Source organism: Podarcis liolepis, assembly GCF_965112155.1.
Source record: "Podarcis liolepis genome assembly, chromosome: 2".
Classification (NCBI taxonomy): domain Eukaryota; kingdom Metazoa; phylum Chordata; class Lepidosauria; order Squamata; family Lacertidae; genus Podarcis; species Podarcis liolepis.
In genome coordinates, this window is record NC_139555.1 from 35,782,634 (window position 1) to 35,901,205 (window position 118,572).

The 118,572-nt window shown below is 44.2% G+C and overlaps 2 protein-coding genes and 3 long non-coding RNA genes across 11 annotated transcripts; 3 read left to right on the forward strand and 2 right to left on the reverse strand.

Annotated features, from left to right (window-relative positions):
- The first annotated feature begins 1,337 nt into the window (after nucleotides 1-1,337).
- Nucleotides 1,338-16,643, forward strand: LOC310699616. 2 transcript variants are annotated; one of them, XR_014522158.1, is made up of 3 exons: nucleotides 1,338-1,550; nucleotides 15,418-15,598; nucleotides 16,443-16,643. It is a non-coding gene; the product is annotated as an uncharacterized lncRNA (long non-coding RNA). The 2 variants fall into 2 exon arrangements; XR_014522159.1 differs by lacking the exon at nucleotides 1,338-1,550 and having other exon boundaries at nucleotides 13,926-15,598.
- FOXJ1 (forkhead box J1) lies at nucleotides 6,462-21,335 on the reverse strand. 2 transcript variants are annotated; one of them, XM_083487611.1, is made up of 4 exons: nucleotides 21,306-21,335; nucleotides 20,254-20,431; nucleotides 18,265-18,846; nucleotides 6,462-11,025 (listed from the first exon to the last, which is right to left on the reverse strand). In XM_083487611.1, the coding sequence occupies exons 3-4, from the start codon at nucleotides 18,784-18,786 to the stop codon at nucleotides 10,207-10,209; spliced, it is 1,341 nt and encodes a 446-aa protein (XP_083343737.1). In that variant the 5' UTR covers nucleotides 18,787-18,846; nucleotides 20,254-20,431; nucleotides 21,306-21,335; the 3' UTR covers nucleotides 6,462-10,206. The 2 variants fall into 2 exon arrangements, with proteins under 2 accessions (XP_083343737.1, XP_083343738.1); XM_083487612.1 differs by lacking the exon at nucleotides 21,306-21,335 and having other exon boundaries at nucleotides 20,254-20,603.
- Nucleotides 21,336-24,430: 3,095 nt separating this feature from the next.
- On the reverse strand, nucleotides 24,431-98,296 carry RNF157 (ring finger protein 157). 5 transcript variants are annotated; one of them, XM_083487554.1, is made up of 20 exons: nucleotides 98,113-98,296; nucleotides 96,555-97,916; nucleotides 70,868-70,986; nucleotides 56,085-56,173; nucleotides 52,595-52,741; nucleotides 50,754-50,871; nucleotides 50,349-50,415; nucleotides 49,558-49,601; nucleotides 48,545-48,592; nucleotides 47,630-47,701; nucleotides 47,151-47,310; nucleotides 46,538-46,650; nucleotides 44,996-45,234; nucleotides 44,664-44,772; nucleotides 43,944-44,055; nucleotides 42,838-43,022; nucleotides 41,745-41,810; nucleotides 40,112-40,160; nucleotides 36,574-36,684; nucleotides 24,431-27,496 (listed from the first exon to the last, which is right to left on the reverse strand). In XM_083487554.1, the coding sequence occupies exons 2-20, from the start codon at nucleotides 96,640-96,642 to the stop codon at nucleotides 27,366-27,368; spliced, it is 2,067 nt and encodes a 688-aa protein (XP_083343680.1). In that variant the 5' UTR covers nucleotides 96,643-97,916; nucleotides 98,113-98,296; the 3' UTR covers nucleotides 24,431-27,365. The 5 variants fall into 5 exon arrangements, with proteins under 5 accessions (XP_083343680.1, XP_083343682.1, XP_083343683.1 ...); XM_083487556.1 differs by lacking the exons at nucleotides 96,555-97,916; nucleotides 98,113-98,296 and adding exons at nucleotides 29,898-29,938; nucleotides 96,147-96,486; XM_083487557.1 differs by lacking the exons at nucleotides 96,555-97,916; nucleotides 98,113-98,296 and adding exons at nucleotides 29,898-29,938; nucleotides 71,948-73,437 and having other exon boundaries at nucleotides 70,868-71,192.
- LOC310699636 lies at nucleotides 65,277-69,933 on the forward strand. Its single transcript, XR_014522179.1, has 2 exons — nucleotides 65,277-65,699; nucleotides 69,011-69,933. It is a non-coding gene; the product is annotated as an uncharacterized lncRNA (long non-coding RNA).
- Nucleotides 88,967-95,137, forward strand: LOC310699627. Its single transcript, XR_014522170.1, has 3 exons — nucleotides 88,967-89,249; nucleotides 89,618-94,282; nucleotides 94,511-95,137. It is a non-coding gene; the product is annotated as an uncharacterized lncRNA (long non-coding RNA).
- Nucleotides 98,297-118,572: the final 20,276 nt, after the last annotated feature.

The window sequence follows — 118,572 nt, forward strand, 5'->3', positions numbered from 1 at the left end:
GGCCCGTGGGAAAGATGCTCAGGCCCTCTACCAACAAGAGGCCTGCCTAATCCGAAGAAGCCTGCAACTAACCCATTGTCTAGAAGGGTTGAGTTCGCCTCAACTGGGGGCTGGGGAGCAAATTGCTCTAACCCGAATCAGCTGCATGACTGTGGGAGAAAAAGAAGCAGCAAGCAGGGTCGATGGCCATTGCACAGTTTGCGTTGCACAATTCTTGTTTGATCTGCCAAACTGCAATGCATTTGCTGTGCTCGCACACAGAAGAGAAAAAAACCCTTCCTTTCTTCCCCGCTTTGGAGAATAGCCCTCAACGCTTTTTGTGAAACTGACTGGCTTAAACAAACAAATAAGATTCCACCACGTTCCCCCCTCCACACACAAAAACCCCTGGCAAGCTCCGCTCGCTCCTCCCCACCCTGGCCTCGCTTGTGGTTTTGCAGTTAGGGAGGGAAGCGCGCCACTTCCCCCGGGAATGGAGCGAGGCCTTGAGGTGCCTGGGTGGGGAAGAGTCCTGCCCACAAGCTTTGGTGTTGGAAAACTCCTGCATTTACCAGGCAAGCCCGGGCAGGCCGAGCAGCGAAAGGGCCGTGACCTGCCTTTCTCGGTGTTTCTCCCCCCCCCTTCTTTTTTCTCTCCCTGAGTACACATAGTGCTTTGTAAGAGGCGCTGTAGTCTCCCCCCAAGCTCACGTTGGAGGGCAAAGTTGACAACCCAGGGGGAGAAAGTTTTATTGTCTCGCATTCTTTGCGCTCAATCTCCTCCTTGTTGGCTGCTGGAAAGCGTCAAGCTCTGAGGGAATCGAAGTTTAAAAATAAGAAGGAAAAGAAGAAGGAAAAGGGGAAAAAAAACAAGACCCCCGGCTTCTGTACCCCCCCTCTCGCCCTGGTTACGCCACCGTTGTTCCCATCTACTCTCCCCGCTACCCCCGTTACAAACGCATCTTGTGGGCTGCTGTTGCACACAAACGTTTGAAAGGGTGGACCCGACCCAACCCCTCACTGGTGGGGTGGAAAACCACTCAGAAATTTGTTTCGTTTTTAAAACTGGACAAAAGGTGGTGGTTTCTCTCTCTCCACCTCCCACCCCTTTCCTCCTCCAAAGCCTCGTATGACGATGCGGCTTTTATTTTGCTCTCCCTCCTGGGGCCTGGCTGACACTTTGCTGCTGCAAGAATCGTAGGGGGGTGGGTTTTTTTTCCATCCGCTTCCACGTTTCGCTTTTATATTTTAAAGGGTTTCCATTTTGCAGGGGTGGGGGAGAAGCCGAAGAGAGTGGGCTGGAGGCGGGGGGGGGGTCTCTTGCTTTTTTTAAAAAAGGCGCTGCTTGGCACAGCTGTTTTTGACAACTGCCCGGGCTAAACAACACGTAACTTGGGAGGCCTGCAGTCCCCCTGACAGACGGATTTGTACTTACTTAAAAGCCGTGGGGGTTGAGCTGGAGCAGCATTGCTGGTGTGGGGAGGTGGTTGACCCGCCGTCAGCCCCACTTTCCCCTCCCCATTTAAACCTTCCGAAGCTCCTGGTGGCCCCATGGGAGCCAAAATCATACAGGTACCTGGATTTTCCCAACCCCAGCAACTTCAAGGTGATGGAGGGGGTTTTAAATAGTGAAAACAGAAGGGGGGGGGGGAGAAGGATGACCACACACACACACAAGGCAATCACAGGTTTCTCTCTTGTAACTGGGTAGTTTGGGCTGCGTACAACAAGGAGAGTTGAAATGTCCTATTGTCGGGGAATTGATGTCCTTTCTACCTCAGTTGATGCCTTTTCTGCATCAGTAGATTTGCTATGGAGCCCCCTGCACAATGTCACACGTGGCCTCTTGGATGCTGGCAAGTGAGATACCCCAGCTGTGGTACATAATAGGAAATAAAACGAAAGGGATCTGAGCATCTTAGAATTCACTCAACGGTAGTGTGGTCCACCATTATTATTATTATTTTAATGATAGTTTGGAAGACTTTTGTTGCAATGCCTCATGGATACCAGTCTCATCTGGTGGGAGTGGGAATATTAAGAGTTGGAAGGGAGAGAAGTTGGGGGTACAGGCAGGTGGCAGGTAAATGGGTGAGGAGGGAGGAGATGCAGGGCCCTTTGCTCATGTACAACAGGAGTGGGGAACCCATTGGACTCCAGCTCCCATCATTCATAGACAACATGGCTAATAGGATGGTGCAGAGATGATGGGAACTGTAGTCCAGCAACATCTGGAGGGCCACAAAAAGTTCGGCTAGATAGAGAGGTCAGATTGTTAGGAGTTGAGGCAGGCTGAATCCCTGTGCCCCCTTTTTAATTCTTGGATTATCTGAGCTAGCTTCCTGGTGAGGTGTTGGGACATTAAGCGGAACGAAGGAAGGGGCTCTGTGCGAGATGCCACACCTCCATGTAATAATGATTTTAAAGGTTTTGTGCTTCTCCCTTCCCTAGCTGCCAGTTTCCACTTTCCCCATGGCTGTACCAAAGGTGAAGGTTTCCTGAATCAATGCAACTTCTCTAACATACTCCCTAGCATATGAGACTGCTGAAACTTCCTTTTCAAAAAATACATAGATGCCTCCTATTTTGAAGCTGCCATACCCCAATGAAGCATGGCTCATAATTTTGACCTGGTATCACCCTAAAACAACCCATTCACCGCATGGCTTGACCAGTGCGTGGCTGGCATTCTTTCCTGTACTGTTCCTCAAGTGCCTTTGTGCCACTCAAAGGTCATTAGTTCACCCTCCCTAACCTTTCATGTTTCCTTCCCCTCTCCTCCTTGCCTCCAACATCTTCACAGAAGCAATTGCTTCTGATCATAATTAGCCTCAAGTGGATTCATCTATTACTGTCTCCTTTGTGTGTGCTTCACTCCCGTGCTTTTCTCAGGGTACCTGGGCCATCTCTTCTCCACACCAGAGCTTTCTAGCTTGGAGTGAGCACAAGATAGTTTCCACTACAGAAATGGACTGAATTTTCTTCATTTCATCAAGTCCCACCCCCACGAGAAGGGGGGGGAGGGAAATCTTTTTCCAAATTAAAGGCCACATTTCCTTCTGTGCAGCCTTCCAGGAGCCACAGGCCAATGAGGTACCTGGCCAGAGGTAAAAGTGAGCAAAGGAACTAAATCTCGCCTCTGTACCATAAACTGCTTTCTACACACACACACACACACACACACACACACACACACACACCTCTCTATCCTCATCCAGAGGGCATTAGCAGAGCTCAAGGACACATTCCAAAGCAGGGCAGTTGAGGGGGGTGGCTGAGAAGGGGGGTGCAGCTTGGGGAGAGGGGTGTGGAAGGCCACAGTCAGTCCCCAGGCCTGAGGTTCTCTACCCCTGCTCTAGAGTGTGAAGTGCTACCTCAGTCCCTTCTTTGTTCTGTCTGAAAAGGAAAGGATACTAATACACGAGACTAATGTACCCTTTTCAGCTATGCTAAATGTCTATATCTTGAACCAGTCCCATTTTGCAGGTAAACCTTTATTTGGAACCCCACGGTGCAAAAAGAAGGGGGGATGACTAAGAGCAGGAGCAAAGCACCTCTCTCTCTCTCTCTCTCTCTCTCTCTCTCTCTCTCTCTCTAACACACACACACACACATAAACACACACCCATGCTGCTCCTCTCCTCCTGAGTGTCTTTTCCTTGTCTTCACCCTGAGAGATAGCTCACTTGGTAGAGCATGAGACTGTTGGTCTCAGGGTTGTGAGTTCGAGCCCCACGTTGGGTAAAAGATTCTTGCATTGCAGGGAGTTGGACTAGATGGCCCTTGTGGTCCCTTCCAACTCTACACTTCTATGATTCCCAAAGCTGCTTTTTGTCCTGGGCTTGTTAAAGGGTCTGTCAGAGTAATGTAACATGCTTCTGCCCGTGATATCTAATGTGATGCTAAAATATAGGGAGCAGCTCATCCTTACCAAAGCAGAGTTTCCAGGCAGCTGGTGGTGCCTGCAAATCCCACTTATAGTAGGGTCCTCTTGAGTTCAAGCTGGGCTGCCAAGGGAAAAAGAATCATTGGCTTTCCTGCTGTCAAAGTGACACCAGGTGATCAACAGGTGGTGGCTCCATCCGCCTGTTGAAGTGAACTTCAGGGGATGGGAAAATTCACCCTTGCCCTGAATCATTGAGGTCCAAAATGCTGCTCACTCCCTGTTTTTGGTCTTGCCTTCAGGTTGCCTAGTACGCCTGGGTTGCTCCTCTGCACTACTGTAGTTCTCTGTCCTTTTGCTGTCAACTGCTTGTGGAATTACAGCTAAGGCTCCACAAAGGAAGTAGACATTGCAGAGGAGGTTGCCTTGCTGGGAGGATGTGCAGGGAAAGATAAGAAATGAAGTGCTGAGCATCATGTCTCCCTAGTAGAATTCTCACTGGTTATATAACATAGTTCAGGAAAGCCCTTTCCATAATCCCAGGTCTGGTTACATTATGCATCATTGGTGCATCAAAATGTGAGTGGGAACTGCCCAAAGCCATTTCAGTCCCCAAAGTAGGCCTAAATTAGCTTGAAATGAATCCAGATGATCTGGGGAAGTGTCTGTAGCAAGCTCTGGCCATGTTTTATTGGATGAATTTCAGTTGTTGCAGTCTGGAGATGCGAATAATTGTGCTACAATTGTGCTAACTACGATCAAGTTGGCTTGACCTTTGTCTTTCATGGTTAATACAGTGGTACCTCAGGTTACAGACGCTTCAACTTACAGACACTTCAGCTTACAGACTCCACTAACCCAGAAATAGTACCTCGGGTTAAGAACTTTGCTTCAGGGTGAGACCAGAAATCGTGCTACAGCAGCGCGGCGGCAGCGGGAGGCCCCGTTAGCTAAAGTGGTACCTCAGGTTAAGAACAGTTTCAGGTTAAGAACGGACCTCCAGAACGAATTAAGTTCTTAACCTGAGGTACCACTGTACTATATTAAGCTGAATAGGATCTGGAGCCATGGGGTGGGCAATGCCACTTTACAAGAGAGGGAAGTCTTGAAAGAGCCAGCTTTAAGGATTCATCCGGAAACTTCTTAGCACTATGTTGAATTATACCCAGTCCATCAGTAGTGCTAGAAAGCCCCAGTGTGGAAGCAGCCCATTTTCTCTGTTGCGGTTTCCATTAAAGCACTCGTGGAGTTAACGTTTTGCATTGCTGCAGAGAATTTATTTTTCAGAGCTTCTTGGTTGGAAGTTTAGCAAGTTTGACCATAACAGAGGCTTGGAAATAGTTTGTAGTGTGTGCATTTTGATAGCTCCCACCTTGTTTGTATAGCACAGCCTTTGCCAACCTTGTGGCTTCCAGATGTTTTTGGGCTACAACGCACATCAGCCATAGCCAGGAGCTGCTCAGAGCAGTGGTCTAAAACATCTGGAGGGCAGAAGCCAGATGCAGCAAATGAGTTTTGTGAGTACAGTAACTTTGTGTCATGTTCCTCCACCTAGATCCTGCAAGCAACAGGCGGGCCCGATGCTCCCAGTTTGACATAAGGGGGGGGAGCATAATTTGATTTTTATCTCTGGTAGGTTCACCAGGAGGCAAATTGGATTCCATTCTCTCACAACTTGCCCTTTTGTGCGCAGATGAGTAGTTGGTTCCGCCAGACACATTTGCCTTTCTTGTTAGAACTTCCATCTGCTGATTCTCCTCTAGACTTTGCTATGTTTTCTGAAGCCATTGATCTCTAGAATTACACTGTGCTCCTGAAGCTTCCTGTATAGAGACTGGGACCAGGCTTTCAGCAGTAGGCAGTCCAGAAATTCAAGCCAACTTCCATAGACCTAAACTGATCTGTACCTCTTGAGAAAAGCTTGAACAAATTTACTATTCTAAACGTGCAAGACGAACATGAATTTAAATACCTCCTGATACTGGTCATCCTGATACTGGTCATTGACTGCAATAAAGCGACTTTACTCATTAGGAGAACACTGAAATTAGATTTGAAGCAGTATTAGGTTTTTTAAAAAATAAGTTGAAGTAAAGTCACTGACTGCAACCAGAACCCATTGAAATCAAGGACAAAAATCTCATTGATTTGAATGCTGAATATTACATTTAGGTTGTGAATCTGAGAGTACATATTTACATATTTAGGTTTTTTCAAATATATATCTGTGCTTCAAATGCCAAATCCCAAAATACAAAGAGACATAACAAAAATCCATTGGATTTCTATTTAGTCCTATTGATTTTGATGGAAGAGAGTTAAAGCGCAAACTTAATTCTTTCACTGAACAATAGGACTTTAAAATGCTGAACTCTGTATGCCTTGTGTCCATTGAAACGTGAATTCCAAATCTGAGTGCACTGAATTAAAGTTCCAAATTATAAATTCAGCAAATCATTCCGTTTTGCCTCAATTACCGGTATTTGTTTCAAAACTGATGCTGAGCACCTGGTCCATTTTGCATGTAAGTCCCCATTCCTTTTAGTTCTGAAATATATGCTCTTCCATAATTTAAAATAAGGGCTTTTCTTTTCCAGTAGTTACCCAAACTAATTTTTATTTTTCAATAAACAAGCAATAAGGAGAGAGAGAGAGAGAGAGACATGTACACATATCTACGGACATGATTAAGGTTTCTAATATTGTTTCCAACAGCAACAGTTCCTAGCTTGCTATTTTTCATTAATCTAAACACACTCCAAAGAAAATCTAGTATTTTAACTCACTGTAAATTAATAACATTTCCAACAGCAAAGGAGTGGATTAGAATCTGAATTGCTCATATTTCAGTTCCATGTCAGTGGTTCCCCTCTTCCCCCATTATATTTAGGTGATCCATATGGTTCCCAGATACAGTACTCTTCTACACTCCCACTACAAATCAAATAGAGGGCTGAATCCTGCTCAGCTCCAGGAAGCTCTGTTGATTTTTATTAGCAATATTAATACCAGCTGGTCCCAGAATATGAACATACTTTGCCTTCCATTACTTTGCTTTTTCAGGTACTCATATGCCTGTGACTTTTCCAGGTGTGTGTGTGTGTGTGTGTGTGTGTGTGTGTGTGTGTACCTCCAGAGTAGTCTTCTTACATTGACCTTTGGAGGCAATATATTTTAGACTAGAGATGGCCAGTTTGGGGGGCCATGTGCTTTATCACCCAAGTAATGAAGACTAGGCAGGTGGTGGCAGTTCATCTGTGAATGTCACAAGGCAGAACATTTTTACTACCCAGGAGGCGTGGCTCTGTTACCCTTTAGGAGTCTAGTACTTGGCAGGGTGTAAGCTGTCCATGCTTGGGGGCAGTTTATTTTATCTGGGAATTTATGTCCTACATTCCTGCAGACGCTTCAAGGAATAAATGGTGTCTATCCCCATCCCAAATATGGGACTACTTTGGTGCTGCCCAGAACTCACAAACTCTTGATTACACACAAAAATTGTATCGGAGGTTGGATGTGTAGTCCACAGGTTGCCCTTTCTAGACTGTGTGCACTCTGCATATCCCAAGATAAAAAAATAAATTTGGGTCAAGTGCTTGGAAAATATAATGTGCAGCCGATGTGTATAGAAAGTGTGCAGCAACTCAGAACCAAATGCACATTTACTGCACATAAAAACACCCCAGGCCATTTGGAATGGCCTTCAGTCTTCTGCCTAAAGAGAGATTCAATGGCCTACCTTTGAGGGATGGTGTGAGGATGATTGCAAAGCACACTGAATACTAAAAATGCTAGGAAATAACAATGCTTCATTGCCACATCTCTCCTTGCACACTAATGTGAGCACAGGACTAATATTTGGGGGCAGAAAGCAAAGAGCTGTGCTTGGATTCTCTGCGGATTCATCCGTGTCCATGATGTGGGTTATGTTTTTTTTTAACTGTGAACAAAGAGAACGTAGCATGGGAAGCAGCCATCTCTAGGTGTCAAATTATTGTCCCTGGAAGTCTAGCTCTTTTGTTAAAATAAACTGGTGGGCGGGCAGAATACTCTGATGTGAACAGATGCGGTTCTAAAGAGGCATTTATCGCAGTTCATCATATTTGTCACACAGAAACAGAAAGCCTGCACTTTTCTCCCCAGGTTGTAGCCTTTCCCCACTTAAAAATCATTGGGGCAGACTGATTAAGGGGATGGAAACATTAACATTTCAAAACATAATGCACGTGGGTGTACATTATTCAGGAAGGTGCAGAGAAGTAAAGAAAAAAAGGATTGACGTTTGCTCGATGAACGTTCTGTTTGTTTCTGCGTCTGCTAAATGCAGACAGTAGAGCTTTACCATTCCAGAAAGGTAAATACCTATAAAATATCATCATGTTCCAGACAAGACTGCCAGGTTCCCAGGGGGAATCTCCATAACTATTGGGAATATGCAGAGTTTACTTGAATGCACATAAAGCTTAAGATGACTATTGGCTTAACATTAGCTATGGGCTAAACACCTAGCTGGGTGGCAACTTCAGTTCTAGGATGGAAGCTAAATAAGAAGGCAGGGGGAAGCTTTCATTTGCAGTTTCTACTGCATATACAGCCTTTGGCCTGTAACCATCCACTTAAGGCTATGGGCACACGTACAGTTTGAAATACACAGGGCTTGTTATTCCACAGAGTGCTTTTGTACATAGCACTTTGCCATTGTACATAGCTTTGCACAGCAACGTTGCCTAAAGCGGGAGTTAGTCTCTGTGCTATCTGTACATACAGGTAGGAGGTTTAAGAAGCAGTGAACAGCGATGTTCTCTACTCCCCTCCATTCATGTAGTCTAGTCACACCCCCTAAGCGCTGGAATAAATGGTGCAACACCTCACCGCACCTGCACATGTGTAGTTCCTTCCTCACCTTGAAAAAAATGTGCATTTTTAAAATATGCAGCGTGATGTTGTCGGTATGTACGGCACCTCAAAAGTGCACTTTCATCCAGCACTGAATACAAATTATCACACAGTGTGTACCTACCATGAGTCTAGAGCCACTGATTAACATGCCCATTCGGAGTTTTGTTTTAAACTCTCTCTGGCTAGAGACTCAAATATACGGAGACATTAACTAAAGCAGAGGAATATTTTAGAAGTACCCACCCGGGATCGCTTGGCCAAAAGGAGAGGAAAATAATAGCCCTTCATTACTGATCAGTTGTGTTGGCAACTGATTTGTCAGAGTCTGTCTTTTAATCACACAGATTCCTTCATAGCTTCTGACTAGGAAAGGGTACGGCACTTTGTTAGTTGTTCAAGACTTTAGAGGGCTTGCCTGCCATGACTTCAAATGTCTAGGCTTTACAGTATACACAGTCAAGATTGCAAAAATGTAAAGAATTTAAGATACAAAAATAAGTAAAAAGGACCGTCTAGAGAATGCCAGGTCCCCATTTGTGGATTTTTAAAAATCCTCTACTGGCAGGAATTCCCACTTGCATATTTTATTACATTTCCCCTCTGTATAACAAATGCTTGATACACTTCAATCTTAATTAACATTATTACAAACAATCCTCATTCCCCACCCCCACTGTAAATACTCTACTGATTGTGCCCTGTAGCTAAAAATATAGGTTTTGTAATAGATATATAGATATATAGTAGGCTCTCTATTTTATAAGCCTGAAAGATCTTGCCTTGTTGATTCATTTCTGAAAATACAGATGTCGACATCTAAACTAGTCCTAGATAGACTGGTGGCTGAAATTCCTAGAATACAGATGGGAATTGTATTTGCCTGCTACTTAATTGTCCCATGTTTTACCTATAAGAAATTTTCCCTGGTAGAAACAATGCAAACACACTCACATGAAAGAGAGGGATGGAGGGAGAAGCAAATGGACAAAAGAAGGAAGAGGAAATTACAGAAATCACAGATCTAACATGTTCTTAGTAACCAGAAAAGGCCAGCTCTTCCATCCTATTCCATTATATTCAAATGTCATGCCCTCCCCTGCAAGGAAGATATGCCCTTTTCAATTCCCTCCACCCCCAAAGTAGAAAAATTCCATATTTCTTTAAAAGAACACAAAAATAAGTACTGTATTATTATTATTTTGTTGTCTTTTGGGGTACAGAGTTCCCCGTGTGTTGCTTTCAGATACATCCTGCCAAATTCTCCAGATCTTTCCCTCCCCACCCCCGACACCTCTGTGATCCACGTGGTCCCAAGAATGAAGATGTCTTGTTTGCTAGAGGATTCTACTGTTAGTGTAAAGTCCTGCAGCACTGGGCCAATCTTGTTCATACAGCAGGTCAACCTGGGATGATCTTGAGCCTTCCAGCCAGGGCTCTTGTCACTCATTAAAGACACCCAGCATTGCTCCAGTCATTCATTTCCGTCTGCAATGAAGGATCGTTGAGTTCAAAGAGCGGGTCTATGTTGACAGAACTCGAGAGGTAATCGTTTCTCCCTTCATCCCAGGGATGCTGGAGGAAAGAAGTGGCAATGAAGGTCTCGTCAAAGTCCAAGCTGTTCTGGTTGGATTCGGTTAGGATGTAATCCTGCCCGGCAGGGCACCACTCCTGTGGGCAGTCAATATGTCTTCCATGCACAGTCAAGTCTACATCCCTGGTTATTGGGCTGATAGGAGGAGTGATCTCCAGATCCTCGAAGGTGGAGAAGTCACCATTTAAGGTGGTGTCGAAGATAGCTTCCCAGTCAAAGTCACCTTTCAGAGACCCAAGCTCTGTCTGCTCTTCCTGAGTAAGCAGGGGGGAGCTGGAGAGACGAGCTGTCTTGCACATTCGCTTGGGGAGTGGCTGCTTGCGTTTATGGCTCATTTTCCCATCTGCCGGGTTCCAGTTCTGGTCGCCGGTGGCTTCTTCAAACTCTTTGAGCAGCTGCTGAGACTCCATGTTGATTTTCAGGATGCTGTTGTTTTTCCAAGATGCCACCGCCTGATGAGCCAATGAACTGGAGCCAGCATCCTGCTGGAGTCTTCCGGTGAAAGCTGGGTGGATTTGCACGGGGGGCATCCTGCGCTTCTTGAACGCTCCGTTCATCAGCCTGTCTGCATATTGGGGGTCGATCTTCCAGAATCCACCTTTCCCTGGTTCGTCCTTCTCTCGTGGCACCTTGATGAAGCACTTGTTCAAGGACAGGTTGTGCCTAATGGAGTTCTGAAACCAGAATTAAACAAAATGGAGTTTTAATATAAGTAACTGCAAACATAAACCCACACTGAAGTGAATACAATGAAGGCGGCTGAATCAGCTGTAAGTGTGAAGGTCTTTTCAGCAAGGAAGAAGGCTGAAGTGGCTTGCCACAGTGAAACTGAATCTGGAATAGAATGATGCTTAAATGCGCCACATGGCCAGGCATATTTCTGCCGATAAATGACCATCCTCGTTCCTATACAACTTTGAAATATATGGATTCATGCCTCAACTCCCATCACGATATTTTAACCATCATGATCAACCAAGAACGTCAGATCATGTCACATTAAATTCATACAAGAGCGACATGAACCAGAATATTTACTGGAAGTATTTTGTACGAACCTTCATTTGAGATGGCCTATGGATGCCAATGGCAAGTGTGGGGAGATGAGGGGTGTTAGTACCCTGTCTGCTTTTTCTAGTGCATGCATTGCATAGTGTTAGGGCACATTCAACACACATAACTTCCCAGAAAGAATCCTGGGAACTGCAGTTAAGGGTGCTGGGAATTGTAGCTCTGTAAGGGGGAAACTACAGTTCCTGGGACTCTTTTGGGGAAGCCGTGTGTTGGGTGTACTTTAAATGTAGGGTATGGATCTGCCCTTAGTTTCAAGGTTTGATTCTGTTAAAATGTTCTAAGTTGCCCTGAGCTTTCAGGAAAAGATCTTATGCCATGTGTGTCTATATTACAAGTTTAAACGACTTTCAAAGTACACCCTGACTTTCAAATTGCTGTTCTGTGCAGAAGTCTCTAAGAAATAATTCTCAGCACTCTTGCAAAGCTACCATTTCCAAGGTGTTGTCAAGGAAGTCAAGAAGAGAGCTAAATGAGATTAAATCTGTTTAAATCTGTACTTAAAACTTTTCATAAATAATAATACTTAAAACGTGAAAAGGGTCTTTCATCTCCCTCATAGTACACAGACACTTGTTCTCTTATTGACACACCTTTTCTAGTCTGCTGCCCTCCTTCCGTTAAATAACAAACATGCCAGCAGAAGTGGAGCCAAGACTGAGCCATCGAGAAACTAGAGTAATTAGGGGGAATCCCAAAATTTACAGAAGTACAAAACATCCTTAAAAACAACTGATGTGGTTAAAAAAGAGAGATGATACTCAGTAACCACAAAAAAAAAAAATAGTTTCAGCTGGAAAAGAAAACCAGAAAACCATGGTGGAGTAGCCTGAAGACAGATATGGATGGATATACAAGATCCAGTCCCGTGCTGGCACGAGAAAAAAATATGGATGGTGGAAGAGAAAGTGCAAAGAGAGTTTTGATGGAGGCATATGTGGAAGATTAAGAGGAAAATTGACCTCTGGAAATAAGGCACCTCAACAATCTCTGCAGGTGGAGGGCAAAGAAAGAGAAGTAATTTTTAAGCAACCACATGCCCAGCCTTGCTGTCCTTTAGTGATGCTTCAGGAAAGACATTTATATTCCCCCAAGCTCCAGCTCATTCAGAATTACTGGAGGGGGAGAACACCTTAATATAAGAAAAAGCTAATGCAGATGCCCTCCATTTATCCTGAGTGTCAGTCATCATAAGATCAAGTGTCTCCTTTAATATGCCAACAACAACAACAACACCCTGCCCTTCTGGCTGGGTTTCCCCAGCCCCAGTTACAATGAATAGTTTCTTTCAATCTAAAAGACTGCATATTAGGTCTGAACCAGAACAGACTGTAATGCAGTGAAATCATGTAGTAGAAATAGCGCCTTTCCCGCTTCCATGGTGCTAGAAGAGACAGTTTCTGTTTCACTGGTTTTGGTCAGAAGTGTTCACAGCAACTTTCTGAACAGTGAGATGAAGATCACCATCTCACACCCTCAAAATCAGAAGAGAACAGACCTCCTCCCTCAATGTTCAGGAGGCCAGAAAGGTAAGCCAGACATTTTATGACCCTCATAGTTGGGTTGTTTTTTAAAACCCATGCTAGCCAGAAAACTGATTTTGGCCTGGCTGATGTGTCACTTTAAAAACCTAGAGTTTAAAAATGAACATGCAAGGTACTTGAGGCACTGTTAACATCTCAGCTGCTTTGCTCTTCCTCTGTTCATGCCAGGCTGCTAGGATTATGTCTAAACCTGGGCTCATTTTTTTCTCTCCCTCCAAACTGTAAATTACCCAAGTTTGTTCTTGGCTTCTGGCTTGCTTGCACAAAACAAGCAGTGAGCTCAGGTTCTTAAGTGTCACTAATCCAAACCATGGTTTCATTCCTGGCAGGAGTAGGGGAGGAATGAAGCAGTGGCGGTTTTTGCTCTGTGCACCAGCACACTGCAGGTTCACCTTTTAAAGCACAGCTAAGCTTCAAATGATGTGTGAACCAACATGTATCATGCTCAAGGATTATCCCATAAACCACAGCTACCATGGTACACTATGGTGCTAAATATGACGACACTGTGAAAGAACCACTTCATTTGACAGAAATGGAGAAGGGGACACAACATAACTCCCCCCCCCCTTGCTCTGCACACTCACTGGCCTCCTTGGTATGGATTGCTTATATTTATACACACCCATGTGAGAAACACATTTGCGCACCCATGGAACATCCTTTGGTTGGAATGGACTTCATATGAAATCACCCTCTGAATCATCATAAAAAGGAAAAGAAAAATCAGAAAAGCTCTAGAAAAAAATAGCAACAAAGAGATAAATAAAAAGAAGGGGCATTTACTGTTCCCATAGAGCTACTCCTCAGAAGAATGAATGTGCGTGTCTGGAGTGATGTGCACAATCAGAAAGGAAACTCTGTTATTGGGTAAATAACACCCTCTTATGGAGCACAAAGCCAGGAGGGTGTTAAGAGATTGGATATGGTAAAGGATTGTGTGCAAGAGTTTTTCATTCTTTTTTTTTCTTTTTAAAAAAATGTTGCCTGGATATCTTTATGCTTATTCATCCATAATCCGTATTGCCAAAGAGCAAAAGCAAGGCTTGAATGCCTGGAGGGCTAAATAATAATAAGAAGCTATTCCTCTAGGCTGAAACTCCCTGGGCATCTTGGCTCCTTTCCAAAGCACACAGCTCCCACAGGAATCTCTCCCCATCCCCCCACCCCCCTGCTTATGGGTGGCATGACATTTTGACTTTGTGTCTGCACTTACAGGAACTGGGGTTGACGAGGCGGGTGAGAACATGGGCACGATGGGAGAAAGGGGAAAGAAAGAAAGAAAGAAAGAAAGAAAGAAAGAAAGAAAGAAAGAAAGAAATTCCTGTGAACGCGCTGGTCTCCGATGAGTCAGAATTTACTGTTTAATGAAATTTTACAAGGGTCAGAGAATAACCCTCTCCCCTGCTAGAGTCAGTTTAAATCTGCTGGGCTTGCCTACAAGCTGATTATTACCCAGCTAGTTAGCATATTTATCATTCTTCCCTGCAAGGATCCATCAAACCACCTGCATCACGACAAAGAGGGAGTGAATACTGGGGTTTTGTTTTTTTTAAAGGGGGAAAGAAAGAACAGGAAAGTTTGCATCAACCACATCAATATCCAAGGGTTTTTCTTTCTTTCTGTTTGTACTTATTAATGCCCATGTTGTTGTTAATTCTGTAAAACATAAAATGTCCCAATCTCATAGGAAACCTAATGGATTAAGTTTTGGTCAATACCTTTATTAGGATTTAGGACCACTAGAATGTCAGAAAATAGTGAGCAAGCTTTTGAGTTCTCCAGAAGTCTTCATCAGGCTAGATGTTACTACTTGTTTTATGTATTGTGACCATGGTAGGAATCAGAAACATCCACTACACTGAGCAGCGTTATTGTGGTGACTGCAAGCAATAGTGTTTTGGCACATCAAGAGACCTGGTTGTGATACAGTCTACTAGGAGGATTGGAAACAAGCTTAGCAGTGTGTAGTGGCAGCCTTTTGACAGGTGATGGAATGACAATAACACTGTATGTCATCACCACCATATCCAAACACCTAGAATCTAACTCATTCACTAATCACTTAGGATGGAAAGGAAACTCTTTGTTTCACCTTAAGCAGGGGTGCCAACTTCAATAAAATACTGGAGGGCCCAGATAAGCCCCACCCCTCGTAATTGATCACATGACACGGTGCACGCACACCATTTGAATGGCAATGCCCATCAACTTAGTGGGGGGATGGTCCCCTCAATTTTGGGTGTGTGTGAATTCCCTTCAGCCCCTAGGAGTTAGCTCTTATGATCTTAAGAACGATGTGGCAAGGAACATCTCAAGAGGGTTTCCCTCAAGGATTCAACACTAAAACTACCCATGAATATCAAACTGTCACATCAATTGTCAGAAATGAATGACATGTACTCATCATTTTCCTTTGACTGAGATGATGATGCTTGTTATTATTTTTAGAAAACAGTGCTTCGAGAGCAGAAGGGAAAGTCCAAGGTATAGAATTAAGAGTGGATGCTTGAAATATGCTGACTTTTGAGTCTCCGTCTATTGGTGTGGGGCTAGATTCACTGCTTACCAGGACTATTTGAAGGACATAAAAAAATTACATGCCATATAGATGCAACAGTAATAGAGTCCAGTAAGTATCTTATAAAGACCTGGTGAACAAATTTTATTTGGATTTTCTGAAAGGCAAAACTTTCCCTCTTTTTTCCTACCCAAACTTTTACTTGTCCAGCCTAATATTTTTAAACCTCAAAGAGCCAAAGACACAAATGAGTCTACCATGTATCACAGACATTGGGAATTGAAGGAGGTGGTGCTCAAGGACAGACATTCTTCCTTACACTGTGGTGCTTGCTAGGGGAGGGAGAGAGCCTCAACATGCAATATTTCAATATTGTTGTTAACATGGTAACAAAAGTGAATTTATTCTCATTACAGGCCACAGCCTTCATTGCAGGCTGATGTCTTATGTCCAAGGCTGTTCAGCTGGTGGTCATGAGACTTTGGCTCTTCATATGCTGTTATTGGATTTCAACTCTCATTACCCTCAGCCAGCACGGCCACTGATCAAGGATGATGAGAATTGTAGTCTAGCAACATCTTGCAGGTTACTTACACCTCTCCAAGAGGTTAGTGAAAAGTTATAATATTTCTGTCTTTGACCATTTGAGGCACTGTATACTTCTGATCCAATATCCCAGCCATTCTACACTTAGATGCACCTCTTTCCTAATAACCTCTCTCAAATCTTTATTTTGCCTTCTTTCAAATGCTTCTCCACAGTCAATATTGGAAAGCATCAGGTCACGTGGAAAAGACACATCAATTTCTTTGGTTTCCTCCTCAATGGATCAAAGGGTGGGATTGGGGGGAAAGAAATTTATACCCCTGACTCAAATCAAATATCAAATCAAATATCTTTAATACGGTCAGTGACCAGGAAGATACCCCTGACTTTTTCTCCTCTTTCTCCCTAGAAGTGTGTGAAGCAGTTGCTTGTTTTAAATGCTCTCCAGGCATGACACAAATCGGCCAAGTATCTCCTACTTGTGTGACCAACTAAATTTTGGATACGAGAAGTTAAGCTTCCAGATATTGAATATGGAATATAGTTCCATATTCAAAGAGCTGGTTTCGCAAGCCCTCCTAACAAGATTGTTCCCACTGAAATCTGGGGGGGGGGGGGGACGACAGACATTTCAGGGTGGAGCATTAAGATTTACCCCAAAGTGCAAGGCTTCTTCTTGGGTATATTCAAAATAAAATTTATTTTAAAAAAAACCAGGTATCCTGAGAGCATTTGTTGTGGCTATTTTTTCTACCTCGCTGTAACCAGAAATATAAGCACTTGTGGGGAATAATCACATGTTATCTGCAATGAAGGATGGAGTGGGGTTGACTGCCCCCTCCCCTCTCTAAATGGTTCCCCTGCCTCCCAGTTGTGCATTTAATTGACTCCAAATGCCCATTTATGACTGATTGGATTAGCAGCATTAAGCATCCAATGAAAGATTGGAGGAGAATCACCTCTAGGCAACGCAACCCGCCTCTTGGCTCCTACTTTTGCCATCTTTATTTTTCTTTCGCCCTCCACCTGTTTCCTTCTCTCTTCCCCTTCACTGCCCCTCTGTTGTTTTTCTGTACTTTCTATGGCACTTCCTTTTACGCTTGTTGGAGCCTCAAAAAAAAAAAAAAAAAAAAGGACATTCTCTCAATCATCCACAGTATTTGTTAGATAATTGCTACCTTCAAAAGGAGAAAATGCCTGTTTACATTGCTCTGCTTTCTCATTTACCACAACCTCTGTGTGCTACTAAGTGCTTATTCCAGGCAAAACACCTTGATAGGAAAGATACCAAGCAACAGTAATTGCACTCTAGGGAGAAGGAAGCACAGAAAGGAGCCGCAGCATGAATACTACAAACACTTGGTCACTTTCTATTGTCATAGGAGGTTGACAGGAGATCTGTTCCTCATCTTGTGGCAAGAGGGTCTTACAGCCACCTGACCACAGACATAGCTGGTTCTCCTGTAAGGTGGCACAGCTGACAGTGATGGAACCTTACATTATGTATGTATGATGAAAGATGATCCAGGAAAAAGGGTGCTAGTGTCTAAATTTGCACACCCACCATACATTTAAAGCACATAACCACCACCACCCCTTATAATCTTGGGAACTGCAGTTTGTTATAGCTGCTGGGGATTGCAGTTCTGTTGGGGTAAGCTACAGTTCCCAGGATTTATTTGGGGTGTAAATGCTTTGAATGTGCTCAAAAGGTATGGTGTGGGTCCAGCCCCGGGTTGCAAACCTGACTCTACTTAGCTGGGAGTAAGTCCCATCAAGTAAGTCCCTGGTGTGCTCTGGTCCAGGGGGTCACGAAGAGTCGGACATGACTAAATGACTAAACAACAACAAGTCCCATCAAATTCTATATGAACATGATTAGGACTGTGTTGTGTGTTAAGAATGTAGGAAGCTGTTTGCTGCTCTAAGCATGGCCATTTTTAAGGATTCTGGTCAAGTAGTTTAGATTTCCTTCATCAGCATATTAGGTGTACACAACACTTGCCTCACATGGAAATCATGAGAATTTAAATAGTGGTGAAACAGTTTCACTGTCACATAATGCAAGTCATAGAAGCATCAAGGCTGATTTGGGAGGATGGCTGGTCATGAACTGCAGTGGATAGCCAACAGAAAACATGGAGACAGTAGCAAGTGCGCTATAACCTCACCCACATGACTGGGTAGCCAAAATGCAGAGAGGTATGGGCTGTCCCATCCTAGGCACCTACCTGCCATGTGGGGTCTGCATGGCGGAAATAGCAGAAATTATCTGTAATCCATTTATAGATGTCTGAGAGGGTGATTTTGGTTTTCTTGCTTGCTTCCATCGCCATGCAGATGAGCGTGGCATAGGAGTAAGGAGGCTTTACATGGGGATTAGTCTTGTAATCTATGTCTTCCAATGGCTGGCCTTGCAGGTGTGCAGTCCTGGATGTGGAAGAGGAGATTGGCTTGCCAGGGGTATGGGGCATCCCCATGCAAGCCGGGTCACCAGCTAGAGGGGAACATGGTGCAGCAGAGCCAGGGATCTTGTGATAGCCGTGAGGATCTGTGCTGCAAGGGGAAGAGCTTGCCTTGCCCATGTTGGCGTTGATGATGGAGAATTCTTGAAGCCACTGTAGGCTGGTCAAGCTGTCGTCCAGGTTGCTTGAATCCGCCATGCTGCTTTCCTGGCCTTTCTCTTCTTCAGACTGCACGTTCAGCCAGCTGTCAGTCATGTCAGGGGAAGCCAAAACAGGCAAGTCCAACATTCAGGAATTGTGGGAGAGCAGGAAGGGGGAAGAAGGGGGAAGGGCAGGGGGGTGACAATCCTGCAACAATAACACGAAGAAGTTCAAAGCCCCTAACAAATAGGCGGCTCACAAACAAACACTTGAGCAGGTTGTTTTCTAGCCAGACACTCTAAAAGCACTGGAGCCAAATATACCCTTGAGGTAATCCCAGAGAATTGAGCCATCCCTGGGTGTAGGATCCCCTTCTCAAACCAGCCTACTTAACTAGCCTGCTTTATGCAGACCACAGCCTAAGATGGGTGGAATTCACCCAAATGCCCCTTTTTTTCTTTGGTGGCAAGATTTTTCGCAAAACTGCCAAGAATCTAAGTAGCATTTGTTCCTATTGAAACACTTAAAACCCAGCTAGAAACAAGCAACTGAAATGAACATGATAGTATCTCCTTCTAGGTAAATAACAATTTCTTCAGCTTCATAAATGCTTCAGCTTACAAACCTGACAGTCCCTAACCCTTTTACAGATTCCATCTTAGTGATTTGAAGTAGCCTCTGTTTTAAATCTGTCATTGATTCCTCACTCAATGCACAACACCATCAGTTTTTGTTTTTATTTTCTTCAACATTAGAGGTATGAATACTGCCATAAAAATGGTTAAGATGGTGGGAGTTTCATGCCATTCCATAATGCCTAGAATTTCCAAGGCTATCTTGGGGATAAAAGTGATTCAATTTTTTTTAAAGGAAAATTTACTTCCAGCAACACAATCCATAAGTTGAAGCACTATCATTAAGGCAAGTGGCACCCCAGTGCCAAACACATTATGTGATGTATATCCCATTGATTTCAATGGAACCTACCTTCAGGTAATGGGCTTAGGGTTGCAAATTGCTCCCATTGATTCGGCAGGGAGCTAAATCGGTTTAACCTGACTTCTTCGGCTCAGCTGGTTCATAGAGCAGAGGGTAAAATCACACCTAGGCTGCTCCAGGCTGTAATCCTGTACCCAGAGAGCAAGCCCCATTTACCTCAATGGGGCTTAATGCCCAGTATATTATGCATAGGACTGGGCTGCTTTGAAATCCTATGAATCTTGTATGCCACATATGTAAGCATAACAAGAGGGCGTTTAGGTTGGAGAAACAGAAGAAGAGTGGCTGAGTACCTGTATTTAAGCTTTACTCCCCCTGAACTAGTACATGAAGATTCATGCCAACCATCTTCACATGAAAAACACAGAATTCAACCAAGCCCCCAAAAGGCTCTTACCATGGATTATTTCTTCCCCTTTTAAATGAAAGTGTTGTTACATTTGCGTTGATGGATTCATGAGAGGGTCCCTCTGCATTCACGTCTGGCCAGAATCATAAAATAAAAAAAATTGTGTGCTGGGGGGCTTCCAGCCTCCCCAGGATAACGTGGCGGAGAAATAAAGCTGGCCTGCCCTCCCCGCCTTGTTAAGAAACAAATAATTCCGTTTATCTTACCTGTTCCTACGAAGGAATCCCACTACCGCCAAGTGTTTACTACTAAGCGCCGAATATTCAGTGGGGTGAAGTGTGTGGCGGTGGGGGCCGGGTAGGGAAATAGGGTAGATTTCTACTGCTCTCCCGTTGGATGAATTATTACGCCCCTCGCTGCCAGAGCCCTTTTATTCCGGAGCCGCTGTGATTTGTAAGCAACAGAATGACTGTCAATAAGTAGCTGCTCCGAAAGGCTTCTCTGGATGCTATGGAGACGCTCCGCCCCTATAAACAGCTTCTGCCCCTCTCATTGGTCCTCGGATCTCCATGGAGAGCGCAATCACTTGACAGGGTTTCTCTCTCTGCGGTTCTGCTACTTTGCACAAACTTTGTTTTGCCCCCCATCCATCTCTCTCCCCTCCACATCGCGCCCCCCCTCCCACCTGCTTCATTTGCCACCAGTTAATTTTTAGTCACGGATCCTGGCTGCCGTGGTGGGGAAAGAGAAGCTTATGAAACCTTTAAAATGCTTTTAAATATCTGACGAAGCGCGATCGCAGGCATTTATTTTTTTTTAAATAAAAAATAAACGACCCGGCGAGGGGGGTGGGGGGTTTCTTTTCAAAAGCGCGTGCTTGTGTGTGCGCGCGCCCCCCGTCGGCTGCTTTGCTTGTAAGGGTGGCTCGGTTGGTATGTGGCCACTGCGCACACAGAGGGGTGGGGGGGTGGGCGCTTGGGAATTATTTGCTGTGAGTTTCATTAAGACAAATTAAAGTCCACTTGAAACAGCTCCCAGATGCCCATTATTCTTCGGGATACTAAAGGAAAGCTGGAGGTGTAGGGAGAGAGAGAGAGAGAGATCCCCTCTGCCAAGAACAAACAACCCAGCAACCAGAAAGATTCCAGGCCTTGGAAAGAAAGGGAACGATTTCAACCGCCTGCTCCTTCCTTTCACTGGGGCAATTTCCCCCCTCATCTCTTTAGCTTGGCGTTGCTTTTGTCCACTCTGATCAGCAGGGCAGGGCAGTTGCTGACTCTCCCCCCCCCCTTCAACCCCCCAATCGACCAGGCATTACTTCTGCTTTGAAGTTATATTTGAGAGAAAACGATGAAGAGTCATTGCTTGCAGTTGGAGGGGTGCGGAGGAGGAGAGGGCATTCATGTGCAAAGGTCTTGGCTCTCCTTGAACCTTGGCCATGGCTGAATTAATAGTTAGCCTTTCATGATGCTAAGAAATTCCGGGGGCCAAATTGACCCCACGTGCAGTTTGGGCCCAGAGAAGGCAGCCGGCACGGCTTTTCCCCTCTGCTTACCTGCTTCAGTTCTGAGAAGTTTACCTTCTCCCCTTGACCTTTGTGTAACCCAAAGTAATTAGATGAAAGGGGATAGGGGGGAAAATATTGTGTGTGTAGGAGAACTGCAGACCCTGCATCAAAAAGGTTGCTGGATGTGCCCCCCTCTTTAATTAAGAGGCTACAGTCGCAGCCCTATATAATAGGATGCCCCCTCCCTTCTTTCAGAAAAAAGGGATGGTTGAAATGGATATTAGGTATTTATTACATGTTCATGCTGTTCTTCCTCCAAAGAGTCCATGTCTCTTTATTCTTACAAGCCTGTGAGGTAGGCAAGGCTGAGAAGTACTAATGAGCTCAAGGCTTTATGGCTGAAGTGCCATTTTACCATTCTGCCTACAATTCTCTCTCTCTCTCTCTCTCTCTCTCTCTCTCTCTCTCACACACACACACACACACACATTGAAATCAAGTACATTTCCCACATGGAAATCTGTCTTAGAAATGGAAGGTGAGCCTACCTCGTCCAGGTCAGCTGATGCTCTGAGGTGTGTTTTATTCTGGAGAGCTTCAGCAGAGTTTTGCTGGGCAGAGTTGAACTGTGGTGACATCAACACACCTGGCTAGTAGTGTCCAAATATTTCTGTTAATCAGTCACTTCCCCTACAGTCTTTGAAAAATTAAAACAGGCTGCAGTAAGGTATGGGCAGGCAGGGGAGAAATGGACAGAAACCCTCCCCACGTCAAAAGGACAGCAGAGATGTGGAACAGTTCTCAAAACCTTGTTTTGATTTTGCTCACAGCCCACCAAGACAAATGAGTCTTCTACCATGGCTGCTTTCAACTGAACCAGAGTGGTGGACTGGCTAGTCTCAGACTACGACTGGGTAGATCTTGGATTGGGCAGTCAGTATCCGTTAGCCTAAACTACCTCACAGGGTTGTCATGTGGATTAAATGAAGCCGTGTGCTTGTGTGGAAATCAAGTACACTGCCTTGGGCTCCTGGGAGGAAAATCAGGATACAAATGTTATGAGACCAGTATCACTCCTACACACATAAAGCCAATCTCTTGCCCTTAAAGATCTTTTCTCTCTCTCTCTCTCATATTGTTTATCTGACATTTACATTCCATTGCCCTCACAAAAGCATCAGACAATGCCCCGCTAAGACAGTTTACCCACTTTGGAAGCAGGCCCAGCGCCAACGGCAGAGGTTGCAACATACCAGTTGCTCACTCACAAAGAGCGGCGCACATCTTGAGTTAAAGGGTGCTCTCTGCCGTTTACACTTCTGCTCTGCCAATCTCAGAATGGAAATTATATTGGCACAGTTCCTCCTCTAATGATTTTAAAGCACATTGTCTCCAGTGCACCACCCATTACGGACTGTCTCCAATCCCTGAGTTATCAACCGCCCTGTTAAATGTTCAGGCAGTTAGCGTTACCGCTGTGAAACCGAAACACACACACATTAGCCCCCCCCCCCACTCTTCCTGGCAACTAGTTAATAGGGCACAGTTCTATTTGCTGGCAAAGTTAGAAGTGCATGGTGAGCATTAATTTTCGGTAGCAAATAAAAAGCTGGTATATGGGAGAATGTGGAAGGGTGAAGGACAGTTGCAATCTGAAAGGACAAACTTAGTTCTAATTCACAGTGAAGTTAATTTAACAATCTGTAAGAATAAATAATTGTTGCATCCATGTAGCTTGTTTTTGTAGAACAAAAACTGTCCTGTTTCATCATGACTATGCTTGTTTATAAAGGCAAGGGGTACAGAAGATGCTAGAAGTTGTCTTCCTTGAGCCCTTGAACCACTATTCAGGGGTTAGGGTCCGGCAGGTGTGACTCATGAGGTAAAAAAAACCAGCAACCCCAAACCTTCCTTTTCCTGTGCTATATCGGGGGATTATAGGAGGGAGGAAAGTAACAGGGGCACCTTTTTTTCTTTCTTGCCCTCCAGAACCTCTCTGTCCCCCAGTCTGTATAGTAACACAATGATTAGTGTCCTGCCTAAACTTGAGCCCTAGAATCCACCATCCCAATATTTTGCCAGCAGTGAGATACTATACATTTTGGAAACATTAAAAGCGTTTGCTATTTTTTAAGGAAAAGTTTTGATAAAGAAATAGGGGAGATGTTCATCACCCTACAAAAGAGCTACCCCAACAGTCACAGTTCTTGCAGGGACAGGTGGCGCTCCAATTCTACAACTGAAACCCGTATTTAACTCACAAAATCCAACTTGCAAAATCACAAGGCTGAAATTCAACATTCTGCAATATTTGGATGTGTAGTAACGGACGTTCTGGTAGTACAATTCAAATTTGGGTGGTAGAGATGTTCTGCTAGTCAGACCTTGTTTGTGACCAGACTATAATTTAGTACTTGGCAGATCTCTCCCACCCATTTCTTCTCAAAAAGCTTCTCATTCATGTAATTTCTACCTCTTGTGTAATTGCAAATCCCTTTCTCTGGGGCAATAAGAGAGTGTTTGGCTCTTGCATGCCATCTTCTGATTTCAAAGACTCACTACACCTCCCATATAACTCACTGTGGCCCTAGGCTGTTGTTTTAAGTGACGCAAATAATCGTTCCAGCTTCCATAGATCTGTTACTCAGTTCCAGGCACATCAATAAAAAGATGAATCCTGACATTTTGAAAATGGCTTTTGTGTTGCTGAGATGTAGCTGTCATAAGAGGAAGCAGATAGGACAATATGTCCTAAGGAATGTTAGAACACCCCCCCTCCTCAAAATTCATTTTTAAACAAATGAGCCTCTTTACATTGACAGGCAAGCAGCAGCCTGCCCCTATGACTTAAACCGCTGCCCATAATAGCGTGGTGGTAACACATCTTTTACCTCAGACAATGACACACACAAACAATTCCAGGCAACAGCTGTCCATCCCTTGTAAACAGCTTTATTCACTCTTTTAAAGAGTCATGCAGTCATAAATACATATTGCATTGCTGCCACTGAGGTGCACACAAGCGTGTCTAGAAGGTTCCATAGTCCCATGTTGTGGCATGTGCACCCATTAAGAACAGTCTGACTGTACTCTTGCATGGGGCACAACTTGCTTCCCTGCTGCACGTGCCTGCTTCACAGTAACAAATTCAGATGGACACCATCTTGCACCTGCAATTTCTGTTGCCTCTGACTTCCCCCCACCCCTGTAAAGGGGGGAACGAACAAAAAGAAAATACATTTCTCCTCAGTAACCCCACCCCACCCCACCTTCCATCCACGTTGCCACTATTACAATTTTCTGAGAAATCTCTGGAACATAAACAAGAGTTTGCTTCAGAGGGGTATGTGAGGGAACTGAGGAAAAACACACAACCATGCTGTCTATGCCAGTCCTATTTTTCTTGTTATTGCTTTTCCCAGTCTTCAGGTCTTGCTTCATACAGCGTTTTGAATGCTGAGGTAAATCTTGAGAAAATGCACTTTATCCTACAACAGGCTTACTGGTGGAGCAGTGGGAGGAGAGCTTGATTAATTTAACTAAAGCAAGCATTTCTGGTGTTCACCAGCCCCACTATCCCTTGTGAAGACTCCCAAGACCACACAACCATTTCCCCAAGACTCCCATACTGAAAGCTCCTCCATGTGGGTAATTAGCAGGTTAAAGGCTGTATCCAAGGTCTCCGGTTGTAGAGTTTTGTCATGACCACCAGTCAATTACAGGAAAGGCCAGAGCCACGTGACAGGCATTTCACAGTGGAAGGTGTGTATATTTACCCCTTTGTCTCTTGTAAACAGATTATACAGAAAAACCTGACTGACCAGCTGGGGTAGGGTGGACAAAATAACTATGTGCACACTTGGGACGCAATACCTCTTTGTTGTTTCTAAAGACACAACTGATGTTCTCCAGAAAAACTGAAAAGTGTCCAGCATTCTTCTTAATCCTCTCATTCCCCTCCTTCAAGGAGAAACAAAAAGTAGACAGGGAAATGGAATATTGAAGGGTGTGTTGCTGGTGAAGACAATGCAACACAAATGTTTTCTTGCTTGACCATACACAGGAAGATGCAACAGAAAGGCCTGAGACAAAGTCTTTGTCTTTGATGATGGGGGCCGGTTAACACAAAGCTAAAGATGTAACCTGCTCTCCTCCTTCTGGAGGATCAAAGGAGTCTGCCCAGAAAGACTTGTGAAGCCATCTTTGTGCTACACCATTAATTTTGTTCTACAGTAGGAAAGTGCTAAAGGAATGAGAGTGGTAGGAGGCGAGAGTAGTCAAGCCCAGCTCAAAAAACCCACCACCAATCTAACCTTACCTGACCAAGAGAAGGCTTTACTCATTCCCACTCCATCCCCCACAGTTGCAATTGCTCAAATGCCACTTCATGTTCACTCCTTTTTTTTTTTTTTGCCAGTGTGTACTAGAAATCACACCCTCAATTCAAGCACAGCAAAACTTCCAATGGTTTTAGTGCAAATATTCTCAACAGCAGGTTCTAAAACGACTGTGTTGGTGATTCACCAGACTGCTGGCAACTAGCCTCTGCACAGTAGGGGGAGGCTTGACAATGCAGCACAAGGAAGGATGAGAATTTTGACTCAACAGGTGGGTCCCAACCAAAGACCAAATTTGACTGCTGGGATGGACAGCTTGTTAAAATGACTGGGGAACTGTTGGCTTCAGCAGGACTTGTGTACACTCATCACCAAGGAAACCAAGACCATTAACAGTGAACAAATGCATAGCTAATGATGCCTTTAAAAGGCCTTTATCACATAGGGGGAAGACTGCACTTTTAAGTAATGCCATGCATGAAGTTTAAGGGACAGTCTGCCTTAATAATATCACTTTACAAGTGCACTTACTAACGCTCCTCTAACTCGGTGCAAGTTAATCTTTTCCCAACCACAAGTCCACATGCCTAACTTCACCTGTTCTGTCACCTCTCATGGGGTCCAAAATTAGCAGAAAACAGCCACTAGGGCAGTGTTGTATTTTCACATAATGAATCTCTTTTGTCATTTTCTCTTGACTGGCTGTCTGCTTACCATTTCTCTCCCCCATTCTAAGATACAGCTGCTAGATGTTCCATATTTTAAAGGGGGGGAAACCCTTTGTACTAGATCTTGCCACTTCTATGCAGCACAGAATTCAGCCCAGATCTTGAAGAATAATGGATACTACATATCCCCCATATTGATTGCTTAGTTGTGACCTGGAATCATTATCTGGGCAGCTCAAAAGTCTTCAGGGTGAGTGTAGAATGGGTGAAGGAACTATAAACTCATTTCTTCTGCTATCAGGTCTGCTGCATGTATTAGGTGGCATCGAATACATGTCTTCCACACTGCGTGGATGTGATAGGGAGCTGTGCCAATGCATTAGTTTGCAAGTATGAATTTGTCCTCTGTGTACATTACATTTTTACAGGTACACATTCTACATGCACCTGTCAAGAATTATAAATAGGTGAAGCAGCATTAATTCCTTGATTTTTTTTAAAAAAAGGGAAACGGGTGTTATGGCAATTACCAAACAATTATTCGGTTACACCATAAAGACAAAGATCAGCAGAGAATAGGGAATGGTGAGTTGACAAGATGATAACAGGAGACAAAGCATCAAAGTTTATGGAGGCAACCATCATCTGAACCCAACTGAAGCCATTCAGCCAGTCCTACTGTGTGTTCGTTTTAACACAGAATGATTACAAGGGCAATGTGGATTCTTGGCTACCATGTGTGGTGTTTAAAACAATGTCACATCATCTGCAGGGTTTGACAGGGGTAATGCCCACAGCTTTGCTGCTTTAAGTGTTTTAGGGAAACATGTTCAGTGCTGTGATTTTCCTCTCCACACAATGCAACATCATCGAGGGCACAGAAGTCCCAGCATGCATTGCAAATCTTCATCGTACTCCAGGTTGATGCTGCTGGCAGAAAAGTGGCGCCTCAGGGTCTGGCTGTGATTCAGAAGATTGTCAGCTGATGCCTGGATACCTATGAGAAGAAAAGTAATGGATAATACTATTGGCGAGAGCTTAGCGGGATAATAGGAAGCAGAATACCAGCGCCAAAGAATGGAAAAACAAGAGGTTTGTGCTTTAAAATTTAGGCAAGTAATAGATGTAGTGGTCTACAGACTCTGGCAAGAGTACTGAAAGACTGGTTCTTAATAACGGTCAATAACTAGGGGTGGCAGTTTTTACAGAACTCATTTTAGGTCCTCATCGAGCCCTGGGTTCATTCTGTAACACTGACATTTGTTACAAGGTATATCTGAATTTTGGTAAAACTAATTTTTATTTTATTTTTAAAAAAACATTTACCTTTTCCTACCTGCACTTAAAATATATTAATGGAGGTTTGTCATAATTTCTTCTACCACTTTAACCATCCATTTAAAGAAAAGGAAAATTATCATGCTCTTAGGTCCTCCAGGTGATCATGAAAAATTGGACAAGCCAGCCAACATAACTAGCTGTTTATAGTATCTTCACTGCAGGTTTGACAGGTTACCCATACAAGTGTGAATATGGAAGCTGCTGCTGTGGTTTCAAACAAAATGAAAGTTTCTCCAAGTACACAAAGCATGCCTACAAATGTCTTCCATATAAGCACAGGCAGATGGTGTCTGGAAGTATCTTAGGTCCCTTCCTAAACTTAGCAGCCTCACACTGTGAGAAGATCTTCAAATGGTTGCTGGATTTAGTAAAAGGAATTGCCCGTGAGGCTCTTCATTCTAAGAACATTCTGATACCTTCCATTCCGTAAGAACAGCCCTATTGGCCCAGGCCTGTGTTCTGTGATCACAGATGGACAGACTTAGGAAGGTGATAACATAACAGGACCATTTTAACAGAGTGCTGTACATCATTCCCTATAACTCTAACTTATCTTAGTTTAGCTATAGCCCAAGTATGAAAATAGCCGCCCTGGGCACAGCGCAGCTATTTATATTCTCATCTTTGATGCAGTGAATAAAAAGTAGACATTTTAATTATTTGGCATCTATGGAGCCTACAGCCAAGAAATGCCATAAGTTATAAGCTGGGATTTTCATTTACTACAGGAAGCAACTAAGTACATCTTTCATGTGCTTTAATTTGACCCCAAGGCATTATATTTGTACTAAACAAAAAAAAGAAAGAAAACCACTTGCCAGCCTACAGCATAGTTATATGCTAAATGAGGCAATTAACTCCTGCAAAACAGCTCTAAATCTCATACACTTTGCAGGGATTTCATTAGGAAATCATTGCTGCGCAGAGAGAAAGTGCAACTATTACATAGAAACCAAATATCCAGCAACGGTTATCTCCCTCCCTCCTGGACTTAATCTTTGAAGTATGAGAACTCCCCCTTCATTCGGGAATGGGGCCTTGCTGAAATGTAAAGTTAATTGTGATGTGATAGCACAAGGAATGAAAGTTCATTGTTCACAAGCAACCTTTTGAATAGTCAAATTTAGTCAATTCAGCAGCGTTAGTCTTTTTGCACTCTTGCGAAGGAAACATTTTATGGGCATTTGCTAATCAAAGTGGTTGAGCGCCCAAGACAAAAACAGTGAATATATTTCTGTAGTCAGACAGATTAATAGATAGATATAACAGAGAGGGAATCTGGTTGATATTGTGCACTTGGACTTTCAAGCAGCTTTAGACAAGCTACCTCACCAAAAGCTCCTGAGTAAGCTTAGCTGTCATGGAATCAGAGAGGTCCTGTTGTGGATCAAGAAACAGGAAGTAGAGAGCAGGGATGGAGGGATGTAGAAGGTGGAATCCCCCAAGGATTGGTACTGGAACCTGTATTTTTAGCAGCCTATCCTATGGCAAAAGAGAGTCAAGAGTTGTGGTGGGTAATAATTGCCCCAGTACATGTGAACTAAAATCCATCCCACTACACCCTTTGTAACATTTGTGGACTTAGTCCCTGAACATGAAATAGCCTGGGTAACCAGTACATGGCTAGAAACAGAAAAATGCACCCGGGCACAGTTCTATTGGTCATGAATAGATGCACATGGTTTGCCTTACAGTGTAATCTTGTGCATGTCTGCTCAAAAGTCAGTTTCACGTGGTTCAATGGCAATTACTTCTAGGTAAGCATGTGTAAGATTGCAGCCTCAGATTCTGTAGCTTGGCTTTTAAAAGCCATTTAAACCAATGAGTTAAGAAAGCCCATTCTGCACTTGTGTTTTGGTTCAAGAAGTGATTAAGTATCACTTGCCCCTGCCAATATTTCATGCGCAAGAGGCAATCCTTCCTTTTTTCAAAAAAAGTGTGTAGGGGGTGGGGACTGTTTGATCAAACAAAGCCTTAGAGAGAAAGATTATACTGCAAAATGAAATCTAGGTTTATTCAGACGAAGTGAGCAGCAGAGGACTTCGCAAATCTCATACCTATTCCTCAATGCTTATGGGGCAGGATTCCGGAACTGCAGCTGTTTAGTAGGAAAGACCAGAAGCAAATGGTGAACAAGAGAAAGGACAGACAACACAAATGCAAATGCATGCAACGGAGAGAGAGAGAAAGAGAAAGAGAGAGAGCACAAAAAAGGGACAAAACAAAAACTATCTTCTACGTTGTAATCCCTAATGCCAGTCTAGGAGATTTCACATAGAAGCCTGTGTGCTAAAAACTCTTAGGAATTGTGTTCCAAGTCAGTGGCAATTTCTAAGCAAGTCTTGGTTACTGTGAGTAGCCTATCACAAAGGGATGGAACCCAACCCAAGGTGTCTACAAGAAGCATGGGACAGAGCATAGGTTTAATCCAAAGGCTGTTTTATTCCACAGAAACATTTCTAAAGCAGATGGGATGGGAAGCAGGGACCCTTGATTAATGGGTGTTCAAGAGAGGGCTGGACGCTCTAGAACGGTGCTGCAGCAAGCTAATCCTTGCAGCCCAACTCAATTTGAGCTCTACCCCTGTAAAACAGCTCACATCCATCATAGATATTGTTGGTCCAGACCACAGTTTGGTGGCAAGCTAGGCCATTAAACCTGTAAAGCATGCTATGAGGAGAGCCAACAATTCCACAGAGATTCCCTGCCTCTTGCATGGCCAATGATGTCACAATATAACATTGTTATACATTCTATAGCACAGAATTGGCAGCAGATTGCGGGGGGGGGGGGGCACAATCCATCAGACATAGCCCCCAAAGGCAGACATGGGACATAGCATTTTGAATGGGCCAAGCTAACTTTTCTCTGGGCTAAATGTTAGGTGGTAAGGTTGATGCATGGAAGACCTACTCTTAGCTTTCCATGAGACCCCAGCATTATTCATTTAGTAGTAAAATCTATGCCCTATGTTCAAAAGGGATTCCCAAAGCAGCTTACATTAATGTTGGGAAAACAAATTGCAAGACCAAAGTGTTGCCATCCAAGATTTAAGGTCGCTACACTTTGACTTTTGCACGGAACCTAAAAAGAAGCAAGAAGTGTAAGCTATCCTGTGCCCCACATTCTTGGACCTTCATGTTTAAACATAGGGCAGTTTCAATTAGCATTATGTATTAACACAGAAAGAAGCAACAGCTAAGGTCTGTCTGGTCATAACTGGAAAGCACAGTTGTGTAGTGTAGCCTCTAGAATACACCAGATGTGCATATACCCTGTTAACAATGGCTCAGGGGTATCCATGTTAAGAGCTCAATAAACAATTCCCCCTGAGTATTCTGCTTGTAGCTGGGAGACTATCTCAGCAGAGCAAAATGCGTAGCTGGAGACACACAACAAACTATAAACATTTACCTATTACTGGGTGCCAAAGGAACACTATTTGGCCCTGTGATAGCTGCAGCACAATCCCTTGAGATGGGCCAACATGATCATTGCCAGCTAGCCATGCTCATCAAGCTGTTTGAGTGAATTACCACTTGCCCAGTTGCCAATTTACTTAAAGGCCCTGTTTGTACATACATACATACATACATACATACATACATACATACATACATTTATTTATTTATTTGCTAACTACTTGGGAAACACAAAACAGAGATTTTTGAATAACAAATAATACATGCATGGACTGGTTTGCTGCCTTCCACCTCCCATATACACATGATATTTAGAAGGGAAACATACAACAGTATTTGACACCATTTCTGTATTTTGCTCTCTGGCATGTACACCTGAAAGAAGTGGTCTTTATTCTCTTCTGCATCTCTTATGTTGTTTTTATCAACATCTGAGAATTATTTAGTCCCACAACTGGGCCACTACATCTGGCTATTAACCACATCAGTAGGCATTCCCTTTTGCGTTTGTCCCTGCCTTCTAATTTGTTGGTTCTATCATGCCAATTAAGTGCTGACAGAGGATGTGCACAGATAGCTGTGTGTCCACTTCGTTATATATGTATTCCCCGCCCAAGAAGTGTGCAAAAGTACTTAAACAATAGCAAATTTGCTTGTGCAGTTTTTTGGTTTGTGCAAATCTTGAGTGATCTAAAGAATACATATATACATAGATGGCTAAGTTCCTGACACACCGTTATTGGCATGCTAGAAAAGAAATGAAGACAAATGTAAATTCTCAAGCACACACTTTTCAAATTGTTGCCCAATAAATCTGGTGTAGGTTTTGTGCAAATCTGAAAAAATTAACAAAAATATCTCCAGAAATGGTTACAAGCAAGGCCAGAAGAGAAATGAAAGCACTAAGGAAGTAGTGTACATAGGAAGGAGAGTAGCAGAAAGTGACAACACAGAAACAAATTGTCCATGACCCCAAATTGAGTGGCTTGGAACCCGATTTCCCCCAACTTACTGGATTTATCCCCATATCGAATAAGCCAAAATTTATAAGGGAAAAGCATCAAGACTGGTGTTGTGTGAGGGCAATGTCATGTGCACTATATGCAAATCAATTGGGAACACAAACAGCTACAAACCCACATTAAAACCCAGTGCGGACAAGCCCTAAGCCAACTATCGCAGATTCAAAATTAATACTTTGCTTCTACATCTCCCGTACTTACCTTTGTACCTATTCACTCTTTAAAAAGGGGGAGAGAACCCAGAGACTAAAAATCCTTAAAACAAAGAGACTGAGCTGGGGCGGGATTGCCCTCCTCAGATAAACTGAAGTGGAGTACCTAGAAGTGCTTTTTTGTTTTGTTTTTAGGAGTTCAAACTTTGGGGTGAAGGAAATGGAGTGTGAGGGAAACAAGAGGACAACTTCAGAAATGCACCCCTGCCATTACATCAGCCAGGCACAGCATTACTCCAGCCATATACCAAAAAGCTCAAGGGCACAGCATCTGCGAATAGGCAACTCAAGAAGTCTCATTCCCCATTCTGCTTTACATATATAGCTTGTGCACCATGGAAGCAGATACATGCTGCTTCCTGACTGGCTGTAAAGCAAAGCATGGGTTTGTACAATAACACACTGCAGCTAGGGGGGAAAGAGGACTTGGCTTCGTCTATTGCATAGAGTGAAGGGCAGGGGATCTGCAAAAGATTCCTGCAAGCAGCAAAGGGTATGCAAGCCAGAGGAGGCGATGACACCTCTGGTGACTGTATAGCAATTTATTCCACAGGTCTCCTGATGCCCAGCTTCCACTCCTACAGTTCAAGAAGCACTGCAGGCAATGCTAGGGAATACTTCCTATGTCTATGCAGATAACAGCTGGGATGTGATAAAGATGTGATCTTTCATCTAAAGCAATTCTTAAATTTAGCCAAGGTTCTGGGTTTGGAAGCTTTTCTACAACCAAGTATGCTAGGGAGTAAGTTCCACTACAACACATTTAGAGAAATATCTCATAATGCTCTCCCACTGCTGCAGTTATGTGATGAAATAAGAGACAGGAAGAATAAGAGACACTGCTACATTAAGTTGGTCGGTAGCTAACTCATTAACTACTGCCATAGTAAAAAGGTAAAAGGTAAAGGTACCCCTGCCCATCAGGGCCAGTCGTGACCGACTCTAGGGTTGCGCGCTCATCTTGCTCAAGAGGCCGGCGCTGTCCGAAGACACTTCCGGGTCACGTGGCCAGCATGACTAAGCTGCATCTGGCGAGCCAGCACCAGCGCCGCACACAGAAACGCCGTTTACCTTCCTGCTAGAAAGCGGTCCCTATTTATCTACTTGCACTTAGGGGTGCTTTCGAACTGCTAGGTAGGCAGGAGCTGGGACCAAACGACGGGAGCTCACCCCGCCGTGGGGATTCGAACTGCCGACCTTTCGATCGGCAGGTCCTAGGCTCTGTGGTTTAACCCACAGCGCCACCCGTGTCCCCTAACTGCCATAATATAGGCCTTTAAATATGAGAAAGTTTTGCTTTCCTAAAAGTAAAACAAACAAAAAAACCTGACATCAAATGTTATGGAGATTTATCTGCAATGATGGACTTTTTGGGGGGCGGGAAGAGGGAGGATTTGCTAAAAGTAATATTTTGCATGATAGTTCACATGCTGTCATTAATGCACACTGTTGTTCACTTTAAAAGCACAGAGATGCATTACAAAGCCTTTTTTTTTACCAATTTGCACCATATTGCACAGTATATTAAGCTACTGTTTTTTTCTTTCCTTAATTCAAAAACTCATTGACAAGCCTGCTATTTCACAGGGTCTAGGCAGCTTTAAATAGCTCAGCTGTGAAATATGTTGTGCAACATGTCATTTCTCCTCCCCACTTCTTGTTCTTCTGATAGAACTGCAACCACTGTTCTGATACCTGATGCTATATTTGGAACACTTATCCACTACACCAGGTATGCAGTTTTCAAGAAATTCAAGGACATTAATTATATCCATACTGGTGACTTTATTGAATAAGATGGGTTGCATGTGTCAGCCTCTGTTCTCTGGTTCCTCACTGCCCAATAGCCATTTTAAGACCCCTGAAAAAAAATGTTCCAGTGATTTATTTTACTGCCCTCTAATAGCTTGCTTGACTGAAGCAGGATTTCCCAGTTTAAAAGATCACAATTTGAAGGGTTATGGATATGCACCAAATTGTACTTAGCAAGGCATTTGGTTAAGATTTTGCTCGGGTCTGGGCTTATACACAGAGCCATGATTGCTTGAAGGTACCAACACTGCAAGGACATAATATGGTGCAATATTTTAACCTCGGAACTATAAATGACCTTGCATGTGGCTGTGTTCAAACAATTCCTGCCCCAGAAGAAAGATGGCATTTGCCACTATTGTTAGAGGGTCTCTTATCTGCGGGCACATATGCTTTTTGCAGAGCAAAGCTTGGATTAACTGCAGAATTTCCCAAGTGAAATAAATTACACAGAGGGACAGCACAACAGAGGAAGAGAGCTAGCTTGCTAGCAGCTATGTGAGAAAGCTCTCCCTCTCCGAAGCAGTGAATTAGACCAACCAAGAAAGATTCTTTCAGGTATCTCAAGTTTACAGCCTTGAAAGCTTTAGCGAAAGGCAAAATAAGCAAGAGATGGGTTGCTATGGTGTTACAAATGACAACAAATTTACTGACATGGGAGGACGAGTCTGATGCACCTGCATTTTAAAGATTTGGGGCATAAGCCAGAAGAGGTTAGGAACACTTAAATCCTATTAAAATAAACAGAAATTAAAACACACACTAGGTAAGTGTTCCAAGTCCATCCAGGGCACAGGTGCACAAGACCCTTATATTTCAATGAACCGGCACAGAATTGTGCCCATGGTTTCCAATCATTGGAAATAAAAACCAACAAATCTTTAATTTTCATTAATCCTGGACCAGGCAAGGCCAATTTGCTCAACTATAATGCATGATTCTATCCCCCCCCCATTCAGTTTTGTCCAGCCCCCTAAAGGTCAGTCAGTAAAATTTACAGCCATTTCAGCAACCCGGAGAAATGGGAAGGGTGGAAGCATGGGCTAAGAAAAGAAAAACAAGAAATTTGCTGGCGTAGAGTGAACATGAACTTTCACACTGATGAAACCCAGTGGGGCAAAAAGATCAATGAAACAGCAAAGAGACACACAAGGCATACCCGGGGTAAGTAACAAAAAGTAAGGTGGGGAATGTGATACCAGGGCTAAGCCAAGGAATTATTAAACATGTCTCTAACATGCTTTTTCGTTATGTTACTAACTAGGCTAGCTATGTGTAAAGAAAATAATTAAATCTGAAGGACTTTTACATATTGGTTAGAAATAGAATGAGATTGGGGGCGATGGCTGGATCTTATTTTAGTGCAGGAAGAAGTCCCCCAAGAGAGCATCTTTTCCATGGAGTCACTAAATTAGATATCATGGAACAAGTGTGGTTCCTTCTGTACCCAACAGATCTAACCAATGCTTTGACTTCTATAAGCCTATGTAGGAGCTGACAATTTATCCTGCCACTATTAATCTTGTCAAGAAGAACTCTGCACGCTGAGTCTTGGGCTCAACTTTAAAACCTAACCCTATTTCTTATGCCAGGTGTATGTGAACATATCTAAACTGTACACCTAAAATGGCTTTCACTGCCATGGCTGAAGGATCTTGGGCACTGGTCCTCAACAGGTGGATGAGGACACCCAGGTGGGTTACAACCCAACCAAAAGTGGGCTGCACCAGCAGTGCTGACATTTCCTTTCCCCCCTTGGCTTCAAAAAGTTTTAAAGATGAGGAAAAAATGTGGAGGCGGAGAGAGTAGGACACAGAAGGAGAAAGAAGGGGATGGAAATATTCAGTAAGAAATAAGAGTGGGCACCACGCTACACATGAAATTAAATGTGGCTCCCGTGTCTTATGGGCTAGGAACTCCGACAAAGATGTTTCCATACCCTCAGGGAGTTTTGGTTCCCAGGGGTCAGTGGAGAAAGCCATATTAAAAACTTGCCTTAAGTTAGGAAACCTAAAAAAGATCTCTATATTGTGGTGCAATGCAGGGCTGGTCAGGGGAGGTAAGTGGGCATGGTTTAAAATATCTGGAAGATGCCATAGCTGAGCACCTTTATTTTTGCCTGTTTCAACGTGAAGTATAGCTATATGTACATGCAAGTGTTACGTTCTGGCTGCTGGTGACAGGGTGGGGTGGGGGGTATGTAAGAGGCTCCCCTCCCACCTCCACACACCCACAAAAGTTCATGTTCAGCAGACTGCCACTCACCAGGTAAGCAGGCCTCAGAGCACAGCTTATTGTCCAGTGCTTTCACGCTTGCGTTGCCAATGTCATTGTTATTGTCACACTCCATACCTAGGTATGCGCCTGTCCTTTGGCCTGTAAGGGAGTTAATGTAGTTAGAGAGGGGATGGGGCTGCGCTTTGACATACGTATTCTTTCTCCTTAAAATATCGGAACGCACAAACAGTTCGTATCAGGAGTTGGGGAAGAAAACCTCAACGGCAGCCCATGGGGGCATAGAGAGTGAACAATAAGGCATTCGACTGGGTTGCATCTGCATTAAGCCATCTTGGCAGGTTTCCTCAACCACTTCCATTTCTATCCTGGTTTCCAAGGAAAAAAAATATTGCCAGTGAAAAAGGGTACAGGCACAGGAGGATATTTAACCTTTTCTGCAAAGGCAATACATAAACAGGCACAGAAAGGAAGATCACCAGCTCATGCTTTTGCAGGTCTCTGGCTGGTGTCTGAAGCCTTGTGGAGGAAGCTATATGAATGCTTCAAAAACCAAAACGTTCCCCCAACTTGTTACCTCTCCAATAAACGCAACACAACAGGAACCTCAGTTGGTTGCAAAAATTAAGCACTATTAATTTTGTATCGCAAATAAGCACCATTGGACATATCCTTCTCTTCGGGTAGCTCTGGGAATGGTAGTTCTTTGTGACAGGGGTGGGGAAATTGATGGCCTCCCGATGTTCCTGGACTCGCATCTCTCATAGTCCCAGACCACTGGCCATGCTGGCTGGGGCTGATGGGAGTTGGAGTTCAACAATGTCACCTGGAGCTCAATGACTTCCCGTTTCCTGTTCTGTTGAGTGAGTGCTAGGGATTTCTAACAGAATTCCTAGCCCCTTCACAAGAACGACAGTTCCCAGGATTCCTTGAATGATGCCTTGCACTGGTATAAAACAGATACAGAAAGGTCTGTAGCACAGATTTGTTTGCTTTGACACAGCTTAATGTTGGAAAGCAAAAACTGTGATTGCCTTAGGCTACCTTTTTCAGGTTTCTCAAGTAATATTCTAAGAGGTGCTCACACATATCATAATTACTGCGGTGAGTTTTCATTTTTAACAGTTGAATGAGAAGGCTAAACTGAGTCAAATGTCTGTTTAAATGGGGACATCTTCTTTTACCTGAAGCTCTCAGGACATTGAGTGATGCATTACTTCTGAAAATGCCCCAACCTAACCAACAATGACATCTGTTTTAACAATATCTGGCTATACCCCTCTCTCTACCCTACAAAAGCCCTTAGGCTTATTCATTATTTTTCCTTGCAATATTCCAGATTAAATTTAGACTGTGTGGGTACTATTTCGTTTTTTGTTTTGTTTTTAAAAGAGACAGAAATATCTATGTGGTAAAGGAAGAAATTTACAGAACTTCCATATATTAATTCCGGAAAAGTTAATAGAAATTTTGCCATTTGGTTTTTTCAAAAAGCGAAAGACCTTGCAAGAGGAAACCTTTTCAATTGTTTTCTGGACAAGTGGTTTTGGGGGCTGGAGCAGAAGACTATGTTTAAAAAAATCTTTCTGTGACAACTCTCTGAAGCCCTGAAAGAAAAGTATTCCACACAATAATGTGGGTTGTTCTTTACTTAATCAACCACACAGACTATCCATCCTACTCTGGACTCCCTGCTGGTTGGACGCGCAAGTGTGCAAAAACTCGCAAGTCCTAAGAACACCAGAAGAGCATTCCTGGACGTCTAAATAAGAGTGCTATTTAGAAGGCCTTCTGCTATTTCAGGCTTCAAAATAAAGTAAGTCTTTATGGTGACAGAATCCCTCAAAGCCGCTTTGGTTGACATGCTAAGAAGCAAAACTGATGCACAGCCAAGTACTCCAGCATGGCTGGTTTATGGAGTGGGCTGCTGGGCATGTGTTGAAGTATTGTGCTGCACGACTGCTGTACAAGGCAAGCATGCAACCCCACTGGAATCCCAGAAGCGCAGCTGGCACTAAAGCAGAAGCCCCAGCCATTGGAGGGGGAAAAGGGAATGGCACCTGCTGACCCACGGAAAAGCCACCAGGTTTTGGTGAACACTGCCATTATACTGCTATTTAAGAATGGGATCTCTGCCTCGTTGGTGCTTACTGAGGGTGTGAGAAGTGTCACGCATGGAAGAGAAAAAGATCACACGATCTGTCACCCTCCCCATCACCCAGAACCAGTGGCATGCCACAGAGTTTAACAGAGTTACAATTTGCTCCAGTTATGGGTAAACGTGGCCCAGCTCCTGCTGCAGCTTTTAAGTTAACCCTCAAATGTTAGCAAAAACACAGCAGCATGAAACATTCTGCAAGCATACCAGGAGGCAGAAACCTGAGGCTAATTGGCATGTTCCATTGAAATTGCATGTTCACTATGCATATGCCTTGTGGATGTCAACTTCCAGAATCATAACACGCATGTGGGTTTAAGTTTTGCTTTAACCTTCCAATTATTAAGCATGCGGTTGCGGCATTTTCGAGCTCGTCTCCTTGCTGCTGACCATGAGCACCTGAAACTTGCCTTTTAAAAATGAGATGCTCAGAGTTCACAAGGAAAGTCCACGAGTCAACTAAAAGCTATTTTACTTGGGGGGGGGGTTGTGTATGGAAACACTTAAGAATGTTCATTATGAAGTTTTACAAAGCGGGTTGATTTTTAATCAGCCAAACACACCAAATAAGGAGAGGAAGCCCATTTTACCTGGCTTCTCTTCCCATCACAGTGAGAGCTTGTCTCTGCATCTTCCAAAAGTACCAAAGAGGTGTGTCATCATCTGGGGTTATGGGAGTGTCACAGATCCCTTACTTTTGGGGGAGCAGTTTTCCATCAGGGTCCCTATGTCAGCGGCCCATGACCTAGCTTCCAAAACGTGATGATTTGTATTGACCTATGCTTTGCTGCTGCAAAGTTCTGGTGTCTATAGCCCTCTAAGTAGCTAAAGACTGAACCTAGTAGGTCATTATCTGCAACAGTGAAGATTTCCCCCCTCAGTTTTGCAATTTTGCACCAGAACATCCACTGCTATGGGCATTGCCAAAGATGCTCCAGCTATCTGAAGATTGCTCTCGGCTTCATCCTTCCCTCCCCGCTCCATTTTCCAGAGAAATGTTTGGAATTGCTATTGCTTTATTAAGGGACGCTGGCATTTTGAAATTGAAGACTTTTCATTTATGTCTCTACCTTGCAACATTTTTGTAATTTCACTTGTAAGCGACATTACTGAAACTTCTGAAAGCTGTTTTACACTACTTTGCAAAAACTAGACCTCAGAAACACATAAACCCACAATATACAGGGAAAGCCATCAAGTAGCTTTATATTACAACTCCCCCCCAACACCTCCAAACTCTTTAGACCATCCATCTGCTACTACAAGATAAACAAGGCTGAGCTTGTCCAGAAGTCCCACCCCCGCTCAGCCTTGCTTTTCCTTATCCACCACTGTGAACACTGCCAGCTGGATGTGATGGAACATAGCCAAAAAATATGGGGAAAGGAGTAATGGTCTGTTCTCTGTTACCATCTTCTTGTGTGGGGGAGCCAGCCTCTTCCTCCATGACGTCATTCCCCTGCCGCAAAAGATGACAAGGTGCAAATGTTAAAAGTGAAGGACTTGCAATACACAGAGGATGACACAAAAGCTCAGTTATCAGAGCTTGGTTCCCTCCTTAAAAGGGTGTCAAGAGAAGCATTCTCCTATATATTTTCTCCACAGAGGAAACCTGAAATTGGCTTGATCAAATGAACTCAGTCAGAGGCTCCTTGTGAAACCTAGTGCAGTGGTGCTTTGACCGATTGGAAAGCCATGGATATGAAGTTTAGTGTGCTTGTTCCTAGAACTGGAGTCCCAGTCATATGGGCGCACTAGGTTTCACAGGGAGCCTCTGGCTGAGCAGCTGCTTTGGCTGGGCAGCAGGGAATAGCAACCTAGAGAATATGTTTAGCTAACAGCAATCTATGAAGACTCAGATTAGCCAGAAGAACCGGGCACCAATCCAGAGTATTTCCTCCCCCTCTATTTTTTATAACTTTTTTTTTATTGTGACGTAGTAGTAATAAATAATTAAGAATTAAAATGTGCACCCCACGCCCAAGACCATTCCATTGTAACTATCCAACCTCCAAAAATTTCAACACCTCTTGTGATGGTTTGACCCCTTTCCATTTAAACACTACAAATTCTACAAATACCTTCCATATCTCCTCAAAATTATTTCTCCTGCACATTCCCCGTCTTACCTTAATAGCACATGTTAGTAAAGGGACCCCTGACCATTAGGTCCAGTCGTGACCGACTCTGGGGTTGCGGCGCTCATCTCGCTTTGTTGGCCGAGGGAGCCAGCGTACAGCTTCCGGGTCATGTGGCCAGCATGACTAAGCCACTTCTGGCGAACCAGAGCAGCACACGGAAATGCCATTTACCTTCCCACCGGAGTGGTACCTATTTATCTACTTGAACTTTGACGTGCTTTCGAACTGCTAGGTTGACAGGAGCTGGGACCGAGCAACGGGAGCTCACCCCATCGCGGGGATTCGAACCGCGACCTTCTGAGTCCTAGGCTCTGTGGTTTAACCCACAGTGCCACCATAATAGCACATGTTAATTTATCATTAATAGCTACATCCCACACCTCTTTATACCATTCCTCCATTTTATAGTCACCTTGCCCCTACCACTTCCTAGCTATAATAACTTGTTCAGCTGTCAATAAATTTGTGAGCAAGTCCTTCATATCCTGTGAAACTTCCACCCCACTGTAAATTGATAATAATGCTACCTCTGGACTTTCAGTCAGCTTTAACCCAGTGATTTCTGTTATCTCCTTAAACACCCTTTGCCAAAAACACTGTATGTCACTTTGTGCTGAGCTACAAACTTCATCACTGAGCAGCTCTCAGCTTCCCCTTTATCAACTACACAATTTACATTTTCCATCTACACAACTACACAATTTACAGCATTTTCCACCTAGAGTATTTCACTTTACTCATTGGCTCCCACCTGCCTTTCTATCCCTAATTGATGCCTAGGCTTTCAGGTTGCCAAAGCAAAACGTTTTCACAAGAAAGCTTCAGCCACTGGCTTTTACATCCAATCATCCCTCCCCTTCAACCCCCCTGTGTTAAATAGGCTTTCAGATGTGGAACTTTACCTCTGCGTCTCGTTCCTCTGCTGACATACTGACAAAATTTTCATCTGGAGATTCAACGGGGGTTGACTAAGGGAAGAGAAAGGGAAAAGGGCAGGACTTGGACTTACTGGTGCATTTCCTGTAGAGGCAGGTTACAATCACTGGCAAATTGCATCAGTGGTATCAACCCCAACACATGTTCTGAATTTTTAAAAGTCTCGCTGGCTTCCCACCTCTTCTCAAATGAGTTTTTGCAACAAGGTACACCTGGCCAGTGCTTTTTTTTCTTAAAAAATGTTTAGGGGTACTCTCATTTTGACTCAAGAAAACCACCATTTTATAGTACAAACTGGGAAAAATAAATACAGTAAATGGACAAAAGTAGGAAGATTCACAAAATGTTTAGGGGTCTGCATCCCCCCAGGAAAAAAGCACTGCACCTGGCCACCATATTGGTCCATTTCTGCCACACCCAGGCAATGGCTGCTTAGCCACAACCTACAATGCTGTGTGTGTCTGCTGCCATCTTGGATGTTAAGTGTGCCATATAATCACTGGGTTCCACCCAATAGCTGAAACGGCTTGAATAACTTTTTTTAAAAAACTAGGTGGTATTCAGCTAAGTTTTACCCAGAGTAGAACTTTTATTTTATTCTGTGAACTGCTCTGAAACCCCCTGGGTATAGGGCAGTATATAAAAAGAAGAAAAAGAAGAAGAAAAAGAAGATGAAATAATTAATAAACATGACTCAACCATGTCCATTAATTTCAATGGATCTACTCTGATTAAAACAGTTGAATATCTCTCTCGGTTTGAGAATTTTAAAAGGTCTTGCATTATATGAAGTGCTTTGCCTGCCCCAATGGTGAACACATCCCTTAGAGTAGGGATGGGGAACATGTAACTCTCCAGTTATTGTTGGAACACGACCCCCATCATCTCTGGCTACTTTCCCTCCTGGCTGGGAGTGATGAGCGTTGAAGTTCCACCATATCCGGAAGGCCACAGGTTTCCCACCCTTGCCTTAATAAGGGTGGCTGTCATCACAGAAATGAACTAGCCCTCATCGCAGTTTCTGCTGCTTGGTCATCTGAATCGGCTTGCCATACTTACATCTCCTTCTGAAGGTACCCCACTGGCAACAGCAGGCGATGGGATCATGTCCCCCTCTTCCTCAGTGCCAGGAGCTACGTAGGAGCCTGACATGGAAGACATGGTGTCAGTGCTGATCTCAGAGTGTTGGCTTTGAGAGGAAGCCATGGACATGACCGACTGGGCCAGGCTGCTGCTAACAGGATCTAAGGAAAGAGAGGAGGGCGCAGGCAAGACATTGCCAGGGAGGCTGGTTATAAAGGGACACACAATAAACTAGCTGAGATACAAGTTTAGCAAAAAAAATTAAAAAACAAGCTTTTTAAGAGCTTCCAAGATCCAACCAGAGCCTCAGTCCTGTGCAAGGAAAAGGTCCACTCTGCTGTGCTCTTAACTCAGTCGGTACATCACGTTTTCCTTACTGCATCGGCTCCTGATCACGTGTCTTTCATGAGCTGTCTCTTCTAGCTCAAATCCTACGATAATGATTAATATACACACAATAATTACCAAAATGATTATACATTCTTTATCAATCTTCTGAGAAAAATGCAGAACCTTATGCAAAGCCACAGAGACTTGTGAACTACCCAACCTAAGATGAACTTATAATGTCTGATTTCTGTTATAATGTCTCTGTGGCTTTGCATAAGGTTCTGTATTTTTCTCAGAAGATTGATAAAGAATGTATAATCATTTTGGTAATTACTGTGTGTATATTAGTTGCCAACGTGTTGCATGAGTCCTATTACTTCTATCAACAGAACAGGTTGCATTTTTCTAGCAAATCCTACGATAAAGCTACTCAATGATCTGCCTGCTTTCCAACTGTATAGCAGCAGCATGGGTTAATCAACCCATTAGTTAATCAACACGATATCCATAAAAGCAAGGAGGCCAAAAGGTGGAACATCTGCAAAACCTTTTTTTATATTTTAAAGCCAAGACTGTGCATCTTATGGTCTATCCCTGTGCACTGGTGTTCAGCCTATGTCCTCTGCCAAGGCGTACAAAAAGGTGGTATAGGGGAAGAAGTGTGAGATTGAGGAAAACCACTAATATGCTTGCTGAGGGGTCTTTTGAAGATGTGCCCCCAGAATCAAAGCAAGTCAGCTTTCCTTCTATACCTTCTGGAGAAGAGATGGTAGAAGAGAGAGGTGTCCCTGTACATGAAGACTGGTCTATTGCTCCTGAGGAGGATAAGGTAAGGTTTTCACTTTCTGGCGTCACACCACATTCCTGAAAAAAATGCATCAGATGTTAAGAGGGAAACATAATTTCCAGTGATGGAACTACTGCCATAAATTGTGTGCTTAGCCTTGCCATTACAGATAGGCAAACTCCCCCAAACCTGCTTCAGATTAATGGACATAAGAGTTGAGGTCTTCTGAAAACAAATGAGAAAGCTCTCAGATCATTTTACCAAGGCAATCAAAGTTCCAAAAAAATTAGCCCCTTAAAACAGGAAGTGATCTAGTTCCTTGGCAGTGCTCCAACAATCTCTGGTCAAGAAAGGCTTTCCTCAATCTCTCCTGGCCTGGCAAAGCATTTAGCAACAAGGGAAGCCAATGATTCTTCCCTGGCTTTGGATTTCAATCTGAGCCAGAGATGAATTCCTGAGTTAGCAAAGCTCACTTCCTCTTTGAGGTGGGCTTTTCCAAGCCTCTGAAATTCTTTCCTAACCAGGTTCAGGAGAGCTCTGCCAGCATGCTTCCTTAGCATGAGCAACAAAGACATCGGGTTTAACTCCTGGGATCTCTTGCAGGAAAACTCTTTAACCCTCCTGTTCCCAGGAAGCAGAGGTGTTTTTTTAATATAAACCCAAGACCTTTCAAACAAACAATCACCTCTTCATGAGGACGAGGAGACTTCCTCCTGGAAATCCTGATTTCAGATTCACTGCCGGTCTTCTCATCCTCTTCTTCATGTAGTACTGAGGAATTCTGGGATATTGACCTGGTGGAAAACAAACCACTTCTTTCTACTAGAAACCAAAGGGAAGGGGGAGCTCTAAAGAGCTACAAGCTGACAACAGAAGACACATCCACAAGCAGCTAGATACACCTGGAAGGCAGCAGCTACATCAAGAGACAGTGGACAGGTGCCAGCGATTGTAGCTTAGCCATGGCAGTTTGGGGAACAGCCACTGCAGTGCAGGAGACAACAGCAAGCTACTTACTTGGACAGGCTCTTCTTCAGCTTGAGTCCTTGGCTGCCGCAATCCGACAAGCGGTCAAGGGGAGACAGGGTCCGGACGGGAGGCAGGTGGCCATCACTGCCATATGAGGGCAGCATGCCTGACACGTGGCTGTCCCCAAGTACGTGGAGCGGAAGAGCTGCTGGGGATGGAGTGAGAGGCCCATTAAGGGCTTCCAGAAGAGAGACCACCTCATAGCCCGGAGGGATGTTCTCTGAAGACTAGAGGAACGGGGGAGATGGGTGTGAGAAGAACACTCTCCCTCTGTATCAAACATAGCTTTTTACAAGAGAGCTCAGCACAGAGGAGTAAGATCCACCCCCTCCAAAGGAATCCGACTCATACGTAAAAGGAGCAAGAGAGAGAGACAGACAGGCTGAGATCACCGATGGGAGACTTGCTTATTTCACATAAAGTTGCTGATATTTTCATGCTTTATTCTGGACCAGATCGCTTGGATTTCTTAGCCTGAAATCTTTTAGCTGGAAGAAGTTGTGACTGTGTGACTGTAAAATGGGAAGAGGAACACCCTTGGGTGCTGGAGCCGTGCAGGGCACAGAAGCCAGAGAGAGAGAGTGAGGAAAGGAGGGGGGAACTAACACACAGGAATCATCCAACACACAACCTCCTACTATTCTAACAAACTTCCATAGTCAAGAGGATATGGTGCACACTTTTCTGTTCTAAGCTTGACATTTCAAGCCTAGTTCCCTGACGTTGCAGATGTGGTGGTAAATTAGTTCTGGGCTCAGATCTCTTCAGACTGCCCACCGTGTGGAAAAAGTCACGTTGTTAAAATTATTTATCCATTGGGTGGTGGTGGAAGTCCACATGCACTCAAAACTAAAGTATTGAGGGGAGAAGACTAGAATTTTGCTCTTCTCCCCAGTATCTAGTTTTCTAAATGCAAAGCTGTTTAAAAAAGAAACCAGCGAAAAAGGAGGAGAAATTGATATTATTACCTTCCACTTGCAGTCTGAAGAACTATTGTCTAGAAACCTTAAATCTACTCTGCATGTGGACCTAGAATGAATCCCAGCTCTCCCCTAGATAGATACCAGATCTGCACTAAATTCTGGACATGCAGACTGGCAGGAGGTGAACAACTCACTCTATGTGGGTGCTGCTGGGGCTGAGTAAATTGCTGTAAGGCACAGGGCCTCATTTGCCAAGTAAGCTTCCATATCCCTAGCTCCTCTGTCTTCAACCCATGGCTTCTGTCTCAATGCTGATTCGCTTGATTTTGCATGGAATTTCCTGCCACGCTACCTGAATCATTGTGAGGAAGGCTAGTTGCCCATGTCATCAGCGGCACCTTTTCTTTGGACCCCGAAAGCCACTGGCTGTACAGCAGTCCCGCAACAGGCTCTGTGCATACGTTACTATAGGGAAGGTTTTTAAAGACGCCTTCTCTGTGCCCGACTCCTCTTCAGCAAACTACCGTATCTCACAGCCCGCAAGACCTGCTCAGCAAAGACAGCAGGGCAGTGTCAACACTGGGACCACCAGCACACCTATACTAACCGAGTGCTCCTCTGAGTCAGATGTCTGGGAGGCGATGATAGGGTTGAAGTTGGTTGGGGAAAGGGGTCCCAGCTTTTTTCTCATGGCTCGGATCTGTAGCAAAGCCCGGAATGCTGCAGGGCAAGAGATGAAGGGTAGGAGGAATAAAAACAGCTTCCAACAACAAATATTAAGGATGCTCACTGTCAGACAGGAACTCCTCATGCACACAATTTTGTGTGGCTTCCACAAAACACCAAAACGCAATCCCATAAATTTAATCCAGATTTACCCTTACTGGGTGAAATCTGATTTGGAAACCCCTGTTGTCAGCAGCCCATACGAGATGTTTGAATGACTCTTTGCAATAATAAGCCCCTGCTTGGAAGCTCCCTCAGGAGACAGGTGCAATATAACAACATACGCTATAATTTGCACATGGTGACAAAAAAATAAAAATAATTAAAAACACGATACTGCATGCAAAATCAGACAGGATTTTTGTCAACAATGAAAACTGAATGTTAACTTTCCAAAGTCAGAGGATCAAATAGGATAAGCCACTGATTTTTCCAGGATATGGCTACCTCTAATTTGGACGAACATCAAGGTGTAAAGAAGCTCGCGGACTTACGCAGCCTGCAGATGGGGCAGTTGTTGGCTTGGTAACGCAAGGTGTCGGCGCAGGTATTGCAGAGGCAAAGGTGGCGGCAAGGTAAGATCAAGGTGTCCCGGACGTCAGAGAGGCAGACCACACATTCTGCACTATTGTCGCTCACCTCATCTTCTGCCACCTGGAAAGGAAAGGAAAGCAAAATACAAAACAGGTAGGTGAAATATGACGTTCAAATATTTCCTTAATGAGTTTGAATAAATGGGAATGCTGTTTTGATGTGTTTACACAGATGTATTAGAGGTGGGGGAGAAGAGAACTGTAAAAATTGAGCAGTAACTAAATGTTAAGAGGTCCTCCCCTTTTAAATTTTAAAATTTCTGCCACAGCAGCTTTCCAAGGCGAATTCTCTTGTACTAAAACAAATCCTTCTTGAGTCTGTTTCATGTGTATTTTTACATCATGTGAACTTGCCCTGCATCCTCTGCTTCAGTACTCACCTTGGAGTCCTGTGTATTATATTTGTTTTCTATCCCATAGATCTCTTGAAGGAGGTAGCTCACTCCGTCCACCTACATGGGCAGGGAGAGAGAATCAACACATAAGTAATTGGAGGTAAGTAGAGTAAAAAAAAAAAGGGCTCCTTCGGGAGGAGGGGGAGGACTACAGACAGCTTCTGCGAGAAACAAGAATTTCTCTAATCCAAAGATACCAGTCTGCTTCGGTCCACCTAAACACACATACACTAGCCCATATTGTGGGGAAGTAAACTCCATGCTTCTCTGCAATACTTAAATGCTATGGGTGACTATGGCATGTTGAATTTTTCAACTTTCAAATTCCCAAAAGGAGGGGTGCTAAAAAGTTGTAACATGACTTGGGAAATCAAAAGATATTTTGGTTAAATTCATATAATTTAGTTTTGTTTGGTAAGTAAAATATGTATAAAATATATATATATATTCTTCATCAGACGTAGGCTTCCAAACACGTATTTTTATGACCCCCCATGGAAGAAACTTGCAAAAATTAAGTTTCATCCCTAAAATGACATCAAACTGTTCTTTAATTTTCCCTAATCCATGGCTTCCTAATGCCTTTTATCTAAATGCTCTCAGCAATAGGCATGGATGGTTGAGACTAGACTGGGATGGAGATCCCATACAAATCTGACCCCAACTCATATGCCCCCCCCCCCCAAATTGGGCAATATCCAACTTAGAGGTAGCCCACTGAAATGGGTGGACTTAAAATGGATCTAATATGAGTATGACTAATGTTGGCTATCACCCAAATATACTTGTGTCTCGGGGTCTTCAGTGATTCTAGGCAGCTTTCCCAGAAAAGTGGTAACCAGGGACACACCTGAACGAAAGCAGCAGGCAGCCACCACCAAACACCAACCCCACACTCACCACTTGCTTCTGTTTGAGGGGCTTCACACAAAAGCTGCCGTCGGCATGCTGGGAGAAAAACACAAACGATCAGATAGGGCTTTAGTCTGTCAAAAGAGGCTTCACAGAATACATTTGCGATGAAACAGAATTCGCCTACTGAAGAGCATCCGCTTTAAAAAAGAACGCGTCCGCCTTGTAGCAGAATGCAAAAGGAATGCATCTTATTCATGTTGTGCCTTGTGCTCCAGGAATCTTCTAAGAATCACTCCCCTTTCAACTCTCCTAGCGCTCTTCTTTACTATTCAAACGCTCACAAAAGATTGCTACAGTTCAAAAGCAGCCTCTAATCCTTTATATTTATTTCGCTGTGTAGTCACATAAATATTTTTTACATTCACTCAGCCTGCGTACAAGGGGTGAGTGTGTGTTAAATTTAATTAACTGAAGGAATTGGGGGGCGGGGGCTTGATTTGTTTTGGTATAAGCGAGTTTGGGTTGGTTCCACAGGCATGTCTTCTGATTATATCCCTGCTGAACATTAACGCCCCGCTTCTTTGGTGTTTGGGCATACGGCAAATAGACAGTGCTACCAATATCACTGTGTAGCAGAGCGTCAAACAAGCAGTGTGCAAAGCCTGCAACCTCAGGTGCTCAGTAGGATCACCATCCTCAGATCCCCTCCGATTCCATGAAATCCTGTTATATAGAAGAGGGCCCAGAGGTTCTCTTCTTCTACCAAGAAGGCCAACGTTGTTCAGAGATCCTGGCTGCTTCTTGGAAGCTTGGGCAGCTCTCCAAGCCATTCCTCATGATACAAAGTCATGTAACTTGGAGAATGTGGTGGGAAGCAGAGGCTGGAGAAGTCTACAGAGCTTGCCCCTTGCCAATTTACCCAAGCGGCTCAGCAGTCTTCCTAACCCTTTGACCACGGACTTGCTTTCAGAGCAAACTCTTGACCCACATTTGGGAGGCCAGATTTCTGGGCATAAAAGCTAGCTTGGACAAGAAGTCAAGAGAAAGACCACACTCACCTTCTCAAACGTTGCCAGGAGTACATGGCAGTGGCCCATATGCTCTGCAAGGCAACAGGCAAGAATGAGAGTGATTGACACACACATGCGGAAGCCTGTATATAGATGATAGAGGTCAGGGATGGCCTTCCATAATCAATCAATCAATCAATCAATCAATTACCGTATTTTTCGCTCTATAACACGCACCTGACCATAACACGCACGTAGTTTTTAGAGGAGGAAAATCTGTAGGCATGCCACCTGTAGGCATTCCCTCCATAACACGCACAGACATTTCCCCTTACTTTTTAGGAGGAAAAAAGTGAGTGTTATGGTGCAAAAAATACGGTAATTAATATTTTATTATTTATACCCTGCCCATCTGGCTGGGTTTCTCACGGAATACACAGATACAGTTGCACTTCAGTTCTCATCACCTCCAGCCAGAAAGGCCAATGGCCAGGGGTGATGCCAGCTGCAGTTTGCCAATATATGGAGGGTGACAGGTTTGTCACACCTGGTACAGGTTTTCTGCAATTGCAGGTGTCAAAGGACGAACACAATTCAAGTTGGTAAAACTATAAACAGATCAATTAAATGTGTACAAATAGCTCATTATAGGCAGTTTTCAGAGTGTATTTGTTTGAAAATGTCACTCAGCAGGGCATCTGATAGATAGCTGGAATGTGGTTATCTAAATAGAAGCTGGGTTGCAAAAAGTACAGTTACAGCTTGCCAGGCAAAAATCATTTGAGCATCCATGTTAACTCAGTGCCAAAATGAATCCAAACCTTAAGAGCATTGCTTACCGTCTCCCTCATCTACCACTGCAAGAACCACCATGGGGTAGACTTCGCGGTCCAGATCAAAGGCCAGCTGCAAAGAACAAGAAGGAAGAAGGGAATATATACAGTGGTGAGCAAAGTGAGCAGGGGCATCGGCCCCTAGTAACACCTAGAGTTGCTAAGTGCTTCTGTATCAATACTGCATTTTTAAAAGAGATGAATGGACTCAAGTTCCCTCTATACTACAATATAGTCTGCTGGCATCTTTTCTGTTTGTAAATTCCCATATGGCAGTATCCTGCTGCATTGGTATTATCAGGATGGGTCCTTACAACGTACTAAGGACTCCTTAATTATTATGCCTCCCCCCCAGTGCTGAAAATATCCCTTAAACTCCCTTCCCACATTTGCAAACCCACTTTGCCTTACCTCCTCTTCAGTCCATTCTGAGGGATCAACAGTGTGGGAGGGGAGGCAGAACTGCTGGCACACCCCTCGCTTGTAGTGGACAGTCTCCGATTGCAAACTATTGTCTTTGGGGATGTAACTACCATGGAAAGGGAAGACAACAAAGAACGTGTGCTAATTATTCTTGAATCCCAACATGTAGCATTCTCCAAATGCACTCCAAGACGAAGATCTTCCTCCATGCAACAAACCAGCTTTATCTCTAACAGGCTCTTACTAGTTCAAAGGGATTTCAGGTCTGCATTATATTAATATCCCCTGACAGCCACTTCCTTATTATCCAGAATATCAAGCCTCCAATCAAGACTCTCTAATGGTATCCTCAAGGCCGATTTCCAGAACAACCCCAGCATGTGGAAGCCCACGCTGACATTGATCCATGGTGAGTCACTCATCTACATCCTGATAGCATCTACATAATTCAACTCAGATTGGCTTCGGTATGCCACTGCAACATTGCCTTTTCTGCAAATGCGCAGAGATGTTATCAGATGCCATATTACTCTTGATTCTGTGCATGCTGTCAAATGCTGTTCTAGGATGAATTCTCCCTTGCTACAGGCTGACACTGATTCCAAGATTCCACAGCTCAAATTGCTACACAGACCCTTGCAGGTAATCTTTCTGCCCATCCATTAACTTCTGTCTAGTTGATTTCTCCCCCCTGCACATATAGCAAGCTCAACACGAGGCCCTTACAACAACCCACTTGGCTTTTTGTTGCTGTTTAGGTGCTTTTAATCTATTCTGCTTCTGGGCCCAATGTGTGTGGCCATTTCTCTGGTCACCTGCCCTTGCTCTTCCAGAAGGATTTACACATGTTGGCTCCCTGCCTGAACCTACAGTGATTTGCAGCCTCGTCCCTTGAGGACTCTGCCAACTTAGCTTTTCAGCAGCATACAAGAGAACTGCAAACTACATGCATTTTATACTAGTGTTTGCTCTGTCCCAGAATGGATGTTTCAATAAACGTAGCAATGTCAGGATGTTTGTGTTATCATTCACACTGCTTTGCGAATGGTCACTGCCCTTATTTTACATGTTTATGCTGTAAAGCAATTCCAGTTTCCTCATTTTCTTGTATTTTGTTTCCTTATGGCCTCACTGCTAACATTTTCTCTCCCTTTCCACCCATATATATACAAAAACACTCATCAACTAAGGATCCGATGAAGTAAGACCCTGGCCCACAAAAGAGTACACTGTGTTAGTCTTAAGGTGCCACTCAAAATACCCAGAGTTCTATTAATTCTAAAGCAGGTGTTTTTTTAAACTGCTCTGCATTCTAGCCATTGGCAAATTAATTCATTTTGCACTATGTGCAGCTGTTTCCCAGCAGTTCATGCTTCTGAATACCAGTTGCTAGAAACCAAAGGAAGGGAAGAGTACTTTTGTGCTTGGGTCCTGCTTGAGAGTTTTCCACAGGCATCTGGTTGGCCACTGTGAGCACAGGATGCTGGACTAGACAGGGCATTGGCCTGATCCAGCAGGCTATTCTTATGTTTAAGCATACATCTAACACCAAGTTGGGGCTGGGAGAAATGCTGCAGGCTTCCCAACTGTACGGAAAGCCCATGTGCTTTTCTATGCACACGTGAATAGGCTCTCCTTTGCGCTGAACATATGGATGCTATTGGCAGAGCCTGGAGGTGCAGTCCACCTCCTCCCTCCATTCACTGGTGGTGCAAAAAAATTCAGACACCCTGTCTGAGTGTGCAAGAAAAATTGAAGAAATACTATTATTAAGCCGTCTGATTCTGTGGGAAGCAAACACTCCCCAACCCAACTTTCGGTATATTTACCTCACTACTCCATTTTGGAATTCTTCAGTAGCCTGGTAATAAATTGTTATAGCCACCCGGGCATCAGTGTCGAATGTGAATTCCACATTGTAATGGACTTTGGCTTTGCTGACTTCTTCCCCTGGAGTCTTCACTTCCTCCGCACACCTGGTAGATAAAGACGCAGGCAAAGAAATTAGTCTAGCTCTAGACCAGGCATAGGCAAACTCAGCCCTCCAGGTGTTTTGGGACTACAACTCCCATCATCCCTGACCACTGGTCCTGTTAGCTAGGGATGATGGGAGTTGTAGTCCCAAAACACCTGGAAGGCCGAGTTTGCCTATTCCTGCTCTAGACCTTGCAACAAACAGAAAGGACGCAACTCAAAATGCCCAAGAAGTGATTTGACCTCTCTTCTGCTAAAACAGGTGTAGCCCTCCAGATGTTGTTGGAATACAATACCCGTCAGCCCCAGCAGGCATGGCCAGCGTTCAAGGACGGTGAGTCCAACAACAAGTGCATGGTGCTACATCAGCTACCACTATGCTAAAGTAAACATTAAGAAAGTAAATGGCTTGTGCTGCAAGCACACCTGCAGCAGAACTTTAAAAACATTTAACCCCTGGAGGCAACTGTATGCAGGCAGCCCATCTAGCATTGACACAAACTCCAGGTCCTCAGTTAGTTAACCCTGAAGCATCCCATTTGCTAAGCCTGGTCGGACGTCCGCACCCACCTGCCACAGTAAGACAACAGGATGTGATGCCATCCCCTTCTTCCTTCCAGACACCCATTTCATCCCTGCTACATCAAGTGTGTCGAAACAAACCTCTACCCAAAGCTGATACTTCTGGCCACACCCCTCTGGGGCAAGGGGCTGAGCTGGACCCTGAAGGTAACCATTTTGGAAATGAAATCCTGTGTTTCTGTTGCGTTTTGGTGCCCCGTGCTATGTTTGCAGAGTCAGTAAGTGTGGCAAGAGAAACCCAGTGTTCCTGCTGTTTTATTATTATTATTTTGTTTAAAACGGATTACTATGGTGTGAGTCAATATTATTGGAAATGAAGTTGCTGGGTGTGTGAAATTGATTGTAGCAAGCAGTGCAATGAGTTAAAAAGGTGGGTGGGAGTCAGATAAAGAACTGAGAGTTTCAGCTGTGGGTAGAAGTACAGCATCATCAAGATGCCAGGACTACCATGTTGAGAAACGACAGAGGGGTCACGTCCGTGCCAAACATTTAAAGCACACTTATACAACTTTAAGAGTTATGGCTTCCTACATATGCACCTCAAAGACACATAGGAACTGTAGTTTGTTAAGGGTGCTGACCTGACAATTCCCCTCAACCACAAACCACAGTTCCCAGGATTCTCTATGACTGTTAAAGTGGTATCAAGTGCTTTAAATATATACAGTGGTACCTCGGGTTACATACGCTTCAGGTTACATACGCTTCAGGTTACAGACTCTGCTAACCCAGAAATAGTACCTCGGGCTAAGAACTTTGCTTCAGGATGAGAACAGAAATCGTGCGGCGGTGGTGCAGCAGCAGTGGAAGGCCCCATTAGCTAAAGTGGTGCTTCAGGTTAAGAACAGACCTCCAGAACGAATTAAGTACGTAACCAGAGGTACCACTGTAGTACGGATGTGGCTCTTGAGTACTAGTCTCTCAGACATCAGGCCTAACCAGGCCCTACATGGTTACCAGATCTACCAGAAATGGCAGACCAATTCTGTGGTGCTAAATTATGTATCCTTGTTTATGTATTTGGGGTATTTACTTCACACACACCCACTGTCGGGGAGGGAACCCCCTCTGGACACCCATGCACACAGCCACTGGCAGCAATGGGGGGGGGAAGGGCTACAAAAAGGCTCCCCCCCTTTCTTTTCACTGCCTTTTCTGCATGCCTGACTTCCCAGGCCTTGGCAACATCCCTCTGAAAATAACTGAAAACACAAATGCAAATTGAATCCAGAATGCAAGTAAGGAAGGGGCAATCTCAGTAACCAAATTCACGGCATGTTAAACTGGTAGAGAACATCCCTTCACCCAGGCCTGTTTCATTCGTTACTGCCGCTATACTGCCCACAGTCTTTGCTAGGTCAGTCCCTCTCCACACACACACACACAGCAACCCCTCAGGTCCTGAGCTCTAAACTGCTGGATTTTATTTGGCTCTGATTTTAGCCCAGCAACAGGAGTGAATTCAACTCCTTCTAATCCTGTTGTCACCTGCAGTGACCCTGAAAGCCAAGTGGAGAAGATAGAGATATAAAGGCGCAAACAGCCTGTCTCGTTGTCTTACAGCGCATCTGTGTAACTCCTCCTCCAAAACAGCCAGATAATCTCTGCACTAATCTTGAGGAGCTACAAACGGATCTCCCCTGCTGTACTGCAGCTGATGGGATTGCTTCCAGCAGACCATTATCAAAACGGAGCAAACAGACTTACCTAAATTCAAGCGTTGCTTTTTGAAGTCAAGTTCAAAGGGGGGGGGGGGTTTTAAAGGATCAAAACAATGCATGACACTCTCATCTGTGGATAGCATGTGTGTTCTGAGCAGCTGAGTTTGCCCAAGTATGCGGGAGGCTGGGGGAAGGATGATCCTTTCATGTTTAATGAGCAGCAAAGACCTGAGCATTTAAAAGCACTGACCGAAACTGGGAAAAGGACCAAGCCTCTGTTTCTTCAATTGAAGGGAAACCAGCTCATTTACACACATATGCAGCATTCATAACTGGCACACCATGCATGCATTCTGCCACTTAAACGCAGTAATTTTGTGCCCGGGAAATTAAGAAAAACCAGCTCTCAGGCACCTAACAGAGGGCACCCTTTGTCAGAATGAATAGCTGCAAAGGCACACAGAACTCACTGTGTATAACACCCCATCTATCCTATTAGACAAGTGCTCATGGTCCAGGAATATATTTGAAAACACTGCAGAGATATTTTTCATTTAGGAAGGCCAAGGTATGTTTGGCACCTTAAAAAAATCATTTATGGCTGAAGATGCTTTTACAGAGTTATCTGATGAAGTGGGGAAGGGAAGGGGAATAGCTCATAGGCAGAACATACATGCTCTCCATGCAGAAGATCCCAGATTAATTTCATCACATAGCCACTCAAAATGATTTCTGCTAGCAAGGCTGAAAAAGACCCAATCCTTGCAGAATCTTTGGGCTCACCAAGGTTGACAGCAGCTGCCTAGTTTACACATCACGTTAAACCGTAGTTTAAAACAACGGGCAGCGTGTTAATGCACACTGCTCAAAAGTTCCCAGGTTGCTCCTTCCCCACTTCTGCCTGGGACATGACAGGAGGGAAAGAAACCAGAGGTTGGCTTCACGTTACATGCAAACCAGAGCTCATTGTTTGTCCCCACAACCAAAGGAATTGGGATTGGGAAGTTATAAGGTCAGCTCCTTGAGTTAAACCAGTTTAAAATAAATTATGGTTTAACATCAGGGAGCTACAAACCCCTGTTGTGAAGCAACAGTGACTTACTTGACTAGGCGCAATGTGTCCTTTCGGACGTTGATCAGGCTTCGCAGTGTCTTCACTGGCTCCTGGGGCGGTGGGGCAGCATACGGAAACTAGACAGAGAGGAAAGAAAGAGAATTTGACATTTTAAGATGTCACTTGGTCTCTAAGGCCCCATCTGCTGTGACTGGCACAAGCCTAACTTCTATGTTCACTCAGTACAGTACTGCATGGGCAATAGGATCCTGACAGACACGCTGCTTGCCCTTGAAAATGAAGGGAAGCAGAGACTTTTATAAGAATCACTAGAAACAATCACTAGAAACAAGCCGGATCCATTTTGAATCATGACAACTCAAAGAGTCCCACAACTGGAAATGCAATGGAACTTACTGTATTTTTCGCTCCATAGGGCGCACCGGACAATAGGGCGCACCTAGTTTTTAGGGGAGGAACTCCCGCCTCGCTCAGAAGGCTTGCGGATAGCTGCCTGAAGACTGGAGCGCGAGAGGGGTTGGTGCGCACCAACCCCTCTCGCTCTCCAGGCTTCAGTGAAAGCCTGCATTTGCTCCATAGGACGCACACACATTTCCCCTTCATTTTTGGAGGGGAAAAAGTGTGTCCTATAGAGTGAAAAATACGGTAAACGATTGTTCCTGAACCTTTGGAAGCCGCCTCTCTGGGCTCGTCCATGCCTCTGCTTGCCCCATTACTCCCCCCTGGGGAAACCCAGAGGTTACCTCTGAGGACCAAACAGCAATTGCATTTTCTGCGGATTGCTGCTTGTTCCAAATCAGCAGTAAAAAATGTGTTTTCCATAGGAATGTTGCAGGGCAAATGCAAAACCACTAAGGTGCATGCTTAAAAAGCAGAGGACAAGTGGAAAACCATTCAGCCCCATGCTTTTTAGCCTTGGGACAAGTATAGATGAGCCTGTTTGTTTGTTTGTTTCCATTTGCTTGTTCTCAACACGACATGTTCAGGCCTATCTGGTAATGTAAAGGATGCTACAGCCAGAAAAGCACCTCCAGGTCTGTGAACAGCAGCAGCCTCTTGACTTGAAGTCAGGAGTTGCATTTTAGGAGCCCAGGGATGCAATGCTTCATATGCAGATGATCTCCCTGGCCTAGAACACTGGAAGGAGGCACCAGTAAATGGCTGCACCCTTTCTTCTTCTTTGTCTTTGCTGCTGCTGCTAAGAATCCTGAAACAGCAGCTAAAACTGCATGGCAAATTATGAGTGGCTCCACACGTGCATACTGAGCATCTCAAGGGATGCCATGGGGGCGGGGGACAGCTCTTAAGGCACATGACCCCTTGGGGCACAAGGGAGACTCTGTAGTTCCCTGCAACAACTGAGATGGAGAAGGAGAAAGGGGAGGTGGCAGGCAAAAGCAGGACAACAGCTTGGCATCTGAAGACTGAGCTCCCTTCCTTGGGCTCCAGCAACTAGTAGGCCCAGTAAGTTAGTGAATGGACATTTACTTCCTGTGAAGGGCACAGCAGCCAAGCTTGTCTCTCTCTCTTTTGGGTGGGGTGTTTTCTAAAAACGGCTTGGTAAAAATTCTGCTCTGTGTCACATCTCTGCCATACATTTACATAGAATTGTAGAGTTGGAAGGGACCACAGGAGTCATCTAGTCCAATCCCCTGCATTGCAGGAATCTTTTGCCCAAAGTGGGGCTTGAACCCATGTCCCCGAGATTAAGAGTCTCATCCTTATCCGACTGAGCTATCCCAGAGAGATCTTAAAGCACATGGCTTCCACCAAAGAATCGTGGGAACTGTACTGGGGGCTGGAAATTGTAGCTCTGGGAGGGGTCAACTACAGTTTCCAGGATTCTTGAGTTGTAAACAAAATCTGCCCTTTTCCTCTTAGGGGCTATCCAAGAGCCCACATAGAGGCCTTACGTAGGTTCCCTACTGGGAGGAGAAAATAACAGAGGCCAACCAGAGAATATTGAGAAGCAAAGCAGCTAGTAAGCCTGATCTTTATTAAAGCTGTTGCAACAGGGTGCTTCCCTCACATGCAAGAGGGCAGAGGAGGACCCAGAACAAAGGTGTGCCTGCCCTGATATAGACATTTTAAATTCCCTGCCCTGTAGCTCAAGACCACCCCTCCGTACATCATACATACATCACAGAAGGGGTGTAACCCAAGACCACCCCCCACCAATATCATACCTATATCACAGAAAAGGCGGTCTACCACAGAAATTTGAATGTTGTTGTTTTTCCTGTCTGTCAGGTTATCTGATAATGCCTTATCTGACTGCCTTTCCTGGTAGTCTGCCCATTCCTTTGAAATGGTGATTACCCAATTCCTGTAACAAGGAAGGTTTTTTTCACCTCCTCCCTCCTTGCAGAGAAACATTTGGTCAGCTTGGGAGTCAAAATGGTTTCAGGGCTGTCTTCCTGTGCTGCTTCAGACATGTGGTTTATATATTTATGTAAGTGTTTGCTTGGTACAATTATGAACATTTATTACCATATTTTTCGCTCTATAAGACGCACCAGACCACAAGACGCACCTGATTTTTGGAGGAGGAAAACAAGAAAAAAAATATTCTGAATCTCAGAAGCCAGAACAGCAAGAGGGATTGCCTCTTGCTGTTCTGGCTTCTGCGATAGCTGCGCAGCCTGCATTTGCTCCATAAGATGCACACACATTTCCCCTTATTTCTCAGGAGGGAAAAAGTGAGTCTTATAGAGCAAAAAATACGGTACATATCTAAGACATTAACATTCTTATAACACTTGGGCGGGGGGGGGGGAGCCACATGCTCTAAATGTATGGCATGGATGAGACCCCAGACTGGTACAGATCGGAATACAGTACATTTTTCCTCTGTGCCTCCCAAGCAGCAGAATACATCCCATGCATGCTCTATGGACACATTACAGCTGCCTTGGGAACCTTTGTTCCAAGTTATTCATTTATTTAGAGCAAGCAGGATGTTTCAATCACAGTCTTAAAACAGACAGCAACACAAGCCATTACCTGCACCGAAATTCAGTATATATACACATATACAGGTGAGAAGGTGAAAGCTGCTTTGGCACTACTTCTGCAGCCCCTTTCATGCTTTGCTTGCCTCCTCCCTGTTTTCCTATTGCTCTCGTAGAAGTCTACCATGCCCAGTGCAGTAAACAGAGGGGATATTTTTAGCTTGCTGATGCAGCAAAATGCCGATTTAGATCAGTATCTGGAGGTGGGTGCAGAGATTATTCTCTGCCTGCCTGTCACGGAATGACTACAGATTTGCCTATTTAACCAACTGTGCTCCAGAAGCAGAAAAGGGATTATTTACGCCTGCTTGATATTAGTCAAGCAAAGCATATAAAAAAGAAGGAAGAGAAAGAGAGTTAAGCAAGACAGTTTCCCGAGAAGGAAACGAAATAAGCAGGACAGGCAGTTAGCACAGCATTGTGCAACCCATGCAGGGGGTATCAATGCTGGGAAGAAAGCAGCTAACATAGATGTACTCTTGAGTTATTAGTGTTGGGGTTTGTCCACATCAGAGCAAAATGTGGACCCTCAACCCAGCGTTGTTTGAGACCTTTCTAATTTCAAATGTGGCGGTTTTAAATCCTAATGGCTTTTAGACTTTCCAAAGATTAAAAGCAAGCAAGCAAGCAAACCCACATTTCAAAGGGGAACAGTTCATGACAACACTGGGATGGGGAGGGTGTCATGTTGATGCCCCAGCATTAATGGGGACACAGGCCCGTGCAAATCCACCTTCTGCTGATGTGGACAAGCCCTTGGTTCACTGAAGCGCTCTTGACAAAGAATATTTCAACTTTAAAGAACAGGTATCAAGGCAGAATTAGGATTCATTTCAAAAGGGTTTGGTGCTATCTGAAGAAGAGCTCCGTCACACACATGGCCACTCCCAGGCGCTTATCCAGTGTTCCCTTTCCTCCGCTCTTTTTAGGCATGGTCCACGCTTTATAAAGCTCTGTGTCAGAGCAACTTTTGTTTTGCTCCAGAGCTTTCCCTGTGAAAACCCAGAATTGACATTTGCTCCGAATCAACTTTAAAGAGTGTTAAAGCGTGGACCATTGCCTGGAGAGAGCTGGGCAAAAGGGTAAGCGTGGAGAAGCCCTCAGTCTTCTGTCTGATGTGGCTCCAGTGTTGAGAATATATATATAGCGTTTCAAACCCTAGCATGTTGGAATGCTTGTAACAAATGAACTATATGCTTCATTCTTGCCTATTTTCACATTTGGTTGAGTGTTTGCTTGTCCTCTCTCTCTTTCCTTTGAAGAACCCCTGTTTTTCATTGTGACATTTTCCTGTTTGAACATGCACTGTGTTAACCAATTTGTCAATATTGCTAGATCTATTGATATAATTACAGTATACAACACATAATACAATAGACCCATGGGTCCTAATTTGGATGAATGTTGCCTTTTCATACCAAGTTGATATTGTTTTGTTGTTTACTAAAGGTAATGTTGCATGTAAAAACTTTCCTTTTGTTCAGTGAAGCAGCAGACCCTGGCAGCTATGTAGACCAATCTGTCTTGTGCCTGTTTCATTAAGTACCTGCTTAATCCTGCAGAATTTCTAACCAAGAGCTGAATAATGAATTTAAATACCTTTAAAAAAAATCTGAAACATTTATACTGTGCTGTTCAAAATTGGACACTGTCTAACAGAAAATTTAAATTAACAAAATCAGATACAAATCATAGAAAAAACTGAGGATTAAAAACCAACATCAATCACGACTCAAACCCCGCTGATAAAATATCAGTGTGCACCGTACCCATTCCCTAAGTCCTCAAAAACAAAAAGATACTAACAGCCTATCAGAAAAGCCAGGTATGGGGGCAGGATCAGGCCAGAGGATAAGCCTCAAGAGGGTCATTCAGACTGGATTTGTGTTTGAAGAATGAAACCTCATTGAGCTCCCATTTGGACTTGTCACAGCTGCGATATACTCATCTATAGCTTATGGATGCTACATTGCTTCACGACAAATCCTTTCCTTTTGAGTCAACAGCTTCTGGCTGACATAAGCAACTACAACACAGCATAAAGAACGCCCAAAAAGAACGAACTGTTAAAAGCATTCAGCCTAGCTCTACCAGATGTGGAACACAGGCATCATGACAATCCCAATACCGTTGACACAGAAATGTAGGTTTTGTAGCCAATCAAACGATGGCAGGGTCCAGTCCCAGAAGGGCCACTGATGTCAGGCCACACAAGTTCATGTGAAAGTTGATTGGCTGGAGCCAAACAATGCTCTGCACTGCAGAACACCAACTTACCTCGTAGAGCACACAATACCAGCTCTGCTTTGTTCCAAGATGTTAGGAACACTATAAACCATAGAATAGTATACTCAGATTGCTGATATATCAACCCCCAATTCACAAAGAAAGGAAACCTAGCTGGCTGCACTGCTACACGCTGCAATGCAAACAAGGAGCCTTATGTCAAGCCTTTTGGTGCCACCAAGTGGTAATGTTTTGTTGTTACTTTAGCAGATGCACACAGGAAGAGGAAATAGGATAGGATTGTTGTTGTTTAGTCGTTTAGACTGACACTTCATGACCCCATGGACCAGAGCACGCCAGGCCCTCTTGTCTTCCACTGCCTCCCGCAGCTTGGTCAAACTCATGCTGGTAGCTTCGAGAACACTGTCCAACCATCTCGTCCTCTGCCATCCCCTTCTCCTTGTGTCCTCAATCTTTCCCAACATCAGGGTATTTTCCAGGGTGTCTTCTCTTCTCATGAGGTGGCTAAAGTATTGGAGCCTCAGCTTCAGGATCTGTCCTTCCAGTGAGAACTCAGGGCTGATTTCCTTAAGAATGCATAGGTTTGATCTTCTTGCAGTTCATGGAACTCTCAAGAGTCTCCTCCAGCACTGTAATTCAAAAGCATCAATTTTTCGGCGATCGGTCTTCTTTATGGTCCAGCTCTCACTTCCATACATCACTACTGGGAAAACCATAGCTTTAGCTATACAGACCTTTGTCGGCAAGGTGATGTCTCAGCTTTTTAAGATGCTTGTTTGTCATCACTTTTCTCCCAAGAACCAGGCGTCTTTTAATTTCGTGACTGCTGTCACCGTCTGCAGTGATCATGGAGCCAAGGAAAGTAAAATCCGTCACTACCTCCATTTCTTCCCTTTCTATTTGCAGGGAGGTGATGGGACCAGTGGCCATTATCTTAGGGCTTTTTTTATGTTGAGCTTCAGACCATATTTTGCGCTCTCCTCTTTAACCCTCATTAAGAGGTTCTTTAATTCCTCCTCACTTTCTGCCATCAAAGTTGTGTCATCTGCATATCTGAGGTTGTGGATAGTTCTTCTGGCAATCTTAATTCTGGCTTGCGATTTATCCAGTCCAGCCTTTCACATGATGAATTCTGCATATAAGTTATATAAGCAGGGAGACAATATATAGCCTTGTCGTACTCCTTTAGGATAGGGATGGGAGATGCCAATTAAAATTAGGCCAAAGAGCCAAGTGCTCTCACTGCAGGCAGTGAGGAGACTTGTACCAAATCTTGTATGTGTAGACAAATAAATAGCTGAAATCTTCCCAGCTTCCTGCAGGGGAAACTTCCTCCATAAGCTGCTATACTCCTACCATCCCTAACCATGGGCCACATTGAGTTGAGAGTCCAGCCATGTCCACAGGGCCAAAGGTTCACCATCCTTATGTGTAAAAGCAATAGTTCTTCTGATACGTTTATCCAGAGAGCCAGTCATTGGCCTGGTTCTCATACAACACTAAGACAAACTAGGACTTTGCATGATTGGGCAAGCATGCTGGTGCACAGTGAGAAACTCATGGCCACTTTGCTTCTCCTCCACCGCTACCACTCTACTGGGAGCCAGGTCATGGTTTGGGGCTTGATGATACATCCAAACCTGGGACCATGGTTTATTTCCATGGGAAGCCCCAAATCTCGCATAGCTACCAAAAGTAATCTAGACTCATCTATGTCTGGAAGCACCACACAAATATGCGTTCTTAAAGCCACAATGTGTGCATAAATCAATGCTAAACTAATTTAAACCAATTATTAGTGGGAATGCTGCTTAAAGAAATTAAAGCAATGAACATGGTCAATTCTGAGTTCTGCTGCAAAACAAAAATCCTTAATTTTAATAACTATATTAAATGACATCCAATGTCTATGCTGATCCTTAAAGTATAATCTGGATAGAATGGGCAAGCCCATCTAGGATTACCCAACAGGGGACTTGGCCTCACTGCAGGGAGTTTTCTAATCCTACAGCTAGATAGCTCAGTGGGTTAGAGTGTGGTGCTGATAATGCCAAGATTGCAGGTTCGATCCCTGTGTGGGACAACTGCATATTCCTGCATTGCAGGGCATTGGACTAGATGAGCCTCAGGGTCTCTTCCAACTCTACAGTTCTAAGATTCTATGATTCTCACAACCTCTGTGGCATTTTGTATTTTGCCACCCCTTAACCTTCTCCCTTGACAAAACAAAATACATGTCTCCAAAAACCTGGTTTTTTTTGAATAATAAAGAAATTGTGCAAAACAGGTAAATCCATGCACATTGACTTTTCTCATGGCTCTGTGGGTTCCAGATCCATCACCATCTATTTTCTAGACCATGGGGTCTAGGGTATACAAGGCAGGAAATGCATTGTTGTCGCCGATGGCACACACTATCAAGACACTTGCAGCAGACAATATTCTAAAACAGTTGAATGTCAGCAAGCACAATCTGACTTCCTAGAAATTTCGCTATAGGTGCATGCCCACGCTTAGATGGATATCAGCCTAAGTTCTATAGTGATTCATCTATCTCTGCCTCCAGTGTGGCAGGGTGGATTCTACCTTACAATCTGCTGTGTCGGCAGAACACTGGAAAAATGCATTGATCCTCAAGTGCTGCCAAAAATAATTCAACGGCAAGGGCAAAAGGGGGGAGGATATCAAGTCACTCCTTGGCCAAATGGCTTTGACGCAAGAAAAGAAAAAAAAAGGATGTGAATGCTGAATGCCGTTACCACAAATATGCACTTAGGTGCGCATAGACTTGGGAAATGACCCTCAAACTGCTTTATTTATTCAAAGCAGTGCAGCACTGCTTCTAACCATACTACCAGGGATTTTCAAGATGTGCCAATCTGAACCGTGGCTGGGAACTCCATATATTAGTGGGATGCCTAACAGGAAACAGGGCATTGTTTGTGTATGCCCAAGGGGCTCACTATGTCCTTTGGAAACCTCTGCACTGAGTCTATTGCTCTTGGAAAAGCGCAAAAACAAATTAGCAGGTACATGGTCCAGGGATAAGCAATCTCCCTTAGGGAACTAGAATACGGACACTGTCTCTGCCTTGAGGGGAAGCAACGTTTACTGTTCTACTAGTAAACTGGACAGTGTTCTCGAGGCTACAGGCATGAGTCTGACCAAACTGCAGGAGGCAGTGGAAGACAGGAGTGCCTGGCGTGCTCTGGTCCATGAAGTCACGAAGAGTCGGACACGACTAAACGACTAAACAACAAGTAAACTGCCATGTAAAGATTAAATGAAGCTGTATTGGAGATAGAAATCTGGAGGACCCCGTATGTTTGTACATTTCAGCTTCCTATAACCACACAGATACCAAACAAGTCCATTAGATTTGACTCCTGACATCATCCACCTTCTCCAGCTGATGGCTTTGTTCCTACCACAAATAAATCCTTCAAACTCTTTTGATCAATGCCTTTAGAACAGAGCACAAAGTGGCAAACTTTATTTTTCTTTCTGCGGTGTATAGTTTCACCTTGCATGAAACTCTGTGGTGAAACCAAACATTAGCCATTGACTCAGCCAGTAGAGCACAAGACTCTGGATCTCAGGGTCGTGGGTTTGTGCCCCACATTGGACAAAATATTCCTGCAATGCAGGGGATTGGACTAGATGGCTCTCACGGTCCCTTCCAACTCTGCAGTTCTATGATTACATCTCTAACTGACTGAATGTTCAATTATTATTGCATTCTCTCATGTTTACATGAACCACAAGAGTGCATAAAAACAGGCTTCTAAAATATATTTAGAAATGTTAATACACTCAGGATAATATTGACAGACGTCATGTGCTAACGATTGTAGCAAGCAGTTAGTGCTTTGGAATGAATTCCTAAGTAGAACAGCTGATTTCAAATCATTCTACTTTTCTTGGCAATTTAACAAATGCCAATTAATCCATCTACCCTGATTAATGGGGTTTGGTGGCTGGTGTGGCTGATATCTAGCCTGTTTAATTCAACTCTACCTTTTATAAAATCGTTGGTGTCCTATAATAGGTGTTGCAAACCTTTTCGGGCCAATGGGCACATTTGGAATTTTGAGAGAGCCTGTGGGTGCCAGTCACAAAATGGCTGCTGTGGGCGTATGGCATAACACAAAATGGCTGCAATATGGACATGGGATCATGATTGCCACATCCAAAAGAGCAGAAGAGGAGATAGGAACACAAAATGGTGCAGGCATGCCTTTTAATTAGCTGCCCAATCATCTAGTCCAACCCTCTTCAATGCAGGAATCTTCACCCAACATTGGACTTGAACCCACAGCCTTGAGATGAAGAGTTTCCTGTTTTTCCAACTGAGTTATTCCTTGGGATGCCCACATAACAGATGGTATCTATTTAAACATTTTAATAAATAAACAATTTGTGGGACTGGTAGGCAGAAATCGATACCAATCCACTCACACCACGAAAGATTTCCATGAGTGGATTAAAAAAGCGGACAGACAGTATGCACTTGTAACTTTAACACAGTTTATGTTGGCCCTTCCAAGCCAGAGAAAATCATTTCGAATCCAGCCCTGGGCTGTGACGAGACTAATCACTACAATGTGCTCAGCAAGCGATGCTCAGCAAGAGCGGGCTTCTTCACAGGCAAGCGAAAACATTATCTAGGATTCTAGGCCAAATGCTTTGCTAGGAGGAAATGCCCCATTACTGAGTAAATGGGGGCCATTTAGAATACAAAACAAGGAAGTGGTGCCTGACAGAGGACAGAGGGAATAGGCATCTCTGCAGAAAAAGTGTCGCTCTCTGTCTTGACTGAGAAGCGGCGCATGTGTAGCTTCTGATGCCCCTTTCCCTGCCACAGAAAGAAGCCCTCTGTATTCCACTGGATCAGAACAATCAATGGGTCAAGCATAACGAAAAGGGAACAGGGGGAGGGGAGGAAGAAAGCACGAATAAACAGCACACAGCATGGTCAGGAAGTTAAGGGAACAAAGAATGCTATGATATTATTTGCCAGCTCCATTTCTTAATGCTCACTTGCTCCAATATGTGTCCTAAAACAGAGACACCAGCTCAATTTTCCGTTTCCCGGCCCTGAAAGTTCAGGAATGTCTCAGAACAGCAATTTTGTTTTAAATAGACGTTGCACTCTATTAGAGGGACCCTGCAGAGAAGCTGCTCTCAGTAGTTACTGGGTGGGTGGGAAGTACAATTGGATGAAGATTTCCTTTCTTCAGCTTTTTAGTTCTTTGGTAAAGCTGCAGGTAGTAACACAAGTTTTTTTAACGTGCTGCTACTTTTAGCTATGCTACTAGTCTTTCTGCTGTGAAACTACATTGAGCATTATTTTAAACAAAATGAGAAGTGAAATATAACTGCATCACAAATCAAAACTAAGTTCCACTGCTGAGGCTTCCAGGTTCAAGGTTGATGTGATTGGGGCTGAGAATACATGGCAGAATTTTGAATTCCAGATAATAAGATATTACACAATACAGAACAGGTTATGTGCATAAACAATGCATAGACGCAGGAAATGTCATGGGCACAAGCACTGTAAACCTGGATCTCCAACAGAGGGGGGAAAGAACTGTCCTCTCCCTGTATAGCACTATTGGGACTGGGGTGGGCACTTAGGGCAAGTAATAAATTACAGTGAACCTAGTGAATATCCCCATAGCTGGGCAGGACTCAACATAAGGCTTTTTTGGAAGCAGCTTTAGGCCAGGAATATTTGTAGATCATGTGGCTAGATGGTTAACTGGGTAGGGCAAAAGAGAGTGGGGGCAGGTGTATCAAAGCTAGTAGCAAATCAATAGCTTGCCTTCATCTTCTTTCAGTTATTATTTAATGTACATTGTAAGAAACAGGTTGCCTGTTTTGAAGAAGCTGAAAGTGGCAAAGCGTCACATTTACATGCAAAAGCTCTATAACCAAAAGGCAAACAAACAAACATAGGGACATTGTGAGAGGCGTAGAGAGGAAGCTGTATCTTGGAGAGAAATCCTCCAGGATGTTTACTAATGCACGTGACCAAATTGGCCCAGGGAAAATGCCTCAGACAAGGTTATAGTGCTGCTGAAAAACAAGGACAAATTGGGCTGCTTGTTCCTTGTTTTCAGCTACTTTCTCAATTTAAAGATTCAGATATTCCCCAAAGGATGACCTGGAGTTTACTGGCTCAACACTACTACCTTTGAACCCTCTTTGTATTTGCACCAACAGAGAAGTGTCTCCTGCTGGTGTCTTGTGCGAAGGTCTAGTGCAGGGACAGGCAACCTCCACCTCACAGACCTAATTTGCCCTAGTATGGGTTCCAGTTTTGGCCTGCAAAGCTGTTTTCCCCACACCACGCCCACCTGCCCCACACTTGATGTCTAAGACTATAGATTACAGAATTGTAATCTATGAGGATCAGCTAGTCCAACTCCCTGCAATGCAGGAATCATTCACCCTGTGTGGGGCTCAAACCCATGGCCCTGTGATTAAGAGTCTCATGCTCTAGTGAGCTATGCCTCGTGAGGAAGTCTGTAGCCAGCCAGTCAGTCAGTCCTTGAAGGAGCTTACAAAGAGCCCTGCATGGCAGCTTGAATAGCTGGCAATAGGCAGCACTTCAAAGAGCAATGCAGGGCTCTCTGCTTCTACTCTGAAGTCTCAATGATCATAGGGGTTTCACTGACCCCATCTGATGTCCCTGTGACATCAAGTGATTGACTGGTAAATGGTCTCAACCACCTGTCAAATTCACCCACGAGGAAGCAAAAAGTCCCATGGTTCAAATCTTAAAGGTAAAGGGACCCCTGACCATTAGATCCAGTCGGGGCCGACTCTGGGGCTGCGGCGCTCATCTCGCTTTATTGGCCGAGGGAGCCGGCGTACAGCTTCCGGGTCATGTGGCCAGCATGACTAAGCCGCTTCTGGCAAACCAGAGCAGTGCATGGAAATGTCGTTTACCTTCCTGCCGGAGTGGTACCTATTTATCTACTTGCACTCTGACATGCTTTCGAACTGCTAGGTTGGCAGGTGCTGGGACTGAGCAACGGGAGCTCACCCCGTCGCGGGGATTCGAGCCGCCAACCTTCTGATCGGCAAGTCCTAGGCTCTGTGGTTTAACCCACAGCGTCACCCGCGTATCTCTGACATAAACTCACAAGGTGATCTTAGGAAGGCCACTCTTTCCCAGCCTCAGTACCCCAGATGCAAGATGGAGCACAATAACACCAACTTACCTTACAGGGCTGTTATAGTATTACAATTAGATGGTGCCATGTGAAGGTCTTTGAACACATGAGTAGTTCTAAACAAACATTAAGCACAGCTAATAATAATAATAAATAATAATAATAATAATAATAATTTTATTATTTATACCTCAGGCAATCTGGCTGGGTTTCCAGTAGCAGCCACACTTAAAGTGGATGACCCCACCTCTCACACTGTAAGCAGAGTACTAATAAAGAACAGGGATTTAAATCACCCTGCTAGTCTTTGGATACCCTCCTGCAAGATGCCCTTTACTCCCCTAGGATAGGTGCACTATTTTGGAAATTCCAGCTAACGAATCTTTGTTCTCCAAAACCTGAACAAGAAAGAACTGAGCAATAAAAGTGTTCCACTGCAGCTGTGCCACCCTTACTCTAGCGCCCTGCCACTCCTAGGTAAAAGCCCTACTCATGGATTTATTCATTACAGGGCATTCATATGCAACAACAGGAGCAAGGGCACACTTCTAGCCCTGCCTCAATGTTGTGTCCCTGTCTCTGAAGCATCTCCTCAGCTATGTGTGTCAAAGGATGGAGGCCTGACATGAGAGCCCTTTGTGCGAGTGCAGAGACAAGGCGGTGCAACATCATGGACATGCCTAGAACCACAGCCCTCTCCCTACACATGAGCAACCCTACAGGCAAGTCAGGGTGTGAGCACAGCAGAAAGTTCTGTTAAACTGAAAAGCTGTCCTGCTTCGTCCATCCATCTCATAGAACACCACTTCTGGACGCTGTAGAAATGCACCTCCCCATCTTATCGTTTCACACAAAGGACAATGTTCTGAATGTGACAGGGAAGAAGGATAGAAGACCCTCTGTCCATAATTAATGTCTTGCACATCCTGGAGGTCTGAAACACGGTCTGACATTTAACGCTTTGCTGAGCTAGCAGGCAATAAAGCAAGGCTGCTTCAGCCTGAGAAATAGGATCAGGGACACTTTGTGGCTGCTCTTTAGAACAAACACATCAAGACACACAGACCCAAGCGGAGGCATGAAGGGTGGGGGTGGAAAAAGAGCAAAAGCTTGTCCAGAATACTCTGCATCAAAATGTCAGGCTTCTCTTGTAAATAGTGGAAGGGAAGCTAAGAATTAACTACTTAAGACAAAGGAGCATATACGAAATGTTGAACTGCCTGGAACCTCAAGTGTGTAAAGAACACCCTTAGGTGACGAGATATAGGCGGATCATCCAGCAACTCTAATCCACGAGAGACGCTTGTACACTCCTCAGACACACCGTTCATAGACACACGAATCACAATGATAATTAAACCAAATAATGGCACTTGCTCCTCAATTATCTGTAAAAGCACTTCGTGCCATATATAAACACACAAAGTCTATACACTTTTTATTATTATTTGCAATGTTTATTCAGTATTGCACACACTGGATTCCTGCAAATTCTAACATGGACTTGCTCTCTGTTTAAGAGTTGTTTGTTTAAGGAAGGGCACTCTACAGTGCTAAGAAGGACACACGTCTCCTTATCATAGGGAAAAAACACATCCTCTCAAACCCTCGCACATCAACAAGCAATCTTGTTCTTATTCTTTACTAAATGTGTAACTGCCCTTCATCTATAGATCTCAGGCAGATTCGCCACAAAAACATTACAATTCAAAAGATACAAAATGCATTAACATTTCCTGCAGCCATACCATCCCTCCTACACAGTTCATGCTAACTAGATATTCCACATTTGCTTTTGAACTGAGACTCAGGGGAATATTGTACAAAGGATAACATGTGGCTGAGGGATGTTTCAGACAGCCTTCTAGATAAAGCACCCAATACTGCCTCCTGGTACCCTCAGAGAAGCGCTTGATTATGTGAATCATTGCCAACCATGCATTTCTGAGTAGTCACCAATTTGCATCTGGGTTGCCAAATGGACAGCACTTCAGAACCAATGAACATTCACAGCTAGATTTAAGAGCTATCTAGGCATGTTAAGAACTCTACTGTGTTTTTAGGGATCTTGAATTGGATTCTGAAACAGATCTAACATAAAAATGCCTTCCCATCAGACTAAGTGCACATAACACATTACTTATTATTATATTTATATCCCACCTTTCCTCCGAAGAGTTCAAAGTGGTATACATAGTCCTCCCATTTTATACGTACAGCAACCCTGCGAGGTAGGTAGAGTGAGGATGCATGCAAAATGAAACAAAAACTCCTAAAAAGGAATATTTGTTCCATGTCCACTCATACCCCCCACAGCTACAAATCCAACTTTATTAAAATGGGATTTCCCTCCCCCCCCCCTCCTTACCGCTACAGGCCTGTTCCCAAGGAAGTTGAGATCACTGTTTTCTCCAAAAAGGTAGCCCTCAGGATGTGTAGAATCAAACTTCTCACCTCCCATGATGAAGTGACTGGCAAAGTAGCTTCCTGAAAAAGAGAGGGAAACAAAGAGGCTGGTAAGAATTAGGAGTTCAATATACTATGAAGGAAGGGAACGACCACAGAGATTCTAATTATCAACATGGACACAATCAGTACAATGCATCGTGGAATAACTCGTGGAAATGAATGCTTCAATTTTAAAATATCAGTAAGCTCCTAGCCCTCATAGTTGTGGAGATATTTATTGGTTTCTGTCAGAGTGCTTCCAGATCCTAGCTCACAGAGGATCACGCTAGCCAGCGATCATTAAATAAAAGTCTTTATTGAGTTACAGTTTCCATTCTCAAGCTGCTGCGTGCAACTCTACGTCTTATGCTTAGATCGGCGAAGCTCCGTCTGAATCTCCGCCCCTTGTACACCAACTTAATATCCTAGCCCTGCTCCACCTTTTCCGCCTGACTGTTCTTCTCTGGGTCCCTCTGCCCCCCGGGGTCTCTTCCTTCCGGGATTCTTCTGACGCTGACCCCCCGGACCCTCCTGTCTCCTTGCGCCGGGCTTTAGGACCTGGCTCCCTTTCCGGGCTGCCTATTGCACCACCTTCCTGTGCATTTGAACTTGGCGCGCGCGCCCAACCTTCCACCTTCCGTCTAACCGTCTCTTCGCTCCCCGATGGAGGTGTGGCCACTCCTGACTCGTGCCCTCCCTCCTGTTGTGAGCTGCCAGCGCTTGATCCCTGGCGCCCTTCCTCTTCCCTGCTCTCTGGCGGTGACGCTGGTCCCGATTTCCAACTGCTCCCCTCTGAGTCCCCTCTGGCTCTATCTTCCTGGGGTGTCCCCCTAGTCTCCCCCCTTGCCCTGGCCACTGGTGCTCCTTTCTGTGAATCTTCTGATTCACTGGAAAGACTCGGAGATCTCGGGTCGTCGTCATCACTCATCTTTTCTTCTGCCTCCTCCCCCTCGCTCTCTGTTTCCTCCCTTGCCCTCGCCTCTGCTCCTGAACCCCTGACAGTTTCATTCAAAACTCCGAAACCAGAAGAGGTGAGTCAGTAGCAAACATTTTATTTCCCCGTCCCTCCTTACAACCTGCTACCCCTACAAATGTACAGTATGCCTGCCTCCAAGCCGTATGATGTTTCTCTTCCAACACCCACTTTTCCTGGCAGAGTTTCCAAATTTGCAAACTGAAAAAGGAAAGGAAAAATGGGGTAGCTGGCACTTTTATAGTGCTTTTAATTGTTGTGTGTATTGAACTTCACATAAATAAGTCGACTTCCTGATTTGTAGCTCAGCCACTTAGCCACTAGGCTTAAATTTACATTATTTGTTAATAACTACATTTTATAAGTCATTGGTTGGCACACGCGCAATTATCTATTCCACACCATATTTTTACAGTATTGCTTAACTCTGCCATCTCAGTACAGCATTTTTCACAGGTGTGCACTTAAGTCTCTCCCACAATTCTAAACCATGAATAATAATGATGCTGAGAAACAGTCCAAAGGCTATCACTTAAGGAGACTGCAACACTTGCAGGGACAACACAAGGTCTGTTGCCAGAGTAACACATACATTTCCCCGCAGTAGGGTTTAGCAGCGTTGTTCAGGTTAGCTTTACATATTCAAAAGGGAAACCTCTGTGATCAGTTTTATTCTCTCTTATAGGATTCAAAACGGACAGACCTGTGCTGAATTTATTTGACATCTCTACCAGAGATACACTCCCCCAGCCACCCAAGGAGCAAATATGTATGGGAGTACTCTTAGATACCTGGAAGTCCCAGCTGGTCTTTGGACAGTAGGTTCACCAGCTACAGCCATTCCTGTATACAAGTAGGCTTGCCATGGTAACCCATGCTCTGATAAACCTGGATTGCTATAATGCACTCTGAGTGCCTGCCATTTCAAGATGACTTAGATGCTGAAGCTAGTACCAGCTCCTAGTTTGCCAAGTGGAGCAGCTAGCTTGAGCTACGTGACTCTGGTTGCGAAAGGAACCGCACCGACTGCCAATATATTTCCCGTCCAAATTCCAAGATGTCTGCAATAACTTTTAAAAGCCCTAGACAGCCTCAGACAGAGACGTTTGAAGGAGGTACCTCTCCCTCTGTTGTCTTGCCTAAGCATTAAATTCTTCTGGAGAGGCCCTTCTCTGCATCTCACCTTTGAGAGTCGTACATTACGTGCTTCTTCTTCTTTGGTGATCACTCATAGATTGTCTTCCATACACACGGTTTTAACAATGAGTCCATAAGTGACTGTGGAGGCCAATTCTGGATCCACACGTCCTTCCACAGTGGGGACATTGCTTTCCAGGTAGGAGTTGATCACGGTGTGGATTTGCCAAGCGTGCCTTCCTCTTAGCACATTTCTCCCTTGCGTCCTGAGTTCGAGTGTCTTCAAAGCCCGTTACACCTTTGGTAAAGGCTGTTCTCCAATTGGAGCACTCACAGGCAAGTGTTTCCCAACTGTTGGTGTTTATACTACATTTTTAAAGATTTGCCTTGAGACAGGCTTTTACCTCTTTTGTTGACCACCAGCATTACGCTTTCCATTTTTAAGTTCGGAACATTACTTGCAGGGGCATACCTAGGGGTTGGTCAGGTTGGCTCCTGCAAATGGTGCATACCCAGGATGGGGGATGCAAAATCACTCCTATCCACTGACTCAGACTGGCTAGGAACCAGCCCACCCATGTGCACACATCCCGGGCTGCTCCTCTGGGCAGCCAGTATCTCCTTGTCAAGGGTGCAAGGGATTGTGGGGCACCAATATAGCTCCTTGCCAAGGGCGCAAGGGAGCCTAGGTACACCTCAGATTATGTAGCAATGGAAGAGGAAGGGCCTTCTCTGTTGTGGCACCCTGTCTGTGGTATGACCACTCCAACTTCGGCTCTGTTCTGGTACCCTGTACCACGTTAGTACTTGGTTCCTCAAGCATGTATGAACTGTTAATCTTGCAGCCTAATGTTACAGCTTTAAGATGAATATTTTATAGAACATTTTACTCGTTCTTGGTTTTGCTGATGTCGTGTCGCCTGCACAAATTGTGAACCCCGCAACGTGATAGAGGGCAGGGTATACAAACAAGTTAGTAAATGCATCAATGATTCATTTCTAGAAGTTTGAAGTTTTCTGCAGAGAAATATAGCCATGGAAAATTTTCCAGCCCGTGTTAAAAAAAGCCTTGAGGTCATCTGCACTGAGGCACTATGTTCCATATTGAAAAAGTAGCTTTATGGATCACATCCAAAGTTAGTCACAGTCACGAGCACACCCACTGAAATCAATGGACTTAGGAATATGACAAACTCTATGTATCACCCAGTGCATGTTTTTTAAAAAAAAACAGTTTGAGGTACCACCAAAAAAAAGAACATTTGAGCAAAAATGGAAATCTTGCAATTGCTCTGAAAGCCTCCTCAGATTGTGATCGACTTCCACGGCGGTGGAATTTGAGACTACCCTGTCACATAAAAATAATAGAATATGGCAACACTTGGAAAACTCTGTCTGGAATTTAAACAAAAGAGTAACAAACTTCTCTCTTTACAGCTCACATACAGCTTCCTTCACATATCTTTTATTGACTGTTTGTTTGAACATCTTAGAATAGAGCCACTCACAGCAGGCTTGCAATGTATGTACATACACTACCCATGCCCCCTCTAATGCACTTTTATCCCAACTACGGGATTTAGCAAAAAGGTCAAATGCACTTTTAACAATCTAGTATTACCATGCTAGTGGTAATAGATAGGCCTTTGCTTTTAAAGAAAACGAGGATAAGAGCTTTCCCCGGCAGAGGGGTTTCATTTGTTGTCCTTTCCACAACAGCTTGGTTAACCTTGAAGGTATTACACAGAGCATACCTTGCCATTACAAACTTTTACATGGCTACTCTCCTGAAACTGCAAATTATTCAAGTTTTGCCCGTCCTCTGATCCAAACGAGCAAAGCCACATCACCGCTACTGCCATAGTAATGCTTTTATAGAACAGGCCATAGAAGTAAGAACTACACACTCATCTTTAAGGAGTATATAAACATTTCTATTTCACAAGCTATTTTCCAGTTGGATGGGTTGAGGGCCGTTATTAAAAGCCGCACGCTGCAACAGTTAATTCAAAACGTGCTCTCTTCACTCCTCTGCTGTCCTCACCTTGAGGTGAAGATTGGTGGAAGGTATACAAAAGTCAGCTGAATCATCACTCCATAGGTTACAGAAATGTGTAACGACAATTACTCTAGTGATTGCTTCCGTAGCACATTTTAATCTGGTGAGGGACATTATTTTATTTTAAAAATATTGATAGCCCACCCTTTCACCCGTAAAACTTTCAAGGTGACTTTATAGATGATTATGTTTGGCCTCGCAATGACTCTTTTTGGTGGGTTACTATGGCTTATATAAAGAAACTTCAGCTTGGGTAACAAGCCTGCACAATGAGTCAATATCACAAAGATGGATCTTAAACCAGGTCAGAGACTCTAGAAAACCAAACTTTCTTTTCAGTTCTCATAATATTTTGTACATGGCTTTGCACATATTGAACTAGTCTGATGAATGCTCTAGCTAGTATGATTTATCTTCATCTACTTCTATTTTCCAGACAGAACCTCAACATTTACAATACAGTGGTACCTCGGGTTAAGTACTTAATTCATTCCAGAGGTCCATTCTTAACCTGAAACTGTTCTTAACCTGAAGCACCACTTTAGCTAATGGGGCCTCCTGCTGCCGCCGCGCCGCCGGAGCACGATTTCTGTCCTCATCCTGAAGCAAAGTTCTTAACCCGAGGTACTATTTCTGAGTTAGAGGAGTCTGTAACCTGAAGCGTATGTAACCCGAGGTACCACTGTGTGTTTTATCCTTTTTGTGTGTATGTAAGCTGCCCGAGGTATTACCTGCTACAGAAAGGCTATATAAACATTTTTAAACAAACAATCAATCCATTTCACAGCGCTTTTCTTCTATCTGTTCACATCAACAAGGCTTCATTAGTGACAGATTCTTTGTGGGGGGCCACTGATGGGGTGGGAATGTGTTTACCCCATGCAAATACATTTACACCTTGGCTAGAGACAAATTAGGAATGGTCTTGTGGTAAGAAACAGCAGCATCAAGCAGTAGTATCTCACAACCAAGTACAGAATATAAATGCAATTTGGATGACGTTGCCGGGTGTAAATGTCTTTAAAACTCTACCCTGGAAACCCAGTGATTGCACAGTAAATGGAAGTGTGAACACTGTCCCTATCTTAGCAGGACTCTGCTTCAAATCTGTTGACCATCATCCACTCGACAACTGCATCCAGGCACTGGTTCAATCTATGCAGTGTCTCTCCTGACTCAGATCTGATAGCAAAGCAAAGCCTAGTGTAGTGTCATCAGGATACTGACACTGTACCTTAAACCTGCTATTGGTTTGCTCCAAACAGATTCATATAGATGTTAAGTAGAATTGGGATAAGAAGAGTGTCACGGTTAAATTGCCAAAACCTAGACGTGCAGCCCCCTAGTCGCTAAGAGATCCAGCAGCAGTAGGGTTGCACTCTGCCACCTCTCCCTTGAAGGAGGTCATTTGTTAGGGAAATCAAGGCCAATTCTATGCCAAGCCTGAATCCAGACTGAAATGGGTCCAGTTAAAACAACTGCACGTATAACAACAATTTCAAAACTAACAGAGATACCGAGCAGATAAAAATAAAATCTCCACTTAGGAGGCTTGAACTTATTTGCCATTGACCTAGTAGCTGCCATTTCATTCTGAATTTTAAGTTTTACACACTCCCTTTTTTGTGTACACTGCCTTTTCATGGTGTATGAAAGGCAGTGCAGAATGTTTTAAAAGAAATAAAAATTTAAAGGCAACAGTTCAAAATGAAACAAAGCTCTCTTTTATAAAACATCTACTGAAAAACCTGCAGCATCCCCTTGCAAACATCAATACTGTATATTTGTCAGCAACCCCCCCCCCCATACAATTGTTTCCAAACAAGAAGAACACCAGGCACCTCTACAGCCGCCAAGATGCAGCTCATCATTTAGGAAGGTTCTGCAATCAATTATTGATGCCTGCTGCTTTCTGGCCCCATTTTTTCCATGTACATAATTTATAGGGAAACAAGAGTTGGGGGGGGAGAGAGGCAGACAGACAGACATTTGAAAGAACCCTGGAGCTCACCAAAACCAATGCTGGCACATGACTGAGGGGCAAGAGAAAAGGAATGCAGTTTGACCAGAGAGTTAATCTAGCCTTCTAATGAAACATGGAAGAAGCTGAGAGATGCAGGACCTCATTTAAAAGTGATCATAGTTAAAATCTTCGAAAAACAGATGCAGAATCACAGCAAGCCACACATTTAGGTGACCAGATGCAATGGGAGGTCAGGATTCAGTTGTGCACAAGAAAGCTGAGCCTGGCAAGGGCTGCAGGGTGGGCATATAAGGTTGCCATATTCCAGAAAGTGAAAATCCAGACACAAATGTTGTTGAGAGTTTTTGCCATACATTTTTTTGCCAATTTCCACCCAGACACTGCTTCCAACTGCAGTATTCCGGGTATGTCTGGGAATTCCATGCACAACCTTAGACCTGTACAGTGCTTATCAAAAATCCCTCCTCTTGCCCCTCTGTGAGCTTCCAGTTCATCTTGTCTACACATACAGTGGTACCTCGGGTTAAGTACTTAATTCGTTCCGGAGGTCCGTACTTAACCTGAAACTGTTCTTAACCTGAAGCACCACTTTAGCTAATGGGGCCTCCCACTGCTGCTGCTGCTGCCGCCGCACCACCAGAGCACGATTTCTGTTCTCATCCTGAAGCAAAGTTCTTAACCTGAAGCACTATTTCTGGGTTAGCGGAGTCTGTAACCTGAAGCATATGTAACCTGAAGCATATGTAACCCGAGGTACCACTGTATTACCTCACCCTGCACATGTAGCTTTAGATCCTGGTCTCCAAAGAATCCATTATGAGGTGCTAAAGAGATCTTATTTGATATTTTGCAGCAAAGCAACCCATCCACAAAAAAAGGGAGGGAGCATAATGGCCAAACGGCTCTGAGTTCAAGTTTGCTTTTCAATGCTGAATATGCAAGAGAGTGTAGCACACACTCCCATAACCGAGGCTAAGAGACTCAGCTGTGAAGTACGCAGTCCCCAGTTTGAGCCTCCCCTCAGCTGCCTATCTGTTATGTGAACACAACCACCAGAAGAACGAAATTCACCTATGCTCCCTGACAGCCTACCAAGCTGCTTGTCATTTCCCAGTGACAAAAATGCACAGCAACAACCAAGTGTCAGGCAGGAACAGCAGAACTACGCTTTTAGAAAACAACTGGTCAGACCCCACACAGCTGTGTGCCTTACAGATAGTGAGCCGTAGCTTTATCTTCCCAAAATTAATCTCAGGTGTCACAACTGGCTGCTTTAATTACAAAGACCTCTCCAGAGAGACTACTCTTCATTACCCTGGTGTACAGATAGTTATTAGCAAGACAGAACCCACCAAAGTTTGCATCATTCTAGAATCAAGGTGGACAAGCCTGGAGAGAACATGGCATAGCACCTTAATATCACTTCTGTGATAAGTAAAGATATTCTACAGTCCAACCTATTGTGATTAGAGCCTAAGCTGCACATATCCAACCTTTCCCTTTCAGCATCATTCTAATTTCTCTTTTTTCTTCTTCTAATTTTTTAAAATTGATTTTCCAGATTTTTCACACAGAAAAAAGAATATCAAAGAAAATAAACTAAACACATAAGAAAATTATTACTTCAAACACCTAAATCTCTTAACATTGGTAACTGACTTCCTCAAATCCCCTCTATCTGAATTTCATTATATCACCTGTATAACAGATCTCCAATTTCATATTTCTAATAATATTAACTCCTTTCATTAACTAACCTCTTCTCCTTTATTATTATTCTAATCATTAATATTTAGTACCACATATTCTTATTCTACCCCTAGGCCTATTTGTTAATTCCCAGAATTTTCTATTTATCTTACATTACAATATTTAGCTAAATATTCTTTAAATTTCTTCCAATCCTCTTGTATCTCCTCTTCCTTCTGGTTGTGGATTCTTCCAGTCAGGTCGGCCAGCTCCAAAAAGTCCAACATCTTCACCTGCCATTCTTCTATTGTTGGTATCTCTTGCGATTTCCAGTTTATGGCTAATATCACTTCTGTGTAAGCAGTAAAGATATTCTACAGTCCAACCTGTTGTGATTAGAGCCTAAGCTGCACATATCCACCCTTTCCCTTTCGACATCACTCTACTTTCTCTGCAGCTTTGGTGGGTGGGGAATCCTGGTGTTAGGTTCACTTTGGAGGGTAAGCAGGAATCGTCCTTGTCTCGGAATTAGAGTTGGAAGGGACCACAAGGGCCATCTAGTCCAACCCCTTGCAATGCAGGAATATCTTTGCCCAACATTAAGCTTAAACTCATGACCCTGAGATCCCAGTTCTAGATGTCTTCTGAAAATTACCATTGTTTATCCAGGCCTTTGCAATACGTATTTGTTTCCTTTCAAATCAACCAGTATTTACGGATGTTTTATTTGTGTTTTTCCTGATGCCTTTACTGATTCTATTGTAATCCTGTATTGCTACATACTGCTGCATTATGCCCTTATGAAAGCGCAGATTTATAAATATTTGAATAAATAAATGAACCATCACATTCCGCCAGTGCAAGGATTTCTGCTTGTGCTCTGGGACTTTCCACCCTTTGCAAAGCTGCTCCAGGTGGTTGGGGGGACTTTTAGAACCAATTTAATGGAGGCACTGGGAGGAGGTTAGGGGAGAACATTCTGTTTCACAAGGATAAATCCTTGTGCTGATGGAACAAGAAGCTCAGAGCTACATTAAATTCCACCCTAAATAAATAGAAGAAGAATCCTTAAGTTTTAGTAGAGCTTTCATACTTTGGGTGCACGAGCATATTTAAAAGACTTGTCGCTTAAAACAGATCTTTCTGATTTTTGTGAGATGAGGATGAGAATGTGTACTGCACTTTAACGGGTTCAAAATGCTTCCTATATGCTTCTCACTACTTCCTATATCAAACCTGCTAGTTGGAATGTGTTTACCATTACTCCCATACAGACCAACCAGAAGTTCAATAAATACAGTGGTATCTCGGGTTACATACGCTTCAGGTTACATACCCTTCAGGTTACACACTCCGCTAATCCAGAAATAGTGCTTCAGGTTAAGAACTTTGCTTCAGGATAAGAACAGAAACTGTGCTTGGGCGGCGTGGCAGCAGCAGCAGGAGGCCCCATTAGCTAAAGTGGTGCTTCAGGTTAAGAACAGTTTCAGGTTAAGTATGGATCTCCGGAACGAATTAAGTACTTAACCCGAGGCACCACTGTAAGGCTTAAAAATCACTTGTTACATACAAAGCTAATAAATTTCCGCTGGTTGCATGCATACTTGATCACCACAGCAATAAGCATAGCAAGTGTCCAAATTAATAACAGATGCACCTTTCCTAATGACTTGCTATATATGCAGAAAACACTCTATTCATCAAAGGTGTACAGCCACTTCATATACTTCTAAGCCCCCCACCACCTGGCAAAGCCATCCGCACACCTCATCAGGAAACCACAGATCAACCTAATGCAATATAACTGTGTCAGAAGCATAGGGGGAAAGCTGGAATCACTTACAGATCCTATAACTCAAACAGGTGAGCCAAGCTGCAGAACACATATCAGATCACGTATATGTAGCTGATAGAACACTTAACATGCATTACAAAAAAAGCATTTACTCATGTTACAGATTAGGAAAAAATGCCCTTGGGGTGGTATTTATGATTATGATTTTAGAAGCTCTTAACCTCAGTCTATAACAAAGATCTCAAAACACAAGTGAGCAGATCACTCAGGGAAGTAAGCCAAGCCACAGAATACAACTGAAGCCAAAATATGCATTCTTAATGTCAAGGAATTGCACACCATCACTGACTGCTACTCAACCAAACTCAAAAACACTGCCTTGCACCTCTATACATACTGAGGCTTGAAGGGTTGCTTTGGAAAATACTGGTGGGTTGCTTCCATGCATGTGATTCTGTAGCCATGAGATTATAAGCATAGGTAAACTCCAGCCCTTCAGATGTTTGGGACTACAATTCCCATCATCCCTAGCTAACAGGACCAGTGGTCAGGGATGATGGGAAGTATAGTCCCAAATATCTGGAGGGCCGGAGTTTTGCCTATGCCTGGATTAGAACCCAAAAGAGGAAATGTGCTGAACTGGCGAAACCAATCTCTCTGTAAACTAATGGTCTTAGCTGGCCAGTTAAGTACTGTCATCAGCATCTTTAAGAGTGAGCCATGTTGCCATAGCAACAAAAAGTGGAGATGCTTCCAGGAAGAGGAGAGTGGGCCTTTTCCCACCTTACTTGGCCGGATGAGTCTTGCTCTGTGCTGAATCCAAAGCTATGGCTTTGGGGAAACCCAGAAAGCTAATGGGAGTGTTCATGTCAGAATGCTGTGAGCCCTTCCATCCTATGCTCAGGTTGTATATGTCTGTAAATTAAACTGTATATCCTAAAGATACCACAGTCACCATTCACCTTCACTCTATGGACACCAACAATATATACGCTTTCGTAGATTTTCACGGGTACAGGAATGCAGGTTTTGGTGTCTTCGGGTGTCTTCCCGTGTAAGAGTTACACTCTTACTCTTACACGGGAAGACACCCGAAGACACCAAAACCTGCAACAATATATACATATACACAGATAATGATCTACACACACACACACACACACACACACACACACACACACACACACCTCTTCCAGATATGGTGGCAGCTACCACCACTACTTTTAACTAACCTTCTACTTGCTTGTCAGGTAGTGGCACATTCACCATTTTAAATTGTGTGGGAGAAGTCACACATCGTTTCCAGGTCTTCTCCAAGTCCTCATTTTCCTCCACTGGCATGCATAGCTGCATTAAGCTGCCCATCGACTAAAATGGCCACTTTTAAAGCTGACTTTAAAAACCACACAATGGATTGGCACCAGACCAATGAAATGGATCCTCTATTGGGATATCTGACAACAATTTCAGCCTCCAACATGGCAACTTTTAAGGTATGTGTTTGGTAAGGGGGGGGGGGAGATGTTAGCAACAAAAACCACCTATACTCTTCAAGCCAAATTTTTTAACTTGCTGCAAACCCACCCATTTTTTAAACTAACATTTCTGAAACAATTTTATTTGCTTATACAGAGAGATCCTCCATATCAATTTTATAAGCAACAAAATGTGCATGCTTTGTAACGGCAGAAAATTCAAAGTACACTCAGCCTTCAAACCTCAGATATGGAATTGTGGCTCTATAATCATCGCAGTTCTTCCTCAAAGATTTTTTTAAAAATAGCACAGCAGAACAGATAAGCTGGAAAAACCTCATTCTAAAAATGAAAAGGGTATTGCTGAGACTTGTTTCTTTGTCTGGCTCGTAGTCAGTGAAGGATCTATAAAACTGACTAGATATTCACTGACTGGAGAGAGGAAATCTCTTTGAGGCATATAGCGCCTTCTACTTCACTTGCTGCACAATCATTTGGACACCAGCAACTAAACACAGATAAAGCTCTGGATCAATGTGTGCATTTGAGAGTTCCCTCCCCTCTTCAGGCTTACATAAAAGATAGAGGAAGACAATTTGCGTGCCCTAGTAGCTATACTCCGAAGCCAACATTAGCTGCCCACCCACCCATCACTGCCCATCTGTGAAAGTATGGCTGGAAGTCTTAATACATTAATCGCTGATTAAAAGCAAGGCTTTTGGTCTAATCAGATTTTGATTAGAGTAGTAAGAGATGTTTAGCATTTCTGTTTGTCACCCAACCTATGTGAAATGCCACTACTAAAACAGCATTTCCCCCCGTCTCCACTTCAAAAGGTCTTGGCCCTAAAAGACATACATATTATATTATATTATATTATATTATATTATATTATATTATATTATATTATATTATATTATATTATATTATATTATTATAGAAAGGCTTGAAGGAGAGGGAAACCTCTACCTCAAGAAATAAGAACCAAATTACAGCTGTTTAACAGACACCTGCCCCAAGAGGACTAAAACCTCATTAAAGAGAGTTAAATTATTGTGGGAAATGCAGTCCTCCTCAAGAAATCTGCAACTTCCAAGGTCACAAAGAAAATGGGGACATGGTTGGTTGGCTGGTTAGTTAATTAGTTAGTTTATTCAACAAGGTTTATATACTGCTTAATCATCCATAACCTCTCTAAGCAGTTTACATGGAACATGACCAAGGTTTCTATAACGTAGATGCCAACACCTTCAAATACAGACATGAAGCTGTCCGATGCGTGTGAAAGAAGCCAAACCCAGAGCAACTGGGGGTGAAGGAGAAATATATAAGCTTGCACACCATTCAATCCTAATTATGCTCCCAATGCATAGCTGTCAAGCATCCCTTATTTGGAGGGACAGTCCCTTATCCCAGCGCCATGTCCCGCTGCTGTCCCTTATTGATGGATGTCCCTTAAATTTCCCGGGTTTCAAAGGAAGCAGCTCCTCTCCCTCCCTCCCTCCCTGCCGGCCAGGGAGGAGGGAGGCTCTAACTGTGTTTCTTGGCTGCCCGACCCCCCCTCTGGCCTCCTCTCACCAGCCTCAGCCCCCGGGAGCCCCTTCCCCCGGGACTGGCGGGAGCCTCGGGCCCTTCTTTTTTTTTTTTTCTGCCACCATCCGCCTCGCGGCCGCCAAACTGAGCGTCTCTGCCTGGGGCCTCCCCTCTGCCCTTCACCGCCACTCCTGCTAGGCCGTACTGCGGCTGTGCCACCGAAGGACCCGAATGAGATGGGCAGCCTGGCACGGCCTATGAATTGCTGAGGAGCCTTGAGAGGAGAGTGAGGGCAACCATAGAGAAAGCATTTCAGAGAGGAGGAGGAGGCGTGGGCAGGTGTTCCAAGGGCTACAAGGGAAGGACCGCAAGCGCTTCTCCCATAGATTTGTAGTGGTAGACTAGCATAGATGGTCTGATCTGTCGGTTTACTTCGGGCGCTATCCCCCCCCCCTTCCTCCCGCCCCACCTGATGGAATTGAGAGCTGCAGATGGAGCACGAGAGAAAAGATACAGAACTGCAGCAGCATCTTCGTAGCTTGGACTTTGCTTTGTGCGAAAAGTGGTTGCTGCTTGTACTTATTTAATTGCAGTGTTTCATCAGCTGGTGTCTTGAACAGCAACCTCTGGAAACGAAGGGCTAAAAACCGGCGCTGCTCTCCAAAATTATCTGGTCCCTTTTAACTTCGTATTTCAGCTGGTTGACTAAAATCCCTTATTTTGGCTGCTGGTCCTTTATTTTCAAGGCTGCTGGTCCCTTATTTTCAAATCTGTAAGTTGACAGCTATGTCCCAATGACGCTTGTTTTGTGGGTTTAACATCGTGTTGAAGGCCCAGAAGGTGGACAGCCTAGGAAAAAAATCTCAGCTGTGCCCTGGATAGAACAGCAGGCTAATTAGCTGCCTACTTTTGCCCTGGTTTATTGTTTTGTTTTGTTTTTAATTTAAGATAGAAACGTTTTATACAGATGCTTACAGAAAGGGAAGGGCTTGTGAACCGGTAAGCAGTAGGCAAGATTTATCCTGGAGCCATTTGTACATCAACAAGGGAAACAGACAGCCCTTGTGCTGCTTGCAGTTCAGATAATCCACTTAAGTGCAGAAATCCTCCTTTCCCATGAGCCCCTTACTGCTCTCGACCGGTCTTACTGGATAATATCTAGAGAAGCTGAAGAAGATACGTATGATGCAACTTTGGGGGTGGGGTTAGGGGGGGAAATGTCTTGTCTGTTTCTCAGTTTGGAGATTTGTTTACCTGTGCATGGAACAGAACACTCCTGGTCAGCCAGGCCCAATGGTCCATCTAATGTGAAACCTCTGCTGGACATGATCGAGTTAACTAACCAGATTTAATGAAAAACCTGGAAGGCCTAGACAAGGTCAGCAATTTCTGCTTCAGCCGGAATTAGTTTATGATATATTGTAATAGGTGTTTTAACTAAAATATTCCTCAAGCGTTATTGTAAGGAAATTAATAGGTATTTCACAATATGCTTGAGGTTCTAATAAGCCAGGTCTCGGTTTAACACAAGCGAGTTTCCATTCATATTCATGATTTATAGCCACATAAAAGAGTACCAGATCATGCACATTCCCTTATTCTAAGGGAGAAGTGATACAGCCGTTTTACTGAAGCTAAGCCAGCCTGAGTCTGGAGCCTCACATTGGAAAGCGGGAAATAAAATGTGCTAAATAGTGTAAAAGCAATGATGCACCTAATGCAGGTGTGGGAAACCGCTGGCCCTCCAGATGTTGCTGGACTACAGCTCCCATCATCCCTGGCCCATTGGCCATGCTTGCTGCCAGGCATGATGGGAGTTGTAGTTCAGTAACATCTGGCAGACCAAAGGTTCCCTATTCTTCATCTTATGTGTTCACAATACAGTGAGTATTATATTGTAATGGTTTGATTGGTCGGCATAATTCTTACTATGTATATTTTTCTATTTCAATGCATGCTTAAATGCTTTCTTTCTTTTAAACACCTCCTCTAAACCGTCTCTCCAATACACTAGTTTACAAGTGGGTTTCTTCCCGTAAGGGCACATTTAAACATACAAAACTCCACCCAGGTCCAAACCACTAGAGCCTGAAATGGCCTAATCCAGGAAGAGTTTTACCACTTGATTATGTCAATTGTATTAAATTGGTTAGAAATAAAAAGCTGCACACAGGCTTGTGAATCATTCACGCCAAGGGGTTCCAAAATCTGGTCTGCAGGCCACATTCAGGTAGTCTGCAGTGTGCGTGTGTGTGTGTGTGTGTGTATCTGTTTGAAGATGGCACATTCATTGCATTAAATATTCATACGAGCTTTTATTGTGTTCTTTTATTATATTGCATTTTATTGTATTATAGCTTGAATTCTATGGAATTAAAATTTCAGTACAATAAACTGCAATATACAGGGCGAGTCTTTTAAAAGAGGCCCCATGGAACATGTGTACTCTGTATCCACGGGACCTCTTTTAAAGGACTCACCCTAAATGAAGTTTAAAACCACGCAGCATCTAGCACTGCACACTACGATCGCTAAAGAAATATCATTAAATGGTCCACCTAGACCAGGGGTCTGCAACCTTTAAGACAAAAAGAGCCACTTGGACCCGTTTCCGAAGGAAAAAAAACTGGGAGCCGCAAAACCATCGCGACATTTAAAACAAATATATCTCCGGAGCCGCGATCTGACAGCGGGCGGGAAGGTGACGTCGGGACGGTGCGTGACTAACGCACGCACCGCCCCCATGCGACGTCACAGCCAGTACAGCGCCCGCCACAGTGGCGAGTGTCGGGGCGCACAATGCGCCTCCTCCCCTCGCTAGTATCCGCCCCGGAGCTGCGGCAAAGGTGTAAAAGAGCCACATGCGGCTCCAGAGCCGCGGGTTGCAGACCCCTGACCTAGACCCTCAACAATTTTCAAATGGAAAAGGTTTGGGAACCACTGAAACGTTTTCAGGTTGAGGGATTAGGCTTCCATTGAACAGTAAGTACTGTATAGCACTCAAGGCTAGATGATTATAAGGAACCTTATGGAAGGGTGTGTTTCTCTTAATCCTAACTCATGCTTTCTCCTCTGCCACACTGACACACAGAAGTGGGCAATATAATCATATTTAAACAGAGAGTCAAAGTGTCTTTTCCCACCAGAATCCTGCCATACCTTCAAACTGTTCTACCTCCTGATCAGATTATCAGTATCCCCCCTCCCTATTTTCCTGCACATGGGGCCAAAAAAGGGCTCCTACGTTTCATAAAGGAACCAGCAAGGCCAGGAGTGTGTTTGGGAATTTCCAGGAAAAAAACCGCAGCACAGGAAAATCACAGCAGGAAGCTCCATGTATCTGGAGGCTTATTTGAAGAAGTATTTAGTATGAATGGTCAATAAATCCAAGCAGCACTTCCTTTTCTCCACAGTAAACAGCTCATCTGCTGCGACAGAATAAGCCTATGCATTTACCAGAAGTAGCTGACTGCCTCCTTCCATGGGCGCCAGTGCAAAATGGAGTAGGGGAAAAACGTATCTCTTGAGAAATCTATTGCATTACTATAAATTCAAGCCCGTTTACAATTTCTGAACGCATACAGCCAATAGGTATTCCACACAAGTAATTTTCAGTCCTGGGCTGAGATTTAATTACAGTCAAGTCCACCTACCACTTTTTCTTCTCACTCGTAAAATTTCTGTCATTTTTACCCAAACTTACTCTGCAGAAAATATACAACCCTATTTCATGTTAAAAGAACTGACCAGGTATCTATAGAGCACACCATCTGTCAAGAACTACCCATATCCAAACCTCAGTCAGTGAACTGAAGCTGCAACAGAGCAGCAAGGTTGAAATCAATAGTCTTTAAAATTTCCCTCTGATCAGATTTTGTGTGGTGCTGCTAGAACTCTGCATCCTTCTTTTTAAAAAAAAAAAAATTCAAGAAAGTCCCCGCCAGTCACTTTACTACACAGGGCTGACTCGGGTAGTCAGGACTGTCCCCCTCCAACTATACAAAAAGTCTAACTTTCAAAACGTTGGCATTATGCCTATGCAACACTGCTATATACAGCTGAAGGCAGAACAGTTAGCATGATAGGGCCTTTTCAGGGGTGGCACCCCATATGTGGAATGCTCCCCTCCTCCCGGGTGAGCTGCTTCTGTCCCCATCATTAACATTCAAGAGGAATTTTAAAACATATCTGTTCACCAAGGCATTTGATGGCTGAAAGACCGTATTCCTTGCAGTCTCGACATTATAAGCTGTGAGGATACGCGACAGTTCTCAGATGATTTTAATCTTTTTAGATATTCCTGAAGTTCAAGTGCTTATATTTTATTTGCTGATGCATTGTTTTGCTGCTTTGTTATTTGCTACCTTTTGGAGCAAGGGCAGGACAGAAATGTAAAATCACCACCGTCCCAGGAGTAGTCTGTGTATCTCCATTAGCCTTGCCAGCAACTATCAAAAACATGGAATAGTAGCAAGGAGACTCATATTGTGGTCGCGCAGATCCATATAGCACTCATTACAGCCAGTAATCACTTGCCACAAGATGACCATATTTTTGGCAGCATCCATGTGGTGGTTCTGACATGTGCTCTGGCCTACTTAAGGATCTTTACGGAGATTAAGTACATCTGTCTGTATTCTTGTCCAAGAAACCCCACTGTTACAATAGCTGAATGAACATCATGCAGCCATTAATAAAGAAGCATTACACTCTCTGGAACAGGCACCATAGAGCTTATTTATATCTGCTGCTGACATGAGCCCAGGAACAAAAGGTAAACTTTGGGGGAGACTAGTTGGTGAGCTTGCACTTATCTCTACATACTTTTGGTTGCAGCCATAACCAGTGAAGCCCTCCAGATACTGGACTACAATGCCCATCATCCCCAACATTTGACCAGGCTGGTTGGGACCAAGAGGAGTTGCCATTCAAAAATGTCTGGAGGGCACTAATTGGGGACCCACTGCTTTTACCCCGTACTTTTCAGGTTTTCTCACTTATAAGGGAACTGTCTGGAAAAATGCAGGGTGCATTGGCCTCAGAGTTCCTGGGTTTTAGGAAGTTTAGAAGGCTTTGCCAGGAAAACGAGCTAGTTGCTTTGATCTTGGACTAGGATAAGGCAGCTGGAATGTAGCCCTGCTTTCCCCCAGCAGTTTGTGAGCAGGTTGGACTGAGGAGTGCTGGGTGCAATGGTTTGGAGCCTTAAAAAAAAGTTACTGCTTTGGTGCATCCCAGGTCCTCTTCCATCTAGGCTGCAAGAATAAGTGAGAGGGTGGTGGCAGCAACTACCAGAGAACAGGACCCACTGACAGCACTGCAGGGCTGTTGTGTTACAGTTGGATAGGCTCTCTTGGGGGTTCCCCCACCCTTTGTCACACTCTTCTCTCCCCTGTGTGTGCCCTCCCTACGAGTATGAATGACAATGTCCACTGTTGCTCTGGCAGAGAGCACATGGTTAAGCAGGAGGCCACTGACTGAACAGAGATGCTCAATGTTCTAGTGCCGTGACAGAAAGCACTGCTGTCCAAGCAGCCAAATAAAATTATAATATTCACTAGACTCTCCTTACTCTGATGCCATCCTGTTTGCCGCCCTAACAAGTGCCACCAATAAATTGCAGTCTATTTCTTCCTTTAATTTCTTCCCACTTAACATAGGTAAAGGGACCCCTGACCATTAGGTCCAGTTGTGACCGACTCTGGGGTTGCGGCGCTCATCTCGCTTTACTGGCCGAGGGAGCCGGCGTACAGCTTCCGGGTCATATGGCCAGCATGACTAAGCCGCTTCTTCTGGCAAACCAGAGCAGACACGGAAACACCGTTTACCTTCCTGCCAGAGCGGTACCTACCATATTTATCTACTTGCACTTTGACGTGCTTTCGAACTGCTAGGTTGGCAGGAGCAGGAACTGAGCAACGGGAGCTCACCCCATCACGGGGATTCGAACCACCAACCTTCTGATTGGCAAGCCCTAGGCTCTGTGGTTTAACCCACTGCGCCACCCGCGTCCCCCCACTTAACATAGTTGACCATATTTAGCAACAACTACTTAAAAACAGCAGTTCCCCTACAGACAGATACCGACCATTGCACCATGATAGCTAACTGAATTTTCATATTTAGAGGCAGTGTGAGCGTCATGGCAGCCTAACAGCTCCTTTAAATGAAGGGGAAACATTTCCAGTGGAAGCAAAGAGGTGACACAGGAGAGACAAGTCTCTCCTAAACGAGAAAGCACTTTGGTCGATTTACAGCAGTGGAAACAGCAAATGTGGAAAGGAGTTAAGAACCCCTCCCTCTCACCACCTAAGCTGCATCAACAGAAGTCTAGTGTCCTGATCAAGGGAAGTAACAGTACTACTCTATTCTGCCTTGGTCAGACCACACCTGGAGTACTGCATCAAGTTCTGGGCACCACAATTTAAGAAGGATATTGACAAGCTGGAATGTGTGCAGAGGAGGGCAACCAAAGATGATCAGTGGTCTGGAAACCAAGACTTAAGATGAACAGTTGAGGGATTTGAGTATGTTTCGCCTAGTATAGTAAAGAGGAAACTGTTATAAGATATGATAGCCATCTTCAAATATCTAAAGGGATGTCACATGGAGGATGGAGCAAGCTTGTTTTCTCCTGCTCTATAAGCTAGGACCCAAACTAATGGATTCAAGTTACAAGAAAGGAGATTCTGACTAAACATCAGGAAGAACTTTCTGACAGCAGGAGCATTTCTACAGTGGAACAGACTCCCACAAGAGGTGGTGGACTCTCCTTCCTTGGAGGTTTTTAGGCAGAGGTTGAATGACCATCTGCTATGTACTATTTAGTTGAGATTCCTGCATTGCAGGGGGTTGAACTAAATGACCCTTGGTGGACACTGGGGGGTGGAGGGAGACTGTATGCCACAAAGGGGAGGGCAAAAGTAACTGTTGCCACCCTGTTCTCTTTCATTTGCATGCATGACCACCTTCTCAGCCAATCTGTACCCTTCCTTGCTGATAGATGAGATCTGGAAGATGCCCAGCTGATATACCCCAATGCTCTATCTATTCACTTTCTCTTTTTGACGCCACCACCAATCTTGGTGGATTTTGGGAAGTGCAGAGAAGTGTGCTTAGAACCCTGGGTCAGAATTTCTCAATTAAATACTGGAGGTTGCCATGTTTAAAATGTTTAAAGTAAAAAAACCAAAAAGGCATATAAGGTAAGAGTCAAGTATGAACAAAGTTTTTAACCTTAGATGCTTCTACTTCTTCCTCTTGATCTTCATTTACTAGCACAAATTACTTTATGGTACCTCACAACATTATTCTGCTCTGAGGTAAGAAATACGCAGTGCGTCCTCTTAGTTTGCCATAGCATATTTCAACAAAATGTTTCCCAGCAAAAATGAATCAATAGGGGGGAAAATGTAAGGCAAACTCCACATTTAAATATAAAACAATACTGTACTACTAATAAACAAATCCACACTTTAAGGAACACAATCAATCAATAGCTCTCTGAACGATGTACAAAAGAAGTAAAAGAACCACCAAAGCAAAACATACACAAATCAAAATAAATAGTTACAAAAATAATTTCATTATGTATCATGAAAGTATCATAAATATTACAAACGCACACGTAATCACCAAAATCATTCACACACACATTCTAAAAAACAGAACCGCCCCCCAACGAGCACACTTTCCTTATATGCGCATCACTTCAGCCGCTCAATTCTGACCTCAATAAAACACCCAAATGTTTAACCAACCTATAATCATGCAGAGAAAAATAGGTCCACGCAATAAAACAGAAGCAGGGAGAAAAACACCACTCATTCCCACCTGAGGCAATACAGACGCCTTCTCCCCACCTCTCACCTAGGGAGAGTAAACCCTCCTCTGCCAACAAGCCCACATCCTGTGGGGAGTTAGGCACAGCCAGCCATCAGCGCACCTGATGCTCAGCACCTCACTGGCAGCGTCCCACCCTGTAGAGTAAATTAAAAACATCTTCCTTTAAAACAATGCTCCCTAAATAAACCTCACCCTTGTGGCTTCACAGTCAGACTAGACGGGAGAGGACTGTGGGTAATGGTAGGTAGCAGTCCATCCCCACTCTCCCTTTGGCACCTGAAGCATCTTACTTGATTTAGCACACAGCCTGGGCAGAGGTGGGAAACCTTTTTTGGCTTGAGGGCTGCGTTACCTAGAGGGCAGCCTTGACAGGGGTGAGGGGGGGTGCTAGAGGAAAAAGTGGGCAGGGCCATAGGCAAAAGAAGTGGACAGGGGCCAAGGCTGAGATCTTCGCACAGTAGGCTACATTGCAGACATGCAGAATGCAAAGGTTTCTACCTAGCTCAGTCGACAGAGCATGAGACTCTTAATTTCAAGGTCGCGGGTTCGAGCCCCATGTTGGGCAAAAGATTCCTGCATTGCAGGGGGTTGGACTAGATGACCCTTGTGGTCCTTTCCAACTCTACGATTCTGTGATACCCACCACTATCACCACAATACATACATACCTCTCCATCCTTCATCCAGACAAGCATGAGGCACTATCACAATTCAAGGGTGCCTTCCAGCATCCAAAAACATTCTAGGAGGGTGTGGATCAGGGCCAGAGAAGGATGCAGGTTGGAGGGGGTGTAGTCCCAGGAGTGTCCCAAGGGCCAGGTAAGCAGGCCTGGAGAGCCACACTCCCCTGGTGTAAAGGCTCATGTGTTCTTGGTTGATGTGTTATTAACCTATCACAGACACAGCTTCTGGGCAGGAACTGTGTGCAGCCTGTGTTTTATACAGCACCAAGCACACTGCTGATCTGTTCACTTGGCATGCTTATTCATGCGTCCGAATGACTCTCCCCACACCAAAGGCTCTTTCTTTCAAGAGGTAGCTGCTGCTGAAAAGCTTTCTGTTATAAAAAATAAACTAGTCACAAATAGGAAAACGACCAGCAGCCGTTAAAGAGATTGATGGCCCAAACGGAAAGGCCATTCCCACCGCACTCAGCCCATCAAGGACAAGGCATAACTCCACAGAAAGGGCACCATACCAATGTGTGGCCATTTTTTAAAAAAAATTCTTAAAGGAAAGGCAGGCGTCATCTGTTTATGCTTATGAATCTTTCAGAAAACACCTTCTGTCCCAATTGGTGGAAGAAAAGTTGCTAAATGCCAACAGCCAGGCAGATGTTTTAGCAAACCGATTCCAGCTGCTCTGCCTACTGAAAAAGCCAGGCAAGTATTCTCAATACAGAAACCGAGTTTATGTTAACAATGACTCTGCAAAGGTCCTTGCTGGTAATCAGCAAGTAATTTGGGCAATGGAGACATCATTAAGGACCCATTTTCTTTTACCTTAACTTGATAACTAACTGCTTAACAAAATTACCACCTATTGTTAACAATCTCCACCGCCAAACAAATCATTTTCAAGCGTAAACACAACCTTACGCCCCCCCTCTTTTTAAAAGGTCATAAAGTTGTGATTTGAAAATTAAATAAAACAAAGGACTTCAAACCTCTGTGTTACTCGAACGGAAGAGAAATGGTCCTGATAAACACTGAAGTGAGCAGTGGTTAAAAACCCTTCATGAAAAACCACTGTAGCTAATGGGGCCTACTGCTGCCACCACACAATTTCTGTTCTCATCCTGAGGTAAAGTTCTTAACCCGAGGTACTACTTCCAGGTTAGCGGAGTCTGTAACCCGAAGTGTTTGTAACCCAAGGTACCACTGTACTGAGTTAGCTGGACCAATGGTCTGACTCAATATAAGGCAGCTTTTGATATTTTCAGCAGCTATTAAATGACAGCTAGGATCAAGGAAACAGACAGAAAGCTCAGGTCATACAACCCAATCCTAGACATGTTGACTTGGAAGTAAATCCTGCCACAATGAATGTAGCTTACTTCCGGTTAAGTGTGCATATAAATTCAAACTAAACCTGCAATTCTGTAGAAGCTTACATGGGAGTAAGCCCTATTTAACATAGTAGGCCTCACAACACAACCCTACTATGAATGTTTACTCAAAAGTAAGTCAAGCATGTTTGTAGCACCAAGAGACACTATTGTGAAAGCTAAGGTCACAACTTCTGTAAACATGCACTCCATATGTCTTGGATGTCAACTAAACTGAGAAATGATAAATGAAAGCAACTATTACCCAGACCTTGACAAGTGAACTCAAGAAAGTAAGACAATGTGGGGCTTAAGCAAGAAGCAGTTATGATGAGGCCTCAATAGATCGCATCTTCTTTAGGCATGTCCCCTGGCCTCTGCACCAGTCCCAGCCCCCTGGTACTGTCATACACAGTCACTACTCGTTCCTAACAATATACTTAGTGCAGAGCTTCAACAAGAACTCTGGATTCACCTAGACTCCAAAGATTGCTCACTAGGGACTAGAAACAAAAGGGTTAGATAGGTGCCCTTCTGAGTATCTGAGGGCACCAAACCCCTTTTGTTTTGAATTACACTGTCCCAATGGGAGTTAAATCTTCAAAACACACAATTAAAAATAATTAATAGAAACATGACTTCAAGGGAACCTGATGTGCTACACTAATATTAGTAAAAATACACAGCTCCCTTTCTAAAAATTCCAGCAATAAATAGGCAAAGCAGCTAAAAAAGACCACACCCTTCATTTATAATTAGTAAGATATCCTGGCACCTTCATTCTAAAGCACATGTACAGTGGTACCTCGGGTTAAATATTTAATTCGTTCCGGAGGTCCGTTCTTAACCTGAAACTGTTCATAACCTGAAGCACCACTTTAGCTAATGGGGCCTCCGGCTGCTGCTGTGCCGCCGGAGCACGATTTCTGTTCTCATCCTGAAGCAAAGTTCTTAACCCGAGGTACTACTTCTGGGTTGGTGGAGTCTGTAACCTGAAGCATATGTAACCTGAGGTACCACTGTATTCAGATGCAGGCCCCAATGGCTGAAACTGGAGTTAATCTTAAGTAATCAAGCAAAGGCTACCCTATGCAAGTTTTACTCAAATGTTAAGTCCCACTGAGGTCCACGGGATGGGTTTCTAAGTGTGCACAGGATTGCATTCAGAATGCTGATAACTGAATAAGAAATGAAACTATAAGTTTGTGTAGCGTAGTGTCTCAATGCAACTACTACAAGTTACTAGGATGCGCAGTACAGTTTTGCTCCCATTTTTGCAAAGCATTCTCCTGTGTAATTAACTACAGTAAGGGTCCACAACCTTTTGAGGCTCACAGGCTTTAATATATATATATACCCATTTAACACAAGGAAGAGCTGGTGATGCTCAGAACGCCCGTGAGCAGGCAAGGTATTTACACTCACCCCAAAACAAATGAGCTAGAAGAAAGAAGGCAGCACCCATTCAAACAGGCAAGCCCCTCCACCCAACCAAATGCAACAAAAAAGCCAACAGGAAGAGAGGGCAGAGGAGCCTTGGCGCGTACACTAGGGACCCCAGAACCAGAATGATCAGACGCAAAGAGTATACACCTTTAAAAGGCAGGATGAAGAATATTTGGCACTTACATGTTTTCCCAACTCCTGTGTGGCTAATACTACAGTGGTGCCTCGCAAGACGAAATTAATTCGTTCTGCGAGTTTTTTCGTCTTGCGAATTTTTCATCTTGCGAAGCACGGTTTCCCTGGGCACCCTGGGTATTAACGGTTTTAAGAAAAAGGAAACAAACTTGCAAGACGTTTTCGTCTTGCGAAGCAAGCCCATAGGGGAATTCGTCTTGCGAAGCAACTCAAAAAACGAAAAACTCTTTCATCTTGCGAGTTTTTCGTCTTGCAAGGCATTCGTCTTGTGGGGCACCACTGTACCTGCTCAAATCCTCTCTTATGCACAATAGCTCCTAAGTACCTTCCTTTGCATAGCTGCCTGACAAAAAATGGAGCAGGAAAACCTTTTTTTAAAAAAATGGAAATTAACCTGTCATAATTTCTGCATGCCAGACTACTGTTAAAGGCACAGGAACAGTGTCAAGAAAAAAAGCAGCTACCCAACACATTGCATGCAAGATAAATTTTATCCTGTCTCTCCTAGCTACCATTACCTCTAGCTTCCTTTTTTAAAAAAGGGAGGAAACTTACAAGCAGACTATGAAGTTCTACACCTATATGTAGGAGAGTGAGAAAAGTACAGTAGCGTACTTTGATTTCATCCCACCTAATGCTACATGTGTGGCTTCGGTAACCCAGTATCCCTGTCCCATCAATACTGGAAAACATTCCATCATGAGCAACAGCGTAAAAACAGCAGGGTGGATGGGATATTTCCAAACAGCAATTAGAATATAAACAAGCATGTGAAAATGTCAATACAGGTACCAAGTACGAAAACCGCATTCCAAGGGGTGGCATAGGGCACAGATATTTTAGGGGGAATACTTTCCTCTACTGAAAAAACTCGATTCAGGACCATAATAAGTTTTTTTGCTCAAGTAAAGGCAGATAGAACAGCTAGCCAAAAGGAATTGCAATCCTTCATTGGATTTGGGCTCGGCTTTTTTAAAAAACAACAACACCACAGAATTCTTAGTATTTTTTAAAGGTTCTTTACCAACAAGCATGATGCCATGAATGTTCCTATCTCAATTCAGATGCCACCGGGAGCGCTTTAGAGGAGGTCGACCCAGGCGAAAGAAACCCGCATTCTCGGCCGCCAAACCTTCTCGAGCTACTTGCATGGGAGACCTTCTTCGACTGACACCAAAACTCTCCGAAAACTCGTTGGCTGCGCCCCCCCCCCCCCAAGAAGCAGCTTCAGTGCGGTAAAAGGCAAGCCCTGCTTTTCACCCCCGTCCCAGGCAGCTTGTGCAAAGCCGAAATCCAGCGACCTCCCCCCGGCTACCGCCTGGAGTTCAACTGTCCAGCCCTTGCTTCGTCACACTGCTAGTTCCCCGATCTCTTCCCCTCCTCGCCTCTCCCCGCTGCTGCTGCTCCTCCTCCCATCCCGGCTAAGCCTTACCGGATTTAGGAGGATATCTGTAGATGGAATTAGACGGGATGTCCACCTCTTCCACTCCTGCGTTCTGCCGGCTGGTTAGCGCTCCCATGCTTGAGACGTAGTACAGTATTAGAGGGCATCCGGGGAGGAGGCGGTGAGGGGTTGGGGGCTGGAGAGAGACGCCTCCCTAGCTCGCACCTTTGCACAGCGAGACGAGAGGCGCGGAAAGGCAGCAAGGAGACACGCGCGCAAGCACTCAGGTCAGCCGCTGCCTCCTGCAACTGCGCTGCTGGTCCCTCACTGGAGAAGCTGCCGCATTGACTTGCCTGCTGCTGCCCCCAGGGGGGTGGCGGTGCCTGCTGCTGCTGCTACCGAGCAGGGGACAGAGGCAGCCATTCCCCCCATCTTTTCCACCCCCATTCCCTCCTTGCCGCCCCCTCTCCTCCTCCGTCGCCCTTCCCCTCCAGCGAAAGGAGTGAATCAACCTGGGGACCGTTTAGGCGAGCTGGGCTAACGGGAATCCCTTATAGAGCAGTGCAGCTGGGATGGGGCGGGAAGAAGCCGGCGCTGCATGCATCATCATGCACATAGCTCAAGCTCTGGGCTGCGGCCGCTGCTGCGAGTGCAGAAGGCAACCTCGGCAGCAGCAGCAGCATCTCATCTCTCCTCTCCCTGCAATTGCAGCAGCAGCGGCGGAGGCAGCTTTGCAAAGGAGCTGGGCGCCGTCTTGACGTGAGCGGCAGCCCTGCTCTCCAGCCAATGGAGGCCGCCTGCTAAGCAGCCAGGGGCGCCTCCTCTCGCGGCCCCAGCAGCTCCCTGGCACATGGCCCGATGGAGGGAAGGGAAGGGAAGGGAGGGCGAGGGCGGCGGCGGCAGCAGCAGCAGCGAACGCGGAGCTGGTGGCCGTGTGGACTCCGCCGCCGGCCAGCTGCCCAAGTTCACCTTGGTAGGAGCTGGGGGACGATTCGCTGGAATAAAAGGCGGTGCTTCCTAGAGTCACCACAGGCCGGCCTACTGCAAGGGAAGGGAAAAGTTTCGCGAGGGTGCGAACACCCGCCTGCTTGCCTGCCTCCCATCTTTTTCTGCTTCAACTTTGCAAATTTGTTTTCCAAGATGCGCTGCTCTTGCCTAGGAGCGGTGGGCCGCGAGGCTGCAGGCCCGGGCCCCTCCAGCCTACAGCTGGAGCCCATCTAGCCTTGTTTACTCTTAAAACAGAAGTCCGGCCGTGGCGCTGTGAGGAAATTTACTTAAATGTCTTACATACATACACTATTTCCGAATCACAGGCTGCCAGCTCGTTTCTGGGCCCAATTCAAGTTGTCTTCTAACATTTCCTCAATGAAAACAGCAGCGTCCTATTCTATTATTATTATTATTATTATTCTATACCCCACACCATAGCTGTCAACTTTCAGATTTGAAAATAAGGATCAGCAGCCTCGAAAATAAGGGATCAGCGGCCTCACCTGTCCCGGGAAGAGTCTACGGGCTATCTAACAATCCGGGAATGCAGCAGGAAACGGTGCTGGAATAAGGGAATTTCCCGCAAAAAAAGGGAAGGTTGACACCTATGCCCCACACCCAACTGACTGGGTTGCCCCAGCCATTCTGGGCAGCTTCCAGCATATATAAAAGCATAATAAACATTAAACACTAAAAAAACTGCTGCCTTCAAATGTCTTCTAAAGGTTGTATAGTTAACTTATCTCCTTGGGTGAGGAGGCCGCATAATTCCAGACCCTCCAACATTTTTCTGGTGGAAATAGGGAGGTCCTAAGCAAAAGCGGGGCATTCTGGGATCAAATCAGAAATCGGGATGGCTTCTGTAAATCCAGGACTGTCCCTAGGAAACAGAGACACATGGAGGGCCTGTAAAGGCCCAAATAACATTAAGCGCACCCCACACTCCACCCTATTTCTGAAAGACCATCTCCTTCCCTACAGACCCTCCCCAGTGCTAAGCTCAGCATGGGAGGAGGGGAGTTGGTAGCTCCATGTCCCTCAGAAACACTGGGGGAGGGTGGCACAGGTGAGGGCCTTTTCTGTGGCAGCCCCCTAAGTTGTGGAATTCCCTCCCCACAGAGGGGCATCTGCCTGCTTCAGCTTTCGAAGAATGCAGAAGATGCACCTCTTTATACCTTTGACACCTGCGATGCATGTTTTCAGGGCCCCTCCCTATTCCTGTGAGTGCAATATGTTTTTAACTGCTTTTAAATTTGAGGTTTAAATCGTAACCCACCCTGGGACCTTCTGTTGAAAGCGGGGTAATAAATTGAATTATGATAATAATATGCTTACTGCAGAAGGGTAAGCTAGCCCTGCTGAATTTTGGGGACTTCCTCGTTGTCCTGTTGAGGGGAAATCCTAGACTTGGTCCAATGGGGCTTGCAGTTTAAGCAAGCTTGCTTGGGATTGGGTGGTTGTTTCACCCTAAGCCGCAGAGGCCAATGCATACTCACCCAGAAAGGCACACTTTATTTCATTTGGACTTGCTTTCTAGTACGGTATGTATTCTTAAGGTAAAGGTAAAAGGTAGAGGACCCCTGGACAATTAAGTCCAGTCAAAGGTGACTATGGGGCTGCTGCGCTCATCTCGCTTTCAGGCCGAGGGAGCCAGCGTTTGTCTGCAGACAGCTTTATGGGTCATGTGGCCAGCATGACTAAACCGCTGGAGGACTATGATGAGTGCCAGAGTGCACGGAAACACCGTTTACCTTCCTGCCACAGAGGTACCTATTTATCTACTTGCCCTGCTTTGCTTTCGAACAGCTAGGTTGGCAAAAGCTGGGACAGAGCAACGGGAGCTCACCCTGAACCGCCAACTTTCTGATCAGCAAGCCTAAGAGGCTCAGTGGTTTAGACCACAGTGCCACCCACATCCTTTTATGTGTACTTAAGAGTGCGGTGTAAGGTGGCCAACATTTACCGTAATCTGGCCAGACTTTTTATCAGCAGGGTCGCAAGCCAGACTCAAGAAATGGGGACACCCTGGGATTGCTCCCTTTTCCCTTGAGTCTGCACAAAGTCAGTGTGCCCGAATCAGCACACAAATAAAAGAGCATGCCCATATCTCGATTGGGATAAGGGCATGCTGGAATTAGAAGGCTAAGATGGGCAATCAGGACTCTTCTGTTGCCTTAGAGTTGTTACCTTCTTTCAAAGAAAGGCTTCCTGTGCCTTTAAATGTATGCATGACGTTCGTATACACTTTGTGTGCTTTATTTATATTACTATGTCTCAAACCATTCACCTGTTGAATTTCTGCCTGCTGTAAAGTTGCATTCGTATGACAAACACTGTATTTCATAAACCGCAGCGATAACAAACCTTTCGTGCCACCATGCTGATTCCATTATGCCATGAATGGGTGCCTTTTCTGATATTGACTGATCAACAAAAGGCAACACTTGGGCTAATAATGTACTGGCAATTTTTACGAAACACTATCAATTGTTTCTTAATTCACAAACAAAAGCCATATAATTCGTGCAAGATGTCACGAATGAATGGAAGTCAAATAAATATTCCATCAGCAGGAATGCTTAGAATGGTGTGTAACCACAAAGAAACACTGAAGTTGAGGCAGAAAGCCTTTCCACAGTTCATATCTATATCAAGGTTTGGTTGAGAATGAACTGGAGCCCGGTGGCATCTGGTTGGCCGCTATGAGAACAGGATGCTGGACTCGATGGGCCATTGGCCTGATCCAGCAGGCTCTTGCGTTCATAACTATGGTGTTAAACAGTACATAAATTGTTAAAAAGAAATGAATAAAATCTCTACCTTTGTGCCAGTTCAAACACTGTTAGCAGCCCTTCCTTAATAGCTTCTACAGTTGTGTGCCAATAAGTCCCTCCCCTGCACCACACACCATAAGAAGAGTAATAAGTAACATTTTAGTCACTTCCTCTGGGCAACTCAGCAATGATAATCCATCAGATTTCAATGTCACCTCTGTCATTTGATAAATAATTTGGAACTACTTGGTATGAGTATAGCTGAATACTGACATATACTCGGGAGTCCTGTAGTGATTTCATGCTCTTTATTGCAGCTTATAAAACTGATTGAATTCCCCCCCCCCCCCAAAAAAAAACCCTCAGGCTTTTATATACATTATTTACACAATGAGTCCCATTTGATTGGCTGATTCTGCTTCCCTCCTGGAGCCTGATTGGTCTTTTCCTGCAGGCCAATCAGTTGTTGCATTCTGCAATCCTACCAGCCTAATAGGCTGATTAACTTCCTCCTGGAGCCTGATTGGTCTTCTCCTGCAAGCCAATCAGTTGTTGCGTTCTAGGACCCTACTTGCCTATTGTACTAGGATCCAAGCTTAGTACATAACAAATATAAAACATTCCTGCTTTTGGAGAAGCCCAATAACCTTGAAAGGAAGAAAAAAAACCTGGCAGCCTTAACTGTGCGACTTCTCTAGCCATGTCTCACAACTGCTACCCATTTAAGCTGCTGCTAACTAAACCACAAGGGACAAGACAGGACAAGCTGGGTTTGAGGTTTGTTTTTAATCTGGCCATTTAGGAAGCCTAGTAGACAGACTAGAGCAGCATAATGCCAGGAAGGGTAGATAGACTCTACTTGTCACAGCAAGTGCAGCATTCTCAGGGGTAACATCATCATAAGGTGTTCATTTTTTTTATTATACTTCAATCCTGCCCTTTGTTCAGGAAGTTCAGAGCAGTGTACGGTGGGAGCTGCTAGGTAGCAGGTCTCCCAGCCCCCTATCCTCACCCTGCTGAGACTTGCTTAGCTTTCACAATGAATCAAAGTAATTTCTCTCTGGTTGATTTTTAAGCTGATTTTTAAATCTGGAAGTAAAGCTATCCCTGAATGGAAATGATTTGTGGATACAGATTTGCTTTGCAGCTGATCTTTACTCCAAAGTAAAACCCTAGGGAAGTTTTTAATGTGTGACATTTTAATGTATTTTTAATCTTTGTTGGTAGCCGGCCAGAGTGGCTGGGGAAACCCAGCCAGATGGGTGGGGTACAAATAAATTATCATCATCATCATCATTATCATCATCATCATCATCATCATCATCAATGCAGCTTAACTTTAAAGGAGCAAGTGCAGTTCAGGGTGGTGACTGGATTATGTTCACACTTTAAACCAAAGGTAGAATTCAGCCATATACCTAGCACGTTCAAAGGAAAAATGGGAACAAAGAGAGATGTTTTAGCTTCTCTGATCTTTTTTCTAAAAATGGAGCTAGCTGTTTCAGTTTTCACATCGTTTTGCCAGTTAGTGAGGCCTCATTGAAAGAACTACAATAGTCTCTCCCTCACCACCTTAAAATATCCGTGGAAGAAGGTTGAGCTTTTGTCATTCTTTGAAGGAATCGGTCTCTTAACAACGCTAACAGTCTTATGCAGTTCCTGAACTTTACTAGCAGGTATAATCCTACTGAAACCAATGTATATGAGATTATTTGTTTCCGAAGCGAGCCTATAATAAGGTAGATCCAGGCTGCAGTTCAATATACCTGGCTGAGAGCAAGCCCCATTGACCTCAAGCCCTAGGTTGGATGTCTTCATGAAATTACTCCTCTGGCTGGCACCTTCCTCTCAAGTGGGCAAATAGGTTGGCAGCAGGTGCTTGAGAACTGCCATTTAAATTCATTACAATAACCCAGAATAATACTGCATTGGATGCACTGTGGGGAATTTTAATGGTAGCTAGACCCAACTACCCAAAGCATCAGGTTAGGAAAATAGTGGGCTCTGTCAGAGCAATGTCCAAGTGTGCCAAATGGTGACATTATCATTTATTTATACCTCATAGCTACTATAGTAATTTTATCAGTACAGGCCAAACAGTATTATCTTTTTTTGAGTAAAACAATTTGAACCTTTATCACCAAGGGATGGGTTGAAAAACCTCAGAACATAAATTTCTGGCAAGTTACTAAATTCTTTTTTCTTTTTCAGGCTCCTGCCAAACTGTTGGAGAATTTCAAACTAATCCGCCCTTTAAAAGTAAGTGAAATTCCTTCCCTCATTCTCTTCCCCCCCCCCCACACTAACAAAGTGGTGCAGCTGTGGAGCCAGTCTTAAATTACTGCATAACAGTAACCTAAATTACTACATACTCAGTGCTTTTTCCCTATATTTAAAAAATGTTTAGCTACTCTCATTTTCCTACTCGTATTGAAATACTGCCCCTCAATGAGGCCAAACTTAGATTCACAAAATGTTTAGGGGTATACATACCCCTGTGTCTCCCCAGAAAAAAGCACTGTACACACTACAGTGTAGTTTTAAATTACTACATAACAATATGTTAATATTGTTGAAAGGAGGAAGGGGTTTGGTCCCTACTTCTAGTCTTCTACTCCTAGCCTATTCCTTCCTTGGTCCACTAGTATGAATTTATAACATAATTTTATTCTGTATTAACTGAGCCATACCGTTTTGAGAATCACACACACAGAGAGAGAGAGAGGGAGGGAGGGAGGGAGGGAGGGAGAGAGAAACAAGCCGACAGATATTTTTTAGCCATCCCCAAGCTGTTGGAGAATTTCACTTGCACACCAGAGAATATTCAGTAATTTTTTCAATTTCACCACCCATAGTTATGATGGACAATTTGGTGGGCAAATTTTCACACAGCCTGAGGATGTATACCAATTTAAGCACTTCTGGCACTTTTTGATTTGTTGTGATATTTTAAAATGAGATTTTAGATTGTTTTCATGGTTGAGTAGGTATTATGTGTTCTCCATGTTGGAACCTGTTCTGGTTTTATTTTAATGAAGAGCAGGCAAAGAGCGGCTCAAATAAATAAACAGTCCAAAGCCATTGAGTTGATCAAACATGGGTGCATCTGAGGAATCGCCGCATGTGGTCTGAAACACCCCCTGAATTCGAAGGCTGTATGCACATTCCTGTTTACTCTGCATGCACTGTCCTCTGGTTTGGGAAACAGTGTACACATATTTGCCACAATCCATATCTATATTGTGTCCTGTCATTTTTAATGAAATAGTGCATTAAAAAAATTATATGTTTCAGTTTACAACAAACACAAAACATAAATTTAAATTATTCCACACATCATATTTTCATTTCCCCCCCTTCTACCGTTTCTTATATCTATTCTACTTTTTACTGCATTTCCAAGTTAACCCTATTTGTTATGTATCCCAAATAGTCATTATAAGTTTTCTGTTACTGCATGTTTTTGCTGCAATCCTGTTAATGTCTTAACTTGTTTACAATAATGTTGCAAATAACTGGTTTCCATTCTGTATTTAAAAGTTTATCGTCTTGGCTTCTTATTCTTCCAGTAAGCTTTGCCATTTCTGAGTATTCTAATGATTTCTGTTGCCCTTCTTCTTTGGTCAGGACGTTTTCTTCTTTCCATCTTTGTGCAAAAATCACTTGAGCTGCAGCGGTCGCATACATAAATACATTTTTGTATTGCTTAGGTAACTCTAGTCCCATAATTCCCCAAATCAATACTGCATTTTGATGCATTCCCACCCCAAACTAGTTTCAATTCAGATTGAGAAAAGGTACAATCTAGCTATATTTCAAAATGGTAATGTACACACATCGTATACCTGTATGAGGCAGTAAAGCACGTTCCAAGTAGGATCTACTATATAGTTTGGAAAGGTTTGGTTTGTTTTGTCTGTTCTGTATAGGTACAGCTGCTTCTTGTGATATAATCGCTCTTCATCAACATTTGACCACCAGCCATTTTGAATCAAGATGGCAAACCAAAAGACTGGCTGTTATTTGGCATTGGTCCGGCTGTTGCTCAAGATACCATAGCCAAACTTGGCACAAAGTCTCCCAGTATGGAGGCAGCAGTCTTCATCAATGTTTGGAGGGCCCTACAACTCACAAATTACATTATCCATTTAAAAAGTACTATTTTCTCTCTCCCCCCCCTTCTATTTCCCAGGCAGGACTGGAACACTTCGCACTAGTGCTAAATGCAATTATATCCAGCAGCTCCACAAAGGTTTCTTAAACTAGCACCCAAAGCTATACAATTAATGATGCTCCCTTTAAAAAAATTTAATCTGTCTACATGGATTCAAGCATACAACAAAAGTTACTCAAACAGCTCTGGAACAAAATGGGATTCAAATGTTTGAAATATATCAAATCCTTCAGCAACCATTTTTTTCTCATTTTCCTTGCTGTGAGCGCTCAGCAAGCAACAGATGCTGCCTAAAAGAAACAGGAATTGCACATTAAAAACATTTAAGAATTTGTGTCTGTTGCATCCTGTGCTGCCAAGCTGGGAACAGATGATGCCCAAGCCTTGCAGAGTTGGCTTAAACAGAGAATCAGTTGTAATGTAGTTTAGAGACAAGCTTGTAGCACAATTTGAATATCTCAGCTATACTAGCTTGAGGCTAGAATGCTAAGCACGTTTACCTGGGAGTAATTCAGTGGGACTTGCCTCCAAGTTATAAACATGCAAAGAATGGTGCTGTAAGGTGCACTGGCAAAGCTCCCAGAAACACAAAATATTCAGCATGATATATTTTATTAGTTCAACATCTTTGATAAAGGTTAGGCATGCAAGCCTTTTGAGTTGCATAGTATTCTTTAATTGACAGTTTAAGGGTGTGTTGATGTTACCACCTAAGACTGCAGAGTTGTGTGTTTTCCAGTGCATTTCACAGCACTTACACACACACACACACACACACACACACACACACCAGCTCTTCACATCAGCACTGCTTCATTAGTGTGAGGTTAAATTCTGCTTGTCTTCATATCAAGGGTTGTAAAGGGGGCAGCAATCTCTCTACCCCATGCCTGCTAGATTCATACTGGGCCTTACAGCGCAGTTGTAAACACGTCTACTTGGAGTAAGTCGGGCTGAATTAATGGGGCTTACTTCCAGGTAAATGGTCTTAGGACTGCAGCCTTAGTAACACCTTTGCAGTATGTAAAAAAAGATGTAGATACTCTAATTCATTTTGCTAACAGAGGCAGTAGGATTCTAAGCAACGAAAGATCACCTAAGGAGACAAGAAAAAATTATTTTGAAGAAAACAATAAATACAACTTGGTTGGTTTTTTTAAAAGATAATCAGAAGTCAGCGCGATGAAGAAGGAAAAAACACAGGCAGGGAACAGGCTTCCTGATAATAATACCAGCTGGTCATTTTTATTCCTGCATTTATTTATTCAGGGTGCAGTCTTATACACAGTGGCCTGAGAGAGACCCCTATTGAACTCAGTGGGACTTACTTTTGAATAGACATATATAGATTTGTGCTGACAGCATTACTGATGTGTATTTCTTCCTCCCCGCCCAACCCAGCTCCTCCCTCCTCGCCAATCCTCCCCTGCAAGCCTAAATAGGAAACTCAGTGATATAAACACACACTTACTCTTTGGGCAGTGCTAAACATTCAGTGGGAAACCTGATATCTATGCAGAAAGCTCCATGGGGCTGTTTGGATATACAAAGCTTAGGGGCTGGCTGACGGCTGAGCTGCTCAGCCTCAAGGCACACGGTACTATTTCCTTGCATTTTGCAACAGAAATGTCTGGTGAATTTTGAGCATCTCAAAACTTCCCATCCTTATATTACCTGGTGTGGAGGACTGTGCACATGGAACATCAAACAGCTTGGGGGAGAGGAAGGGCAGGGAGTTTCCCCACAAGAGAAAACAAAATTACATCCTTTTCCAGGCAGCCTTATAAGTATTAAACGGCCGCTCAAGAGGTCGCAGCTGCTGCATTTATAGCCTAGAGTCTACTATAGTCTCAGAGTAAGGTGAAATGATGCAATGTAACTGCACACTAAAATGGCAGAAGAGAACATTTCAGTACACATGCAAAAATACGGCTTTCCGACACGGCAAGCCGCACCCGTCAACATCCTCCTTCTGTGCAATTATTGTAGGTACACTGGTTCTGTTTTCTGTGGCATCCAGTGACTCCAGATAGGGTTTAACAATGGCAGTGTTCAGTCAGTTTTCGAAACCAATTTTCTAGTTCGCATAGGGTGAAAATGTGGAAAAGTACAAGCGGTGTACTTTAGAAATAAAAAGTGGGTGTGGCCAAAAATCTAGTAATTCTCTTGAGTACCTGAATCCTGTGCAGCCTTAGCCTCCAATCCCATACACATTTTCCTGGGTGTAGGTCCCAGTGAGCTCAGTGGAGTTCCTTCTGAGCAGACAGGCAAGGACTGCTCTGTTGGTGTGTCTCAGACTACTGCAAATCAATAGGCATCAGTGTACCTAACTGTGTAGGAGTGCAGCCTATGCAGAGATTTTCTCCTGGTAAATCTTAGTTCTTTAACTGCAGGCTGTGCCTTTCACACTCCCTCCTACCACCGCTCCCGGTTGTGCTTGCAAATTTTGCAAACTGCAATCAGAATAAATTACGCAAATCGAATACAACATTCTGCATAATTTATTCTGAAACACTGAGGTGGGCAGAATATATCTCGTCGTATCATCTGGGAACACGGCTAGTTGATAAAATCCCCAGCTAAATGCAAAATGGTGAATTGAGGGAGTAACAAAGCCAGTCACTTTGGTTAGAGTCTGTTATAACATCATGAAACAGGCTGCAGAACCCTTCTGGAGCAGGCAATAATTCAATGTTATGCTTGCAAATATCCATAAAGCGCAAGCCATTATGTACAGCGCCAGTGTTTTACGGTGCACTTGCTGTTGCTGCAGCTGCAGCAGAGTATTTTATGCTGCCATACTGCAGTGGAGTGGTGCAAAATGACAATAATACTGCAAGAGAAGATCCTACCAGGGTTTTTTAAAAAAAATGTAAAATCAGGAGCCCAATTGCTGTTTTCTCTCTTAGGTCAAACAAAGCCATAGCACAGCATAATTTTCATAGCTCTGCAGTTCTACTCAAATACAGGCCATGCACAGGATTTTGTAGACTGGATTATTTGAATTTGAAAGTAGTAAAGACGCTGGAGAAACCCAGCCATATGGGCAGGGTATAAATAATAAAATTATTTTAAAAAAAAATTATTGTGCCAGCTCCACCTCAAAATTTTCAAGAGGAAGCTAGCACCCCCAAGAAGTGGGAATTTTACAGATCACACCTATCAGGCTAAGCCTACTAGATCATCTCCATCTACCCGCAAGCCTTCCTATTAAGCAACCCCCCTGAATACCAGCTGCTGTCGATGAGATGGCTGTTGCCTTCATTATGTCCTGCCTCCAAGCTTCCCAGAAGCACTTGACTGACCACTTTTGGAAGCAGCTGTGCTGGGCTAGTTGGATACGAATGGTCTGCCCAAGACTGCAATCTGAATACAAGGGAGGAGGAAGCGACTGAGCCCCAAACGCCAAATCACTCCACCGCCTTCCAGGTCACCTGTGTGATGATGCCTCTTCCTTCAAGTCCACTTTCCCCATTCATCTTTCAGCTCAACTCCTCCAATCTTCAAGCTCTGCCGTGCTGTAAGCATGTGCACTTGAAAGAACCCCATATTGCTTCCCTGTTTTATCCCTGCCTCCCCTCCCTTAGTTGTTTTCCCTGCATTGAACAGGAGTCAGGGAAGGGACCTGGACTCTTCTGCTTCGCAAAGCACCTTGCCTGCAAACGATGCCACTTTTCTAACAGTAAGAAGTCCGCTGCGGCAACATCCATTTTACAAAAACAAACAAAAGACCAGGGAAGTAACTGAGTGGCACTCGGGTAACATCTGTTGGCACAGGCAAGTCAGTATCCCTTTCCGCTCACCTGTGCCAGTGCTATCAGTCACAGAGCTTCAAGCCTCCAGGTTTATTTAGCACTTACTCTGTTTACACACACACAAATATTGCATGGTAACTGGCAGTGGTTTGACTTGGTGTGAGACAGCTTGCTGTGCTCCTAGTTCAAACTGGGAACTAGAAGCTAACTTCAAGGCAACGCTTTCAGACATTTTCATTGAGGATGGGTCAGTAGCATCATGGTAGAGCACGCAGAAGGTTCAGTCCCTGGTGTGACCAGACTTGCTTTAAGGCAGTTGCCAAGTGGGTGTATGGGGGCAGAAAGAGCTACACAACGAACATACTGATAATTCCATTCCCTGCTGGCTAAGCCGCAATGAGAGCCAGTGTGGTGTAGTGGTTAAGAGCGGTAGTCTCGTAATCTGGGGAACCGGGTTCGCATCTCTGCTCCTCCACATGCAGCTGCTGGGTGACCTTGGGCTAGTCACACTTCTCTGAAGACTCTCAGCCCCACTCAGTCACAGAGTGTTTGTTGTGGGGGAGGAAGGGAAAGGAGAATGTTAACTGCTTTGAGACTCCTTAGGGTTGTGATAAAGTGGGATATCAAATCCAAACTCCTCCTCCTCCTCCTCCTCCTCGTCTCTCCTCCCTCCTCTTCCTCTTCTTCTTCTTCTTCTTCTTCTTCTTCTTCTTCTTCTTCTTCTTCTTCTTCTTGCCATCCGTGTTTTGAGATACAGGCAGCTGTTAGCATTATGACCTACCTGAGACACTTGCTGCCTGAGGCAGAACAGTAAAGGCCATCCTGCCCCGGCTGAATAAAAATGGAAAAAAAACAAAACACTTAAGACTGGCCGCATTATTTTGGCAGGAAATCCAACAATTGCCTCTCCTTGGGAGAGGAAAGGCACAATAATAACAACTTAAATAGCTAATAATTTGCTGCCCTTTCTGACATGTAAAACCAGCTGCCTGGGGTGTGTACCTCATTGTGCTCACAAGGCCCAGAAGTGGACAATTTCCCAGAAGCCTTATTTATTTCCACAGTCTCCTGTTGCCAATTGCAGAATACATACAGCGCTGTGAAGAGCTATTCGTTTCATTTAAACGTTTTGCCAGCAGGGGGAGCCAGATGGTGGGGAATTTAAAAGGCAAAGGGAAGTCCAATCCGAATTGTTATCAGCCCCTTGTTGGGCAGGTGCTAATTTCAGTTGAGAGGGGATGGCCACCAAGGAAGGGCTTGGGGAGCTTTGTAAATCATTCCCTGAATTTTAGTGGGTTAGAAAGCAGTGGATGTTCCCTTGCACTGAAAGAGAGACATGTGTAATGTTTCACTTCTATCCACCCCACCCACTCAAAAAACCATGAAGACAAGTGATGGTTGTGATTGCTGCTGTCAGTTTTCTTGGCAGTACTCTTACGCAGTGCTGCATATTTCTGTCGCTGTGCCTCCTTGCGGGAACAGATGACACTTGTTGGTTTTCTTCCGTCAGAGGATACACACAGGAGCTCCGGCAGAAAAGAATGCTGGCAGCTCTGATTTCAGCCATCAGGATGGCAAGAGTTACATCCAGGCCATTAAATATGATACTGAAATGGGACCCCCTGGGGGAGGGGGGGGAGAATGGGTGAGAGAAACTGGCATACTTGGGCAAGAGAGGTCTGAACAAACGAGAAAGAACTGCTCTTATTATTATTATTTTCTTCCACAATATTTATTATCAACATTGCGTTTTCAAATTTTGCAAGAAGGCCTTTTCATCCAACAATATTTTGTTGCTCGCCCTTAAGGGATTATTGAATATTGCTTTATTTTATATAGGTTGTTTATTTTAAAAGTTATTGTGATTTTTTTTTGCATTGGACCAGATTGTTACTATTAATGTTTGATGTTTTATTGTGTTTCTATATGTGTTGGAAGCTGCCCAGAGTGGCTGGGGCAACCCAGCCAAATGGGCAGGGTATAATTTAAATTATTATTATTGTTGTTGTTGTTGTTGTTATTATACCACCCCCAAAAGGTCTCTAAGAAGCTTATAACTTAGCATAAGCATAGGTAAAAATATAATAAAAACACAGCTATCTGCCAATCACCCATTCCCACCACCCTTCTGAGTAATACCCCTCCCCACCTTCTCACTATATAGAAGGATCTGGCAACTTCTGTTTCAGTGTATCTGAAGAAGTGTGCATGCACACAAAACCTCATACCAAGAACTAACTTAGTTGGTCTTTAAGGTGCTACTGGAAGGAATTTTTTTATTTTGACTATGGCAGACCAACACGGCTACCTATCTGTAATAAAAACACATTTACACAAAAACACATGCAATTAGGAAAACAACAACTCACAGTTAATTACTATCATTGCAAAGCCTTAGTTCCATGTTGGGGTCATGAAGAAGATAACGTGTTATGAAGCTCAAAGTATGCAGTTTGAAACCACTGCTCAGATGGGTATGGGAGGCCTTTATCCACAAGCCCGACATACACACACACACATTTCAGCCACAGCTCCCTGTACCCTTCTAAAAACAACAGCAAAGGAGGCTCTCCCTCTAATTCAGGTGGTGCCAGAGGCAGGTTATTTATTTATTTATTTATTTATTTATTTATTTATTTATTTGATTGATTGATTGATTGATTGATTGATTTATATACTGCCCATAAGATCCCAGGGCTGATCACAGAATAGGACAGCGCAACCGATTCCATCCCCTCCACTGGGCTCCAAGCCAAGGGGTGCTGCTGCAGGGCATCACAACTATGATGAAGTGCATGTGCAAGAACGGAAAGCTTGGAGGTGCGAATTTTGGCCTTGTGCAGGGCGCCGTTGACATTTGAAATGCCAAAGTCCCTCCCCCCCCCCGGGTAGTGCCGCCTGTTCTCATATAGGAACAAAGGAGCCTGCCTTGTACCAAGAGAGACTGTTGGTCCTTTTAACTTAACATTGCTTACACTGACCGGCAGCAGCCCTCCTGAGTACAGGCAAGGAGTCTTTCCAAGCCCTGTTTGGTGATTCAGCCTGGAACAGCTCCTACCACTGAGCTATGACCCATCCTTCAACCCACCTCTTTGTTAAGAGCTTTGTCAAAGGCCCTTTTCGGAAGCCCCCGACTATCTGAATGCTGTTTTAACCATTTTATTGATTGTTCGTTACAGATTTTTTTTTTTTTAATCATCGATCTCCTCTTAATCTATTATAGGCTGCAATCCTAGCCTCACTTACCTGGGACTAAGTCCCATGGAATTTAACAGGGCTTACTTCTAAGTAGTGGGACGTGGGTGGTGCTGTGGGTTAAACGACAGAACCTAAGACTTGCCGATCAGAAGGTTGGCGATTCAAATCCCTGTGACAGGGTGAGTTCCTGTTCTTTGGTCCCTGCTCCTGCCAACCTAGCAGTTCGAAAGCACGTCAAAGTGCAAGTAGATAAATAGGTACCGCTCCAGCAGGAAGGTAAACGGCGTTTCCGTGCGCTGCTCTGGTTCGCCAGAAGCAGCTTAGTTGTGCTGGCCACATGACCAGAGCTGTCTGCGGACAAACGCCGGCTCCCTCGGCCAACAAAGCGAGATGAGCGCCGCAACCCCAGAGTCGGTCACGACTGGACCTAATGAACCCTTTACCTTTACCTTACTTCTAAGTAGACATGGGGAAGATTGCATTCTTAGTTGTTTTAAGGGATGTCTTTATTTTAAATGGATTTTTTCTAAGTGTTTTCTTTTAACTGCCTAGGAAGTTGTTTTATTGAACCAGGGCAAGGTGGGTGGGGGTGGGGGAGAAATATGATTTAAACAAATGGCATAATGAATTCGCTCAGCGACAGCTTCCTATAGGTTTTAAGACGCAAGTCCTGCCCGTTTGAAGGATGCCTGAGATTTGAGCCTGTATCTGACAAATTTGTGGAATTCACTGCATTTGAAGTTCGCTTCTGAGATGAAGCTCACGCCACATAATAACAAAATCTGTATCTGTCTGCCTAGATCCTTGCATGGCTTTCATCTTCGCAGAATCTGAGTGCCTTGGGGTTCCTCTAAATCAATTATCTTTACACTGTTTGCGAACGCCGTGTAAGTCTTAATATAGGGCTGGTTTCTCTTTTCATGTGGTTTTAAAAGACATAAAGCTGCAGCCAAGACAGCCTGTGACTGTAGAATGAGAGCAGAGGGAAAGGACTGGGCGAGGGAAAGTGGGTCGTTTCTGTTTCTTGCTGATTTTAGGACAGCAAATCAATTGGATTCAAAACGTGTCGTCCCCCCCCTCAAAAAGCAAAATGGAGCCTGGCCACATGAGCATAGGCAACGTCCTTCATAAACAACCTTGTTCTGCCGCCATCACCACAATAATAATATTATTCAGTATACAGGACCTTTCTTTTCTTTTGGCTTTGCTGACCTGGTTTCGTGGTAAGCATGCACAATGTCACAAATTGGATTGTGACATCACTTGGAGAATTAGGGATGAAAGCAGGCAGATTAGACCTATGTTAGTGGCACCAGGCAGGTACACTACAATTCCCCCACGAGATACAGGACAAGAATGGTGGAGCAAAAGAACAATACATTATTAACTCTGTCATGGGGTTAAAATTTATTATGAGGTATACTCTAATTTAGACTGTAACTTATTATATTATTATATATAGTAAGGCCCTTGGCAAGTTACACTTAGAGGCAGCAGTAGGTGCTTTGTAAGAAATGTGTTCATATTTACCGTATTTTTTGCTCTATAAGATGCACCAGACCATAAGACGCACCTAGTTTTTGGAGTAGGAAAACAAGAAGAAGAAAAATCTGAATCCCAGAAGCCAGAACAGCAAGAGGGATCGCTGCTTTCGCTGCACAGCGATCCCACTTGCTGTTCTGGCTTCTGCGAAAGCAACGCGAAACCTCTTCAAGGCAGGGGGAACGTTCCTCCCACTACCCTGAGGAGGCTTTGTGCGGCTATCCCAGAAGCCTGAACAGCAAGAGGGATCGTTGCGCAGAGAAAGCAATGATCCCTCTTGCTGTTCTGGCTTCTGGGATAGCTGCGCAGCCTGCATTCGCTCCATAAGACACACACACATTTCCCCTGACATTTTAGGAGGGCAAAAGTGCGCCTTATAGAGCGAAAAATACGGTATATTTCGTTGTGCATTTATATCTCAGCATTCCACAAGGAGCTCAAAGAGGCATACATGATTATTCCCCAGTTTGTTCTCACAACAACCCTATGAGGTAGGTAGCCCTGTAGGCTTCATGACAGATTGGGGATTTGACCTCTGGTCTCACAGGTCCTAGTTTGACACTAACCACCAGTCCACAAACACCAGCTCACTTGCTGAGAGCAAAGAGGGCAAAAAGTGATCTCCTTTCTCCTAGCAACTTAATGATCTTTATCCAAGGGCAAGGGCGGTTTCTGAAGGCTTCCAGCAAGTTAATGGCTGAGGCAGGTACACTCCAGTCTTGGAGGCAGCAAACCTATTCCAAACCAAAGTCTGTTCATGAGATTAACTGAATCTCTGGATAAAATATATCTGTGTTGTCCTGAAAAACAATTTTATGTAGTGTGGCTGAATACAGCATAATGAGATTTTGAAGCAGTCCATAGTTACTCGAGTCAGGTCAGTTGAAAGTTGAGTAAATACATCAGAGATTGGGAGGGCCTCTATATTCAGAGAGATGGGTTTGAAGAAGTGGAAAACAGCTTTCAGGCTGTGTACACACCATGGCTATTCCCCAAGGAATCCTGGGAAATGTAGTGTGTTAAGGTTGCTGGGGACTGTAGCTCTGCAAGGGGGTAAACTACAGTTACCAGGGTTCTTTGGGAGAAACCAGGTACTGTAAAGGTGCTCTGAGTTATGGTATGGATGTGACCAACGTCCTAGGTTGTCCGCACCAACAAGAATGAGGAGTCTGTGATATGTTAGCCCCACCTACCTGTTACCGGGGTAGCCTGTAGCCTAGGCACACAGTTGCACAGCCTGCCAGGTAAAGTGTAGGGACTGCATAGATCATAGATGTCATATGGCTGAACCCCAGAATGATGTATTCACTACTCAGAACAGGATTCTTCTTGTGCTTATGATGCACGATTTGTGATTAGGGTGTCAGATTATTATTTGGGAAACCCAGGTTAAAGTACAATAGCTGCTCAGTTTCCCAATCCAGTAGCTGGCTCATAGAACAGGATACAGTGGTGCCTCGCAAGACGAAAAGAATCCGTTCTGCGAGTCTCTTCGTCTTGCGGTTTTTTTGTCTTGCGAAGCAAGCCCATTAACGGATTAGCGCTATTAGCGGCTTAGCGGGCTTAGCGGATCAGCTGATAAGCGGCTTAGCGGATCAGTTGTTAAGCGGCTTAGCGGATCAGCTGATAAGTGGCTTAGAGGATCAGCTGTTAAGCGGCTTAGCGGCTTAGGATCAGCTGATAAGCGGCTTAGCGGCTTGGGGAAAAGGGGGGGGGAGGGAAAAAACCCCGCAGGAACTCGCAAGACATTTTCGTCTTGCGAAGCAAGCCCATAGGAAATTCATTTTGCGAAGCACCTCCAAAACGGAAAACCCTTTCGTCTAGCGGGTTTTCCGTCTTGCGAGGCATTCGTCTTGCGGGGCACCACTGTATCTCACAGAGTTGGAAGGGACCCTGAGAACCATCTACAGTGGACACTCAGGTTGTGAATGTGATCCGTGCGGGAAGCACGTTCGCAACCCACAGCGTCGCGTCTGCACACACACGGGTTGCGATTCGGTGCTTCTGCGCATGTGCAAGCGCCGAAACCCGGAAGTAACCTGTTCCGGTACTTCCGGGTTCGGCATAGTGTGCAACCTGAAATCGCGCAACCCGAAGTGTCTGCAACCCGAGGTATGACTGTAGTCTAATCCCCTGCAATGCAGGAATATGCAGCTGTCTCTTATGGGGATCGAACTTGCAACCTTGGTGTTGTCGGCACCGCACTCTAACCAACTGGGCTATTGAGCTTCCCAGTCACCACATTGCCATCTTAGAGTGCAGTGAACTGTTTGGTCCCCCCCACCATGGGTTTCACAGTACTTTCCTCCCAGCTGTTCACACCAACACGGCTTCATTACTGTCAGATTTATTTATGTTTGTATACACACCAGGGGACATCGATGGGGTGAGGATGCCTCCCCCCCCCCATGCAAAGTTGTCCACACCTTGCCTGGTGACAAATTAGGAAAGGCTGAATAACGCTAGTTGCTGTGAAGCTGGTTTGAAAAACAAGGCATCAAACGGTAGTGCTGCACAAATATAACAACAACAACAATAAAAAATTTTTATTTATACCCCGCCCTTCCTGGTTCAAAAACCGGGCTCAGGACTGCTAACAACAAATTTAAAACACTTAATTATAAAAGCAGCATAAAATACAGTATAAAAACATGAATAACAATAAAATTCAAAAATCAATTTAGGGGAAATAAGCATTAGATAATCCCCAGGGCTAGCTGGCTGAATTGGTCCTACTTGGGCCAGCGAGGAGGCCAGGGGAGAATTAGCTGTGGGGTCTCAGAATGGGTGACCTTCATAAATGGGGAGGGGGAGGGAAGAGAAGGGAAATAAAAGATCAGGCTGAATTCAAATTAAAGGCCAGTCGGAATAGCTCTGTCTTACAGGCCCGACGGAAGGAGGTTAAATCCTGAAGGGCCCTAGTCTCATGGGACAGAGCATTCCACCAGGTCGGAGCCATCACTGAAAAGGCCCTGGCCCTGGTGGAGACTAGTCTGACTTCCTTAGGGCCGGGGACCTCTAAACGATTGTTATTCATGGACCATCAGGTCCTCTGCGGGGCATACCAGGAGAGGCGGTCCAGTAGATATATAATTATAACAGTACAAAAGACAACAAAAGTCCAATTCAGTAAAGCAAGTGGGAAAATTCCTGCACTTCCAAAGGCCCGACAGTTTTCACATATTTGCATATGTAAATCTTCCTGTTGCCATTCTCGCCATAGCTCCTCCCACGATGGAAGGACCCCCCTCACCACCTCATCTCTGAGGGATAAATAAGTCACATGTGGCAGGGCAGAGGGAGTGGCTGGATACTGGTGTGGGCACCGGGAGAAGGGCAGGGGCTGGAGACTGATTTGGAAGAAAGGATCTGGGGGAGCCTGTAAGGGCCACGAGATGAGAGTCAGAGGCAGGAGAAGCTGCAGGATTGGAGAGTGGAGAACAGGTGCAGGGGGAGGGAGAGAGAGTTCAGGCTGGTTTAGAGTCAAGGGCTTCCATACCTCCTCCTCCTGCCCCCACCTCTCCTGCTCCACTGTCTCCCAAGACCAGAAGAGGACTGAAGTGGGAGGAACAGAAGGTTACATGCAGGTGTAGTCTTTGCCTGCTTGTTCACAGCTCCAGTGGGGGAGATACAGGAGCCAAAGTCGCATACCCTTCACCATTTCTCCAATGAAAATAGGGATATCCCATTCCATAATGATATCTTTACTATTTATACCCTACACATCTTACTGGGTTGCCCCAGCCACTCTAGGTGGCTTCCAATACATATAAAAACAAAATAAAACATTAAACATTTAAAAAAAAACACCTTCCCACTACCAGATTGCCTTCAGACGGCTCCGGGGTCTGATACAGTGGTACCTCAGGTTAAGTACTTAATTTGTTCCAGAGGTCCGTACTTAACCTGAAACTGTTCTTAACCTGAAGCACCACTTTAGCTAATGGGGCCTCCTGCTGCTGCTGCGCCGCCAGAGCACGATTTCTGTTCTCATCCTGAAGCAAAGTACTTAACCTGAGGTACTATTTCTGCTTTAGCAGAGTCTGTAACCTGAAGCGTATGTAACCTGAGGTACCTCTGTAACTCCGTACACGCCAATATTATTCCAATGAAAATAGGGATGCCCTAAGGGTAAGCAAGACGTTCCGGGATCAAATCAGAAACCAGGATGGCTTCTCCAAATCAGGGACATCCCTGGAAAATAGGAACACTTGGAGGGTCTGAGGTCTGGGGCAGGACCTCCCTGTTGCTGAAACTGCCTCATTGGGTGCACACCTTGGAGTAGCTTGAGAAATGTAGGAGTGTACTTTTGACAATACTGTAGTTAATTCCTCACTCTGGACGTTCCTTGCCTAACAGCACTGTGACAGCGAACTGTTTTTTCATATTTCAGCAAAGTCAAAACTCGGCTCCCACCTTCCGTTCTGCTTAACTCATTACGTCAGAGTTGCGATGCCCTGCGGTGCCCCCTAGGCTTGACACCTGGTGCAGCAAATCTGGTCGCACTGCCTTATATCTGCCTCTGCATGTGGCCAGGGAACCCCCGTTCACATATATATGAAAACACGTGGCCTTGACTTCCACATCATTTCCCCTCCTGCCACGTCTAGAGAACAAGGAACCTGCAATCAGAGACTTTATTGACAGTGTTATGTACTGAAGTTCTCACCCTGGGCCAGCAGGGGGATACTGTAGGTAATTTTCACTCAGGTCCACATATGCAAATAAGGGGTTGAAAGTGACGTTCAGTGATTGGCTAGTTACAGAAAATGGTTACTGTTGCGTTCTAGTGGAGCTCTATATAAGCAGGCTGACTGAACCCTTCAGTTCATTCTGTTCTGGCCTGTGAATAAACAAGAGCTGTTTGAAGAATTGCTGCGTCGTCTGATATGTTCACCCACAACTTAACAGACAGGGCACTTTGCACAAAGGAAGCTAGGGAGAACACAAAGAAGGGCAGATGGATAAGACTTGTCTTCTCAGAACCTTCGCAGGTGCCCTTTCTCAGGTCTCCAGACACATAAGCCATTAACCTCCTTAGCTTGGCAAATAAATCATAATGAACATACTGTGAGTGAGTGTTCTGTAATAGTATGAAGAGGGTCTGATGAAATGCTAGGACTCCCCAAGGCAGAAAGTTACCTGGGTGAGGTTATCATCAGGAGCACATTCTAACCAGGCCAAAACAAAAGTAGAGGAGGGGATTTAGCAGGGGCAGCGAGGGGTGTGGTTTGGGGAGGAAGTGTAATGAGGGCCATATAGGGAGTCTTGGGGGGCCACAGTTGACCCCCTGAGGCTCCTTCACCTCTGTGCAAGTCACTCTAATGGGGTTCTGCACTGTTCTTTCAGTTGTGTGTGAGACACTCTCTCCATTTCCTAGAGCTCAGTATAATTAGAGTGAAACCAGTTGGGAAACGAACAGACTGGAGCAGGAATTCATGCAGTCTGTGTTTTCCCATGGAGTTATGCTTCCACCTACAGCCCCTCTCTGGACAATAGGGACACTTGGAGGGTCTGTTAACCCCATAGTTTCTAAGTGATGTGTAGTGAAGTTAAGAAAGAGGTACAGCCCCTTCAGAGCCAGGATCCAAGTCTGATACATGATGAAGAGAAATGTTAATGGGCTAGAATCA

Excerpts from the sequence above, each read along its gene's own strand:
- FOXJ1 (XM_083487611.1), bottom strand. The coding sequence starts at position 18,786 with ATGTTGGACTTGCCTGTTTTGGCTTCCCCTGACATGACTGACAGCTGG. Across the intron at positions 11,026-18,264 it reads ATGCAGACCCCACATGGCAG|AACTCCATTAGGCACAACCT; the intron begins GTAGGTGCCTAG and ends TTCTGGTTTCAG.
- RNF157 (XM_083487554.1), bottom strand. The coding sequence starts at position 96,642 with ATGGGAGCGCTAACCAGCCGGCAGAACGCAGGAGTGGAAGAGGTGGAC. Across the intron at positions 46,651-47,150 it reads CTGCCCCATCTGCAGGCTGC|CATTCCGGGCTTTGCTACAG; the intron begins GTAAGTCCGCGA and ends CTTGCCCTGCAG. Across the intron at positions 44,056-44,663 it reads CTCCTCGTCCTCATGAAGAG|GAATGTGGTGTGACGCCAGA; the intron begins GTGATTGTTTGT and ends CATTTTTTTCAG.